This window comes from Callorhinus ursinus, unplaced genomic scaffold (assembly GCF_003265705.2).
Source record: "Callorhinus ursinus isolate GAN/ISIS: 27379988/994484 unplaced genomic scaffold, GSC_fseal_2.0 scaffold10, whole genome shotgun sequence".
NCBI classification, from domain to species: Eukaryota; Metazoa; Chordata; class Mammalia; order Carnivora; family Otariidae; genus Callorhinus; species Callorhinus ursinus.
The window spans coordinates 84,616,347-84,760,186 of NW_027397072.1; the positions used below are offsets into that span (position 1 = coordinate 84,616,347).

Here is a 143,840-nt window from a genome sequence, read left to right on the forward strand (position 1 = left end):
GGAATATGTGGAAGAAAGACCCACCTAATCAGATCCTAAGGCAAAAAATAATGTGCTCTAGAAGTCTGGTCACAGGAGAGCTCACTTAGGAAGTGCCTGGGAATCAGGAAAGGTTTGCTCATATTCATTCACCACATGCTATTGGTCTTATACAGTGTGCCAGGCACTGTGCTGGGTACCGAGAACTCAAAGACAAAACCCATTTCAAAGAGCTCATGAAGGGGTGACCTATGGGATGAGTAGCCGAAGTTGGCGAATGCATCTTTATTATGATATGATTGTAAAAGGAATAAGAAATGACAATAAAAATATAACCATTATTATTGTGGTACCAAAAGTAGTTATTTGAAACTCAAAGCAGAACTGTGGTTCTAAACACCTAAAAACACAGGTCAAAATGTGAAGTACTCTTTAAACTGTTATATTCACTTTGAAGCTCCTTAATTTTATTTATGCTCAAATATATTTTTGACAACTAATGCTAAAATATTTGTAACATAAGTATCTTGAATATTATACTACCAACAAGAAGAATCAACACCCAAAGTTTTCAGTACATATTTTGTTCATGACTCATTCATTCAATGTTTATTGAGTACCTACTAACCATCGTGTGTGCTACTGACCAGGTGAGAGATTCCAAGGAAATGTATGGACCCTTTCCTACAGGAACTCCTAAACCAGTGAGGTGATGATGCCAGGCATGGTAGTGTTTGTTGGTGTCCCTCAGTTTGTTTTTGTCAACTATAGGCACCAAATAAAAATGTTAAAGAATGAGACCTCATGATCTTCGAGTAAAGGGAAAATTCTTATAATACTGAACATAAAAACTGCTGGTTACAATAGAATACTCACAGGTAACAGGGTAGCAGGAATGAACTTCAGTATACAAACTCAAATGTGTAACAAATAGAATTTTTTTTCTGTAACTGAGTTTTATTTCTTTTTCAAGCCCCCACTCAGCTGCAGTGACAATGATCTTATCAACGGAGGCCTGCTCTCTTTCCCTGGGCTGTGTTAATCAGGTTGGGGAATTTCTAAAATACCAAGATAGGAAGCAGGAGATGTCAGGTCCTAGCAACACTGGTCCCCACAGGGATTCTGAGATGTTCTTTGTCCACTCTAGTGTTTGGTTTTCAGTCTCATTGTTTCAGTGCTGACAGGCCTGGTCCTTCCAATCCAGGCGATTGCCTAGCTTGAGGGTCGCGGAATGTCTGTGGCTTCCTTGCCCTGTGATGTGGCAGAAATCTCTGTGAGGTGGCCCTTCTCCCCAAACATATTTGAAACATTACCTCACAACTTGTTAGAAATGCAAATTCTCCACCACCCCAACTTCCTACATCAGAACTCTGATTAAAGCACAGTCACCTGACCACAAATTCTCTGAGGCTCCACTCTCCCAGGCTCTGCCCAGGATGGGGTGGGACAGGCTTTACCAAATAGTCTCTTTCCTTTGGGGAGTGTTAGAATCTCATTCTACTTCCTCCTCTCTGAATCTTGATGTTTTTCCCTGCCCGAGGGGACACTCCCTCTGGAGATTTTTGGTTCAGAGGCAACTGGAATTATCTTAATGGATTCAGTTTTAAACCGGAGTAGTACTTCTGGGAAATTAAGAAAAACAGAAGAAAAAGAACAGTTCTTACCTGCCACAAAACATTTTTGCTGATAAAAAGCTTAAGGCTTTAGGTTAAGTGATTAGTCTAGAAAACCACAGGGTAAAAGAGCCCAGCAAGGATGTATAATCATATTTTCAGACTCTTAAACTCAATTTTTCCCCACCTACACCACCATCCTACCACTTGCTTCCTTTGATGACAGTCAATAGGCTACAACAAATCTCCAGATAGTGGCAACAGAGGAGGCACTTTACATACTCTAGCTCCAACCTCACAACATTGTGGGGTGGCCTTACAATGTCCATTTCACAGGTGAGGACACTGCAGTGGGGAGACATGAAATATTTGTCCTAGTCAGTGCTGGAGCCAAGGTCAGAATCCAAGTCCGGGCCACTCCAAAGCCTGCCCTTTCTCCAGTTTTCTAAACTGCCTCATAATTATGGTTGAATACTTTCTATATAATCTTGTACTCCTTTGATAATTCTTCACAGATGTTAGCATAGCAATTTTTTTTCTGATAAGATTGAGGCTGAGAGACTTAAGTAACTCATCCATGGTCTCCTTTTGCAGCAGAAAAAAATTTGAACTTAGCTCTAGTTTTCAAGCCCAGACTCCTTCCGAAACAACTGCTTTTGCCAATTAAACAACGTGCCTTCTGGAGAAGGAAATGAGGATAATACCAGTCACACTAATTTCACTATTGTCATGAAAAGGTAATCAGATTTTGGATATAAAATACCATGATCCTAATACCATGAAGTTAATGCACTTAACTCCAAATTAGAACATCCAAATATCTGCCTCAGCTCAGGTCTAAAACTGTTCTATTTTGGGCAAGTCATTTAAATGTCTTTCAGGTCAGCTTCCTCAACACTAAAATGAAAGAACTGGACTAACTGAAGTTTCTGCCCAGTTCTGAAATTCAATTTCTAGATAAAGTATCATATACATAAATGGTTAAGAAAAATTGCAAAACACCTCTCAGCTTTAACTTATCTTTTTGATTTAGCATCTCACTTATTTCCCAATGCTTCTTCAAGGTTTCTTTTAGCATCCTCAGAGTTGTTCACATGTTTTACTGCAATAATTTCCAGTAAGATGATACATCATACAGTTTGCAAACAGTAAGCACTTAGAACATGACGGAAGTTTTAAATGTGAATATTTTGGGATGTATATCTCTTCCACAAAAGATGAAAGAATAGTAGAAGACATTTCTTGGTGAATTACCAGGGATTAGATCATCATTGAAACCTACAAGAATTTGTTTAAAACTGTTACTTCACAGTAGTTACAAGTGCAGAGAAAACGCACTTGAGTGCCAGTCTTTTACTTCCTCATTCTCTGATCTTCAGCAAATTATCTTATGCCTCAGTTTCCTCACCTGGAAAATAAGCATTCTCGTAACATATATCTCAGAGTGCTGTTCTGAGAAGCAAGATTATCCATATTAAATCCAGTACGTGGCACATCGTTAATGTCTAACAAATGTCTGGCTGTTTCACTGGCGGTTTTACTATTTTCATACGTGAGCAGGTTAAGTCGGAGTATTATTTCAGGGAATACTTGAGCGCCTACTATGTGTGAGGCCATGGGGTTACAAGGATTTAAAGTCTCAGGCCTAAGATCTTCATCGTCTTGAAGGAGGATTAGAAGACAAAGAAGCAGGTTGAAAAAAGACCAAAACCGTTTCAGACGCTATCAGTGCCATTTATAGGGTAAAGGACATCTGGCTGCCCCGCCTCTTTCCCGCGAGACTGCCCTAGAAATCCCTTTGGCCTCTGCCACTAGACGTCACAGGAAGCGCGACCAATCGTGGCCCGCTTTGGGAACTTCGTTTTTCCTGTCTTTTCTTGCAAGACGTCAAATGCCAATCGTTTTCTCTGCAGACGTCCCTTCCACTTCTTTAGGCCACGGGAGTCTTCCCTCAGCAAGATCTATTCCAGCATCCCGGCAAGCCACCAGAGGCGGAAGGGGACGCGCGGCGCAACAGGAGTGACGACACACTTAAGGCTCCGCCCGCACGTCACTTCCGGGACGCTTCCTTCGTGGAGCCTTGTGGGTAGCCGGCCGGGGTCTCCTGGCGACGACGATGGCGGGGGATGTGGGCGGTCGCAGCTGCACGGATTCGGAGCTGCTGCTGCACCCGGAGCTGCTGTCCCAGGAGTTCCTTCTCCTCACCTTGGAGCAGGTCGGGCGCGCCCGGGCGGGTGGGCCTTTTTGGGAAAGGGCTTCGGACTTGAGTTGGCCCCGAGTAATCCTTAGTGGCGAGCGGACACACCCGCCGCCGTCGCCCCTACCGCCCGGTTTGTGTCACTCTCCACTCCACACGGACCGACTAGGTCTCCCCACGCCCCTATTCGGGAAAGAGACGTCCTTAGGATATCAGGAATTCCTGGGAATCAGGACTTACCCTCTTGGGTCTTTGATGGCTCCTACAGAGGAGTTCTAGGCGACCCCCGGGGCCTATATGTGAGCAAGGGCCGGGGGAAAAATCGTAGTAGAAATGAAGGGTAGTAATCAGGGACTGTCAGGGCTGGAAAGCATCGGAGAAATCGCCCTTTGTTTATATTCTCACCTCATTTAAAGATGAAACTGCGTCTCAGAGAAGTAAAGTGACTTATTTAAGGTGACACCATATCGCTAAATGGTGCAGGCAGGAGGAGAATTCCGGACTCCCGGCTCTCGATGCAGCATTTCCTCTTTTCGAGCTAATGTGGCCTCAGATAACCAACAAAAAATAAGACAAAAGAAGGATGAAACTGGTTTAAAGTGGTAGAGAATTACTGAAAGTTTCCTTGTGATTTTATTTTTTTAATTTTTATTTATTTATTTATTTATTTATTTATTTATTTATTTATTTATTTTTAAAATTTATTTGACAGAGAGAGAGATAGCGAGAGCAGGAACACAAGCAGGGGGAGTGGGAGAGGGAGAAGCAGGCTTCCCGCCGAGCAGGGATCCCGATGTGGGGCTCGATTCCAGGACCCTGGGACCATGACCCCAGCCGAAGGCAGCCGCTTAACGACTGAGCCACCCAGGCGCTCCTCCTTGTGATTTTAAATAGCATGTTTTGTTGCTTTCCTTGTGTTTAGCCCTCAGTACTCTTTCTCTAATTTCCCTAAGCCCTACTAAGTAGAATTTGTTGAGGTCTGTTACCTTTCACCTGCGGTTCTCAAACTTTTTAGGTATGTCAGAATCACCCCCAGGGCTTGTTAAAACACAGATTACTGGGTTCCATCCCCAGAGTGTCGGATTCAGTAGGTCCAGGGTGTGGCCTGAAAATTGGCGTTTTCAGCGTTCTTGCTGCTAGCCCAGGGACCATAGCTTGAGAACCACCACCCTGGAGCAGTGCTTCCCAAACTAAGGTGCCTGTGAATTCTCTGGGAGTGTTATCCAGGGTTCTCTCCAGGGTTTTTCCATATCTCTGAGTGAATAGAGGGTGAAAACTGATAACAAATGGTGGTCAAGTATAAGAGAGAGAAGTAATATTTGTACTTTTAAATTTTGAAGAAGAAAGTAATCGGGATAAGTTTATCAGAGGACGTAGATGGGCTTGATTTGCTAGTTAAACTCAACACAAATGTTTCCAAGCCTTTCTGAATTGCAGATGAAGAGTCCATGATCTTATTTCCATCCTCATTTTCCTTCCTAAATCCAAACTCTTTATCCATAACTACTTCTTTTCCTTATGCCACGTGTTTTCCATTATGTTGAAAGCAAATTGGAAAGTGAGGGAGAATGAGGTAATTTAGACAGGGATGGTTGGACAGTGACTGGAAGCTACTTGAAAGGACTGGTGAAAACATGAGGGGCAGGTTGTAATGATGCACTGTTATCAGTACGGTCATAAGTAAGGGGACTGCAGTGTCCATCTGTAGGGCCATTTGAAATCTTGGTAGTTGACTTCAATTTCAGAAGCATTATTAGGGAGACATGGGAAACAATATATAGGGTGAGACCTCCAGCCCACTACTTTGATCATGATAGTCACACTCTGGGTAACTTTTTGACAGCATGTAGTAATTGTTATCGTTGTTGGCTTTTTTTTTTGTCTGGTTTCCCCAGGCAGTCTCCCATTTTCAGTTTACTTCATGGATTAAGATGATGCTACTGGAAATGGTCTCCATGCCTGATCACTGGCTGACCAGTTGTGGACTACAGTCCTTGTCACGCTGAGAACATATGACATTGTCTTTTAAGATGAGGCTGAACCTAATATTTGCAGAGGTTAACCTCTGTGATACTACTTCTTGCTGGACTATGTAGGACTGCAGTGTACTTGAAGTCCCTATAAGTCCCTATACAACTTAAATAACAAACTCAGATTTAAATAACATATTCTATAATTATGGCAAATACATAATAATTGTATAATAGAATTATAAATGTAAATTATGAGTTATATTAAGTTTTAAATATTATAAATTATAAGTAAATAAGTTATTTAATTTAATTTAATTTAATTATTAAATTGTATAGTGGCAAATAAATTATAAAATATATAATTATTAAACTTTATAATTATAAAATTTGTTACTTAAGCAGGAATGTTCTACCCTGTTAGGTAGGTAGTAATTATGAAGTTTGTTATTTTGAAATTACTTTTGTTTCCTTTTCCACAGAAGAACATAGCTGTTGAAAGTGACATAAGAATAAACAAAGACAATCTCACTGATCTTTATGTTCAGCACGCAATACCGTTGCCTCAAAGAGATTTGCCAAAGAATAGGTGGGGGAAAATGATGGAAAAGAAAAGAGAGCAACATGAGATGAAAAATGAGACTAAAAGGTAATTTTTAGCAGTTCTGGTTTTTATCTTATATGACTTAACAATTTTGCTTTTCTTTTTTTTTTCTCCAGGTAAACTTAGGTAAGAAAAATTCATTTACTCAGTAACTATTTATTGAGCACCAGGCACTGTGCTTATAGCATGAATAAAACTGACAGAATTCCCTGCTCATATTCTAATTGGGAGAAACATAATTTAAAAAAATGGGTAAAATATATGGTATGTTACATAGTGATAAACATAAATGCTAAGGAGAAAAGTAAAACAGGGATACAGATTGCCATTTTAGGTAAAGTGGTCAGGAACAACCTCACTGAGAAATGACAGTTCAGTAGAGAAACCTGTAGATGGTGGAAAGCAAGCTAGCATTCCAGACAGGATACAAGAGCCTGGGTCAGAAGTGTGCCCATCATAAACTAAGAACAACAAGAGGCCATCAAGGCCAAAGTGGAGAGAATCAAGGGGAAAGTAGAGAAAAGAGGTTTACTGGAGGTGAGTAGGGGAGATTGTTGGTTGGATCGCGTAAAGCTTTGTTAGTCATTGTGAGAACTTCGGCTTTGCTCTGAGATAAGAGGCCATTGGAAGATTTTGAGCAGAGTGATGACATCATCTGATGTGCATTTTAACAGCATCACTCTGGCTGCTGTACTGAGAAGTGATTTAAGGTGGGGTGAGGGGAACAGGGAAATCATTCAGGAGGCTGTACTGTGATCCAGGTGATAGATGGTGGGGACTTCGACCGAAGTAGTGAACTTGGTAAGAAGTGGTTGGAGTCTGGATGTATTTTGGAGGTAGAACCAAAAAGATTTGCTGAATTGTGAGAAAAAAGTGGAGTCAAGACTTAAAGGTCTTTGAATAATAAAGAAATGAAGTAACTGTCATATGGCTTCAGGGACACTAAGATTTTTAAATTTCAGAAAATTTTTCATAAAACCACAAGCAAATGAATTTCCTTTTTAAAAGGAGGTTATGTTTCTTTAACAGTGATAAATGGTTTAATGAGGACAAAGTGTCCTAAGATCCCTGGGTGGGGTAGTTACTGCTTTTCCTGTGTATTTTATCACAAGTGGGTGCTATTGATTAATTACTGAATTTATTTTTAGAGCCTTCTGTTTGTAAGGTACTGTCATTGGCAGCGCACCAGTGATTGTGGGAGAAGGTGGAATGAGGGCTGAGGGTGAGGGAGAATGCTGGCTCTGAGTTGATGAGGGGTGTTAATCTCTAGTTACAAAGAAGAACCCATTATTGATAGAGTATTCCCCAGGTATGAAAACAGTTGAAGAATATAACATGTATGCTCATAGGTGTTTGGAAAAGAAAGTGTCTTTTGATCAGGAACACATTCAGTTCAGATTGGGCATCATTTTAGCTTGATGGTTATATATTGGTACAGGCTACATTTAGTGTTAGCTTTTGTAAATCTATGGATTATGCCAAATACATCTTCATTTTACTTTTGTTGATTCATTTTTTTTTTTTAAGATTTATTTATTTTAGAGAGAGAGCGTGGGGGGGGTGGCGGGGCAGAGGGAGAGAGAGAATCCTGAAGCAGACCCTGAGCTGAACACGGAGCCCAGAGCCCGATGGGCTCCATTCCAGGACCCTGAGATCATGACCTGAGCTGGAACCAAGAATTGGCCACTTAACCGGCTTTGCCACCCAGGCACCTCTTTCTTTTGTTGATTCTTAATAAAGTATTTTCTTCTTGATCTGCACATTCAGGCACATTGTCCTAAGCAAAGCTTCAAATCTGTTACTTCATATGACAGTCCCTTTAAGCTCCTCAGTATCCTTTTGGAAAGGATTTGTGACACTTTTTTTTAAGATTTTACATATTTATTTGACAGAGAGCACAAGCAGGGGAGTGGCAGGGGGTGGGAGAAGCAGACTCCCCGCTGAACAGGGAGCCCAACATGGGGCTCGGATTTGTGACTTTTTGAAAAAAATGACAAATTTGACTCTTGACTCAAAACATTAAAGCTGGAAGGATCTAAGACATCGTCAGGTATTGTTGAATTAGAGAAGTGTTGTGATGTGCCCCAGGTCACATAGAGCTAGGCCCAGATCAACAGTGCAGTGCTTCTCAAACTTCAGTGTGCCTCTGGGATCTTAGGTTGAACTCTTACAAGCTGATGAGCCCTGCTCTCTCTGATGAGCCCTCTGTTTCCCTTCCATAGCGGCAGTGTGTATATAGGAAACCGATTTTATATCTTCTACCAGATGATGTTCAGTGGTGACCTAAGAATTGGTGAGTTTGGCCAGTCACCCAGGATCTGGTTAAAATGCAGATTCTGAATCAATACAGGTTGAAGCCCCAGATTCTGCATTTCTTATCAGGCTCCCAAGGTGATGATTATGCTGCTGGTCCCTTGACCACACTTTGAGTAGCAAGGCTGAAGTGTTCTTCCTAATAACTGACTGCTCAAGTTCTTGTTACATGTTTAATTAAAAGGTTTTTTTTCCCCCCCATAAATCTGTTGTTTCACTTGAGGTATAATGAATAGTGGACAAGTGAATGCTTTTATTATTTATCTTTCTGATTCAGAGTGGAAATTAGGTTTTCAGAAGCTAAAATGAAGACTTGCGAAATTTTAAAATTAACATTACACAAATGTTATAGGTAGAATTTAGAGAGTGCCTTGGCTTTAGAGACCATTGATAAATAGAATAGAATGTTCTCATTGTAGACTATGACTGTGGTAGTCTTGCTATAGCTTTATAGTTCATTATCCTTTTTAAATAATAACTGATACACATAGTCAAGATAACCCTATCAATTAGATGGGGTGGTTTTTAAAACTTAAAATTTTTTTTAGTTACTAGGAAATCTTATTTTAAGTTCTAGGGTTAATTAGTTGATGTTTTAAAAATAATCTATCTTGTGTGTATGTTAAAGCTAACCTAAGTTTCTTGTCAATAAGTATCTTATACTTAGAAGCATTAGAAAATTATCATTTCATTTAGGGTGAACATAGAATATTTCATTCCCAGTAGTCCTACTTAAAATAGATCAGTCTTACCAATAAATGTTTTCTGGTCATTGTTTTAGCTTTGAGTTCCTGCAGACAGTTTGCCATTTTTTGCAGATGGTATTTTTCAAGAATGCATCTCTTTGATTTCAGGACTAGCACTGTAGATGGGTTAAGAAAAAGACCCCTCATTGTGTTTGATGGAAGTTCAACAAGTACAAGCATCAAAGTGAGAAAGACAGAGAATGGAGATAATGACCGACTCAGGCCTCCCCCTCAGGCAAGCTTTACCAGTAATGCCTTTCGAAAATTGTCAAATTCCTCTTCAAGTGTTTCACCCCTAATTTTGTCTTCCAATTTGCCTATGAACAATAAAATGGAACACAATAATAATGACACTAAACAGAACCATGACTTAACGCATAGGAAAAGTCCTTTGGGTCCTGTGAAGTCCCCACCTTTGTCCCCTGTTGGAGCTACTCCCGTGAAGTTAAAGCGAGCGGCCCCTAAAGAAGAAGCTGAGGCTGTGGTAAGTGCGGGGCGGCTTCCGTGCTAGGAAGAGAGCGGCACGGAGGAGTCTCTGAGCGGGTAGCGGAGCCGGGGTGGGCGAGCTGGGACACAGGCAGGTCTTGAGCTCGTAAATGGTCTCTTTCGTGTCCTTTCTCCTGTTGACTTTGGCAATTATAAAATCCATGATGATAAGTTAACGTTTTTTCAAGTCCACTCAAGTTATTTCTGCTTAAAATGTCTTAGGCACTTTTCCTAGACTTTCTCATTTCGATCCTTTAACCATTTTTGGAACTAAAAGAGAAAAATAATTCTTGTTAGTAACGCTCAGAATGTTAAGCGATTTGTTGAGTCATATATTTATTAAGTAGCATTTGAGAGCTTGACCTTCAGTCTGTCTGTTTTACATTTACCTTAAAACCACACTAGAGTGTTCAGGATTTATCATGGACCTCCCCTTCCCCTCATGTTTACCTGTCCTTGGAGGGATAGGGGAAATTTGGGAGATGTACTGTGTTAGACTGTATTATAGTTAAGCATTTGGATGCTTGGATTTCATATACTGGCAAATTTGGTACAGATAGGCAATAAATTTAGAGTTTATTTAGAGTTTAATTTATGAGATGGTATATATATGTATATGTATATATATACATGTGTGTTTATACATACATGTGTATATATGTATTATATGTATATACATACACATAAACCTACTTGATTCTTCCCTATGCTCCTCAGAAAATGATTTTTACTTTTAAACATCCAGCGGTTTTATAGGTTTTATTCCTTGTCTTAGTCTGTTTAGGCTGCTATAACAAAAATAATACTGACTAGATGACCTGCATAACAGACATACATTTCACACAGTTCTGGAGGCTGGGAAGTCCAGAATCAAGGTGCTGGCATGTTCAGTGTCTGGTGAGGGTCCACTTTCTGGTTCATACTTGGCTGCTTCCCAGTGTGTTCTCACGTGGTAGAAGGGGCAAGAAAACTCTCTGAGGTCTCTTTTCTGAGGACCCATTCATGAGAGCACTTCCCTTGTGATTTAAGCACCTCCCGAAGACCCTACCCCCAATACCGTCATGTTGGGGATTAGGTTTCAACATACAAATTTTGAGGGGACACACGCATTCAGTCTATAGTATTTCTATGGTATACTTTGACATTATTATCCTCTTAGAATTGTGTGTCAAAGGGATCAAAACTCAGAGTAGTTCAGACATTCTAAAATAGTAGAAAGAGGACTACTGTAAATCTGGCCAGTGCTTAGTTCTTCCATTAGTTCATCTTTTCAGCTACCCTGTGACATGGCACAGTACTTTTTCTTATTTCACAGATGAGGAAATAGAAGCTCAGAGTTTAAATAAACTTGTCCAGGGTTTCAGAGTTAGTAAGTGGCCAGGCTGCAGTTTGAATACGGACCCATTTGACCTCAGTGCATGAACTTCTAATGACACCAAGCTGCCTCTCTACTTACTTCAGTCACTTTTGTGGGAAGGAGGAGGAGGGTGTCGGTGGGGAAGGGAAAAAAAAGGAAGAATAACCTAGACCTCAAATATTAAAATAAGAGCCTCGAGGATCTTTTTTTCGGTCTCTTTAAACACATCTTTCTACTCAGAAACATTTTACTCTTTCAGAGGTGTGATTTTACTGTTTTCTTACTAGTAGTAAGATCTTGGATTGTGAGGTTGTGGAAGGCGATGGGGTAGGCAGGGAAGAAGCAGGTCTGGAGTCCTCAGTCGTTTTCAGTTCTGAATGCACTTTAGGATTACCTGGGGGAGCTTCCAGGCAGAAGGCAGAGCCTCAACCCCCTCAAACCCAGACAGAAGTCAGAGCCTCAACCCCGCCACCTTGTGTGGATTCTCACTTAATTGGTTCTGGGATAAGGCTCAGGTCTGGGCATGTTTATAAGTGCTGTGGGTGATTCTAATATGCAAACATTTGAGAACCACAGTTGGAAAAAATGGGTAGCGGGGGAGACTTGCTTTTTCACTTAATCTCCTAAAATCTCCCACCAGATGGCAGCAGTGATCTACCATTCGTTTATTAGTAGTAAACTTTGGTGGTTTAAACTGCTCATTTCAAGCTATCCTCTGACATTTCTGCAAGTATAAACTGGTCTCTGTTCATGTCTTTTCAGAATAACCTGAAGCCCCCAGAAGCAAAGAGGAAGATACAACATGTTACATGGCCCTGAAGGAAAGTTTCCAAAAATGTAAATATAACTGTAACTGTAGTTTTTCAAGCAAGTTCACATATATTGACAGTATTTACAGAGATCCTGATTATTGTGGAATTTTCTTAAGAGGTTTAAAATTAGGTTTAAAAAAATAGTCTTTCCTTTCCCCTTCCTCCCTTCCTCTTTTTTTTTTTTTTTTAATTTTTGCCTTTTGTGCCCTTTTTAGGAAAGGATTTCTTTTTAAACAGATGACTTAGTATAAGTCATTTATATTGATCCTAGTCAATCATTAGCTGCAAGTCTGATATAAAGCATCTGATGAATTTTAGGAATTATTTTCATTACTCTGTTTCAGTGTTTGGGGAAATTTGAGATTTTGTTTAAACTCAAAATATTTTAGAAGTTCACAATTTTTATTTCTTTTCCCTAGCAAAAGAATTTAACAGTTTATCCCAATATTTTAGTAAATACTGCCAAACTCCTCAAGGTTCACCAAGAAAAGCATATTTGTAGTGCTGCCAATAAACTGTTCAGAATATACAGATGAAATTGCTGTTCTTTAAGTGCTTACATTGCTTATTCCCATAAAAATCAAAAGGGAAATCAGTGCTTGCTGTTGCTCCTTCCCTTGAAGTCATAGGAGAATTGGTCTATTAGGAATTGACTGGTCAGTCTCACAGCTGGTCCACCCTTTAAGATGTCCTTGTCATGCAGCAGTCCTCACTACTCTTTTCATGAGCAGTCTGTGATCCCACTCTGGGAGCTCAGGTGTCACTCCTTCCTAGGAGCTTCATCCTTTCAAAAAGAAACCAACTTTAAAATCTTGAGGTGAGGTAGTCATGTCTGAGGTGGTACCTGATGGCAGAAGGTTTAGAGAACAGGAGGAGGGGGATGGAATTCCAGCACTTCAGAGAGTCCAGGAGGGATAGCGGTGGGGAGAGAGGAAGCTTAGCATGATCTGGAGTAGGCAGAAGAGACGATGGCCGAAGCCAGCAGTCACTGCAGAATGACCGCGTAGGAGACGAATACCAGCCAGACGGGGCTCCCTGCTGGGGTAACAGGCAGCTTCCCACAGGGCTGCCACACACACATTACCCACTGCGGTCTTGGGTTAAAGCAGTGATATCATCCCAGTCGTGTGATGGAAGTCAGTGGGAACATAGGATATACCTTATAGCCACACGTCCTCCTGTCCACTTTTTTGCCTTGTATTTCTAAGTGCAAAGGATACTTTATACTTTTTTCCTTATATGACTGATCTTCAAATTGGGGTTCGCCTTTTCATTAACTTTTTACAGCAGTCTCATGATTCTTTTGATTTGTTAAAACAAGTATTTTAGTTCAGCTATTAAATAGCCTTACAAAAAATTCATTCAGCCTGTCAGGTAAGTACTGTACTAAAACTTGAACCCTACAGTTTTTACCCATTCTGCCTTTATCCAGACTATAAATCTGTACAGATAAGACAAAATTGATACATACTCTGTGTTGCATAAATTACTCATGTTCTGCCAGATGAGTGAATATGTAGTTATCTGCAGTGCTGATATGTGTGATATTACTGAAGGACAACTGTAACCCTCTACAGAACTGTATATTAAGGAAGATTTTAAAAGTACAGATTTTAGGGTAGGATGACAAATTATATTTGATAATTCGGTTGTCCCTTCTGCTTTCATCTGCATTTCTCTCTTAGTTAAGAGAGAGTTAGCCATTTGACAGTTTCACGTCAGTGGAAACTTATTTTTAGTTACTCAATAAAATTAATTTTTAATTTGTATATTTAACTTACAGAGTAGGTTGGTAATAACAGCTGAACTGTGTAACATTGTTGCTTCAAATTGAAGTTTATATTATGAACATTCAGAATCAATGCTAATAGAGCAGCATATTCTTGAGCTATTTTGCGTTTGAAATGTGGAGAAGTGCTAAACCACGTACTGTGTAGTACGTAATACCGACATCTTAGAGCGCTGTGCCTTCTCCAGGTGTATAGATAGAGCTTGTCTTGAAATGTCTTCCTCCACTTGATGAAGCCTCCCGAATGATGGGACTCTGAAGCAGAAGTGTCGGGAATCTTAGGTTTTGAAGGGTTGCTGTGGTGTGCTTTGAAGTTTAGAAGGACTCGATTTGAATGGCAAACAGCTTTGGAATACCCTCAACTCACTAGCATGGGTTAATGTTGTTGCTACTGATTTCATATTCCAACAGAGCCACCTTTTTTTATTATCTCGGTAGGCAACTGAATGGTCAAGTCAGTGAGTGAGTGGCTTCTGAGGTGTAGTTACAGGCACTTTACTACTTCCTGCCATTGGCAGGTGGTCTTGTTCTTTTCTTTCCCTTCTTCTTCGTCCCCCGTTTTCTTTTTTCTTACTCCCTTCTCCCATATTTTGACTTTCTTTGCTTCTATTCTCCATCCTCCTTTCTGCAGACACTAAGCATCAGGCTTAGGTTTGTACATCCTAATGCTTGGCCCTATGCATTCATTGAGGAGTGAAGACAGGATGACCCCGGGTCCTCTTACATTTGAGGGATCATAGACTGCTGTGTGAATTCTGGAAATCTCAAGCCCCTGCAGCACCAGGGGCCCTAAATTGCTTCCCAGTGGCTGTAAAGGCAGTACAGTTTACCAAAATAGCTTTATTAATCTCGACAGCTACCAGGCACTTTGGAAAGTTGGTTCAACTACTACTATGGGGCCATAATATTTTTGCTAGTATTAAAATTCTTCAGAATTGTAATTATTATTTGAAATAATATTTTGGTTGACTTAAGTTTTGAGCGAGGATTCTAAAACTGGTCTGGAGACTCACTCAATAGCAATGACCTTTTTAAAAACTTACATTAAGTAAAACTGCCAGTAGATTAAATCATATGTATCTAAGAGCTTCCTCTATTTACTACTGTGCCACTTCAGTAATTTTTAGAGGCTACAAAATGGTCAAAATGTTTTTAAGTGTGCTCTTTTATTAAATGCTTGTGCAGGTTTTGTAATTCAGTACAGAAAGTTTAACCTTGTAATGTACATTTTTGTATGTAAAAGATCTTTTAAGTAGCCTTAGCCTTATTTAAATAAACTGAATAAAATTATTGAGTAGATCTGTCATTCATAAAAAAATAAAATGGAAAAACATTCTGTAACGACTTGATCTCTTTTTATTTGAGCAGACTATATGGTGGAAAAGTGTTATGCTTTATAGTACAACCTTCTGTACCAGGATTGATTGGGATCAGGCATGATGCCAGTCGTCTGGCCACGTCTCAGGGCCCCCACTGTGAGGCGGTGATGGGCTAGAGTGGCCCAGGGTTTGGATAGCTTGAGGCCACAGGGACTGCCACACTGACTGCCACAATGCTTTGATGGGTGGAAACAAGTCCCTCGAACCTTATCCCGAGTGAGTTCTCTTACACACTGGAGCAAACCAGAGGTTCAGTTGAAGGATTATTTATTTGTGTCTGGGGTGGTCTTTAAAAAGTATACTTCTAAACTGGTATGTTAATGTTGGAGACTGAAGCCCTAAATTTACTGACTTGGAAACATTGCAGCTTACTTTCTACCTTGAATTTAAAAAAATAGGTCATTTTTTTTCTGTCTGGACAAAAATTATTTTCATTGTTTAGTAAAGCACTTTTTACTTGAAGTGCTTTGCTCTTCCAGTTTTTGTTAAACCTAGTTGTCTATCCTATTGTGGCAGGAAAAATAAAGATGTGAGTTAATTACGTTCCTGCTCAGTGAAATAATGGATAATTGTAATGACAGAAAAACCAAGAAATGAAATAGAGATAGGGAAGGGAGGGTGAAGAGCTACTTTAAATGTAGTGGTTAGGATAGGCCTCTTTGAAGAGGTTATTTTTAAGGGGAGACAGTTTTGGAAAGCTATGAGGAAAAGCATCGTATATATGGTAGATTTTAAACGTTTACATAATTTGTTGCTCCTTCCATCAGATATGGAGTCTGTTTCCCACTGCTTGAATATGGACTGGCCTTGTAATTTGCTTTCATCAAATAAATGCTTCTTTCACTCTGGAACCCTTCCTGCAGCCACCTGAAAAAGCCTGCTAGAAAAACATCAGCAAACAGCACTAACCACCAGATGTGACTTAGTCCCCCATCCCCACGCTAGCTGCCAGCTGACCACAGCTCCATGAGTGTCCCAGGTGAGGCCAGACCAAATATCTGACTCAGAACATCCTGAGTGAACAGAATAGGGGTTGTATTAAGCCACACTAAGTATTGGGGATGGTTTGCTACCCTACCCAGCATTAGATAACAGATACCAGACAAGAACAGAGTGAAAGCCCTAAGGCTTAATAGGATTTGAGAACAGAAAGAGCGTGTGGCTCCACAGTCAGTGAAAAGAGCCGGGAGAATATATAAAATGAAGCCAAAGCAGGGAGGCAGGAGCCAGATTATTTAGGATCTTACCTAGGCCATGGTAAGGACTTTTGATTTGATCCTACAAGCAGTTGGAAGCTGTTAACTATGTTCAGACTTAACCAAGCATTTAGTTTAACCATAGGACAGAAGTAAGACTAGCTAAGTAAGTATATGATAGCCCTGAACTTTTTTCTCTAGTAAAATTATCCAAGTTTTTTCGTTTTCTTTTTCAGTTTATTTGAACTAAAATATTTATATTTCTTCGACAAATGTTAGGAGACTAAAACACCAATTATGCCAAAAGATATTTTTCATAACTATAGAAACACTACATCTAGCTAAGCTTTTTGTTAAATCTGTCCTGCTATGTAATTTTCTAAAATAAGCTTTAAAAAAATAAACCTTTTTATTTTAGGGAAGTTTGAGATTTGTAGAAAAATCACCAAGATAGTACAGAGAGTTCCCATATACCACACACCGAGTTTCCCCTGTTACTGATATACATTAGTATGGCACGTTCAATGGAAGTGAATCAATACTGGTACATTACTGTTAGCCAAAGTCTGTAACTTTACTTGTATTTCCTTAGTTTTTACCTAATGTTGTTTTTCCATCCCAGGATCCCATCCAGGACACCACCTTATATTTAGTCATAACTCCTTAGACTCCTCTTGGCTGTGATGGTTTCCCAGACTCTCCTTGAATTTTTGATGACCTAGATCTCAACTGACAGAGCAAGGAAATATATATGTGTGTATACTAACCCTATATATACACGTCTGTAAATATTTCTATATATAACTATCTACAGTAAGCTAAACGTGAGTTCATATTGGTGTCTCCAAGTCAAATCCATTACCATGTGGATCATTCTAGACTTCCCTTTCTTGTCTGTAACTTCCCACCCCAACAATCCACCATCCACTTACTTCTGATGAGATATGTATGGAATGTCCCTCAGTTTGAATTTGTCTTAATGTTTTTTTCATGATTAGACCGGGGTTATGGAATTTGGAGGGAACATCGCAGAGGTAAAATGCGACTTTCATCCCATATTAAGGGTACATACCATCAACGTGACTTACTGCTTACAACGTACAAGGGGTCACTTGGCTGAGGTACTGTGTCAGTCAGGTTCATATAGAGCTACTCTTTTTCCTCCTCTTTCCACTGTATTCTTTGGAAGGAAGACTTGAGTAGGGAATTACGCTCCACCTTATGGGCCAAGTATCTACATAAATTACTTGTAATTCTGTGCAGATTTATCTATTTTCCTTTATTTAATTAATAAGTTATGTCAATGTGGACTTAGAATCTTATTCTTTGGGTTATAATCTGATGCCTTTTTCTCAAATTGTTCCAGCTTTGGCCGTTGGAAACTCAAGTTGGCTCCTGTGTCCCTTTGACTTACCTCATCATTGTGGTTTCTTTGGAGCACTTCCCTACTTTCTAGCACTTCCAGATGCTCCAGGTTCATCTTATATATTTCCTGCTCCAGTCCTAAACCCAGCCACTTCTCCACAAAGCCTTGGTTCCTTTTATTGAAGAATGGTATTAGAAAGCAAGATCTGGAAGCTAGGAGTGGGGGTGYCRTTGCTTCTAGATCTCAACTGACAGAGCAAGGAAATATATATGTGTGTATACTAACCCTATATATACACGTCTGTAAATATTTCTATACATAACTATCTACAGTAAGCTAAACGTGAGTTCATATTGGTGTCTCCAAGTCAAATCCATTACCATGTGGATCATTCTAGACTTCCCTTTCTTGTCTGTAACTTCCCACCCCAACAATCCACCATCCACTTACTTCATTGTTCAGTTCCAGTACACAAGTACAGCAACTTTAGAACTGTTAACCTGGACCCATGTACCAAAAACTTTATCAACTGGAGCACAGTGCTTATGTATGATTCCTTTTGCCTTTATTTTTACACATTCCTCTCACTTCTAGTGTCATTTAAGTCATATGGCTTAAAAAATATGTTTGCAGTTTTACCATTTTAATGAAAAAGAGAATGTCATGATAGCTTTTCTCTATTAATCACAAACAAAATAAACTCCCTGGAAAAACATCTTTCATTCAATAGGTGTTTATAGTATTTTCACATTCTTAATAAGGAATTGGAATAAGACATGGTCCCTGCTCTCAAGGGGCTTTATCCTTTTATTAATCTCAATTGTTTGAGTTTAAATATTCAAATAATTTGAGAAGGAATCTGAAGAACGTTGAATAATTTAAGTCAACAGTATCTATGTACTAATTTACTTGTTATGTTTTTAATTCCTTGAAACCTGAGGAAGCCAGCCCAAAACAGAATGGATTTTTCTTTTAGAAGATCTCCTCAGAACCTGGGGGATTTTTTTAAAAGATTAATTTACATGACCTCTGTTTATTTGAAACAGATAAAAATATAGGACAGTGTTGGATTGGGTAGTTGAAGGCCCCACATGTGCAGGTGTGGCCGTGCATGGGCGGGGACGGGGTGGGGAGGGGCGAGGCCTGAGCAGGAGCCTCTCCTGTTCTCTGACCTCCCTGCTACCTCTCTGATGGGGAGGAGAAAAAGGGCAGAAGCAAGAGAGGCTCAGGTTTTGTGTGTGGTTTTTTGATAGCTGACCTATATTCGTTTCAGGTGTACAACATAGTGATAGACAATTATGTATATTATAAAACACTCACAATAAGTATAGTCCCCATACAAAGTCATTACGTATTATTGACCGTATTCCCTGTGCCGTAATTGTATCCCCATGACTGACTAACTTCGTAAGTTTGTACCTCTTAGTCCCCTTCACCTATTTTCCCCATCTACCCACTGGCAACTGCCCATTGGGATCTATGAGTCCGTGGCTGGTTTTTGTTGCTGTTTGGCCGTTGGTTTTGGTCCTGGGAGATTTTTTTTATTCGTAGGCTTCTAATTGTGTCACTGCTAATAGGTGTCTGGGGATGAAGTTACACTGCTCTTATTTTGTAACAGGGTTTTATTTGTTACTCCGTTTCTTTGCCAGTCTTAAAAAGGTCAGTTTCTTAGTTTATGTACATTTCGGCATATGCATTCCTGGACATTTCCTCAGTATTTCAGAAAAACTCCTCTCTCTATTCAGAGATGGCATTTCCCCCATAATCTTCTCTACATGTAAGAAAATAATCTGTGTTTTATTTTAGATATAATACCTGTCCTGAAATTTATCAAGTAAGTCACATTATGGATTTTTCTAATTCTTCTCCAGTGGAGGTTATTCAGACTGTAGATACAATCTAATCCAACATTCTGATTTTACAAAAGAGGAAGCTGAGGCCTAGAGGAAGAGTGACTTCTCTAAAGGCGTGCAGTTTGTTGGTGGCAGATCAGCGACTAAAACCTAGATCTGCTCTTCTATAGGAAACCAGAGACAGGTCCCTTTCTAGAAGCCACGCCCTACCCTGCCCAGGGAATCAGGTGCACAATGGTCCCAGCTTTTAGAAAAGCAGTTATTCAGAAGGGCAGTCAACGTGGCTGCTGGAGAGAAGAGATATACTACAAAAATGTATAACAGCTGGTTTTTTACTGCCATCAGAAAATTCTCAGAATGGGCGGTGAGCTAGGAGTCAAGAGACCCGGGTTCTAGCCTGTAGGCCTCTGCGTAGTCTTGAGTAAGTTGATTCTTTCTGCACTCCCGTTTCCTCTTGTCAGCGTATGAGAGGGGCCCTTGGGTCTGAAATGGGCATCACTAAGAATGATTGAAAATTGATTTTATATTTTATGTATTTTAAGTTCCCAAAGGAATATGATGAACTGAGACACAAGTTAATTTCACTTCTATTCTGCTTTAGTACAGCTAATTTTTAAAAAAATCTTCTCAAAGGGAATTAGGACTGGGGCCCCTGGGTGGCTCAGTTGTTAAGCGTCTGCCTTCGGCTAGGTCATGGTCCAGAGTCCTGGAATCGAGCCCCGCATCGGGCTCCCTGCTCAGCAGGAAGCCTGCTTCTCCCTCTCCTTCTGCCCCTCCCCCTGCTTGTGTTCCCTCTCTCACTGCCCCTCTCTCTCTCTCTCTGTCAAATAAATAAATAAAAATCTTTAAAAAAAAAAAGGAATTAGGACTTATTTTTTGGCTGATTTATGACGTGAGGACGGCAATCTGCTGACAGATTGGGTTGTGTCCATTTGTGGCCAGTCATCATTGATGTGTTCTAAATATACTCTAGCTTCACCTGTGTTGATGACATCGCTTTCTCTGCTCCTAAGTCTCTAGGGCTCTGCTTTACCAACAGCGCTGAGGTCTTTTGCAGACACTTCTTTGAAGTTTTACCAGAGATAAAGCTGACACTAAGGACAGTATTGAGACCGTAGTCATTGGCCTAGTTCCGGGGCTCCTGGTATCAGAGCAGGTACATTTACTGAGCTGTTTGCTATGTTCCAGGTCCATGCAAGGTGATGTGAGTGAGAGCTTCCCGGGTGTCATCTGAAACCTTACCCCTTAGGAGGGCTGGGGCAGACTGAAAAGAGAAAGGCAGGCCCCTCGAGGTGGGTAGGTGGCAGTTTTAGTAAGCAGAGGGAGCTTACACACGAGGCTTATCTTGGGTGGCCCCAAGACGATTGGATCCCTGTACCCGCCCTCCAAATCTTAAAAGTTCATAAAGTGGCCTTAACTGGGTTCATTCACGTATACTGTGCAGGTGTTCTCAACACCACATCACTGTCTCAAGGCTGTGTCCTTGGAGCAGCCTCCACGAGCAGGAAGGCAAGCTACATTCCCACGTGCCGTGGACAGGGGAGGGGCTGAGAAGCCACCGAGCACCTGGGTCCAACTCGTGTCAATTGGCAGTCACTTCTTTCTGACTTTCCCCAACAGGTGACTGCCTCATAAGGAAAACTTTTTGCTTTGGATTACTTCAGTGACTGGATTTTTATGGTTTGGGCCAAAGGCAGACTAGTTAATTAAGTTTTACAGTATGCAATATGTAAATTTTGTAATACAATAAAGTAATACAATATGAAATATTACTGTGAAGTTTAAGTATATAATTCTAATAAAGATATAATTTGTTCTACAAGGTGGTTATGCATTTTTAAATCAAAGTTCCAAGGTATTAAAATTGGAGGTAAAATCAACATAAGTCTAGATTTTGTAGACTATGTGACAAAAGAGAGGAATTAACAATGTTTATAGTTAGGTTTTTTTTTATACTAAACAGTAGAGAAAAAAGCTGGCTCTGCCTTTTTAAAATGTAAGGAACAATTCTGCTGGAAAAACCACATGCTGTATAAATGAATAGGCATGGCTGTGTTCCATTAAAACATTGTTTAAGAAAACAGGCAGTGGGCAGAATTTAGCCATGGACCATAGTTCGCCAATCATAATACAGAACATTTCCAGCATTCCAGAGGCTTCTCTCACGTCCCTTCCCAGTCAGAGGTTACCACTATTCTGACTTCTGTCTCTATAGTTTGGTTTTACCTGCTGACACCTGTATTATGCACCTCTACGAACATTTTATTTCATGATTTAATATCAAGTCTTGCTTAATAAAAAGGATTATAGAGCCAGTCAGAAATACCTGCAGTGTCATGATTCCCAACTGATAGAGAGCTGAGTAGTGTGGGGCTGGGGACAGACCCAGATTTTGTGTGTGGTTGGACTCAAACTTCAAACTCTCTCCTCCAAGTCTGTCCAGGTTCTTGGATGTGTTTTTTTTTTTTTCTAAGATTTTATTTATTTATTCGAGAGTGCAAGTGGGCACGAGCGGGGGCTGGGCAAAGGGAGAGGGAAAAGCGGGTTCCGTTGAGCGGGCCTCAATCCCAGGATCCTGGGATCATGACCCGAGCTGAAGGCAGTTACTTAACCGACTTGAGCCACCCAAGTGCCCCTTGGATGTGTTTTTAGATTAAAAATTTTCATCAAATTTGGGGAAGTTTTCAGCCATTCTTAAAGTATTTTTTCTGTCCCTTTTCTCTCTCCTTCTGATGCTCCTATTCATTATACATATGTTGGTTCACTTAAGGCTATCTCATATTGCTCTGAAGTTAATTTTTCTTCATTTTTCCCGTTTTTCAAATTTCATAATCTCTGTTGGTCTATATTCAAGTTCACGGATTTTTTTTTTTTTTCTTCTCTCAACTCAAATGTATGATCCCCTCCAGTGAATTTTCCATTTTGGTGATTATACTTTTCAATTCCAGAATTTCCATTTGATATTTTTATAGCACTTAACTCTTTATTGGTGTTCTCTGTTTGGTGAACATTGCTATCATACATGTTTAATTCTTTGAACATGTTTATATGTTTGGCCATTGTTTGGTTAGAGGGTCTGCTTAAGCACTTTGAGCTAATGAGACTTCTGCTCTTTGCTGATGATCTGTGTGTGGCGTAGAGAATGCTTTCAAATCCACTCCATGTCCCACTCTCTTTGCTCCTGAGTGGGTGTGACCCAGTCCATGCCCACAGTCTCCTGGACCCCCAGTGATAAATGGGATCCCAGGACGGCTCTTCCTAGCTGTCTCTTTCCCTGGCTCTCTGTTAAACTTCTGGCTGGTCTGCCATTTTTGCCTTTTGCTGCCCGTATCACATAGCTAGCAGCCCCCTTTCAACTGCTTGCCACCAAAATCTCCCATTGTTTTTGATAATCTCCCTAGGCACAGATTCCTCCATTCTTGGTACCAAATAGTCCCTTCCTGCAGAGCTGCTGAGCTACTAGTTCACGGAGCTGCCACTCCCACCCACACCTTGGGTCTGGACAGCGTCCTGCTTCTCCTGGAGCAACACTCCTCCGCGAGTAAGTGCTCGATAGGGAAGGCTGGTATTCTTCTTAGCAGAATGTGCCAACATCATCCTAATAAATGTCTTCACACAGTCCTATTCGTAGGAGCATGGTAGCCTCTGGTCTTCTCAGATTGCCCCTTTTAATGTGGAACCTCCACCCTACGGGTAGGCTGCAACAGGAGTGATCAGAGCCCCAGGATTTTCAGTCATGCCTGGGGCACAGCCCTGGACCCTAGTAGGAGCCCTTACCTTCTTAGAGTAGAGCTTCTGTCACGTGAAACTGGGGGTGGGCGTGGGGGTGGGGTGGATCAGCCCATGGCTCAAGTGCCATAGACTCTCACTCTTCTTCTTAACATGTAGATTTCCCTGAATGTTTCTCCATTTGCCACACACCTTTAGGGTAATTTTCTAAGATTGGAAGGTATTTATTTGGTATGTGTACACACGCACACACACAGTTTTCCCAGTTAAATGGTTGTCACACTGGGAAGACAGTCACTGAGCTCTGCACACCACCATCCTGACGTCCCCCCCCCCCCTTTGTCCTTTGAGCCTTGGCTGGGCTGCCTGGGGTCTAGCCTCTGCATGTGTGGTTCACTTGTCAGCCAGAGATGGATAGGGTTTTCATACAAAGAACTTGGGGTTCTTTTCCCATACCATTTTCCCTCTTAACTTTCCAGATGTTGTTTGTCCCAAGCTCTGGCCTCTGGTTCTTCAAGCCAGTTAAGACTGCACGTTTTCTAACACTTTTAGCTCCCCTTTTGGGGCCTGGCCTTGGGTAAAAGCCATAAAAATGGGAAACCTACCCATTGCCATTTCCTTCTTCAAGTGTCCACTCCCCTCCCAACTATTCCTGCCTTGGATCATGCCCCAGTGTTTTCAAAAGTCTTAAAAATATTTTGTCCAGAAGATTACTAGAGTCCAATAGGAGCTACTTACTAGAAGTGGAACTCCCCCCTTCCATTAATTTAAGGTCAGGTGCCTCCGGTGTATCTGTGGTTCTAATAAGGAACAGGTAAAGTGTTCCACAATGACATTTCCAAAGCTTTTACCTTTTTGTTTTGAATTTTGTTATTTTCACTTTAAAAAGCACACCTGCAAGAATGCTTTCACTAAAACATGACGTAGAAGGCAAGACAACTACTGAGCCACGGAGTTCTCTGAAGGCCTGTCTCAGACATCGTCAGACAATTCTCACGTGGTCCAGCACTCAGATGAGGAAACTGACTTCACACATGCTCAGCATGGCTGGGACTTGATTTCCACCAGATTTTTCTGTTGCACGGCCTATTGTTTTATGGTACTGCACTGTCTTAGAAAACTAAGGACACAAGTCACTACTGTTAGCATTCTTAAAAGGGAAATATGCAATGCCCTAGCTCATAAATTGGCTCAGTGCTTTCCAATTGTATAGCGTGCTTTCACGGATGGTTTTACAACTGCCAAACCAGGAGCTCAGATCTTTATAGCTGGGAGTCTCTCGCTCTCTCTCCTCTCCTTTCAGAAACATTGAAGGCTTCCAAAGCATGCCCTAAATTGCTAGGGTATTGGGAATACACATATGAGCAAGAGGTCATCTCTGGGCTCGAGGTGCTTGTGTCCTTTTGTGATCCTTCACATTATGGACGAGAAAGCAGGTCAGGGTAGGTTAGGGACCCGTGGCAATGGGAAAGCACCGAGCTCTGCTAAGAAAAGCGACCCCCAAACTGTTTTCACTGTCATTAGTTCATATTCTGCTGCTCATATTCTAGAGTTTCTGTTACTGCATCCAATGCAGAGCATTAAATTCTGAAAGAGTGTTTGGGAGAGAGGAACACAGAGAAGGGAGCCAGGAAGAGGTGGTGGTGCTGACTGAAGGCTTTCTTTGAAATGAAAGGTGTGATGGATCTCCGTGAATGCTGCCCCAGCCCGTCTGAACTTGCACTTCATACAGTGATCAGTGGAACATAAAGTGCTTTATACCGCCATGCTCAGAATCGTGATGTTTAATCATTATTTCACACGCTGTGTGTGGCCAAGGATTTTGTTCTGGATAACTTTATTGTAAGCTATATGATCTTGCTCTAGATCTTACATGACAGGAAGCTACACAGTTGTAAATGCCCACTCTTCATTATCTCATGTAGTTTGGAAAACTCAAGTTCGTGACATGTTAATTGCACTTAAAAATTAAATACGCAGTGAAAGAAAGATACATGTATAAAGATGTCATTCAAAAGGACTTTTACACTTGGATTTGCCTTGCTCGATTACAAAAATTCAAGACCATCTTCCCCCCGAGGGTTTACAGAAGGGTTTCCTCCTTCCCTGGGACTGAGCTAGTACAAAGGATTAAAGGGTTTAAACAAACGTGACTATCACTGAGAAGCACAAGAGGAAAGTCTCAAGGTGGCGGGTGGAGACCAGACACAGTACTGCCTGGTGGAGAGTGAGTGTGTCTAAATCCGTGCGCGTCACAAGCAGCTGTGTGGGCTTCAGATGTCTTTCCCGCAGTCAGGGCACAGGATGTCATCTCTTTCTGTGAGGAAGCCTCGCCCCACCAGCGAGAGGGAGCACTTCTTACAGTTAAAACAGTCGTTATGCCACTGCCGTTCCTCAAAGGAGATGTACTTCGTGCCACCAAGTCCTGTTAACAGAGAAGAAAGAACACCGGGGTGGAGAGAGAAAGGGAACATTGCTGGTAGAACGCCCCCAGGACCAATGAAGGAATTCTGCTTTGAGCCATTTCAAAGCTGGATTGTGTAGTCTGGAGAGTGTGAGTTTCTAATGGCTGGGTGCTGGCGATCCACCTGTAAATCAGACACCCTGCACACCCCTGAGGAGCTCGTAAGGGTCAGCAGGAACAGCCATACAAACTAGCTCCGAAACGACATGATCAGTGCTCTAATTATGGAGGGGTGATGGTGTCTGTTTGTTCCACGAGAATGAAACTCCAGGAGATATGGAGCTGACTTCTCATTCCTGCACTGGCTGCCTCATGTCTGCTGCTCAAGTGTTTTGTGATTTAATCAATGAGGTGCTGAAGGGAGGCAAGAGGAAAGTACTAATTTGCTCTGGAATGGCCAGGAAAGGCCTCACAAAAGAAATGGCCCGTGGATGTGGGGGGTGGACATTCTTGCAGAGCGAATATCATGAGATAAGGTATAGAAGCATGGACTTAGGTGTGAGAGGGGGAAGGTGGGCTGCTAAGGTGGGTGGGAGCGCATGGTGGTGTGTGGGAGCGCATGATGGTGTGTGGGCAGTAGAGAAGACCATCTCAGATTTTAAACAAGAAAAGTAGTAACTCAGTTTGGTGCTTGACTCTTGCCTGATGACTAATTCTCATCAAATGTTTAAGGTACACTGGCCTTCTATAACAATATGGTTGCTTGGTCCTGCCACTGAGCCACCAGAAATCAATTGGAATACACAGGGTTATTCAGAGTTGTGATCGATTCTGGTGAAATCTGGATCAATGAATTCCAGTTACAAAGAGTTCTTTCCAGAAATAATGGTTCAATCTACCACAGTAAAAAGAAAGCAACCATACTGACCGCTCCATTTATAACGGCCTGAAGTCTCAGGCTAGCCTGATTAGTCTGTAACACACCAAATAGCTAGATCCTTCTGTAACAGAATTGCCTAGGCTGACGTGGGGCCTTAATTCTTTCACCTGGGGGAGACCTGCAAGCTAGTCCCCCTCAGCTAGTTAGAGACTGGAGCAGTGCAAGTTCAGTGCTCCTTCCAGTGCCACCTTAGCCCTGCGGCAGGTGGGGTATGCACTGGCAGAGCTTTTCGGCTCTCTTTTCCTGAATATCCCACAGCTGTAAAAGCAGAGCTACACCGAATGTCCAACGCCACTAGAACACTGTCTTTTACGAATCCGGGGACTCCTAAGGGCTGTGATCACATAGCTCCTGCGCTGGCCGTGAGGCAGCACCAAGCCAATGATTTAAGCCCCTGGGTCTCAAACTTTCCTGCAGACTTGAATCACCTGGGAAGCTTTTCAAGCTTCATCAGTCACCCAGGTCGTAGCCCCTACCAATTAAATCATGACCCAGGCAGCAGTAATTCTTTAAGCTTCCCAGGTGTTTTGAATATGTAGCCAAGTTTGAAAACCAGAGATTTAGGCAACACTTGATTTAGGGGCAGGGACTGCAAAAAGGTAGTTGTTTTTCTTCTCAGCACTGAGAAAACTGAAAAGCCGAGAAGCGGCTGGGATGCCCCAGCATTTTTGCCATTCCATGTTTCTCCTTTCTCTCACCTTTGATAAGTGCTGCTACATTGGAGACCTGGGGCCAGGAGGAGCACTGGCTAGGGGAGGATGAAGGATGTTAGTGGGAGGTGCTGTGTCGGGTGCCGTCCCAGGGGACCGCCTCCTTTTAGAAACTCCACTGTTTCCTTGAAATGCCAACCAACGGGGCAAGTCACAGAAATGAGAGCCAAAAACAACCCAAGGAGGACAAATCCTCCTAAAGGTGAGAGGCATACACAGTCAACTATTGTTATTTGAGGTTTATAGCCAACAGCCCCAGAACTCCAACCTGAACAGAGCTCATCTAACAGGTGCATTTACTCCGTGAGACACCTCACAGCCTGCCTCTGCTTAGGAACACAGACAGCATGTCCGCACCGCCCCTTGGGAGCCACTTTCAGCAGCAAAACTCCCAACAAAAAGCACAAAAATGCAAACAACATGGCACTAAACAGACCACGAAGAGGACCCTTGGTTATAAGATGAGAACTGAAATGAGGAGGCAGAGGGTTCCCCTGCCTCACCTCTGCTGGGAGCATACACATCAGACAACTCAAATGTTGCGCCAATCTGTGAGTGTCTAGGAATGACCATGAAAGCAACTCGAGTGTTGATTTTGGAGTTACAAATAAATGTTAGTGAGTGGGCAGATTTGCAGATCTGGACTCTGAGTACGGAGGACTGACTGTATTTATGTGTGAATTTTGCATCACAGCACACAGAATGCTGGGAAGTAGAACTTCAGATTCATTTACAAAAATCATTTAAATTTTGCTAAAGAGAAAGTGCTAAGTAAGGATCTATTAAAAATCCAATCTAAAGTCACAATCTCATGTAATTGTTTGGGGATTTGGCTACAAGTACATTTTAGCTGCAATTTCAAAATTCAAAGTTCCAGAACATTAGTCTCTGTGTTTCAGAGAAGTAACTCTCCTCTTTTGGAGGAAAGTGTCCACTGTTTTCCTCATGTTGTGTTCTTTTCTTTAGTGCTACCATGGGAATAACAACACATTTCTGATACTTTACATTTAAAAGTGCTTTTATCTAGATTATATTGCTTTATAAAGTTTAACATTATAAACATTTACTTCCATAGACGTTACCGTGAAAACAGCATTCAAGATTGATATGTTAGGGGAGAAGACTGCATTTGTTCCCTCTGAATGATTCCAATCTGGTATATAAATGGCTGGAATCGGGTTAACAGAAAAATTTAAATGCTGTGGTGCTTTTCTTTATATTTTAATTTCATATGGAATTATGAGCTCTGGATTACACATGAAGGGTGATTTTGGTGACCTGGGGCTTCCTACATCGGGCGAGTTGGCTGAGGTAGGTGCACCCAGTTCTAGACCCGAGGAAAAAGCAAGTCAGGGCCAAGCACACAGAGGTTGTAGAATGCGTGTGCGCTTAACACTGCAGTGCTACACGGGGATGCCATTTGGCCTGGCTGCCGTGCTTCTATTACACGTGTCCGCCATCTGCCATTGACAGGGATCAGTCACCTGAATGTGGCAGAGCTGGGAATCCCACGTCCCGCTACTTTGCCTGTGTCCTTATGGAACTCTCTTTTCCCTCCGGCCCAGTCACGGATTTGTGTGATGCATGGTGCACGTTTACAGGCCTGGAGTCTGACCAGCCATCTATCTTCCACACTCAGTTTCTTGGCATGTCTAATAGTTTCGTGCAATGCCAGTCTGCAGCCAACCAGACTTTGGGCTCTCGCTCTGCCTGCACCTTTGCGGGATAAGAAAGAACCACCTAGAATGTTGCCCTCTGCCCTTGTGTCGCTATGGCCTTGTGGTCGGCAAGTCCCTCTAAGATGCTAGGGAGCACCTTTATTCTTTTTTTTTAAAGATTTATTCATTTTGAGAGAGAGGGACTCTCAAGCTGGCTCCACACTGAGGGTGGCGCCCCACACGGGGCTGGATCTCACAACCATGAGATCCCCAAACCAAAGAGCCAAAAGCAAGAGCCAGGAACCGTGGGCACGCTCACCGCTGATGGGGTTGGTGCAGCCAGCACACTTCTTGGCATACAGGTCGCAGAAGCAGCTCAGGCAGTAGGCAAACTCCTCCCGGGACGTGAAGCGCTGGCCCGACAGCGGCTTCTTGCAGGCAGTGCACACGAAGCACTCCCGGTGCCACGGCTGCTCGCGATACGTGACGCCCCCGGTGGTGATGGGCTGCAGGAGGCAAGGGGGCCGTGGTCAGCGTCCCAAGGTGCGGCGGGCTCTGCATGGCGCGAGAACCCCCACCCCCCAGCACCCGCCGCTGTGTGTTGGAAAAGGCTCGGAGAAAGGGCCTGGGCGCCTCTGGTCCTCACAGAAGGCACCGTGCCGAGCCACCAGCGGCACGGCTTTGCAGGGCGCGGGTCGGCGTCTGCGCGCACTTCTTCCCATAAACACAGCCAGGTACGGTCAGTGGGTTTTCTCTTAGGATTTCCTGACTCACGTTTTCTTTGCTCTAGCTTACTTTATTGTAAGAAGCCAGCACAGGATACAGAGAACCTACCACGTACGTGCGCATCGATTATTTATGCCATCAGCGAGGCTTCTGCTCCACAGGAGGCTCTTAGTAGGTACGTTTTTGGGGAGTCAAAAGTTCCACGTGGATTTTCAACTGCACAGGGGGGTTAGTACCCTCTAGCCCCCGTGTTTTTCAAGGGTCAACTGTATAAATGCCCTTACATAATATAGACCTTATTTCCATTTTACAGGTGAGTAAACTGAGACCCAGAGAAATGAAGGGACTCGCCTAAGAATTCATAGCTAAAAACAAAGCAGGTGCCGGGGTTCAGGACTCTTTCTATTGTATATTCTTTTCACTAAACCGTAAAGCATTAATGATCATCCTATAAATTTCCGCCTTGGAACAGAATGTATGCGACATATATTTGGTCGCAAGGTATCTGTGTGGATACAGAAGGAGTGTGTAGTAAGAGGTTTGCTCTGCCTGGCATACACGCCTTGTCCTCCCTGCGTCTGGATTCCATGTCCCCCATCCTCACCCCCATCACCCGGCTAGCTCAGACCTGCTCCTGTGTGGTACTTTCTCAGAGCATCCCTCCCTAAACGCCAGCCTGGCTCCCACTCCTCAGATTAGTTCAGATCATCCCCATATACACTCCGCTAAGGCTCTGTTCTCAAAAACACACTTGTCGATAAGCACTTGAATGTTGCCATTGGAGTGCATTTCCCCCCAGACCCTAGTAGCCCCGAGGGCCTCCTTCACTGAGGGGTGGGGGGTGGGGAATGGATGTTTCTGGCATGGATGCTTTTATGTGTCCGATGAACACACACAAGGGCTTCCCAGAGGATGCACTACCTTCACCCGCAAGCAAACAGAGTGGCGATAAGGTAGGGAGGAACATAGTGGAAGAAAAGCAAATGACGTGTACTTTTCTTGGATCTTGATGAGAAGGAGCAAACCAAACAGAGAGGGAGTGAGCAGAGAAGAGGCTTCCTGATACGAACGCAGGAATGAGCAGTTCATCCAAGGAGGCAGGGATACACAGTAGATAAACAGTATAATCTTACAAGCAGGAATGGGGAGAAGTGGAATTTAAATCCTAGTTAGTACTACTCTGCCTTCTGAAGAGATGCCGGCAGGATGGGCACTGGAGGCCCCGCTGGCCCCCACAGACCCAACAGCAGAGTCCCTAATAGGGCCCGAGCCAAATGGTGCACAATCACTCTACAACAGGCTCCTTTTCCCTCTTTAACCCAACGGCCGAGATAGGACGGCACCGGACCCAGTGGGCAAGTGCAAAACTAGCGACCTGGGCCCTGTCCACGGGGCACAACTTGCCTTCGCTTCTCACTGCCCCCCCCACCCCATCAGGTTTCCTGTTCACTGATGGAGGGCAGTGTAACAGGACCGCTTTGAGGTATAAGTTTTCCTCCTCTTTAACATTACGTCATAAACAGGAGCAAATATTTGGCCATGTTCTAGAAGGAGGGAGGGACACAGGATTTTATGTCCGGTCACAGGGGCGCTCGTGTTGTGGGAGGAAGGCCTGGAGCAGGGGTCCGTCCCGTGGATAAATGCGCACGTGCACGTGAAAATTTGGGGGTGGAGGGCCAGCCCAGCAGACTCCTGTGCCCTTTAGGTACGGCAGGTGCCGTCCCTTGGGGGAAGGAGGGCTGGAGCCAAGGGCTGTGGAGGCAAATGGGCTGGAACAGACAAAGTCCACGGGAGGATGAGAGCTACCTTTTGACACTGAACACACTGCAGGGCGTACTGTTTCTCATAGCAGGGCACGCAGAAGTTCTGGCTGTCTTTCGGGATGAAGCTCCTGGTGCCGATGGGCTGCCGGCAGCGGCGGCAGACGAAGCAGGTCTCATGCCAGCTACTGTCCTGGTACTCCATCTTGCGGGTACCTGTCATGAGAGTAAAGAAGCAGCAAAGGGCAGAGCCGGTGACAAGACTGGCCCGGAGGCCCCGCAGTCCGCATCGAGAACCTAGCCCCCGCTAGTTTTGTCACTACAGCAAGTCACGTTAGCCCTCAAAGGCTCGCCTCGGAACGGGCCCGTGTTGGAGAGAGCAGCAGGGACTCTGTCTTTTTGGGTTCGCGGCTGCACACCCAGCTCCCAGGACAGTCTCTGTGCGTGCTCAGTATATATTTGTCCGTAGGGTGGTTATGAACATGAAGTGGAAAAAGTATTTGTCTCTGTCTCTCAGTACTGCAAAACAGAAAGAGAATTCTGGCAGAGCTCAGACCAGTCCTGACGGAGTGGGAGTTCCAGAGCACCAATGGCCTGTTAACGAACACCCTTCTGTTTGGCAACGGGATAGAATTCGGTGGGGCGTACATGAACCTAGAGCCTCAAGCCTGAATCTGAGAGGAGCCTCCACAGCCCTCACTTTATGTGACCCGCCGTGGAAACCAAGCTGTGATGTGTCTTAGGCCTATCATTAAAAATGGTATCTGAGTGCTGTCATTAAAAGCTACAAGTAGGGGTGCCTGCGTGGCTCAGACGGTTAAGTGTCTGCCTTCAGCTCAGGTCCTGATCCCAGGGTCCTCGGGTCGAGCCCCGGGTCGGGCTCCCTGCTCAGCAGACAGTCTGCTTCTCCCTCTCCCTCTGCCCCTCTCCCCCTCTCCCCTGCTCGTGCTCTCTCTCTCTCAAATAAATAAATAAAATCTTAAAAAAAAAAAAATAAAAGCCACATGTTCCTCAAGTAGATCAAGAAGTCCTAGAGAGCGGAAATGCTGTCTGGTTTGCCCCCTACCCCCCACCACCAGGCTGGAGTCACAGTACTCAGTATTTGTTGATGTTTTCCCATACTGTTCCAAGAGAATAAAAGTATGTGTATTTACAGAAAGAGATGGTTCAAGACAGATGGATATGCAAGCCCCCTTTGCATGCAGCCCAAGGTAAGTTTGGGGCAGGGGGGAAGGAGGGTAAGGAGTGAATAAAAGGAAAGTGCTCCCAATACTTGAGCTAGCTCTGGGCCGGGCACACCGCCTGCGACCTGCTTGCGGTCTGCACTACCCCGAGTTACAATCGGGGTTTTCCTGGAGCATAGCCACCCCTGTTCCCTCACTTCAAATGCCTACGGTTGCTTTCACACTACGATGGCAGAAATGAGTCGTTGAGACAGAAACCGTGACCTTTGAGGCCCCAAATATTTGTCTGGTTCTTTCTGGAAGCATGTTAGCCAACTGTGGGCTCACTGAAAGTCTGGGGCTGAGGCCTGAAGGACGCAGCGGTGAGATGTCCCAGCGGGATGAGGGCAGGGGGTTAGGCGGTGAGCTGGGGCGGCGGCTTTGAACCAGGGTGGCGGCTGACAGCCAAACACAGGCGTCTAGGAACTCGCCTTTAGCTTAAGTCCAAAAAGATCATAGGGTCAACGTGACAGGCTAAGAGCTGCATTTTGGCTGCTTGCAAGGTTGACAAAGAAATGTCCACCTCTCGAGAAATTAGGGTATGTGCAGAGAATCGTTGCAAGATTATTTTATTCACTGTCACTTTAGGGTCACTTTTGAAGCTTCCTGTGTTTCCAAGCCAGGACATTTGGGCACCACCTCCCATAGAGTATGTACAATACTCAGGGTGTGCATAGGTGCTGGAAGCTGGGGAGGTGATGTGGGGGGGCATTCATGGTGGGGCACATAACGATCTTCAAAGCTGTGGAGTCCAGTCGTGGGGTGATGAACCCCGATACAAGGAGAATTACACTGAGCAACGGAATTTCAGGTAAAAATAGTGGAAGAATTGTGATCTAAATCTGGAATGATTTTCTTTGTCTCCAGGGGTTTATCTTCCCACATGTATTTTTGCCACTTGCTCTTTTAATCTCTGACCTTCCCCTGATGAAGCAGCTCAAAAACCAAAGGATCTTGTCAATGAACAGGGGGCAGCTGTGTGCTCACTAGAGACGGCAAGCAAGACCGCGTGAGTGCATTCCCGGCGTGGTGGGGAATACGGTCTTCTACCAACACCAATCTCAGACAATTGTCTCCTCTCTAGTCGGGAACCCGGCGGCGGGCACTTGCAGCCCAGAGGGGTGGTGGGCGCACATTCTGGGAGGCACCGCACATCTGGGAGGCACGGCTCCCAGCAGCCTCCAGGGCCCGCAGAGTTTAATCCTACAACACTACCAGCAGGTGGCAGCAGAGCGCGCAGCTTCCCCCGCGGCTGGGCATACAGGGTCCTGACCAGGGGTGTCTTTTTCTGATTCAAACAAGTGAGGAAGCAGCAACAGTGGTGAAGGGTTAGTTCCCATGAGCCTGCTCAGAGGAAGTAGTGCACCTGCAAGAAGCCTCTGCGAACAGAGGCTCAGCGTGTGGTAGCTGAGAAGCCGGGAGCCCTAGCCCTGTGGCTTGTGGAGGGCTCTGGTTTCCTGACTACTTCCGGGGACTTTTGTCAGGTTTGGGACCAGTGGGCGAGTTTGTCAGTTGGCACAAGCCTCCTGTTTTGTATACCTAAGTTCACTGCCACAGCCAAGCTGATGACCCGCACCCCCATTCGTCCATTCATCGTGATTTCGTGGTAGCACTTCTGTGTGTATGTGTGTGTGTGTGTGTGTGTGTGTGTGTGTGTGTGGCAGTTTTAAGTTATTAGTTTTTAAAATCAGTATTTTTTTTAAATAGAGAATCTTTTTTTCTTTAAAGAGTTTATTTATTTATTAGAGAGAGAGAATGAGAGAGAGCACGAGAGGGAAGAGGGTCAGAGGGAGAAGCAGACTCCCTGCTGAGCAGGGAGCCCGATGTGGGACTCGATCCCGGGACTTCAGGATCATGACCTGAGCCGAAGGCAGTCGCTTAACCAACTGAGCCACCCAGGCGCCCCTAAAATCAGTACTTTTTAATGGAAACAACTTGACCAAAAATCTGTCACAGAATTTCGAGACCCATTAAAACAAAAGTTTAATGAGGAAAAAAAAAATCAGACCAAAGAAAGGCAGTACTAGGATTCAGCACTTTTTCTTTTCTTTCCCATCCCTTCCTCCCCCATCCCCCCCCCGCCCCTCCTCTCTCTCTCTCTCTCTCTCTCTCTCTCAATCTGTCTCACCGGGCTTCTTCTAGACACTCTGCCTTGGGCACGGAGCGCATGTCCTCTGCCAGAAGTGCCCTTTTGGGACTTCTGCATCGGGTGAAACCCAGCTCATCCCTCAAGCCTGCTCAAACGGGACCTCCCCGGGGTCCCTTCCCGACGCTGCTGCCCTGGGCCCGCGCCTCCATCATGGCGGGGATGAGCCAGGCTTCCCTAGTGAGGGCTCGGTGAGGGGCGGTGGCCGGTGACAAGTCAGAGCCAGAAAACAGGAAGGCTGAAACCCCAACCTATCAGTTTCTAGGTTTTCCCTGAGAACTGCTGGTTCAGGGAAGGAGCGCCACAGTGAGGGGGAAGCCTGGACAGACACTACGGTGAAAAAATGACATTTGCAGGGCTGCTTTTGAATTTAAAGTGACTCAGACTGGCAGGGGTGGGGGCGGGGTGGCCAAGGCTCCCCCAGCTCCAAGTGGCTACGCTCACACGGCTACTGCGCAGCGAAGAGGGAGCCCCCCCCCGCCGCCAGCCTGCTGGCCCCGCGTCCAATGCACTTGGACTACACCAAGCTGTTGAAATGGACATGATGCCGACGCTGCTGTTTGGTCCTCCTTCTAGGGAGGCTATAGCACCGCATTCCGTGAAGGTTTGTCTTGTGTGGCCTGTTACCCCACCTTCTGAATTAACCACCATCCATACCCGCCAGCTCCTGGTCCACCTTCTCTCACCTAGTTGAGAAGGCAGATCGAAGCTCTGAGACCAGAGCACTGGACAAGGTCCTAATCCTGGCCAGGCCACTGACTGTAGCCAGGGGCCCGCCACCGAAACTTCTGGTCTCTTCGCTGCTGAGACAAGACAGGTGAACTTCAAGGTCATTTAAGCGTAAAACTGTCAGTGCTCTCAGAATTTCGTGGTGTGTGATTTGGCTGCTTCTCATTACAAGTGCCTGAGCTGGGCGGGGGCCGGGGGGGCGCTCTTCAGCACCCACACGGTGCACTATCCGAACAGTACACTCCCGCAGCTGTCTGAAGGGCCCGCGGCCAGGCCCGCAGGTGCAGATGCCAGGTATATGCGTGACCTCCCACTGCACCCCAGAGCTCTAGCGTGGCGGGAGCCTGTTCCCACCTGGTCCTCCAGGTCTGCTGAGGAGGGCAGGGGGATGCAGACGGGCCGGCAGGAGTTCCTTGCAAAAGGCCAGAGCACTGCTGAGGGGGAGCAAACGAGCAAACAAGCAAAACCAAACAAAAGGCAGTGAGCAAGAAGAAAGTGGGCCCCAAGAGCCCGCTGTAGGGGAGCAGGGGTCTCTGGCAGCCTGGGACCCAGGGAAGTGTGGAAGGGGATGGAGAGAGTTGGCTATGAGGCAGAACAGAAACTCCCTTGGGCTCTTGTCATGAAAACCCAGTAAAGATTTAATTTGCTTTTAATTAATTTCGTGGTTCTCACTGTGTCGGGACTACTCTGTCTCCGTGGGTGACTCCCTGTGGCACAGGACCAGGGGTCAAGCCTGGCTTTCCGTGGGCTTTGGTTTTAATTTCACGGCCCCCGCGCTGGGCCCTTGTCCCCCATCTGCAATGCTGACGCAACTCTGTAAGAGGCCTTGGTCTGCGGGTTTTGTTCCTTGTTACAGCGCGGAGTCAGCTATCTTCAAGATGTATTAAGCAGCGAAATGTAGCAGCAGTAAGAAGTCACCTTACCGAAGGCCTTATTATGCCCTTGCCTTTTTAAAAGGTATTCTTTCTTATCCAATATCGCTCCCTAAAATAACACTTCCCACATGTCAGTCTCTCGCTCAAAAACTTCAGTATCTCTTCACTGCCAAAAACAAAGCAAACCAAAAATAAAAGGAAAACTCCGGGCTACGGCAAGCAGTCTTCCACTAAAGGGTCTGGCTCTAAATGACCATGGGACCCCTAATTCCCGTCACACTTAAGCATGAACCCAGCTACTGTGTGAAATACCGTGACCCAGCCGGCTACGGGGGTTTTTAAAAATTGACATTCGATCTGTTGATGCAAGCAGCTCAAAACCCTCAACCCCAGTTCATCTGACACATCTTATCACAGCATTCAGGAATATGGTGAATTTTTAAACATCACTTTTAAGGGAGCTTTGTGTTTACTTCTATTTATTAAGGTTCAGTCCTCAACTCATTTTTTCCCTGATTTAATTTTTTTAAAGGTTTATTTATTTCAGAGAGAGAGCACACATGTGTGCACAGGAAGGGGCAGAGGGAGAGAGAAAGAGAAACTCCAGCAGATTTCTCGTTGAGTTTGGAGCCTGGCACAGGGCTCAACCCCACGACCCCGAGACCATAACCTGAGCCCAAACCAAGAATCAGACGCTAAACCAACTGCACCACCCAGGTGCCCTTGATTTTATTTTTTTAGAGAGAGAGTGTGCACGTGCACGCGTGGGGGAGGGGCGGAAGGTGAGGGAGACAGAGAATCTCAAGCAGGCTCCATGCCCAGTGTGGAGCCCCACATGGGGCTCGATCTCACCACCCTGAGATCATGACCTGAGCCCAAATCCAGAGTCAGATGCTCAACCGACTGAGCCACTCAGGCTCCCCCAGACCTCAACTCCTTTAAAACTATACTTAAACGCTTAACATACTTCATATCCCTTTTAAAAACCTCAACCAATAAACCAAACTTCAAGTCCTTAAGTGATTGTTGAAACGAATTAAGCTTGTGAATATGACGAAACGTAAGATACCCTGAACATCACAACAGGTGATAAATTAAGGAAATTCCCATTTGAAATCACAAGCCTCAATCACGTGCACTTTAATTTACTCTTTACACCACTTTTTTTAAACCTTCATACCTACTTCGTCAGATTGAACACATTATTACTGTGCATTAGATTTCTTCCTATGTCTGCCCTTAATTCTAAACCTCCCTGGGATGAAGGATGCTTCCACGCTGCATCCTCAGCGGCTGTCTTGAAGGTGGGCACCCTCCTGGGCGACGGGTGCATCGGCCAGCTGGGTCGGAGCTTCTCGGCAGCTGGAAGGCCGGGCCTGACTGGCGCCCCTCCTGCCACCCTGAGCCTGATTCGGGAGAAGCTCTGCCAACGCCTGCCGACGGGGGGCCTCGGGGCCGCTTCTCTCCAAACCCTCCATTTACTCACAGCAGGCTGGGTCCCAGCCACGTGACTGGATTCCAGGGGACTGGCAGCTGCTTCATGCGAGGCTGCCTTCTGTGAGGGCCACCCCCCCTCCCCGGGCAGACGTGCACGGCACAGAGTTCTCCCCTGCGTTCCTAGGACTCTCTGGTAGGGACGCCAACTTTAAGACGTCCCACGTGGCCCAGAGACTAAAAAATTACCTACAACTCAGACTGAACCAGGAGTCCGTATTTTCATTTGCTGACTCCGGCAAATCTACCCTCTGGTACGATTTACTGGCCACGCAGACAACAGGGACCACGGGTCGTCCGTGGCCTGTGAGCCAGGTGCAGCCGAAATGCGTACCTTTCACTGGCCCACGGTCCAAATCTCAGGCTCTTCTCCTGGTGATTACTCTCCTTGCCCTCATTTCTGGATGTGCCTAGCAAGACTTTTCTGAATGCCGTATTTAAAAATTCTATATACTTTTGTTCACTCAGTGTTTTAAAAATAAGAGCTTCCTCTCTCCCACAAAACAGAACCAACTTTGCCCAAGAAACAAGGGACACCATCCCATCCTCCCCCATACCAGCAAGTCACCTTATTACTCGTCTTAACACTTGACCCAGCTGTGATCAAGTCTGGGTCTGCTGAGAATGAACGTCTGTCTAGGACACGGAGTCCAGGAGGACAAGGGACGGGGTGTGCCTCTCCCCTCACGACTCCTTAACCCCCCGGTTCCCAGCCCAGCGCCAGCCGCGCAGCGGGCACAATGCCCATTTGCTGAAATAGCCCATCGAGCACGGATTCAGCAAGTGGAAGGGAAGAAAAGCGCAAGCGTGCTCTGCGGCGCCGCGGGGGGAAGGGCGCGTCCTGACCTGGCATGATGGTCTTCTTGCATTCCTGGCACTTGGACGAGTACTCGTGGGAGTAGCAGCCTGTGCACAGCAGCTGGTCCTCCTTGGCAGCGAAGGGCTTGTCCACCAGCGAGCTCTTGCACCGTGAGCAGTGGAAACAGGCCTCATGCCAGTGTCGGTCCTTGTAGGACAAGTCCTGCAGACCCAGAGCATGCGTCACAGTGAGTGGGTCGGGGCGGGGGCCGCAGCTGCTGTGCCTGACCCACAGCCCAGGGGAGTCCTACACATCCCAGGGCAAACAGGGAGCAGAGTGGGGCCGGGGCCTGTGGGCGTGCCTGGACCGTGACCTTGCTGGTGAAATGAGGAGGGCTGGGCTGCTATCCTCTGGCTGCATTTTGGAGCGACCATTTAGATGGGAGTGGGGTGGGGTGGGGTGTGTGTGTGTGTGTCTGTGTGTGAGAAAGAGATGTTTTCCGAAAACACATGGGTTTCCCTTAGGTGTGACCTGTAAGGAAGAGGAACACAGAACATGCAATTCATTAATGCTTCTCATTGGCAACAGGTGAGAGAGAAACAGAGCACAGGGCTCAGAGCACAGGGCATTTCAGAGAGGACAGGGACAGGGCTCTGGTTTCAGCTGGAGGGAAGGGGTCAGGAGAGACTTCTGGTGTGGACAGTCCCTGGACAGCAGGGAGGTGGGCAGAGGGGCCGGAGAGGGACTTTTCAGGCAGAGACAGAGCATGAGCACAGCAGAGGTGTGAGAGAGAGGGGTCCCTGGCAGAGGTGTGGTCAGGCAGGAGGGACAGCCCAGGGCCCGGCGGGGGAATCCAAGTCCAGGCTGGGGCGGGAGGGAGGAGGTTAAGATGATCCTGAAGGCAGCAGAGAGGGCATGAACTATTGAAATGGGAGGGGAGAAAAAACACCCGTGCCTGACCGGTTATTTTGACAAATGAAACAAAGTAGAAACCGCTATAATTTGAGTTAGCGACTATATAGACAAACTCATCATAAACTGTGAAGCCTGTGGTTTTCAGGAAGAAATCATTATTTTTCTCTTTCTGGGATACCAATCATGATATTCATTGCCAGGTTGTGAGTTCGGGCACCGCGCAGCCCTGCAAGGTAAGTATTATTACGGAAGCTCAGTAACGTGCCCACAGTCACACGCGGGCACGCACATAGCTGAGCCAAGCAAGGTTCAAGCTCATGTCCCCTCTGATTCAGAAGCTATTTGCAGTGAGCTATTCCAGGTAAACTCCTGGTCGAGCCTGCCTTACTCTTTGCTTTCAAAAACTGTACCCTTGATGAGATCTGTACATATCCACTGAAAACATTCAGAAATAATGCCACATTTTGTACGTAAATGAATGCAGCTCAGCACTTTGTTGAGACTGAATAAAGTCAAACAAGCCATTAAAGCCCTGTCAGATAAGAAGGGGAGTCAGCCTCATTTAAGAGTTGGGAGTTTTTGACCATGATCAGTGTGATAATGGAATCAGAATAAATGCATTTAACATTTTTTTTGTTATGGAAAACAGTATTGGCAGTTCCTCAAAAACTTAAAAATCGGATTACCATAGGATCCAGCAATTCCACATCTGGATATATGCAAAAAGAATCGAAGGCAGGAATTTGTATACCTGTATCCATAGCAGCATTATCCACCAGCACCAAAAAAAGTGGAAGCAACCCAAGTGTCCATCAACGGATGCACGGATAAGAAAAATGTGGTATGGGGCGCCTGGGTGGCTCAGGCACTAAGCGTCTGCCTTTGGCTCAGGTCATGATCCCAGGGTCCTGGAATCGAGTCCCTCATCAGAGTCCCTGCTCAGCAGGAAGCCTGTTTCTCCCTCTCCCACTCTCCCTGCTTGTGTTCCCTCTCTCGCTGTGTCTCTCTGTCAAATAAATAAATAAAACCTTAAAAAAAAAAAAAAGAAAAATCTGGTATGTACACACAAGGGAATATTATGCAGCCTCAAAAAGGAAAGGAAATTCTGACACGTGCTACAACGTGCAGGAGCCCTGAGGACATTACGCTCAGTGAAATAAGCCAGATGCAAAAGGACAAATACTGTATGAGTTCACTTGGACGAGGGTACCTAGTGGTCCAAAGCAGAGACAGGAAGTAGAGTGGTGGGAGCCAGAGGCTGGGGGAGGGGGATGGGGAATTAGTATTTCCTGGGGACAGAGTCTCAAATTTTGCAAGATGAAGAGTCCGGGAGGTTGGCCGCACAACAATGTGAATGCATGTGGCGCTACTGACCTGCACTCTTCGAAAGGGCGAAGATGGTATATTTCAGCTTATGTGTATTTCAGTGCAACTAAAAAACTAGGTTTTGACTATTACACAGCAGGCAGAAAAGCCTTTGCAGATGTTAGGTGGGTGCCCTCTGTGCAGACCAGACGCCTCGGCAGGACTGCCCCTGTGGAAAAGCTGCAAGCATTTTCCATGCTCCATGACTCGCCCAAAGCCTGGCTGAGAAGAGAAGCCCAGGGAGGGCTTGAGGACCGAGGGGAGGCAGTCCCAGGCCTCGCACTGCATGTGGGCTCTGCCCAGGACATCGGCATCGACAGAAGGGCTACACAGCGTGTTAGTGAGACAAGAAGGAAAGGAAATACGGGTTCAAGGAAACTTGACTTCCCGGGCTGATCTTCAAAAAACTGAGGGAGAAACCTCTACGGGTGACATCATGACAGCAAAGCCAAGACGTCACCATGGTCTCCACCCCGCTTCGCGAGGCCCCAGATGGGAGGAAGGAATGGCGGAGTGGTCGGCGTGCATGGACAGCCGCAGAAAACTCGTTTCAATGTTCTCATGGGTCGGAAGCACCACAGACACCCATTCTTCCTCCAGTGAACCTGAGTGCACGGCAGCTACAGGTGAAGCTGGTGTGCTGGCAGTCATGGCACCAGAATGTGCTCCTCCCTGCTCGGGGTACCAGCCACGTGGCTTCACTAGACCTCAGGCATCAACGTGAGCCCTCCGGACCTTCCAAAGCCCAGGGCCCAGCCCGTCACACCTCTGCGCCCCAGCCCACGTCGGGCCTGGCCCTGGAAGGCCCTGCCCCGGCTCTCCGACTGGCAGAACCCTGCTCAGCTGTAAGGCCCAGCCTGCATGCCACCTGCTCTGAGAGCTGCCCCGGCTGGGGGGGGGGCGGTCATTGCCCGCCCCCAGTGAGCCCACCGCGGCCACGCGCCTGTGTCAACAGCTTTCTCAAAATCCTGCATGGAAAGCCTTACCTAACTCATTCCGCTATCAGGTTTCCCTGTAATTCTTTCTTGGGCTCCCAGCTTGTGCTCTCTTTGGAAGTCGGAGTTAAGCTAATAAATTCATGTCCCAGCTTCCTCTTGGACTCACTTCTTAAGAAAGCCCACAATAGAGAGGAAGTGAGAAAAGACTTTATGGCAAGAGGACGGTAACTAAACCCTGCCAGTTCGGCTTTCTGAGGGCACGCCGAGGCTTCTGGCCAAGATGACATTCTCCTCTGAGTCTCGGCGTGGGGCAGGATTTTAGGGACAGGAGTCCCCGGAGCTGAGAGGTGGGCTGGCAACTACCCACCCAAAGGCCCCGAGGCTATTACAGCAGACCACACCTGCGTGCCTGGCCCCGAGCTTCACGTCACACTGAATCCTTCTCCCAAAGTCTTGGTACCTGGAGGCCCTTCTCCTTTCTTGCGTGCACAGCTCCAGAGAGATGGTTAGTTTTCGTTCTTAGGACCAACTAGTGCATCTGGCTTAATTCTGTTATGTATCGAGTACACCGCGCGGTCCCCAAAGGCCACAGTTTCAATGCTGGAGGTACAAGTTTAAGAAGTATAGACTCACTGACATTGAAGAACCTCAAAATGTCCTTGAAACATCGTGGTTTTAAAGTCCTCTAGAGGGAGTGAAGGAGAAGGAAAGAGAAAGAGAGAGAGAAAGAAAGGATAGCTCTTTTACACATCCCAGAAAACATACCAAGGCTAATTTTGTGCTCATGGAAATGTCATAAATTGCAGTAAAATGTTGATAAACAATGTAAGATTAGGCCCGAACACTTCCTTTCAGATCTCATTATTTTTCCACTTCAGAAACATTCCTAATATGGGAAAACCTCGTTGCCTGGCTCCGAACTTGCCCTCACTGAGACTCCAGCTGAGCCAGGGGGACAAGCAGGTGGCTGGCGGGACCCTCGAGCCCTCAGCTAGCTGAAGATGGCCCCAGGGCGGGGGCGGGCAGCAGGGCTGCTCAGACTGAGGCTGGTGCTGGGGCCACCCCTCCTGGGCTGGGGGAAGTTCAGATGTGAATTTCCCAAACCCACCCCTCCTCAAATCCCCGCGATTTCACTTGATAAATAGATTCTCAGAGCCCTTCACGCTCTGCACTTTGAACAGATATCCGATGCTTTGAGACTGCCAGGGTATCATGTTTTCAACCTCATGTTCCTTCAAATACTTAAGAACAAAGGTCCCGAAGAACGGATGGTGGCAGAAAAGACACCGCTCGCCCTGTGGCGCCCCGTCTCAGGTGTCCCAAACGTGGTAACTCACCTTAATTCCCTCGACAGTCGCGAGGCAGGCCACCCCCGTTCCAGACGTGGAAACAGAGACTTATAGGCGACATAAATGTCTCCACGCCTCAGCTGACAGAAGGTGGACCCAGGCATGTGTGGCTCGAGGCCCACCCTGGCAGGGGGAGGTGTCGCTGCTGAGTGTGGCGTGCCCCCCTTTTTTTTCTCAGGGCCTGAGAAGTCCTTCCTGCGTGACCCACTTGGTGGGCCTCGTTCCCAGCTCTGAGGATCCTGCTGCCTTCATTTCCCTCTAGAAACAGATTTTTCTCTTACGGGAGGATGTGCACATAAATAGACATATTTTCAGTGCTCATTACAAACACTGCAGACAAATTACTTGGAAACTCTAAAAAGATGCTTCACTCACTAAGCACTTAAAAATCACCTCCACAAATAAAAAAGTGCGGGGTGTGGGAGTTGGACTGTGAGGACGGGTCTGGAACGTGTCTGGAATAGTAGCCTTTCCCACAACGGCCCAGAGGCGGGGCGGGGGAGGCCCGAGTCCTGCCCGAGGGCAGGACCCACAGGTGTTTCCAATCGGGCCTCATGCCTCCTAAACCGGCCATCGGCCGTGGTCAGGAGACTTCGAGAAGTATAGCAGAGACAGCTAGATTTCACGTGTTGGGGTAAGAGCCTCTGCCTCCCCTTTCAGTCCCCTGGCTGTCTTCAGTCCAAGGACCCCAGAGATTTTCTGATCCTTGAGAACTTTACAGACGTTCGCTGAGAAACTTACAGTTTGGTGGGTGGGCTTGTGCCAAACTGATTATCATTTCGATGTTTCCCACTTAATTACTCAGAAGCTGGAAAGTATGTCCTAGAAACACACTGAGCTAGCGATATTTCCCACTTAATTACTCAGAAGCTGGAAAGTATGTTCTAGAAACACACTGAGCTAGCCATGCAGCCCAGAGTTTGTTCAAGTCCCTGATTTGTGAAGTGCACAGTAGTAGCAGCTGTCTTGAGTTAGGGGCCCCACCTACATTTTCCTTAGTTTCTTGATTTTTTTGAAGCCCAGAACATAAGTAGAGCCATCCAAAAATATCTGTCATCGGGCCAAAAATTTTCTTTGCTAGTATCCACAGACGTCCAAGAAAAATTTCAGGAACAGGGTAATGTGAGAGGAGCATGAAAGTTTATTTGCATTACCTGTTCTCACCTATTCCACTGGTCCTAAAATGAATGATTTCTCCCCTTTGAGAGCACAACATCTCCCCAGAGTAACTAAACAGAAATAGCAAATACAACTAAGTGCATAGAAACGTTTTCAAACCTATGTGAGCTAACTACCGAAACAGGTCCTGAAGTCCCAACTATATCACATAAAAGTCAATACCCGCAAAATGAGCCTGATTCCCACTGGCGTGCCAAGATTTTAAGTCTATACACACTCATGTGTCCTTCAGAGGAGAAGCTGCGTGGGGCTCCTGGTGCCTCTATTTTAAGCCCAGGGAAGGGCCACCAGATCTGCCAGCTCAAGTGGTTCTATCGAGTGCCCTACCTGCCAGGACTTTGGGCTTTACTTCCTGAAATAACAGGAATGTTTTTCCTATCATTGCTTCCTCCCCAAAGTCAATGACATAATGACTTCTGACGGTCAAGCAAACCATTCCAAATATACAAGAGCCCCAAAGAGCCAAGGCGAACTTCAAGGAAGCATCCCTTTTCCTTCCACAATGCAGAAAGCCACATGGCATAACTCCACGTATAGTAACACGTGAATCGGGGTTGAAAAGTTCAACATGATTAATGCCTAGCTTTGTAGCAGTCTTGTTGATTTTGGCCCCGTTTGGGGGATTCTTGTTTATCTGCTCATCAAGTGTGTGCCGAAGGGTAACTAGTTTTAAGGGTCTTTGCACTAAATCGTATTGGAGAAATGAGAAGGGACTGCTCTTTTGTTTTTACTTTAGCCACCGGTCAAGGATGACTAGCCCCAAATATCCAAAACGTGTCCTCTAAACCAGGGTTATTCTTTGTCCAAATAATATCTGAGCTTTTCACCTACTTAAGCCCATTCCAGGTTAAATTTTTAAAAGAGATCACTTTTTTCCCCTCTGTCTCTTGGTTCTTCTTCAAACCAGACATTTTTATTGATGTTCCCATAATGCAAACTGACCTAGAGGGAGGGCGAAGCTCCCAGGGGGTGTGTGGAGGGAACGTGTTGCAGAAAGAATAGGGAAGTAGTCAAATGGAGTTTATGAGACCACCGGCTGCTATTCGGAATGCTGAGGCTTGGGATCCACCTGCGGTAACAACTTCATCACGTTGGCACCTGTTTTATCTGCATTTCATAAAGGGGAAGATGCGCACAGAGGGGTCAAGTAATCAGCGCAAGCTTACACAGCTAGTGAGACACAGAGCCAGGACTAGAACCGGGCAGTTTGGGGTCAGAGCATTTATGCCTGGCCTCAGAAATAAAGGAACAGGGACCAAGAGCCTTCTAAGAACCCACGAGGGACAGTGAGACCTACATCAGACAGCGCTAGAGACCGGACAGTATCTCGCTTTTTAGACAAGCCAGATCAGCCACTTTTTGCTCAGGGCAGCCCCACCTCCGCACATTCTGAAGTTTACGTAGGACTGCAGCTGCTCGGGTTCTTTTAGGCAGGGCTCTCTGATTCCGTGGCCAAAAGTTATGTGGCTGTGGCCTGGTTTTAAGTGGCCCAGGCTGCCGAGCCTTTGTCTCTGCTTGGGGCCAAGGCTGCCCTCCACACAGGATGGAAGTTATGACCCAACTGTCACCAAATACCCAGCAGCAGAAACTGATGGTGCGGCCCTCCACTTCCGGCCCTTCCTGGGAATGACGTGACAGAGGAAAGAAAATGTCACACCCGCGTGCTGGCTGGGTCACAACTGCCCGATGCAGGCACGGCCTGACCCGGTCGGGCAGCAGCTACGTACAGATGTTCATGACCACGAAGAGAGCAGCAAAGCTCCCCGCAGAGTGCACGGGAAGAGAACGGCAAAGGGATACCAAGATGCCCCGAATCGCCTTGAAGTCCATTCAGCTGGGGATTCCTTTGGAGCTCCCCAAGGGACCCCAGTGTGTACCAATTCTGTGGCTCCGAGGAGGGCAGCCCCTTAAAGTCTTATCAAGTGTGTCTTAGCAACTGGTTAGCAGGTGAAGATATCAGAGATCTTAGCAACATGGGCGCACCTCCAGGTGGACTTCCGGGTGGTCCACGTTGGACTAAGATGTGCTGAGAAGCGCAGGCCAGGGTCCTCAGCACTCAACCCCGGCCAGTCAGCACGAATGGCCCGCAGCCTCCTCTGAATCTGTTGTTGCCATCCACAGAGGGAAAGCTGGTCCCTTAGGCATGAGCCTTTCCCCTTGAAAAAGAAACGCTACCAATCCTGATCTTCTCCCACTGAGAAGAGAGCCCCTAATGCTCCAATGAAGTTAGCGCTTTACCTGCCCATTTATCGGGGAATCTGTTCCGGGTCACTCATGTGCACATTCACTCACCCATTATTGACTCAGGGGCACCTGCTGCTCCTGAGTCAGCACGGGGCAAACATGAGTGAGACGGCGTCGCCCTCTAGAAAGCCACAGTACTGGGAGGCGGCGGGCGGGGGTGGGGTGGGGGTGGTGTTCGATCAGGACACCAATAGCCACAACCTAAGCAGTGTGCTCAGGACACAGCGTGAATGTCCTGGAAATGCACTCTCCAAGTGCTACGGAATTGGGAGTGGAAGGAGGAGGCTCCGAAAAACTTCTTGGCCGGAGGGGAGAAGCCCATCAGAGGGGGCTCAAGAGATGGAATTAAATAGGCACTAAGGGTCAGAGCTTCGGCACAAACCACACAAAAATCCGTGGTTTCTGGGGAGCACTGAGGGATCCCGGAGTAGCGGGCGCTACCTGGGGGAGGCCCAGGGGTACCTTGCAGTCACAGCCGATGGGCTTCCCACACTCCTCGCAAGTGTTGGCAAAGAGGGCCTCAAAGCATGCCACGCAGTAGGGGCTCTCCTCTCTCAGGATATACTTCTTGCCGAAGAGAGATTCTTCGCAATGGTGGCAGTCAAAGCGCTCAGTCATCGTGACGCCCGGCTCTTCAACAGCCTGTCAACAAGAAGAGAAAGAGCAGGTTCCTGTGAGCACACTTGCGATGTCGTCCTGCTGTCTGTTGTCACCTTTAGCCAAGGGATGGGATCCCTTCTGGGTGAAGAACTGAAACCTCCCCCTTTTTAAGATTATTTATTTATTTATTTGAGAGAGAGAGAGAGAGAGAGAGAGCAGAGTGAGCGAGAACATGAGCTGGGGGGAGAGGCAGAGAGAGAGAGAGGGAGAGAAGCAGACACCCTGCGGAGCAGGGAGCCCGATGCGGGACTCGATCCCAGGACCCTGGGATCATGACCTGAGCGGAAGGCAGACGCTTAACCGACTGGGCCACCCAGGTGCCCCTGAAACTCACCCTTTTAACAGTTGTGATTTTCAGCAATACTTACAAAAAAAAAAAAAAAAAGCCTGGGGGCAGTTTTGTTGTTTGAATGCATTTCACTTCCTTCAAAGTCCCTACTGTTGACCCTGTCACAGAAAGGTATGTGGGCTCTGGATCCAGGGTGAGCCAGCATTAGAGCTCTCATCCTGGCAGGGCTGTGTGTCCGCTTCAAACGTGATGCTGCCTTACATCTTCCCTTTCTCGCTGCCCCCAAAATAGACAGGCTGGGATAGAAACAATATGTTCATTTCTATAAAAAGATTTTCCACGATTTTCCCTTTATGATGCATAAATTTGAAGAGTAAGAAACCACAGTGTCCAGAAGGAGGGGGTGTCGGAGTTGGTAAACCTGAGAGGCCAAAAGAACATTCCCCTTGACCTTGATGTGACATTGGGAAGCACAATCTGCCCTTGCACTAGAAAAACTGCCCTATGTCCCTGGGGAATTATCCTTCTGCTGCGCAGGTATCCAGATAACAGGATAAAGGGAAAGCCTGGCTCCCAAAAACAGATCATCACGCAGTGGGAAAGGCAGTGACCATGGTCAATGGCTCTCCAGGCAGCCCCTCAAGCCTTTCAGAGAGGAACAGGAATGCATCTCCGTGCCAGTCACCCTGCACTTTTTCCAGGGTGCGCATAGAGTGTGCAGGGGTGGGGTGGGGGATGAGGAGGGGGTGGAGGGAGGTGGGTTCTCAGCCTCAAGTGCTGTCCCCATACAAACTTGCTGAAACGAACGAGGTCATGGGCGTACTTGGTGTGCAGATGTGCCCCCGGGGTGTTAAAAACACGGACTCAGTCTTCTTCAGGAATATGTTCTCAAGTGGCAATATTTAATTTGCTAAAAGTAAAAAGTTTTACAAATTGTTCACTAGGGAGACTGACTATGTAACTCTGAGCCATGTTTTGCGAACTCTAATTACACTTGGTTCGATGTTCAGTGCTTTCAAACCAGGTAAGAGTGAAATTCCAGGATAGCCTGTGGTGTAAATAAAATATTGCTGCCTGGTTTATGGTAACAGCAAATTTGATAGTGTTTATTAATTTTGTGCTCTTGTGTATACAAGGTCCTGAAAACGGTAAGCAAAGAAAGAAATATCCTTCAAGCCTCTGTACTTGGTGATTTCTGTGTTTATAGAACAATTTTTTCCAAGAGTATTAAACATGCAGCTGGACCCATGTGGCAGGATCTAGCCTTCTAAATTGCTCTTCCTGGAGTTAAAGAAAACATTGTCTGGACAATTCTTGTGATAACATTACAAGATGAGGCTCTTGTGCATTTGAATTATTCTTCTGAAACCCAATGTATAAATATCCTTTGTACTCAGGCCACCTCGGGTTGAGGCAGTTACGTTGGCAGAAGATTCAGTGTTTTCCTGCAATTCCTTAGTTACTGGTCCTTGAAAGTGGCAATTGTTTATGTCATCACAATTGAGAACTCTCTTTCCAACATATACATTTTCCAATAAAGGCTGCCATTTACCTGTGGGGAACTGGACACTGATTGCCTGTTCTTCTCACAAAAATAAAAGAATAATGATTTGAGAATTTGAAATATGAACAACAAAAGGAGACAGAGCTATCAAGTAGAATTTTAAAAGCTGGAAACAATTCCTGAGATTATCTACAACTACCTCGTTTTATGGATGGAGAAACCAGGGCCCAAGAATATTAGTGAAAAAAGAAGATCCACTTGAGCGTTCCCCAGAAAAGCCATCTTTTTTGCAATCTAAGTCAAAAAGTGGTTCCGTGGGGGCTCAAAGTACAGATCCTGCTAGGGGCGGGATGCAGACTATACCAGTCATCTCTTCAGAGATCATTTCTATGTTCTTGAGCCAGTGAAACGGGTGAACTTTTTTCATCAACGTAATGATCACGATGTTGCTCGTGTACCTGGCAGATATGTTTTCAACTCCCTAGTTCCACGGGACTGGGACAGAAATAATCTAACGGAGTAAACTCTGAGAAGAAGGAAGCCCCTGCATCTAGTCAAAGTACGACGGAGGCTCTCTGGGGACAAATGTCGTCAGCCCTGATGCCTCCTCCCTGCAGGACTAGCGCAGCGGCGGCCACCTGCCCAGAGGGACTGAAGGAGAGATTCTCCTGTCGGTGGAGTTCTCTCCCATCTGGTTCCTTATCTTCTCTAAGAAGTCACTTCAATTCTAAGGGTTAGGAGAGCACTTCTGTCAAACCAATGTGTTAAGGTGTAAAATGAGCACCCATCACCGAGGAGGAACACGGCCGAATAACACTTGATCTGAGAAGGTCCTCTTCAGGATTCCCAGAGAATTACATGAAGCACAGACCCTGAAAGTCAAAAGAAGTAGACCAAAAGCTAAAATAAAAAACGAAGGGCTTCCCTTCTATCACAAAGTATTTAACACCAAGTCTCTCTTAAGTAGATGCTACCAAATAGAATATTCTTTTTTAAAAAGTGTGTATTTAAACTTATATTATCAATCTTAAGCTTCTTTTTAATGGGAAAAACATATCTATCGTCCTACATTAAAAGGTCCCCATGAATTTGCATTTTTTAATCCTATAGAACACCTGATTATTTATTCATTCCAGAAGCATCAGTTGAGCTGGAACTGTGTGTCAGATGGTATGCAAAATGCTAGAGATACAAAGATGAACACAATACAGGCCCTCCCTGAAGGAACTTGTAGTCTAGGAGGAAAACCGATAGCCAGTTGACCCTTGAAAATCCAACACCTGAGCCATCAAAAATCCACATACAACTTTTGGCTCCCCCAAAACCTAACTACGAATAGCCTACCGTTGGCCGGAAGTCTTGCCAATACAAATAGTCGATGAACACATACTTGTATATTATATGTATTATACACTGTATTCTTACAATAAAGTAAGCTAGAGAAAAGAAAACGCCATTTAGAAAATCACAAGGAAAAGAAAATACATTTACTGTAGTGTACTATGTTTACTGGGGAAAAAAAAAATCTGTGTGTAAGTGGACCCGCGTGGTTCAAACCCCTGTTGCTCAAGGGTCAATGGTGTATCAAACAGATTATAAAGCTCCACACTCAGGGCACTGACAGAGAGACACAGAGGGTCCCATGGGAAGGCAGGGCAGGCTCCCCAGAGATGTCTCCCTGCACTGAACAAGGATAAGCCAGGTGATCCTGCGGGCCGACGGGCAGATGGCAGAGGCGTGATGAGGAGCAGAGGCCGATCAGCACAGGAAGCTGAGAAGGTAGTCAAAGAAAGGAGGGCCTGCACTCTTGCCCGTGAACTTGGCTCTGCCCTGTAGACAACGGGTATCATCATGAGGCCCAGCTGAGAGTTTACTGGGTGAAGTCCCAATTTTGCCACGTGGGGGTGAGAAGGACAAAACTCAAGGGCAGTGACTCTTTAAACGTGTTTCCAGGGTGTCGGGGTCTACTTCTGAGTCATTTCTTTAAATAAAAATAGGACATCTTGGATCTGTAAGGATTCTCATTCAACCTGCTCGAGTACTATCGCCTCCCCTGTCTGAAGCTCCGCATCCTCCTGACAGGTTAGCCCAGGGTCCCGTCCATCATGTGGGACCCAGAAGTGCTCCGAGCAGTGAGCTGCGGCATGCAAGGAGGCACCTGAGCACGAGGCGTGGCTGCTGACTTGCTATTTCCTTGAACTCCATTTGGAGTTGTCCAAATGACTGTGTTCTGGAGTTCTCCTCCCTGAACTCCCTGCCCAGGGCTAACTCAGGCTCTGATGTCATTCCCCCTTGGGCTCTGAGCAAGTAGGATATTTGACAAAGCTGGCTAGTAGGGGGCAGGGGTGGCTCCAGGCTCCGATAACTGCTCTGGGTGAGGTGAGCCCCGGGGCACCGAGGGCTGGGTTGCAGGCGGGGAGGCACCAGACTCTTTCTCAGGGTTGGGGTCTCCCGAGGGCCCGGCTTTGGGGCAGGTAGAGAAAGAAAGGTTCCTGGGGCCCTGGAGCAGTGATGCCCAGGCTCACCTACCGACAACATTATTATTTTACGTCCCCAGGCTTATAAATGAGGGTTAGTTTTATCTGTAGATTTAAAAACCGTGAAACAAAGTTCAAGCAGGGGGGGAGGGGGTGGGGAAGAGTCAGAGCTGGGCACACCTAAGAGAAACACAGAGAATGGGAAGGGGAAGGAGAGAGTAAGGAGAAGTAGAGAGATGGAAAGAGGCAGGAGAAAGAAAGGAGGGTAAAGAAGGTAGAAAGACACAAGAATGCTAGGAGCCAGAAGCTCATGCACTTTCTTTTCTTTCCTTTTTTTAACCAGAGAGATGTCTTGGGTATACAGGGAGGAGGCTGGCCAGCCCATGAGTGCAAGGTACCTGGCCTGTCCTTCCCAGAGGGAGGCCTGGTGGGCCCCAGGGGCTTGCCTAAAAAGGCCTGAGTTGCAAAAGAGGTCTCCCTTAAGCATTGTTTTCAAAGCTCCATTCAGATACTGACTTTGATCTGACCCCAGAGATGCCATTTTCCTCCACCTCCTCCTCAAGACCCAAGTATTTCTCTGTATCAGCTCTGCTTTACAACCGTTTCTAATGTAGTCAGTTCTTAAAAAGAAATCTGCAAATATTCCCAAATCCTTCCCACAACACGAGCAACAGCGTCAGTAAGTCAGTCTCTGCTGAAACCACATCCACCTTTAAATGACCCCGGTGGGAAATTCCATTGCTTATCAACAGTCAGGACTTTTTGGAGAGAATTCAGAAAATCAGCCCGCTGCATGTGGGCTCTTTTCAAAAAGAATGTATTTAAAAATGCAATGTTTTCATGCCACCATGCGACACCGTGACCACCTGTGTCCCCCTCTGAGCCATAAGCGCCGTGAAGGTAGGGATATTGCTGGGGTCTTGCCATCAGGTGATAAACACAGGGTCAGCCGCTTGATAAATACTGTTGGAATGAATGGACAAATGGATGGGGAGTACAAACATGTGGGCAAAAATCAAGAATGAAAATGAGGAATGTTTTATGTGAACCATCCCCTTTGCATACCAAACCTGAAATGTAATGTGGTTTGGCATCCAACGCTCTTAAAATTTCTAATGTAACAGACCCCGAGCTTCATTCCTTCTCCTGTGTCTCTGGCCTCTTTCCCCCTTCCAGATAAACTGCTGCTTCCACAGCGGGTAGACTCTTTCTTATTGTGTTTGGAGTCTACACCCCTGTGAACACACAGCTGCACCTCCAGGAGAGGCCTGGTCAGGTCAAGGAGCAAAAACCAGCCAGATGCTTCCACGCATCTCTGCGAAGAATGTGCTAGATCCCCTGACAGGCTCCAGATATCAAGGAAAGGCCCTGGATGTTCTGCAGGGACACAGCTTGCCTATAAATCCAACATCCTCTGTCCAAGGGCTTGGGCTCTCACCCCTGCAACTGTAGCCAGAGAGTAGCACACACACTTTGCTTTCCTGTGCATAGACGTATGGACGCACAAACAGGGTTCACCTCTAACACTCTATTAGTCTAGCTAAACGGTTTCTTTTAAATAAAAATTCCGGTGAACAAAAGAGAGGTGCAAGTTCAAGGAGTTTGCTATTTTAAAGAATATAGGTATGTATTTAGAATCAACTTGAAATTGATTTTATTTTATTTATTTATTTGAGAGAGAGCATGAGAGAGAGCATGAGTGGGGGAAGAAGCAGACGGAGAGGGAGAGGCAGACTCCCCACTGAGTAAGGAGCCCAACATGGGGCTCGGGACTCAATGATCCCAGGACCCTGAGATCATGACCTGAGCCTAAGGCAGACGCTTAACTGACTGAGCCACCTAGGCGCCGTGAAATTGATTTTTAGATGCTTGGTAAAATGTAAGATTGACTAGGCCTACTACTACGTGATAAACGTCTGGATTAATTTAATGAGGCTTTTCAGCGTATATGGGCAGGGGTCAGGGATGTTTTATAATTTGGTATAGAAACAGGTAACTTCCAAAAACTTAAAAAAAAAATCTTGATTTGTCTCTGATGGTTTTATGAAACATTCTGTGTTGAGGGGCGCCTGGGTGGCTCGGTCAGTTGGGCGGCCTGCACTTGATTTCAGCTAAGGTCATGATCTCCAGGTCCTGGGATGGAGTCCCAGCGTCGTCGGGCTCTGTGCTCAGTGGGGAGTCTGCTCAGGGGTTCTCTCTCTCCCTCTCCTTCTTTCCCCCACCCCCTTGGGCTCCCCCCTTTCTAAAATAAATAAATAAATCTTTGAAAAAAAGGGAACATTTTGTATGAGAGACAATGCGTGACTAAGGTAAACCACTATCTTCCAGATTATCTTTGGAATACTGAATAATGAAAAGAAATGGGAAAATAATAAATGCAAAGTTTCTGACCTTAAGTCCATGAATACAAGAATGATGATACTGGTTTGATGTCCTATAGCTTTTAAAACCAGTCAATAAGAATGTATTGAGTAACCACTATTCTCCACGTACTGTTTTAGATAGTGGGCGGCTGGACAAAAACATAGAATCTCTAAAAGAGTTCCAGAATAGTTCTAGCCCCAAAGAATTTAAATCACCTTTAAGATACCATCTTGTCATTTAATCTCAAAACATGTCAGTTCAGTCAACAAAAGACAAGCATAATTATGCCAGCTAGAATGGCAGGCTGACTCAGGCTCATAAATCACCCCAGTGAGGGGGCTTTGGGGGAGCCCCCCCCCATAGCTCTACCACCACCTTCCTGGGAACATGTGAACACATTATTTATGCTTTGTTTCCACAGGAACAAAATGAAATCTGCTCACTCTCTCTCATCAGTCTCCCCCAGTCTCCAAAAGGCAGCTCATTATTTACTTTCTGTCTGCCTGGCCTTCCATCTGCTACGAGCCCCAACCGGCCTCTTCCTATGGCGACGCCCAGTGTGTCCATGACGGGCTGGCTTCTTCCTTCTACCTGTCCTGTTCCTTCATGGTGCTGCTTTAGCACACTGCTTCGGGATCCTGTCAGGACAGGCTTGCACATCTCCGGCTTCCTTCTTCATTGGCTCGCTAATTCTCATTGGTTCCAAAAGTTGTATCATCAAACACGGACAGATCCATTTTCTTTTTGACTGTAAACCTAAATATCTCCAGACTTCAAGGATGCCCTGGGATATTCATTTTCTTTACCCACAAAAACAGGGCAGCTTCTTCTCTTACCGGCCCAGACATCACCTGCCTCACTTAGTACCACGAGCCTAAAGATCCTTAAGCCGCAGACTGACTCAGGGCAGGAAACGCACGGATTACGAAGGCCAAGGACGAGTGTGATGACACATGATGTCCAAGTGAGAATCACTCACAACAACTGAACTAATGGTTGAGGCCCCAGATGCTGCCCCAGGCCTCTCATTAGATCTCCAGGAGGGGGGCCGTATTTTACAGCAAGAGGAAAGGCAACACCACCAGTGGCCAAGTAGTCATGGAGTCTTTAAAAAGCAAGACAGATTGCTGGTGGGAGAATTTTTTTTTTTTAAGATTTTATTTGAGAGATGGGCGCCTGGGTGGCTCAGTTGGTTAAGCAACTGCCTTCAGCTCAGGTCATGATCCTGGAGTCCCGGGATCGAGTCCCGCATCGGGCTCCCTGCTCAGCAGGGCGTCTGCTTCTCCCTCGGACCCTCCCCCCTCTCATGCCCTCTCTCTCTGTCTCATTCTCTCTCTCAAATAAATAAATAAAATCTTTAAAAAAAAAGATTTTATTTGAGAGAGAGAGAAAGAGTGAGAGCGAGCAGGGGGAGGGGCAGAGGAGGAGAATCTCAAGCAGACTCCGTGCTGAGTGCAGAGCCTGACACGGGGCTCGAATTCACGACCCTGAGATCATGACCTGAAATGAAACCAAGAGTCAGATGCTTAACTGACTGAGCCACCCAGGTGCCCTGCTGGCAGGAGAATTTTTAAGCAAAGTTACTAGAGAACTGTATTAGGTTCTCCAGAGAAACAGAACCAATAGGATATATACATAGGTATACATACACACACACACACACACACACACACACACACACAAAGAGATTTGTTACAAGGCATTGGTTCACACTATTATGGAAGCTAATAAGTCCCAAGATCTGCAGAAGGCCTGAGAACCAGAAGAGCCAGTGGGGTAAGTTACAGTTCAAAAGCCAGCAGTCCCAAGACCCAAGAAGAGCCGAGTTTCAGTTTGAGCCCAAAGGCTGGAAAGGACCAATGTCCCAGCTCTGCAGCTAGGCAGGTGGAGTGCACTCTTAACTTAGTTTTCTCTTCAGTCTGAGTCTGAAGGCTGTAAAAGACTGATATCCCAGGCAAGAGGAATTCCCACTTGCTCAGCCTTTATGGTCACGTCTTCAACAGATTGGATGAGGCTCACCCATATTCAGAAGGGCAATCAGTCTACAGATTCAAATGTTAGTCTCATCCAGAAACACCCTCACAGATACACCCAGAAGTAATGTCTGAACAATTGTCTAGACATCCTGAGGCCCAGTCAAGTTGACATAAAATTAACCATCATAGGGGCCAAGGTCGAAATCCACAATTCAAGACAACAGAGGTACCTGGTGACTCACCCCAAAGTCACAATGCCTGCTTGGTCTCCTGGAAGACTAGGCTCTTGGTCACTAGAGAAGAGCCTGGTCATTTTGCCCAAGGTAGCCATGTTCAGGAAGTGGCTTCTCAGTATAATTCCACATGATAAATGGGCTTTGTTGGAATTCTCATAATAAAACTACACAGGAAGTATCCAATATTTCTTTTTGTTCACTCAAGCTCAAGGAACTTTGTATCTCATGGCATCTGAGGCAGAGAGAAGCTTACCCACTCCAGCCACCTTGTTGACAAATGAAGCCACTCTAGCCCCAGAGGCTGGGTAATGCATCCTCAGATGCAGAACAGGGATAGAACCCAGGCCTCCTAGGGCGCCTGGATGGCTCAGACAGTTAAGCATCTGACTGTTGGTTTCGGCTCAGGTCATGATCTCATGGGTCATGAGAGCAGCCCAATGTTGGGCTCCTCACTCAGCAGCGAGTCTGCTTAAGATTCTCTCCCTTTCCTTCTGCCCCTCCCTCCCCTCGTTCTCTCTCTCTCTCAAATAAAAAAATAAATAAATAAATCTTAAAAAAAAAAAAAAGAACCCAGACCTTCTGATGTCCAGCCTAATTATTTTTCAGTATCCTATAGGGCTTTGTTTGTCTGCAACTCAGACTTTTTTTCAGTACTGGAGGTGGTTTAACAAGCAATTGTGAGTCAAAATACGCAGCAGAAGGCCTCCTTGAAATATTCAGGTATGTCCCCAGTACTTGGTGCCAGAGCTGCAAGAAGTATATTGGCCTTGTGTTTCGAACACAGGTCTCCTGATTATAAGCCCCACCTGTGATTTATTACCTCCCAAAATAAGTGCAAGGGAGTGCACACCATAAGTGCACATCATGGAAGGCAGCTGTATACATTTCATTTAAACTGGGTTAGACTATTTCCAATGGAAACCCAAACTGGGATCTGAAAAGAGGCATGATTGATTCTTAATTTAAATAGGAAACCACACTGAACACTTTCTTCCCAAAATTTTCAGGTATGCTAAAATATCACCCTGGGACACCACTTAAGAATCAGAATTTTTCTCATTTAAAATAAGCCCACATTTTTTAACCTGATGGTTCAGTATTTTAAGTTCTACCCGAGTCAATGCCTGAGGCCACATCGGGAGCTCCACACCTTTGGACCGCAGGGAAATGCGTGGGTCACCCCCACAGGCGGATGGCAACCGTGGGGCTTGCCAACGGGACAACTCGCTCACACTCCCGAGTTCTGGCCCCCTGGCAGGGCAGGGGCTGTCACCTCTCCGCGCTCGGACCTGCGGCCAGCCTTTGCCCAGGGCTCTCCCGTGGGTGTCAGTCACCCTGCTCCCACCCTGCGGCCAGGACTGGCCACTGGCCACTCCTGGCCAGGACTCGGACTTCGGTCTTCCCTCCGGACACGGGGCGGTGGGTCCCTCCTGCCTACAGCGCCCCCCCCCCCCGCCCCGGCTCTCCCCAACACAGTTCAGCTCCCCTTCCCCCGGGGTCTCCCCTAAGGCTCGGCTCCCTTCTCTCCGAGTGTCCCCAAGGCTCAGCTCCCCTCTCTTGGGCTCCCCCAAGGCTCGCTCCCCTCTCCCAGGTGTCCTCACAGTTCTGCTCCCTTCTACCCTGCCTTTCTCCGGGTCTCCCCTGCGACTCCGTTCTCCTCCCCCCAGGTGTCCCCACGGTTCTGCTCCCCTCTGCCCGGGTCTCCCCCAAGGCTCGGGTCCCCTCTCCTTGATGTCCCCACAGTTCTGCTCCCCTTGCCCGGCTTTTCTCAGGGTCTCCCGCGCGGCTCCGCTCCCCTCTCCCTGGGTAACCCACGGATCTGCTCCCCTCTCCCAGGTGTCCTCACGTTCTGCTCCCCTCTGCTCAGGGTCACCCCGCAGCTACGCTCCCCTCTCCCCGGATCTCTCCAGGGCTCAGCTTCCCTCTCCCCGGTCTCCCCCAGCACCTCGGCTCCTCGGTCTCCGGGTCGCCTCCAAGGCCTGGCTCCCCCTCTCAGGCGTCCGCACGGTTCTGCTCCCCTCCGCCCGGGGTCGGCTCGGTCCCCCTTTCCCGGGGTCTCCCCCGCATCTCCGCTCGCCTCTCCCGGGTCTCCCCCACGTCTCGGCTCCAGTCTCCCCGGCTCTCCCGCGGCTAGGCCCCTAGTCCCCAAGGCGTCGGCTTCCCGCGGGAGGCGCGGGGGGAGGGCACTCACCGCGCGGCGCGGGCGGGCTCTGGGGACCAGGCAGGCGTCCCGGGGCGGTGGCGGCGGCGGCGGCGGCGGCGGCGCGGGGCTGCGGCGGGGCGGCCGGCCGGGTGGAGCGCCGCGGCTCCCGCCCGAGAGAACCCCCGCGTGTCATCTGACCATATAAGGAGACGCACGCCTCTGAGACGCCGGCGGCGCGGGCTCGGCGCGCGGGCAGCGGCGTGGGGGCGCGGGGGGGTGGGCGCCCGTCGGCCTCCCGGTGGCCGGGGGCGCAAGCGGACCCCAACCCTTTGTGTGCTTTGGGCTCCGATCCCCCTGGGTCTCTAACGCGCGGGGGTTACCGGAGCTCCGTGCCTGGCGTGGGCTCATAGGCCCGAGTTGAGGGCAAGGGCCGTGCGCGGGTCGCTGCGGCCACCACCCAGGGTCTCTCCACGCCGGGGCGGAGTGGCAGGGGTCTCCCTATGCCCGCACTCTCCGCCCGGGTCCGGGGAACGCTACGCCAGCCGAAGCCGGAGAACGGGTCGGGGTGGGCTGGGGTGCGGACCCGGGACCACTGATCCGGTCTTGCAGCGTCAGGAGGCCAGGGCCTGGGATGTATGTGCACCGTGGGCTTTTTCGCCTTACCCCGCAGACCCCTCTCTGTCCCGAAATGAGCCGAGCAGATGGCCAGAGCGAATGAATAATGCCAGGTTCTTTGTTCCGCTAGACTGGGGCCAGGGGGCTGTTCAGACGTTCTGTTGTTCCCTCGGGGCGAGCAAACAAAGGTGAGCTGCAGAGAGTGCCTCCCACACTGAAAGCCTGGCCCCTGGGCCTGAAGCCCACACTTAGTAGGGACAGATGGCACCCCTCAACCCGCAGGAAAGCGGGCATCAGGATAGAAATGTTTGCTCTCGAGTGGGTGGCAGCCTCCCCTGACGACTGCCGGGAAGATGAGCGGAGGAGAGGACGGCAGAGGGAGAGCGGGAGTGCCGTGGGAGGGCATGTTATAATTAACAATCAGTGGGCCTCAGAGAAAGAAGAGCTATTTGATTCTTTTCTCTTGGTTGACGCTCAATGTCTGGGGGTATTTGAGACTCTCTGTGGGTCTCCATCATGGAATCACAGAACTTGCGAGTCCTGTTAGCTACACTCATTGAGCTCTAGCTCTCCATGTTCTATCGTTTGAGTCTCACCCCTTGAAGATAAGGATTAATACCCGAGTTTTAAGGTGAGGAAACTTCAGCTCAGATTTGCTCAAGGCCTCCTGAGAATAATTATGCCGGTTGGGATTTGACCTGGTTGGGATTCGACCTGGAGTCTGTCAGATGGCAAAGCCATGCGAGTAGAGTGCAGGGCAGGAAATGCCCCTCACTCCATCGCCCTCCAGAGCGCTGAGAGTGGCCACAGCAGTGAGCCCAGTCAGAACGGGATGTGGGGAACCCAGCCTTCCTTCCCCCATTCCTCCCTGAACCTGACAGGTTCTCACCAAGGACAGAAGTGTGGGCCCCAGACCTGCACTCCCAATGATAGTCAAAGCAGGCCAGTATCTTGAGCAAAGTGTGCATAGACAAGCCTTTTCCCTCTGACAGTTATCTAGCTTTGTTGTCTGTATAGTTGCAAGTTACAGAATGATCTTCCAGAGACAGAGAGAGAGGGAGAGCTGGGGGTGAGGGGGGAACCAGAAGACTTAACTAGCTGCAACGAATAGGGTGGACTTGAATAGATTCTGAAACAAAGAACACACCATTTCAGAAATAAATTTTCATGAGATGGTTTGGGGAAGTGTGACACTAACAAGATAGTGGATGACATTGATAAGTTATTATGAATTTATTTTAGGTGTGATGATGAAATGGCACACACACACACACATTCTTAAAGCCCTTAGCTTTCAGAAATAATGCCAAAATATTTACCAATGAGATAACATTATGTCTGAAATCGTTGCAAAATAATTTGAGGTGGGGGGATTGAATAGGGCCTATATATATATATATATATATATATATATATATATATATATGAAATAATATCAACCATGGATTATTGGCAACTGGAAGCTGTGTGACGGGTGTGTAGGGGTTCATTATATTAGTCTCTTTCCTTTTGTAATGCTTGAAAAACTCTGTAATGGAACATTTTTTAAATTACAAATGCACATACCATTTGACTTTGACCCAGCGCTTCCCCTTACAGGAAATTATCTTACAGATAGACTTGCTCATGTGTAAATTGATAAACATACAAGAGTAGTCCTTGTGGAATTCTTCCTAATAGCAAAATATTGGACATGTTATATGTTCATCAACAGGGGACTAGTTAAATATTATATGGTACATTTTAGAGTTATTTCTATACTCAACTGTTAAAAAGAAGAAGGTAACCATATTTATTGATTTGGCATGATCTCCAAGTTATGTCCATGGAAAGAAAAGTAGATAGTAACCAAATATTTGTGTTAAGAAAGGAAGGGAGGGAGACAATGTATACATATCCTAGTGGTTGTCTCTGGGGAGATCTGGGGAGCTGGGGGCCAGGAGTGGGAGATGAAGTTATACTCTATACCCTTTTGTTTCTTTTAAATTTTGAGCTATATAAATATATTATTCATTCAAAAAATAAAAATATTTTAAAAATTAAAGCAACACATGCTCCTTTAAGACAAATAGGAAACAAAGTTTGTTAAACTGAATTTATAGAACATCAAGGAAGTTTGCTAGAAATAGAGGCAGAAGGAATACAATTCTGAGCTGAATGGTATGTACTTTTGGGAACAATTTGAATCAAAGGACAAACTATTTTATTTTATTTGTTTTTTATTTTTTTAAAGGATTTTATTTATTCATTTGAGACACAGAGATACAGAGAGAGAGAAGAGAAAGCATGAGCAGGGAGAGAGGCAGAGGGAGAGGGAGAAGCAGGCTCCCCGCTGAGCCAGGAGCCCGATGTGGGGCTCGATCCCAGGACCCTGGGATCATGACCTGAGCCAAGGCAGCCGCTTATCCATCTGAGCCACCCAGGTGTCTCAAGGACAAACTCTTTTAAAATTAAAATTTGTGCTGCCTGGGTGGCTCAGTCGGTTAAGCGTTTGCCTTTGGCTCAGGTGATGTACCAGGGTCCTGGGATGGAGCCCATGTGGGCTCCTCGCTTACTGGGGAGTCAGCTGGAGGATTCTTCCTTTCCATCTCCCTCTGCCCCTCCCCCTGCTCATGCTCTCTCTTTTGGTCTCAAATAAATAAATATAATCTTTAGAAAAATAAATTTTTAGGAGCATCTGGGTGGCTCAGTTGGCTGAGCGTCAGACTCTTGATTTCAGCTCAGGTCCTGATCTCTGGGTGGTGGGATCAAGCCCCACTACCGGTTCCTGCTCAGCCAGAAGTCTGCTTGTCCGCCTCCCTCTGCTCCTCTCCCTGTGTGCTCGTGCATGCGTTCTCTGTATCTCAAATAAATAAATACACACATAAAATCTTTAAAATAAAATAAAATACATTTTTATAAGATAGTCTGGTAAAATGTATTTTGAAGAGTTCTATCTTTTATACCATTGTATTCGCAGGGCCTAACTATAGCACATGGCACATAGTATGTACTTGATAAAAACAGATACTGAATGAATGGTGGATCACAGACTTGTTTAATATGTGGCAAATCTTTCATTTTGTAGTTGATTATTTTATAGTATAGCAGATAAATATTATAGAAAATAGAATGCTATGACAATATAACTTGATCTCTGGAATCAGGTCTGGATTTGAATCCTTTTTCCACCTGGGACTTACTGAGGTGGCCTCGGGCAACCACAAAATCTCCCTAACCCTCAAACTATTCATATGTAAAATGGGTGAATAACATATACTTTGCAAAATTCTTGGGAAGATCCTTTGAGATGGCTCATGTAAATCACTCAACAGTATTAATGAAGTCCTTGGCACATAGTAGGCCCTCAGTAAACATGAGCTTTTATTCCATGGGTATTTTGTTTGACAATAAAGGGGAGATGAATTCAGAATAAGAGGGAAATGTGAAGGTGGTAAAAAGGTACAATTTTCCAGTTATAAAATAAGTAAATCCTGGGGAGGTCATGCACAGCATGGTGCCTATAGCTAATAATACTGTATTGTATATTTGAAAGTTGCTAAGAGAGTAGATCGTAAAAGCTCTCATTGCAGGAAAAAAATGTAACTGTGATAGACATTAACTAGACTTATTGTGGTGATCATTTAGCAATATCTACGATTATCGAATCATCATGGTGTGCACCTGAAACTAACGTAATATTATATGTTCATTATATCTCAATAAAAAAAGGAAGGAAACGGACTTAATTCTCATCAGAAGGAAGGATTAAAGTTGAGATTGTATTCTAAAGATAGAAGATTGTCTTTTTGACAGAAAAATTATCTGCTTTGGGTAAAAGGTTAATTCGTAAAAGAAAAAAAGTTAAGAAATTCTATTTCCTGGGAAAGGCATAGAGGCAACTCTTATAGGTGATTCAAGTAATTCAAGCTTCTCTTGTTAATTTCAATTCTGTAATTCCCCCACCAGCCAGCATCACCCTGACTTCTTCCTCTCTCATGGGGGGCGGTTTCAGGGATGGGGTAGCCAAGAAGCAAGAAAAGAAAGGGAAAGCTGTATGGCATAGGTCGTGGTTCTCAAAATGTGGTCCTGGACCAGCCGCATCAGGATCACCCAGAAACTGATTAGAAGTAAAACATTCCCCGTGTTTTAACAAGCCCTGCAGGTAATTCTGATGACTAATTGTGCCTTGAGGTAAAATACTCCCTAGGGATTCCAACTCTGGACTCAGTAATTTACCAGAAACCCAGACCTTAGTTCTGGGGGTGGGGGTGGGGCGTGGAAACAGATACGCTAAATACAGACTGGGATCTGGAACTCTAAAATCCAATTACAAGTATTACTTACTCTGCCGGTTACTTCACGGGAGGGAAGCACAGGTAGAAATGAACTCTAAAATCCAATCACAAGTATTACTCTGTCCGGTACTTCATGGGAGGGAAACACAAAGTACAAAACTTACAAGGCAAATCCTTGCAGCCTGTGTGTCAGTGGTACCAAAGCTGAAACCTAATTCTCTCCTCCCAGAGGCCCAGAGAGGAAGACACAGCTTCTAGAAGTGTGGTCAGACCTGGGGGGGAGGAGGGGGAGAAGGTGGGAGAGGGGGCGGTCAGGCCGGGGTCTCCTCCTGACCTTGGCCACCTGGCAGGTACTAGGAGACCTCATCAGCACCGGGGAGAAAGGGAACCCATGAAAACAGGGGCGGAAGTTCAGATGTCCCTATGTCCCCTACCCTAACTGACCATTTTGATGAGGATTTTTACAGCACTCCTCCCATTTCAGAAGCAGAACTTCTCACGGGCAGCTCTGCCCACTCAAACCCGGAGCAGGAAGCTGTTGGAGGATTTGCCCTTGATTCAGAGGTAATCATTCTTAATTGCCTCAGATGGTTGGAGGGTGAGTGTCTAAGATCATAAAAGCTGGCAGTAAGCCCTGAGTTCTTGCTCTGTTCCTGGGAAGGGAGCAGGGTGGGGGGCAGGTCTGTGCACGCCTCCCCATGACACAGCACCACCCCAGTATGCTGGCTCAGACATCTGGGCTCACTTTTTCTAAAAGCACGATTTGCCTGGATGGAGAGAGAACATTTCTATCAAAGATGACCGTGCAGACAGGGCGCTCACCTCCTGTGCCCCTGAGCTTGGTGCCGGTGTCCCCTGGAGCAAACCGAAGGAACTTGGTCTGGTTACAGCTTTGTTCTTGTAGGTGCCCAAACGTTGCCCCTGTGCCTGTTCAGACTTTCAGGAAAAGCCCAGCCCTTTGGGAGATGCGCACTCTTTGCCTCCCCACCCCCTTTTGCTCTGGTTAGGGGAGAAAAGCTTGGCTCTTTCTTAAGACGCAGAGTTTCCATAGCCCATTTCTTTGTTCTCTCTTTTTTACAAACTGATTTAATGGATGCAAATAGTCACCACGTTCAAAACCTCAAAACACGCCTGACATGGAGCCAAATCCACAAACAACTCCGTGATTTTCTGAGTTTGTCATCATTGGTTAAAGCTGATTTGGAGCGTCTCATACAAGTTTCCATTGTGGCTTTGATAAGTCATTTAAGAAGGGTTCTATCTGGCAGCCTCACGGCCAATAAAATGAAACCATTCACACTGCGGTTCATTTCTGTGAGGCTCGGAGGCCATTTGTGGATCAGGAACTGTTGCTGGACTATTTCGGATGAAAACAATTTCTCAAGTGGGCCCTGGAAACGTTTGCTTCTTCTTTGAGACCTTTTTGTCTCTGATTTCAGCCCTTTTCTGCAATAACCCGGTCACTTCTCTGTTTGCCAACAGTTTTACTCTGTTTTCCCTCTGTCTGCTTTTCCAAAACCCATTGAAAGAAGTGTAAACGCCCGAGGTCTGCGCAAACCTAGCAAAATCCTATTTTGAATGAACCATGTTTGCTTCCCTAAAATCACTGAAGTGCTTTTCCAGGTGGCCTCTGCCAGTTCTTCCTGGAGTCCCTGAAATGGGAGCATCTCATGCCCACTTGGTTCTCAGAATGTGGATTTTGAACCACACTGAAGTCACAAGTGTTCTTTGTGAATTGACTTTATGAGTCAGCACCGTAACTTTAAAATCCCCAGTGCGCCCTCCCTGCCACTCAAGTCCTCTCTGTACTATTTCCACTTGGATCAGGGTCCTTAAGAGGAAATCTAGCTAGGAAGAGCCTGGGCTGCCAGGAGGGGAGGGGAGCACCAAGCTCCAGCCCAGGCACCCCTGCGGAGCTGTGGGCATGCACCACCCAAGTGTACGTCCTCTTTACTTAACCTCTGAAACAAAGAATGGCCTCTCTTCGCACCTTAAAGGGTTATTTGAAATTATTTAGTCCTTCATCAAGTTATTTTTATGGTTAATCAATCCCTGAAAATTTTCCAAAACGTCTCACACCATAGAAACGATCGTGCAGCGTGGTAGGTGAGGTGCATGTGACAAAGAGCTGTACCTTCTATTGCTTTATGTTCTGCTAAGAACACAAGTGGAGGGCTGTCTTCTACCTGTTTCAGAAGGTGCTTTAACATGGGGCCTGAGAGTCACGACAGAGCTTCTGGGACAAGCAGGCTTTGCTGGACAGCATTGCAATGGTCCTTGATGGCTGGGAGACCAGAAAAAGATTTTCTAAAATGTCTGACCTTCGCAGGATGCTGGCAGTACTATTTGCCCCCCAAAGAATCTTTTCAAATTCTGGGCCATCCTAACCGCACACATATTTTTGGAAACTTCTGCGCAGTTAGAGATGCTGAGGAATGACTCTGTAACTGTTCCAGATTAGTCATTGCCTCCTGCAGGGATGGAGGGGCTCCAGGGGCAAATCATTGTCAGATACCCAAATTGTTCATTAGCTGTCCTTAAACTCGGTAAATGCTTCTTCCTTTCCCTGCCTTCCTGCCTCTCCCTCCCTCCCGTTCCCTCTCTTTCTTTTTCCCTCCTGTCCCCCCCCCCCCCCCCCCCCCCCGGCTCTTTCTCTGCTTTCAGTTCAACAGTCTGAAATTACACTTTCCTCTCGCCAACGGCCTTCCACAACCTGGCTCCCTGACCTTGTTACCATTTTAGGGACCCAGTTCTGTCTCCCACCCTGTCTGTGTGGCATGCCTATTTCCCTATATCGTCACCGGTCCCTTGAGTTTCCAGGTCAGGCTGAGAGCAAAGGATGGAAATACTTGGAGGTTTTCTGTTTTGAAGAGTATGTTTGGAAAGTCATTAAGTCAGGAGAACAGGGGCTTACCATGTAAGTCAGGAGGTCCTTGAGACCCCTTCCCACCCGGTCTCTTGGCTCCTGCATGCTCCACCTCTGCCCCTGAGCCAAGAGAGTTTTCCACACTCTGTTCGGCACCCTGAACTCCTTCTCCCCTGCGAAGGCTACCTCGAGTACTCATCCCTTGTTTTTGACCATTCCATACTGTCTCATCTTTCCCTTGTTTATAACAACAAACAAAAGAGTGGGAGCCCCTTCTGGGCAGGGTTGGACACATTCATTTCTGTATTCTCTGCATCTTGGTCAGTAGTCTGAATTCAATTCGGGTATCCTGAAAATGCCTAAACCAAGATAGGGCTGCCATACAAGGGCTCATATGGGCCTACTTGAACCAAACAAATCGACCCTATTGCTCATTTGGGCGTTTCCATTATCTGGGCTTTGCATGGAGATCTGACTTGCAAGCACTTGCACTAAAGCTCAGTGGAGAGGCACCTGGGTGGCTCAGTTTGTTTAGCATCTGCCTTCAGGTCAGGTCATGATCCCAGGGTCCTGGGATCAAGCCCCACATTGGGCTCCCTGCTCAGCGGGAAGCCTGCTTCTCCCTCTGCCTGCTGCTCCCCCTGCTTGTGCTCTCTCTCTCTCTCTCTCTGACAAATAAGTAAAATCATAAAAGAAAAGAAAAGAAAAGTGGAGGGCCTGTCCTCTCTGGCAGGGAGCCAGGAGCTGCTCTTCCTGCATTAGCTGGAGTCCCCCCAGGAGTACCTTCCATAGGTACTGTGAGCAGCTGAAATCAGGCGGCAGGGGCCAACCCATGGACCTTCACACTTCTGCCCCTGAGTGTCTAGCTCTTCCTGAGGATGGGACTGCCCCAGATGGGCCCCTGCCCCACCCCTGCCTGGGCCCTAGGTACAGAAGGCAGCTCCCTGAGGGAAGACCTGGAAGTGGTCATGCCAACGAAAGCCACAGCCTCCATTTTTAGCAACCAAATATAATGAATTCATGTCTTAAAATTATGGCTGGGGCATGCCTGAATCGCTATTAAATACTTTAAGACAGTCTGTCTGTCCAAACGGGAGCATACGAAACAAAAATTCTGTCTCCCAGGGAAATTCGTAAAGGTCTGTCCTCTGCAGCTGCATGAGTATGTCTGGTGGGCCATTTGTCAAAGCAGGTCTAATTGCAGGAGCCTCTTTAGTGATAACAGCTCTGCTGTAGCCTCTGAGAGGGGCATCCTGACCCCCAAAGCGGGCATTAGATCAGTAGGCTGCAGAGATGAGCCCACGTAGGAGCACACAGTTCATCCCTTTCGAACCATACTGTTTTATGGTGGAGTCACTCAGAAAGAAAAACTGGTGTATTTCCCTCATTCACTGATATAGTTAATGGATAATCCTTCCCAAAGGTAGACCAGATTCCTAAGCTTGTACTTGCCTTCACTCTGGCCATCCACACTCCCAGAGACGACTATGCAGCTTTCCAAGTCATGCGGTCCTAATTTTGACTTGCACATCACCAGGCAGTAAGAGGGGACACCCCCCGGCCGAGATGGGGACCAGCACCCTGGTCTTGCAGAATCGTGCTTTCACTTGGGAGAAGTACCCTTTCCTGTGGCCAGGTGGGCTTGCCATGAGGACTCCTTTACTTTAGATGGGTCTTTCTTGCTCCCTTGCAAGGTGCATGCACAAGCAGAGGGAGGACAGAGTCCTTGTTTGAGCAGAACTAATCGGGCTGATAGTCAACGAATGTAAACTTGACATCCCAGATTCTGGAATGCAGAGTTCAGAGGAGCTATCGTTCATTATCACTGTTACAACAAATGTTTCCTTTTCTTTCTGTCTTTTGTCTTTGATTGCTGATATGGTGGCATTTTTTGTGTAGGAAAGTGAGGTGGGTGTGGATTTAGACACAGTCTTTGGAAGACTCATTTCTTCTTTCTGTCTCAGACTCTAGGAGGAGACGCTGTTTTAGGGGGCTCTGCACCCCGCATGGTACTGGGGCAGAGCAGTGGACTGGAGCAGGGGAGGCCAGGAGAGCCTGCGGTAGCCCCCCACAGTGCGGGGTGCCTCCCTCTGGGCCAAGGAGGCAGAGAGGGGGCTGTGGCTCAAAGGAGGAAAACGTCTCTGCAACGAAGCTTTGGGACAGAGAGAAGGGGCTGCAGAGGCCTGCTGGGAAGAACAGTCCCAGGGAGAAGGAAAGGACACTGTGTGTAAGAAAACAGAGAAGTGAGGGAGTGAAGAAGAAAGACATGGTAAAAGTAGGCTTCCTTCCACCTGGGAAATAGGCAAGGCACCAGCACTTAGCTGGTTAATTCATGTGGACAGCTAAGGCTCAGGCTACTATTCCCTGGAAGTCAGGAATGGTTTCAGAGGAAGACGCTGAAGTTACTCCCAAACCCTCCATGACCCAGCTGCACACTCAGCTTCGGCCATTCCGAGGGAGGCCACGCATGACATTACAAGCCCAGCGAGGGAGCAAAGCAGGGGAGGGCCGAGGGCAGCTTCTTAGGTCAGCCCCTGAGGTAATGGTAAATTGCACATTTCGTACAAGAGTTGTTCAAGTCACTGTGTGTAGGACTAGCAAAAGTTACCATTTGGTCTGCTACTCTAGAGAGTCCTATTTATGAGGCTCAGTAGATAATGTGATGTTATGGTTTAAATGCCCATCAAGGCTCTTGGTCCCAGGAAGAGGAGGCAGAGGGGGTGATAAGCAGAGTCACCCAGGAGCTGCCTCTGGTCCATCGTGGACTCCGCTGGTGTCCCGGAGCTGCCTGGGGAGGCCGACTGGAATAGCACGTGGCTCACTCTTCCGTGGGAGCAGGTAACCAAGCTAGAGCTCGGCAGGAGCCTTCCCTGGTGTCCCTGCCAGAAGAACAAGCCGACTCCTGCCTCATTTCTACCACAAGGCCTTGGGGCCAAGTTAACCAGAATGAAGGGACATTCCAGAGGATGAGGAATGCCAGGATCCCTGGCCTGGTTACCAGGCTGGGGTGGGGATCCCGGAATGACCACGTGTCCCCCCGGCGGGTCTGGAAGCCACATGTGTGATTCGGGGGGGAGGCAGAACCCAGAGATGAATGCTCACACCAGGGTCAGGACACAGGAAAGTGGGAGGGCGGCATCAGAGTTTTGTCTCCCAAACAGAAACAGCTTGCCAGCTGGAAGGAGACCTGAGAAGTTTTAAACCCAGGCAGCTCCTCCGCCTTCTAGAAGCCCGGCCTGTCTGCCTCCTTCTACGGCCCTGACAATAACGGGCATGTGCCCAGACGAGGGAAATAACCCCAACTGGACCTGGGGCCACAAAGCCAAAGTGAGCGTGTCTGGTAGGGCTAGTCCTTCCATAGACAGTGCTCTGAAGGCTGGTAAGCTACCTGCCAGACAATTTCTGATGGCGATGCCTTTTGAAGTCTATTCTAACTGCACATCTCTGGGAAACGTGTCACCTATTATGACACTGCTAGCTGATGTTGGTGTCTAAACCCAACGCGTTGGATTGTCTTACTCAGACCAGAAGGATTTCTTGGCACAGGCAAGCAGAGGGAGGTTTATGGTATGCGCGTCTCCTTGTATCGGCTTGTGCTTCTGTGATGCTGGCAACCAGAAGGGTCCCCACAGGACGAGGGAAATGCCGAAGCACGCAGGAGAGGAGCAGGGAAGTGAGTCATTCAATGGACTCGAAACCCACCATGCTACACAGCCGAACACAGGAGGCAGCCGTCACAGCTTTGAGCGTTTGAAAAATTTACACAGTAGAAGCATGCCTCGTTCTTTTGGGAAGTGGCACGCTGCACATTAAGTCAACCTCAGGTAAGATGTCTCGGGACCATGCAAAGAAGACTGTTATTCTCAGGTTTCCAAATTCCATTTCATCATTTGCAACATGTCTGCCATTTTGGCCCCGAACCTGTGTCTTGATGATGAAATCCTCATGAAATTGAAGGCGGGCCAGGGGGCAGTAGTGTGAACGTCCATGGAAGAATTACAAATGGACCCCCGTGAGCAGAGGTGTGCATATTGCCATCATCACTTTAGATGTTCAGACTCATTCATTCTCATTTCACTCACTACCACTGATCCTAAAATTAAAGCAGACTGCCACCCTCTGTGTCCTAAACTCTAGACAAGATTAAAGGCCATCAGCATAATTTCCTAATATTGTCTTTGAGTTAAAGTCTTAAGACATAACTTTAAAAAATAAAAACATATTATAACTTTAGAAAGAGTATTATCAAACACCGATGCTGTCCCACTTAGAGCAACTTTTAAAGAAAACAAAGTGTAACGTGCAACATTTTTTTTCTCAGTTCTTTTCAAGCACATCTTAATAGCCCCTGTCTCTCCCTCCTGGTTTTAGTTAGAATCCTTCTTCCCAGCTCACCCAGAATCCTAATCTTTGAAATGGAGAATTTGTGAATGATCCTGGAACGTGGGACTCTTCTGACGTCGAAAGCTCATGATGTCCTCCTCAGAGAAATCAGGTGGAGGGGGTTGGGCACAAGGAAACTCCTGGGCAGGAAATTATTATTTGCTGGGTGATTCACCCTCACGCTGACAGCATGAATCAAGCTCAGCACCTCCTTTCCAAAGCTTAAAGTCCAGTGTGACCGGAAGGGAGGAAGGCAGCTTGGTCAAGATGAGAGTCCAGTAAGATCTGGTCTGAGTGAAGACATGGAAACTGTATTCCAATTCTGGGTATTGAAACCTGCATCACGAAGGAATGTTTGCTCACGCGTGTTCACAGCAGCCTGGCTCACAACAGTCAAAATGTAGAAGCTGCCACGTGTCCACCAATGAATGAAAGGATAAAGAAAATCTGGTGTATGCACACAATGGGCTGTTACTCAGCCTTAAAAAGAAAGGACGGCACATCCAAAACATGGATGAACTTTGAAGACATTAAAGACATGAAATTAGCCAGATAAATATTGAATAATTTCACTTACATGAGGTTCTTAGGGTCACTGAATCCACAGAGAGAGAGAAAAAAAAAAAAAAGAATGGTTGTTGCCAGGGCTGGGAGCAGATGGAAAAGGGAATGGGGGAGTTATTGTTCAATGGGTACAGAGTTTCAGTTTTACAAGACGAAAATGTTCTGGAGATCTCTTGCACAACAATGTGAATACACTTAACCATGGAGAGACTTCTGTGCTATGCTGAGGAACTTTATCCTTTAGGCCAGCACTTCCCCCCAAGGTCTGCTGACAGAGGTGTGTTAAGAGGTACCTCTCAGAAGACACACACAAACAAGCACTCAAGTTAAGGTCAGATAAGGCTAGTAATTCCCTGGCCGAATAAGTGAATGGGTTTCTTTACTGCAGGACTTTTCAGAGGCTTTAATGAGCTGGTGTGCAGTGTGAATCTTCAGGAGACCATGCTGTATTTTAACACAGATGCCCTCCCCCTATCTGATTCTGATACCCTATTAGGATGGTGAAGAAAGCCAGTTTCCACAGAGTGCTGCTAAGAGGTTGGAAGTCACTGAAAGGGTTTAAGTGGGAGATTGACCTGGCCAAATCTTTGATTTTGGTAGATAAATTTGGCTGAAGTATAGAAATCTACCACATGCTCATTTAAGAGGTGTAAGGAGATGGTGTCAGTGTTCTGCCTAGACCCCGTTGGGTCCCTTTGGATCCCTTTTACTGTTTCTGTGTGGACGGCCCTTGGGCTACTGGGGCTCCTTTACTCCTTCTCCCAGTGTGTCCTTGGCAATGACTGACTGATGTGGGAATGTTGAGAGCCCAGCTCCCTTCCTCAAGTTGGATCAAACCCAAGGCAGAGTCTTCGTTCAAGTGCACCTCTGTGGGATCAGGCTGAGGCTGGCACTTGGCCTGAAACCATGTCCTTTATACCTTCTTCCTCTTCCCTGTCCCATTTTCCCACTTCCTTCCAGACTCTCCTCCTGGGAAACCCAACCTAGGACTATGGGCTGCTGTGTTGGTCCTGTTAAAAGAGGGCAGGGTGGTAGTAGTAGGAATGGGGAGGTAGTGTCAGTTGCAAGAATATGTTAAAGATGTCAAATCAGTAGGAATTGTTATAGATGATTAGATACAGAGGACAAGCCTAAGATAATTTCAGCCTTCCGACTTAGGTAACTGTAAGCTACCACCATCTTCAGGAAAATAGAAAAAGTGCAATTTGATGAATTCCATTTTGACCTACTAAAACTGAGGCACTTTGGGGACAGCCATACAAAGAGCTTTTTAAAACTTGTATGGACACGAGATTCAAGGAAGAAGGTAAGAACTGGAGATATGGACATGGGAACCACAAGCTAAAGGTCATTTAAAACAAACAACAAACAAGCAAAGTAGAATGAGTAAGTCACCCAAGGAGGCTTGTGGTTTGTGGGGAGTGGGTTAAAAGTCAAGTTCCCACAGCCTCTCAGGTTTAAGGGGCAGGCAGAGGAGGAGGTGCGTAAAGACTGAGAAAGGCTTTCTGGGAGGTGGGCGGGAGATGCGGGGTGAGGGTGGGTATGCTGAGCACTGAAGTATTTCTAGGAGGAATGCCAGTAGTGTTGAATAAGCTAGGGACTGCTGGGGGTCCACTGGACGAAGTGATATGGAGGCTGTTGGTGACTTTGGTGATCCATTTCCACGGAGCGACAGGAAAGCCAAACTTTAGTAGGTTGAGTCCATGGCCTTTGAGGATGTGGCAATGTCAGTGTTAAGAAGTCTGATGGGACTGGGGCGCCTGGGTGGCTCAGTCGTTAAGCGTCTGCCTTCGGCTCAGGTCATGATCCCAGGGTCCTGGGATCGAGTCCCGCATCGGGCTCCCTGCTCCGCGGGAAGCCTGCTTCTCCCTCTCCCACTCCCCCTGCTTGTGTTTCTGCTCTCGCTATGTCTCTCTCTGTCAAATAAATAAATAAAATCTTTAAAAAAAAAAAAAAGAAGTCTGATGGGACTAAAGGACACAACATAGGTGGGTTTCACAGGAGAGGAAACTGAGGCCCAGAGGCTAACTAATGTGCCCAAAGTCGGAGGCCATGGTGTGCCCGGCCCGTTCAGATGAGGAGCACGTTTGACTGCGGTCCTGCCTCTCCTCTGGCTTCCGTCCCGCTGGCTCCTGAGCAAGTCATTTGGCTGTTACCAGTTTCTGAACACTCACTGCCTCTCCTTCGAGTCTCTCCTTTTCAACTAGCACAAGAAATAAACTCTCAAAAGCGAAAAGAAAGGCAAAACCTCTCCATTGTCCCCTTTCTCGCCAGGCTCCCCCTCTTGCTTCATCCTTTGACAAAAATGGGCGGAAAGTTTCCAAGATCGAGAAGCATAAAATCTGACTTTTTTTGCCTTGTCAGAAGAAGGAAACTTTCCACTTTTTCTAAAAAATTTCCACTTGCTTTTTAAAGAAAAGAAGAACACCATGTCTCCTTGGAGATACTCTAACAGTTAGCAACTAAGCTAAATGGAGCTGACCATAGCTTCTCAAGGGCTCAGTAGCCTACGGCTTATAATTTTCTGTGATCCAGCTGTAGTTTAAGGGATGTCATATCACATACCTTGTACCTGAAGCCTGTACTGGCGTGTATTTATTGAACATAAAGCCAAATGCACAAGGATTTTTAAATTCTATTTATTTAAACTAGAAAAACCCCCAAAGCAATTCACCTATTTCTTACTCCCTACCTCTGACAACCGCCAGTCTGTTATCTGTATCTATAAGCTTAGTAAATATATATATATTTAGATATATATACAAATATATAAGTAATATAACATATAAAAATATAAATATACATAACAATAAATATATATATTCAGATTCCACATATAAGAGAGATCATATGGTATTTGTCCTTCTCTGTCTGACTTACTTCACTTAGTATAATGCCCTGAAGATCCAGCCATGTTGTTGCAAATGGCAAGGTTTCCTTCTTTTCTATGGCTGAATAATATTCTATTGTGTATATAGACCATAGTTTTTTATCCATTCATCCATCAATGGACCCTTAGGTTGTTTCCATATCTTGGCTATTGTAAATAATCCTGCAATAAGCACAGGTGTGCATCTATCTTTTTGAATTTGTATTTTTGTTTGCTTCAGATAAATACCCAGAAGTAGAATTACTGGATCTTAGGGTAGCTCTATTTTTAATTTTTTGAGGAACCTCCATACTGTTTTCCAGAGTGGCCGCACCAGTCTGCATTCCCCCTAACAGTGTGCAAGCGTTCCTTTTTCTCCACATCCTCGCCAACACTTATTTCTTATCTTTTTGATAATAGCCATTCTCACAGGTATGAGGTGATATCTCACTGTGAGTTTGATTTGCATTTCCCTGATGATAATTGATGTAGAGCCTCTTCTCATGTATAAAGACTCAATTTTGACCCCAGGTGGGAGAGAACACTTCGCAAGTCTGCGACGCTGTCCTGTGAGTACAATACATGCTCTCTAAACCAGTTTTCAGTATGTGCTGCTTCCTCGCCATTGGCCAAAGTACATAGATTTCTGGGTGAGAATAAGGGTGGCACACCTCATGATTAGACCTAATGTCTGAAGGGTGGCCGAATAAAATCACTCAAAAATGCCACTTCTGGCATAAGGATTATTTTAAGCCAACGGCACTTTAAAAAACAGCAGGTGAAGAAGAATGCTGGGATCGGTTTCCTTCCTGAAAGCAGGAGATGCGCTCCCGTGTGAACGATGTTCTCCCTATGCCAGGAGGAAAAAAACATTCTCATCACCAGACGGGGAGTCCAGGCCCAGAGAAATCTATTCAAGGAGACCGTGTTAAAATACCTCTTATCTCCCTTTAAGCTCCCCGTATATTTTGTTACTTTTCCACAGTTACCTCTCTTTGTTCAGCCTGGTACAGAGACACAGACCCAGCACCCCTTGGAGGCTTCATTTTTCTATGGAGGCTCCCACGGATGTGTAAGAATCTGGGTGTTTTGCTCCTATTAATGTCTTATGTCAATTGAATTCTCAGGCGCAGCTGGAGACCCTACAAAGGTAGAGGTTAGTTTGGTCTCCCCTACAGGATCGGCCACCTCCAATCCTGCTAAGGCACAGGAGATCCCCCACCACTGCTTTTGTGCCCAATATACATGTCCACACAGCAAACAAGTGTGAAGAAAATAGTTTGGACTTTGCAAAACCTTTGAAAGGGACGCAGGGAGGCAGAACCACCCATCGAGAATCACTGAATCAAGCCACTATATGTTGGGCACTTATGTTTTGTCAAAGAGGTGGGGGTGGGATAATTTTAATCATGTAGAGCTTGTGTTGCACATTGGTTCTCATTTTTGACTCTGCGCGTGGCTGTGGAAGGCTGCTCAAGGCTCGTCATGGAGATGGTGTCAAGCTGAACCAGCCGACCTTCCCGAATCCCTGGCCTCCTAGTGTGGAAGGTAAGCTAGCCAGGCAGGTGAGCACCTGTGCGAGCTGCCTGGACCATAGGGATACATTCCCTGAACAGAAGCCACTTAATTTCTTCCGACGGAAAATAAGCCATAGAGACCCATGGGTTAAACACCACCAACAAGAACCAAGAGAGCGGGGCGCCTGGGTGGCGCAGTCGTTAAGCGTCTGCCTTCGGCTCAGGTCATGATCCCAGGGTCCTGGGATCGAGCCCCGCGTCAGGCTCCCTGCTCAGCGGGAAGCCTGCTTCTCCCTCTCCCACTCCCCCTGCTCGTGTTCCTTCTCTCGCTATGTCTCTCTCTGTCAAATAAATAAAATCTTTAAAAAAAAAAAAAAAAAAGAACCAAGAGAGTAAGACGATCTGATGATCAGGTAGGTCAGAGCTGCAGGTATCAACAGAATTGGGTCCATAAAACCAGATCCCGTTATCTATTCATTTTAGTTAGGAGGACGCAGGGAGCACGTTGCAGGTGTGCACTTGGCCGTGTTTATGGCTTTCACTGTGGATGAGGTTTGTGTCGATGTACAGAGTTCTGTGTCTCCTTTAAGGACACCTCTCTCTATAAGTGTATTTATACGAGGAGCACCTTGCTGTACATGTCTCTGGGTATTTTGTCCTTGAGTTGAATGCATGTCTATAAAGTAGGTTGTTTTGTACTTGACACGCAGACCTGCAGAAGGACACGTAGTCCAACCTTCCTGGATGCACGTGGTCCCCAGGGGAGAGAATCCAGTGGAGGGTGTCGGGGGTGCACTGGCTTGGGTTCCCGGAGGAGCATGCCTTACCTTCTGAGAGAGATGCCCCCTGAATTCCCTTTGCTAAGACTGTAGGAACAAATTGTCACATGTCACAGACTGGGGCGGGCTGGGGGGGCTTAAACAATGGAAACTTAGTGGCTCACTGTTCTAGAGACTGGAAGCCCGGGATCGAGGTGCTGGCAAGGTGGGGTCCTTCTGAGAGCTCCAAAGGAGAATCCGTCCCTTGTCTCTCCTCTGACTTCTGGTGTTTTGCCGGCAGTCTTTGGTGTTCTGTGATTTGTAGACACGTTGCCTTAATTTCTCTCTTCGTGCTCATATGGCATTCTGTGTGTATGTGTTTGTGTGTCTAAACATGACTTTTTTTTTTTTTTATAAGGACACCAGTCCTATTGGATTAGGGTCCACCCCTAATTTATCTAACCACATCTACAACAAATGTACTTCCAAACAAGGTCACATTCTAAGGTACAGGGGTTGGAACTTTGACATATGAATTCTGGAGGGACACAATTCAACTGACAACACCTTTGCTAATAATAGAAGCAAACAGCTCATAACGAATAGTAACATGTGGAAGAATCAGAGGGACATGGGCAGAAAGAGGGTTGGCTGAAGAGGAGCTAGAGGGGCAAGTTTTGGGAGAAAAAGGGAAGGGACGTTTCTCCCAGAGCTGTGGAGCCATCCCGCTGCAGGGGCTCCATCTGTACCCAAGAATAGGGCCCTTGGGGTGGTGCAGAGCCAGTGGTGGCCCAGTGGCCTGGTGGCTCTGTGTTATATGTAGGTCAGACTCATGGGAGAGTTGTTGATTCTGGTTACAATAATCCATGTGGCTGGGCTCCGTTGATCAGCAAGGCCCTCAAGTGAGAATCATGTAGTCCCTGTCCCAGAGTTACTAGCTTGTTACCAGCCTGGAACAATGGCCAGCTTCGCATGGAATGCCTATAGGACAGAGTCCTCATAAATGTGACTTGGCGCTAGTGATCTGGGGCTTTATGGTGTTCTGCTCTCCTTGAGGTTACAGGCGAGGGCTTGAGGAAGAGGAGGCCAGCATGCCTGGTCATTGGATGTGGGGTGCTGGGTGAGAATAGTCACAGTCACTTCACAGAAAGTCAATACTTCTGAGCAGCAGGACAAATGTCTCCACGCCTCATTATGTGGATATGGTACTGTTAAATCAAGGCATATCTACTGTGTGGAAGGCACAGCTCTGTGCTGGCCTCATAAATCACAGTCCCTGCCACCAGGGACTCAAACGTGCTAGGATCTAATTCTCCAGATCTGTTTCTTTGATTTAATGGAAAATACATTTCTATTTCCTCACCACACTATTTTTAAATTTGGACCAGAGTTAGGTACTCAATCTTCTTGTTCCCATCGGCTTTCTGCTTCTCCTGGAGTCCTATCATTGAGTGAGGGTCAGCCAGAGGACCTGCCCCAGCACGGACCAACAGTGCTGTTCTTCCCAGCACACGAGCAGGCCCCGCAGCCCTATGCCGGCCCGGCAGTGAGCTGGGCCTGTGAAGAGGATCAAGAAGGAGGGGCGATAGCAAGAAATGGCTGTTTTGGCTTAAAGTCGTGTTGGTGTGCTCATGTGTGACTTGTTTGTTTTTTTACTTTGGGTTTTTTAGACACCCATGTCACTGGTGAGAATAACAAAGAGTCCTCTGAACTTTAACTAATTCCTGGCTTCCCCAAGTTGGTAGCCAGAGGGGGGTGGAGATGAATGTTATATATGGCCATGTAGTCGGGGATTGCTGGGGCCCAGTGTAGATGGAGAGTTGGTGCTTCTCAGATAAGAGAAAGCTACTGAGAAAGTAAAATTGTTAATGGGAACAATGGGTCACATACAAGGACAAGCATGATTTTGTTTTGTTTTGTTTTGTTTTTTGATTTGTAGTTTCCTCATGGCTTGATTTACTTTTTTTTATTACAGGATTGTAACTCTAGATTAGACATGAATCTACGAACTGAACCACAAGCCACTGAAAAACATCAGGACTAGTAAAATAAGTTTTTCTGCCAATTTTTTTTTTTTTTGTCCTGACAGATGTGACTTATCTTTGACAACCTAATGGCCCAGATGAAAGAAATCTCAATGAAATGAAATACGGACTGCAGTGTGATATTTCCACCAAATTATATCTTTAGGTTGGTGTTTGTGTCCTCTTGGCCTGATTGGCTGATTGATAGGTTGAGAAAACAATTGTCTAGATCAGTTGTCAGGGCCAAGATACCAAAACAATTGCAAAAGGACCCTTTTTCATTCTGATTTTTCTCACTCAATAAATGCCATGCTTCCCAGACAACTAGGAAACAAGATTAAAGGTTTCAGTCAAGAGTGTCAGGGCACTGATCTTTTTGTCTCTTTCTTGCCTTTTCCTGTAGCTTGGATGACATGGGAAACCACGGAGTCCCCCCTGTAGGCTGACACAAGTTGGGGACAAGGTGAAGTTTTGGCTCTGGGTGTCGGGTGACCCCAGGACCTCCCTTCCCCTTCTCTCTCTGATCTCTGCCCACAGAGGAAGGATGATTCTTCTGTATTTTACCACAGCATGGAGGTAGCCGGTGGTACCCAGAGGTGGAGAAGGGCCAACGGAGCAACATGGCTCCAGCAAAGACGGGGGGCGGCTTTTGAATGACAGAAATAGCCTAACTTTCAGTTATTTAGAAGCCACCTGAAGATTTCCAAAGCAATTTTCATAACTTCTAACAGTAGCCTTTTTCCAGTATAATTATCTGCATGTTAGAGGAGAAGAGATTGCAGCACAAAGAAAGGAAGTCCTTGCCGTAGACCTCAGACAAATCCACCCCGTTTCTGTAGCAGGAAGACTGGTTATCTGATGTCCTGTTCATCTATACCCACCCGCCTTGGAAGTATAATGGCCACACCATTTATCCTTGGGGCTGCCTTTTCATCGCAGACACAAGGCGCTCTGGGCTCTTGGAAACGGACCTTCTCCACTCCCCGAAGGAAGAGGGAACAGAAAACATTTCCAGCTTTCTGAAAGGCAACGTGTTTTCTGCTTGGTCTCTTACCATCCTCCCCAGCCCCGCCCAAAAAAGTCAGTGTTCATTTTGATGTATAAAAGCAACTGCATCTAAGTTACCTTAACCAAGAGGCAGAGCCCCATAATTCAAGTCAATAGTAACTGAAAACAGAATGAAAAACACATGGTAAAGAATGGAAACAGCATGTCTATTAAAATACCTTTGCAATTTGCTTTATCTCTCCTTCCAGACATCCTGCCTAGAGTGGTTTCCTTCTGCTCTGCACCAACATCCCCCCTTCCCCCTTTCCTTAGGCAGCAGTCACGAAAAGCAGCCTTTGATGTGGGGCTAACCGCTTAAACAACCCCCAGCCCTTCTGCCAAATTACAGGACTAGCTGGAAGCCCAGTGTCTGCTGCAGAGCCCCGGAACCAAGGCAGAAGGGGCCGCCAGGTCCTCGGGCTGTGCTTTGTCTTACATAGGCGGTGGCAGAGAAGTGAGGTGGATTAGACCACACTACGTGAACCATCTACACTTCCTCACTTAGACCCAGATAGGACTGGGGTGGCAGATGCTGCAGGAGAGGGCGTGGAGTTCTTGATAATTAGCCAAGTTGTTTTGTTAGCTTCTCAGAGATTTCTACTCACATGTCCCTTTCAATCTTTGGTGAAGGCACAGGCTTCTGTTTTCATTTTTCCCTTCCTTCCTTCCTTCCTTCCTTCCTTCCTTCCTTCCTTCCTTCCTTCCTTCCTTCCTTCCTTCCTTCCTTTTGGGCAGGGGCAGAGGGAGAGGGAGAGGGAGAGAGAATCTTAAGCAAGCTCCACGCTCAGCATGGAGCCCAATGCGGGGCTCAATCTCATGACCCTGAGATCATGACCCGAGCTGAAATCAAGAATAAGATGCTTAACCTACTGAGCCACCCAGGTGCCCCTCGTTTTTCTTTTTTTTTTTCCACAAAGACGCACATGTGTACAACTGATCTAGTAGGTAACCGTTTCATTGGTTCTAGCCTAAAGGATCAAGTAGCCATCTGCAGAGAGAGAAAGACATCTGAGGGGCTGGTAGGAGGAAGTGAGGTGCCCTAGGCACTGTGAGGGTTTAGAAGAAAGGAAATCTGCAAATATGGTTTACAACAGTGAATCTCTAACACTTTGTTAGCCACCCACACTAGGAAGTGCATTTTTAAGTCCTAACCACATCCCATAGCCCCACACGTAGCGTTGACAAAATATGCCACGAAATAATTCTTATCCTTATGATGTAAGGTGATTCTTTTTCTTTTTTTTAAATCTAGTCAATGTTATGTTATTGTTAGGAATATGTAGGTCTCAATCCATTACATAGGTCTCATGGCTCACTATAATTATGAAACGGACCCTCATTTGAACAACTTGCATTTAGAGCAGACTCAGGCAAGGGGGAATTTCTTGTGAACTCATGGTTCCCATATGAACTTGGGGAGTGACAACAGAGAAGACAGGCACCCATTTTAGGAAAACGTCGCAAAGGGAAATCAGGCTACGAGGTGGGGACTGCAGCTCTCAGATATTAATCATCTCTTGGAGAAAGAAACACATGTGAATTTAACTCAGTGGCCAGTGTGGAGGCATCACATCGTAGTGATGTAAGCATCACATCCTTATAAGGAATCCTACTTCGAGGTTTCTTATCTTCCTGGCAAAAGGAATAAGAATGTCTGAGTTTTCAGGAAGCTTATCCGCATTGAATAATCCCTCTACATTGTTGTGTTTCCAGAAAAGGCAGCTCCCCCAGGGACCTTGGTGCACGTGACTGAAGCTTGGGGCTCAGAGGTTATATCTGTTTGTTATACCCGTTGACCTGGTATATTAGCAAAAACACTCTCTTTCCCCTTCAGAGTGCCGCAGTTTGGACCACAAATTCTATGGTCACCTAAGATGGCTAATTAAGGAAAGTACATCTATAGCACACAATCTGTATTATTATTATTATTATTATTATTATTATTGCTTGGTCACAAAAACAGAGCCCACATGTTTATTTACCTCTAATTTCTTTAGAGGTGTATACTTTAAGGTAGGTGTCAGAATAATGCAAATGGGTACCTCCTTCTAAAATTCAAGGTCATGGTGGTCATGACCTGTCATGCAGAAGTGTGCTTGTGGCCTTGTCCTCAGTCCTGCTCACCTGGAGGCACTGAGCCCTTTCTACCATGGCAGCTCATGAGCTGGCCTCAAGTGGAAAGAAGGAATGTGTGTATATTTAAGGATAGCCCTGTGCCCCTTGAGGTGAGGTCTGGACAGAGTTCAACTGCCACAGATTTGGGAGTCTTGCTGAACTGTGGATCCCTCATCGTCCCCAAACTGCCATCTGTTCCCAACTTCTGGTCTCCTCCCGCAATGCCACTTCTTCTGTACCCATGTAAGGCTTCTGCCTTGTGTCCTTGCCGCCCAGGTGGAGTAGGGCTCTGTCCCGAACTGTTTCATTTGCTGGGCCGTGGAACTGCCTTCCAGCTCCTTCCAGACCCTGAGAGGTTGAAACCATCAGAGGCCGCCAGCCCTACTCGGGGGCCTGCCCATCATTCCCTCGTGGGGCTGACACATGGTCTCACTGGCCCCGTCCCTTTGCCTCCTGGTGTTCTGCTGCTTGTTGACATTTCCACAGTCCTTGTTGCTAAGACCCGGGCCACCTCCCTCCCTGTCCCAGGTCATCTGTGTCACTGGGCTGTGTGTGCCTCACTGGAGCACCCTGAGCTAGGAACCCCAGGCTGGCCCAGCACTTGGGGGGCATCAATAGGCTCTTCCTCACCTGCCCTCCTACCGTGGGGCATCCTGGCTCCAGGACCACCCTGGACTGCCTGGGCCTTCACCCCCATGGGAGGTGCAGCCTGTCTCCAAACAAGGCTTTCATTTCCACTTTGCAACCTACTTTTATCAAATGTCTGTGGTTTCTTGAAAGTCAATAATATGCTTGAGGACGAGGTGAGACTGATTTTTTTTTTTAAAGATTTTATTTATTTATTTGACAGAGAGAGACAGAGCGAGAGCAGGAACACAAGCAGGGGGAGTGGGAGAGGGAGAAGCAGGCTTCCCGCTGAGCAGGGAGCCCGATGCGGGGCTCGATCCCAGGACCCTGGGATCATGACCTGAGCTGAAGGCAGACGCTTAACGACTGGGCCACCCAGGCGCCCCGAGACTGATTATTTTTAAGAGAAAGTGACTTTTAGAGTGAGCTGTGAATCTTTGGCATCCTATATCACCGGGGAGCAGGGCAGAAGGGGGTGAACCTTTCTGTTTCATGTCCTATCCCAAACCCGAATCTGGGCCCAAAGCTTCCCATTTTCCCTTCATTACAGCAAGGGACAAAGATCTGCTAAATACCAGAGGCCTTGCTGGGTACTACAGAAGTGTAGTGGTCAAAAAATCAGCTGGGATTCACCTCCCAGGTCTGCCTCTTCATAACCAGTAGGTGGAATAATGGCTTCCTGAAGCTCTTCACATCCTGACGTCCAGAATTTATGAAGGGATTTTGCAGATGTGATTAAGTTAAGGGTTTTGAGATGGGGAGATTATCCCGGCTTATCCAAGCGGGCCCAGTGCAATCATAAGGGTCCTTATAAGGAAGCAGGAGAGTCAGAATCAAAGAGAGATTGAAGATGTTACATTGTTGGCTTTGAAGGTGGAGTAAAGGGCCATGAGCCGATGAATACAGGCAGCCTCCAGAGGCTGGAAGAGTCAAAGGAAAAGATTCCTCCCCTCGGGCCTCCAGAAGGAGCAGAGCCCTGCAGAAACCCCGATTTTAGCCCCGTGAGACCCACATCAGACTTCTGACCTCCAGCACCGTGAGATCCTAAATTTGCGTTGCTTTCAGACAATACACTTAAGGTAATTTGTTACAGCAGCGAGAAGAAACTCATACATCAACTCATCTCCTCAGCTAAGGCACTTTTCTGGATTTCAATTTGTTTTCTCATTTGTAAACTGGGATAATAATACTGCCCATACCACGTGGTTGTTGCAAAGACAGGACAACGTGAAGCGAGTCAAACGCACAGTGGGCTCTCTGGCACATGGTGTGTGCTCAATTAATGATTGCTGTTACTATTATTATTGCCTTGTTCAGTCCTCACAAGTACTTTAAGAAGTTAGTGCTATTAGCCCCATTTAACAGATGGGGTTCTGGGAAGTTGCAATCTTGCCTGAGCTCCTTATAAGGGGCAGGGCTAAAAGCCAAGCAAAGGCAGCCTGACTCCCCAGAACCTGCTGTCCTCCCTTAACAAACTGCAGATGTACCGGGAGTTTTCGCAAGGACATTTAAGCTGTGGACCGGAGAACTAGACTTAGACCCTAACATGAACACTTTGTGATGGCTGATGGCATGAATTACAGTGGAAGAGTTTCTAAGAGGGGCGCCTGGGTGGCTCAGTCGTTACGCGTCTGCCTTCGGCTTAGATCATGATCTCAGGGTCCAGGGATCGAGCCCCACATCAGGCTCCCTGCTCTGTAGGAAGCCTGTTTCTTCCTCTCCCACTCTCCCTTGCTTGTGTTCCCTCTCTCACTGTGTCTCTCTCTGTCAAATAAATAAAATCTTAAAAAAAAAAAAAAAAGAGTTTCTAAGAATTCAAATGAAATACATCAAATTGGGTTATGGAGCCTCCAGCCTTCAACACATGCTTACATAGCACCTACTATACACCACCTATTGTTGCAGATGCTGGGGATACATCAGTGAACGAAACAGAGAACCTCTGCTTTCATTGGAGCTCGCATGTTATTAGGGGAGAGACAGACACCAATATACATGGCACTTTGTGGGTGTGTATATGTGTGAGATGATTAAGTACTTTGAAAAGAAAGTAAATCAGGGGCACCTGGGTGGCTCAGTTGGTTAAGCATCTGACTTTGGCTCAGGTCATGATCTCAGGGTCCTGGGATTGAGGCCTGCAAGGAGCCCCGCATGGAGCCCCACATTGAGCCCTGGGTCAGGCTCTTCACTCAGCAGGGAGTCTGCTTCTCCCTCTCCCTTTGTCCCTCCCTCACTCCTTCTTTCTCTCAAATAAATAAATAAAATCTTTTTAGAAAAAGAAAAAAAGTAAATCCGGGTAAGGAATAAGTCAGGGCAATGAGCTAGAGAGTGTAATTTTAGATGGGATGTTCGAGGGTGGTGCTAGAATTGGTGGGAAGGAGGTGTGTGATTTTCTTGGAGGATAGCCTGATCAATTGGTGGCACCAGCCGTGCAAAGGCCCTGGGGTGGGTCAGCTGCTTTGCACAGTTGGGGAAAGGAGGTGAGAAAGGGAGGAGATGAGGTCAGATTTCAGGGCCTGGATCTTGTCAGGCTCCGCAGGTTACGTAGCAATAGGATTTTATTGTGATTTGGGAAGCCATTGGAGGGTTCTGAGAGGGCAAGAGACACGGTCTAATTTAAGTTACAAAATGATAGATTTGTGGTTCAAGTGAGCTCATATTGGCCTCTGGAGCTGTGTTAGCTGCTCCTGCCAGAGGCTGGCAGAGGTTTGCCGACACTTCCCAGGGAACAGTGGAAGTGCCCTGTAAGAAAGTAGAAACAGCCCTGGGGCGGGGCGCCAGGATCCTGCCGGAGCTAATTCACAGCCAGACTGGAGGATTCACTACCGTGGCTTCTTAATAATAGTGTCTGAAGGGTTTATCGATACTTCTATCCAAATTTGATTCTTTAGCTGATGTTGAACATGCGACTGTGAATTTCCAAACCTTCTGAGTTACTGAGAATTCTGTTTTATTGAGAAGATCCTCAGTCGGACCTCTTTGCTGCCCTCAGAGTTTGTCCATCTGAGAGTATTCTAGACATGGCATTGTGGTTGTGAATACTTCTCCCCTCACTTGGATGATTGCCCATGCTGGCTAATTTGAGTGACAACACATTTGCTGTGTGTAAGGCACCGTGCTAGCTTTCAGGGGTCTGACCAAGAAGATTAACACCTTTCTCGGGCACCTGGGTGGCTCAGTTGGTTAAGCGACTGCCTTCGGCTCAGGTCATGATCCTGGAGTCCCGGGATCGAGTCCCGCATCGGGCTCTCTGCTGGGCGGGGAGTCTGCATCTCCCTCTGACCCTCTTCCCTCTTGTGCTCTCTCTCTCTTATTCTCTCCCTCTCTCAACTAAGTAAATAAAATCTTTAAAAAAGAAGAAGAAGAAGATTAACACCTTTCCCATGCTCTTGAGAAGGTGCTGGGAGTAAAGGAAGAATTTTAAAAAGAAAAATAAAGGGTAAGTGGAAAGCTCTCACTCATTTTTTAAAAAAGATTTTATTGATTTATCTTTGTGAGAGAGAACACGGAAGCATGAGTGGGGTAGGGAAGGGAGGGGGCAGAAGAAGAAACAGACTCTCCGCCGAGCAGGGAGCCTGATGTAGGGACTCGATCCCAGGACTCCGGGCTCATGACCTGAGCTGAAAGCAGATGCTTAACTGACTGAACCACCCGGGAAACACTTCCCTCACTCATTTTTAAGGTGAGTTTCTTTCTCCATAGTGGAGATTTTCCCAGCAATCTCTGGTCGGATTCCTGTCAATCCTGGGGCCGTACTGCCTGGGTTCCAATCCCAGCATCCCCACCTACTGGTTCTGAGCACTTCATTTCTCCGCGTCAGGCTGTCCTCACCTGTAAGCCAGAAAACTGGAAGCACTCCTCACAGAGTGGTTCTGCAGATCACACGAGCGTGTGCACAAGCGTGTACTCCTCACAACAACCCAGCACACGGCAAGCACTCAAAGGTCAGCTACCAGTAACTCTCTAGCCCAGAGCTTCATTCTGTTTTAAGTTTGGAATTGAAATTAGTCCCAATTCAGATTCTTGGCAGAGAAGTTTGTTTTTCTTTTTTTTACTTTGGGGAGCCAGTACACCTCTTCATTATTTTTTCTTCAAGATTTTATTTATTTATTTGACAGAGAGAGAGAGAGGAGAGAGAGAGAGAGCACAAGCAGGGGGAGCGGCAGGCAGAGGGAGAGGGAGAAGCAGGCTCCCCACTGAGCAGGGAGTCCGATGCGGGGCTCGATCCCAGGACCTTGAGATCAGGACCGGAGCTGAAGGCAGACATTCAACCAAATGAGCCACCCAGGCGCCGCAGGACACCTCTTCGTTTCCTCTTACAAAACGTGGGTTTATAGAAATGTTCAAAGACAACAAAGAGCAGAATTGTCCCTAAATCATTACTGCTACCCCTCCCTGCCCAACACACACTCGTTGAGCTCATCTTGTTCCCGTAGGACACCCCCTTCAGCCTGCGGGCGAATCCCATTTAGTCCCATCTCCATATTGTTCACATTCTTCCCCACCTGTTTCTGCTTTCATAATTCCTTACTTCCTTTCGGCTCCATACCTTTGTTGGTATAATCTTTACCCATATATGTCTTTCCTATAGGAATATCTCCCACCATTCCTACACGGAGCATGCCTGCCATTCAAACACTGTTCATTGCCTGTGGCCTGAAGATTGCTCTTTTGTTATTCTAATGCCAACCAGAGGGTCCTTGAAGCCAGACTCCCTTCAACTTGGTTGCATCTTCTGCAGTGGATAACACTGTTCTAAGCCAGTTTCCTTATCTGAAAATAGGAATAATTATAAGAATAATAATGACTGTAGGGTGGCTGGGAATGTTAAATGAGTTAATACTAGTTCCCAGAGAGAGTGTTCATTCAATAAATTGTAGCTATTGTTTTTTGAAAGGCTGACCCTTCTGGTTGGTTTTTTACAGTTTTTATACTCGTCGGCAATAACTAAAGTGCTTTATTTTTGCCTGGAATTTTGCAATTTAAAAAAACTTCCATGATTAGTCTCTCGGTACGAATTTAGCAAGCTATTTAAAATGTAGAGAAAATACAAGGGATATAAATCAGAGAGAAATAGAATAAACATCACGGATTTTTCTTTTTCGTGTTCATGCTAAACCATGGACTGACATTTTGAAATTAGTCTAGATTTATCGGACAAAACTGAGCCCAGGCAGAAAGTACTCTGTTGCCTTTTGCTTAACATTAAAATAGTCAGTTCCTCCTGCCTCTTCAGATTCCTCTATATATTTCATGCTCATTAGATGGGTCCCGGGCAGGGAAAGAAGGCTCACTTCCTAAAAACCGAAAAGAAATTCTTGCACTTTCCCCTTAAAATCTAATTATACATGCCTTCTTAGTAAAACACATGGACTATATTTTATGAGTGGTTGGCTTGGTATGGTTTCACTTCAATGTAACTTTTCAGTATTACTTTTTAACTGTAAGAAAAGTCTTCTGTTAAAAGGAATTTTTATTCCTCTTCTATCTAAAATTTATCCTTTAAATTCAACAAAGCCCCAAATTATAAAAGTGTACTCAAGGTTAAAATTAATTTTTAAAGCACACTTAAGATAATTAATGATATTTATGAAATACATCTTGTCAAATATCAAATTGATTGCTCAGAACTTATGTTAGTTCCTTTCTATTTTTCAACCTTATTTGGGTACATTGGAGACTAAATGATAAAAGGGTGATGAATCAGTGATAATGAAAAAAATCAGTAAAATAAGTTTTTAGGGGTCATGTAGATCAAGGCATGAGATGATTGTGCATTTTTACTATTCAGTAGGTTGCATTAATAGTGTAGAAGTTAGCAGATTGTACTTTAAAACTAGTTATATTCTGATAAAAATTGCTTATCTGAAGCGCAATTTATGTTTTTTTAACTTCCCATTAGTATTATTCCCAACTATTATGGGTATTTTAATATTCTGGCTAAATGAAAGAAGTCGCAGTGTCATACAAGGATGACTAATTTTCAAAGAATTAAAGTTTGAATACATGGTAAAAGGACATTGATCATAAGTTGAACAAAAAGTAGATTACCAAATAACCTGATTATATACATATTTTTTTCTTTCTTAATTGTAATTTATAGTTCGCCCATGTAATTTTCTGTTTTCGGATGCATCTTAAAATACATCCATCTGGACAACATAGCGAGAATGTTTTTTCCTCTCTTGTAAAGCTAGTATTAAATTAATGGTTGGTCTTAAAATCAAGGACCTCTTAGGATCAAGAAATAGTTAAGATAAACAATAGATGTAGTAAGACTACACATAATTTTTCATCTTCTCTCTGCTGGTCTGTATTTTCTATGGTGAACTTGTATTTGTACAGTAAGAGAAAACAAAAGAAAATATAAACATTATGAATAAATTTCACCTCTTTTTGCGTGGTGTTAAAAACAAGAGAACAGGCCCCAAATGGAGTCACTTATACTAAACTCCATGTCACCAAACAGACTTAACTTAATTACAGTTTTGGCCTCTTCCAGAAATGGAATTTTAAACCAGTCAACCAGGAATCACCTGATCAGCGTTAGTTAGGTCATCTGCCTGATAGACCCCTGCCATTCTCTAAAGTGACCTTACAGTAAGGAGCCCACTTGTTTGTCTGGTGTAACTTTCTTGTTCCTGCTCCCTTCTGTCTATAAAAGTCTTCCATTTTGTACAGCGCCTCAGGGCTCCTTTCTGTCTGCAGGATGGGATGCTGTCCCATTCATGAATCATTGAATAAAACCAGTAAGATCTTTCCAGTTTACTCAGTTGAATTTTGTTTTTTTGACGGTGGGGAGAGGATGATTTAAACTCAGTTTTTTGGCCACCTATTTTAAATATGAAATATTTTAGACACCAGTAGACAGTGTGTAGGTCCCTGTGTTAAGAGCTCTCAGATTACAGAGAGAAGTATGACGTGGCCTAGCCTCAGGGATCTGGAACCAATGGAGAACTCTGGAAGCACTAAATGGGATGATGAATTCTAATATATGCAAAACGTGTTCAAAGACAGGCGAGATTGAGTGAGCAGTCAGGGACTGCTTCGGGGAGACTATGCAACACTTCATGGAGGCTATACATTGAAATATTTTCTTAGTATTAGAAAAGGCCTCCAAAATGTCATCATATGAGTTGAGTAGTTGGCTACTTCGTTAAAAACAAAAACTCTCGTAAGATTGGATGGATCTCAAAATGAAATAGATTTGATTACAGTACATCCAGTTATAAACCTAGCAATAAAACAAAATTCAAACAACATTCCTCAAGAAACAAATAAAACAAGAACAAACCTATCTAGAGCAAGTACGTGATAAAATAACATCAGCTGATAACACAGGTGTTAATACTATCTTTTGACCTCAGAATTATTTAAAAAAAACCTGATCCGATAATATATATGTTTTTTATTAGATTGGACCTATAAGGTGCCTTGCATAGAGTAGAACTAGAGGATATTTATATGCATGACATTTATTATCATAATATGTCATCCTATCGGTATTAACATTATTATGCAATTGGCCCCAGCATTACTCAGTACTGTGCATTTGCTCATATCCTGCTCTAGAAATTAGTAAAATATTAATGCATTTCCTTTAAGCACACAACAGCTATCTGTCGTTTTGAACCATCAGCCGTAACAAGTCATCTTGTATAAACATACTTTTCCAGCATAATCAGACTCGTCAGTAATTTGCCTCCTCACCCCCAGGCCATCCGGAAATTTTGTCAGGCAGCAAAAGCTCCCGAACACTGTGGTTCCCCCCCTTCCAATGTTTATTTTATAATTTTTTTTCTTTTTCTTTTTCCTCTTAAAAAAAAAAAAAAGCTTTCTGGTGTTCAAAACTCAGTGTAATTCCTGATTCCCACTCAGGTGAGCAAAGGGTTCTCTCCATGTTCTTTATATTCCCGGAGGCACCTGCTGTAGATTTGGAGAGGGGGGGTTCTTTTCTTTCCCCGCAGCGCAGCCACGGGGGCGGGAGCCCCCTGCCAGGGCTGCCTGGGTCTGCGCTTGGGGTCTGCGGGTCCACAGTGCCAGAGAGCTCCCTCCCAGGGCACGAAGGCTGCACCTCTGGCAGCGAAGCCTGTGCGGACACAGGGAAGGGAGGGTGGCCTGGGAGAGGAGGAAGCTTACCTGTTCTGTCCTTCTCTCCTGCAGCCGGACCAAAAGGGACAGCGGCAGCGCAGGGCCAAGCTCTCTGGGCTGGCCCCAACTGCGTATGCAGCTGCTGGCCGGCTGCCGCCTCTTGTCAGCAGGGCTATAAATAAGGCACCGTCCAGAGTTCGGGAGATAAGAACCCAGCCCCTTGCTCCCGAGAGCCTTTTAAGGTATCCAAATTAAAGGAGCCTCGGCCCCCAGATGGGCAGGGGCTGCCAGCTCCCCATTTGGCCTGCCCTTTTCAAGGACATCCCAGGCCCTGCCCATACTCCAGCAATCCCAAAGAGCAGTGGAAGGAGAAAGCCGCAGTGCTGGGAAGGTATCTCACTTGATCAGACGAATGGCAGAGCCTCTGGGCGGGCTGCCCGTGGCTTCCTCAGATTAGGGGGCTGGCATTGAGGCACAGAAGGGGGAGGAGACTCCCCCCCCAACCCCCAGCCACACCACAGTGTCTGTGTGACCTGGTGTGGATTTTCAGCGCTGCCTCTTGGAAGGAGCACATCAACCCTCTACCCTGGCTTTGGGGTATTTGTTTGGGTGGAAAAGATTCCAGGGAAGATTCTAAGGGATCGGCTTCATGCTGGGCATCGGGGAAGCTGGGAGTGGAGTGCACTTAGAGAAGCTCTCTCTCCCCATCCTCCCCACTCACACATGACTTGGGGGATTCTTGGACTACAAATCACAGAACTCTTATGGAGCTTTTTAAAACCATATGTTAGAAGAGGAGAGAGAAGACTATTTTGGGGGGCAACCATACCTGATTTGCCCCTAAATTTCTTATTTCTGGAAGGCATTGCATCTGTGGCTGGGGGTGGGGGAAGGCCAAGCAGGGTCAGCTGCTTGGCAACTGCTATCTGTGTTACCAAAAATCGTTCCATGTCTGGGAATTTATCCTGAGAAAGAATCGGGGATGTGGGCAGAGATACAGCTCCAGGGACATCTCCTGCAGCTCTTTCAATAATTAGGGAAAGTTGAAAACAACCAAAATGACTAACAACAGAGACTGGTAAAATGAAGAAGAGTATTGCCATAAAGGACACACTGCAATCTTTGGAAATGCCATAGGATATTTAATAACAGAGACCATGTTATGGCATATTGGTAGTAAAAAGGCAGGTCAACTTTAAGGGAAACCTGACGTACGCACAGTTCCCTCACACATACATTCTGAAAGGATAAGGGTTCAATGTGGAAAAGTCCTTCTGCCTGGATGATAGGATTATGGCTGATGTTATTTTCTTCTTTGGCTTATATGTCATCTCTAAATTGTTTGCAATGATCTTGCATTGTTTTTATAACAAGAACATTAATTTCATTTAAAACCCAATTTCTGAAAATCAGAAGAGAACTTTCTGTGTTTCTGCATTAATGAACCCAAATTTATTTTAGGATTATAGAGTTCCTTGGGGTCTCCCCAGGCTTTGGAAAGACCCATGTTGGGGTCAGCAGCTATTTTTTCTCATGCCAATATCAACAGTATGATGTAGAATGCTGAGTCCCTGAGTACCCCATCAAGGCAAAGGTAAGTCAAGAAGAGAGGGAAAAAAAAAAAAAAGAAAGAAAAAAAGAAAAAAAAAAGGCACAAAGAGAAAGAGGAGTCTGTAAATAAGAAAGTTTAAGTAATACAAGTGACAGAAAATACCCATTCACCCAGATCACCTTTATCTGACCTAACATGTCCCAGTTTATGGTCTGGCCAGGACGTAACAAAGGCTTTATATTTAAAGAATATGTATGTATTTAAAGAATATGTATGTCCTGAAGATGCCTTGCTTTTTTATTATATTTGACTTAAAGAATGGCCTCTAACCCTGAGCGTGCAATAGGGGAGCACATACCACTGACACGTGTAATTGGAAGAGGGGTTCCCCTCCTACTGGACTCCAAGGGTTAGAGGTAGAGAAGGACCCTAATGGTCTAATGACTACCATTCTGCATGTAAACACTAGAGGGGAGTCCCCTCTATGACTAGGACCGGTTTGATAGCTTTTGTGTTGAATTGTTGTTCCAGGATAAGGCTCTATATCAGATACCACCCAAGGACAGAGCTTGGCGTCAGAGGCTGAGCAACCCTCTGGACTGTTCTTTGGAACTTGGGGGGCCAGAGCTTTTCCTGGATGGTCCCCCTAAAGCTCCGTCTGTGTTAGCTCTAACCACCTTCCTCGGATTTCAGCTGGCTTACTCACAGGCCTGAGCCCTGCAGACATCTGGTGAGAAGGGTGACTCTGACCTCAGGTCAGCCCCTGTGTGGGGGTGTAGAGTCTCCCTACACAAGGGAAGAGGTCAGTGCAGGGGAGGCTTGAAGGGGCTCCTCTTGGACAAATCCAGGCCTGAGGCAAGGCACTGAGGCCCTCATAACTGGCGGCCTATCAAGGCTGGTGTATGGGCCCATCCACCTGTGGGGTTCTTCCTTGACCTCCAGGAAGAGTTGTTGGAAGCATCCCAGTGTGACATTCTCCCTCCTCCATGTTGACTCACCCCCACCCCTTCAGAGGGTCCTACTGCATGCACACAGTCTTGGGGTGGGGTGGGACGTGACACACCATGCCTGCTGAGAGTCAACCCCGGAGCAGACATGTGTAGGTGGGAACAGCATCTGCCTTTGGGGGCTGTGGCCCAGGATCTGGGCTGTGGTCAGGACTAGGTGTGACTGGGAGAATTGTTGTGGATGTGGCACTTTCTTCTCTTCTTGGTCCTGTTGCCCAAAACTCAGAGACCCAAACCAAAGGACATACGGGTCTGGAACAAACATTTTGATTCAATTCAGCAGATAGGCCTTGAGTCGACCCCTCAGGAATCAGAAACTGGTAGGCACAGGATAGCAAGAAGACGGAGACCCCCAGATGGCCTGAGCATCCCAGGAGCTTCTCCCTGGCCCCCAGCCTGGTTGGGGGCCTCCACCAGTGCCAGCATCTCAGTTCCCCGGCCCATGCTCACAGGGTTTTTGCCCCTGGGGTCATGAGATCTCTTTCATCCATCAGTACTATTCATTTTCTCTCTCTCTCTCTCTCTCTCTCTTTTTAAATAAATATTCACTGAGGTTCTTCCATGTTCCAAGCCCCATGGCTAGATCCTAGAGCCTCGGCTCTGAACAAAATAAAAGAGCCTCACCTTGAGGAGCTTACAGTCTATCATATGTAGTATTCACACATCGTGTGAGCCTAAACCCCTCACCTTGAATCTGGAGCATCTTTCCCTCCTGGTCACTGTCGATGCCGTTTCTTGTTGCTGCCAACAGTCATCATCACCAATGCTCCTTGCTTCACATTGGACAGGCTTGATCTTTCTGTGAAGCTGGTTCTGTTACTATTGGAACCTACCTGAGCTGAGTTTTGTAAGTGGGATGGGGTCCCTCTCCCCACCACCTGAGCTCAGCGCCAGGCCCTGGCACCACGGAGCTTGGAGCAGGAAGTATGTGCCTCTCATTTGTCCCCAGGGCCAGTGAGGCCCACCTAGCCTGATTGCGGCTCGGACTGCCTTTTCCTCCTCACCCTCCCTGGGGTGGGAAGGCATGGGGAGGTTATGCACCTGCCCCTAGCTGGAGGGAGCTAGTAGTCTCTTTCACCCCACACAGATTTTTCCCTTGTTGGATTAGTCGATTCTGTGACAGAGGAAGATGAGCTAATCAGGCAGCCAGAGAAGAATGAGCAGATCAGGAGAGAAAGCTCTTATCAGAGGAGGAAGCAGATCAGGAGAGGTAGAAGTCTGGAAAGAACCGTTTCAGGAAAAAGGGCATAGAGCAGCATTAACTCTTGCAGGCCGGGAAGAGCAAGGGGGAAAGAGCCCTGTTTTTCTATACTGAGAAGTCCTCAGATGTGGACCCAGTGTGTGTCACGGGTGCAAGGGAGAGTGATTTATGAAATGTGTTGCCTCCAAAGTGTTTATCTACAGAAGCTAGGCTGACGAGCCTGATACCTGCTGCCATGTCCTTGTTTTCAAATGAATACCTTTCGTGATCTAACTACTTCATTTGCTATCACTGAAATCTCTACATAAACATTCTGTCTGCACTTCCCAGAATCGTAAACAGGCGAGAAAGGCTGCAGAAACATCCCATAGTATAAATACGTCTGTGAACAGCTCTGGAAAGTTTCAACCTGAAAAATAGCATCACCATTTGTTGGTGTGATAGAGTCCAGGCCTCTCTTCATTTTGAACTTGGCTTATGCTGAACGAGTCTGGGTGTTGAAATAAACCCAGTTACCCAGTCAGGAAGCCAACTCAGTAATGACTGGGGTCTTAGGGTCCTGTTGACTAGCACAGGTGCAAGAAGAAAGGACGTGGGGGCTGAGAACCAGCCTAAGCTCTTCTCAGCTAAGATCCCCTGGATCCAGCCCATCGCTCTGCTTCAAGACACGTAACAAAAATACACACAGAATGCTGCACAACAATATGCCAGCAGGTTGGCATTGCCCCCAAAATTTAGATGCTGTGTGCTTTCTTTCTCTCCCTCAAGTTCCTATCACATCTGCTCTTGGAATCTTTACCCCATGGTTCACATTGTTGATAGCAGCTGGGTAATTCTTTGCCTAAAGTTACTTGTGCTCCAGCAGGGATCCACATTTTCAATCAAAGGGATGAAACTTTAACTGGTGACATGTTGAGCCCTCATTAGAAGCTGAAGGAGAATTGGGGGACCTTCCTAGCCCCCGTATCATACATGAAGCCACACCCAGGAGTACTCCATCTGTTACTGTAGATAATGGGCTGTCATCTGGTCAGCAAGCCTATAATTCTAAAACCATTTACAAGTACCATGTGGTGGAACCGTTGGAAACACCTCACCCTCCCTGTCCCCCCAAGAGGTGACGCTAGGACTCCTGGAATAGAAGGGCAGAGGAACGTCTTCTGTTTGGCACCCCTGACCCTCTGCTCTGTGCCCAGGTGACTGATGTGAACAAGTATCAAAGGGCTTCTTTGTTCTCTGGCTTCTGCTTGGGTTTAGCTGATAGAAGGAACCAGCAAGAGATCCGAAGACAGGACAGTGAGGTCAGGTCCTTGGTGCTTGGATCTTCCCTGCGGGGATGCTGCGGGTTAGTTGTCTCCTTCTGGGGAAGGCCATAGCACCCGTTGGGGTGCCTTTCTGGGCTCTGGTAGCAGTTTCTTCTCCTTGACCTAAGGATAAAGGGCATCATGACTTCCCACAGTTGCCAGCTCCAGGGTTCTGCACCGTCCCTCAGTGGTTTCCCTAAATGCTGCCCATACCTTTGTAAATAGTTCCTTTGTTAAAACTCTCCTCCAATTACCTTTGTTGGGTGTGGCATCTCTTTCTGCCTGGGTCCCCAACTGGTGCAGAGGGGAAAGATCAAAATCTTCGGAAGCCGTTAGAGCCGGAGAATTGGTCCCATGTCCCACCCCTAGCCCTCACCCCACAGAGCTGTGAATGAAAATGGGGGGATGGGTTCTCTGAGGCGGGGGGAAGACAGTGCTGCTGCTGCCGATGTGGCCAAGGGATTGCCCTGGATGATGGAGTTGTCTGGTGCTCCCTGTGCGGGCCACATAAGCCTCCAGATTCTGGTGTCACGAAGGACAGGGGACAACCCAGTAATGCCAAGGAAGGAATGTCCTACCATGCTGGTGATAGTGGGTACCCCGCATCCTAATGAAGTTGTTTTTAAGGAAGATCAAGCAATATTTCCTGTAACCTGCATTTCTAGACTGCGATGCACATGTTTTAATCACCACATACCTGCCATTTATTGAGGTCTTATGACATGTGAGACACTGTCTAAGGGGGGGGGCAGGAAGCTGGCATTGTGGTAAAGACTGGGCAGGCAACATGTGGCCTTGAAACTCACATCTCCCAATTGCAAATGCCATGTTGTCTGTCCCCTTCTCTCGGTGGACATGTGGAACACATATAACAATTGTTACGGTAAGCTAATCTTTGGGAAGCATGGGGTTAATGTTCAATGTCAGTATTCCACAGTTATTCTACTCTGTTTGTTTATTCTTCTTCCTACAGAGGGGGCTGTGGGGACCTTGAAGCTGCAGGAGTCTGAGAGTAGGAAGGCAGATCCAGCTTGAACCCAAAGACAGGGGTTTCCAAGAGCAGGAGGCTGGCCAGTCGACAGGTACTACCCAGGCTGCCGGGACTGTTCTATTTTCTTTAGTGCCAGTTGCTTTCCTCCTGCAGTCCTTTAGGACTGACATCCTAAAGCCTGACTCGTGGGCAGAAAAGGCAGACGGGAGAGACAGCGGACTTTCAGCCAACCTGCCCCTCAGCAGATAGATGCTTTCTTTCCCACAGCTGAGGTAGCCGACCCTTCAGTGCTGCTCACTCATAAAGTGGAAACTAAACAGCACAAAGGAAGTGAGGAAAAGAATCATTTGTCTCCTGTTTCCTCACTCCTTTCCCAGATGACTAATGTGCTATTAGTGTTATTAATGTGGTGTCTCCTGTCAACCTAAGTGTGTCCAGCTCTCCCGGTTTAGATCCACCGAAGTGGGCCTGCCTTCCTTAGGATCCAGGGAGGTGTCACCTTATTTCAAAAGGCCAAACTGTCCAACCAATTGTAAAGCAAGATTGTTTTATGAGTTGTTCAAAGCATGATGAACTTCCTGACTTATATTGGACTTCCAAAGGTTATTTTGAAATGCCCCAAATGCCTGGGTTTATGGTTACAAGTTCTGGGGGAAAACTGCAAGGTAAATATGTATTTTCTAGTCTTAATTTTTTTAATGTAGTAAAATATACATAATATGAAATTTACTATTTTAAGTGGTAAGTCTCACCTTGTTGTGCAACCCTCACCACCGGTTGCCTCTGGAACTTTTGGCCTTTCCAAATTGGAACTCTGTGCCTGCTGAACAGTGACCCCTTCCCGCTCCATCCCATATCCCCTCCCCCCCACCACCACCTCCAGCCCTCGAAGCCACTGTTCTTTCTGTCCCTGAGTTAGAAGACACTCGGGGCCTCATGCAAACAGAATCCGACAGGATTTGCCCTCTTGTCACTGTCTGGAGGGAACAAACGAATTTTTTCCTTTATATGCTCACAACACTTCACTTTTGACACCAAATGTGTGGGGTTTCTCCACACCATCCGGTCCTCCAACACTCTGTGACACCCACTGAGTGTCCCACAATCCAATTCAATTCTGACACCGTCCACCTAGAGTTTATGTGAGATCCCCCAGGTTAAGGGCTCAGAGCCACCAGACTGTCCTTACTTCAGATGCCAGTCACAGGGCTAGGCTCCCTACTGACATTTGACCAGCAGGCTATAAATCAGAGGTTCCTATGCCCCTCTCCTTGGGTTCTGCAATTTGCTAGAATAGCTCACAGAACTCAAGGAAACACTTTATGTTTACCCCTTTCTTATAAAGGATTCAACTCCGGAACAGCCAGTTGGGAGAGATGCAAGGTGTGTGGGAAGGGGTACAGATCTTTATGCCCTCCCTTTCCAGGGGCACCACCCTCCCAGAACCTCCATGTGTGCATCAATTGAGAAGATGTCTGAACCCCATCCTTTTGGGATTTTTCTGGAGGCTTTGTTATGTAGGCACAATTGATTAAATCATGGCCGTAGGGAATTAAGTCAAGGTCCAACCCCCTTCTCTCATCCTCAGAGGTTGGGGTGTGGGGCTAAAAGTTCTAACCTTCTTATCACCTGGTGGCTTCCCCTGGCAACCAGCTCCCCTCTCCCCCTCAATCCTTAGGGGCTTTCCAAAAGTCACCTCATTAACTTGAACTTACATGTGGTTGAAAGGGGTTGGTTATGAATAACAAAAGATGCTCCAAAGGAGCTAATTTCAGGAACTGAGGACAAAAACTAAATACTGTAACAAAAGATGCTCCTTTTGCTTGTATCACTTTTGCTCGTATCACAAGGGTTTTAGGGAACAAAGAGCTGGGAACAAACACACCAGCTTATTTCACGTAGCATAATGTCCTCAAGGTTCATCTGTGTTGTAGATGTCAGAATTTTTCTGCCTTTTAAGGCTGAATAATATTCCATTGTATGGATATAGCACTTTTTGTAGATCCGCTCATTGGTGGATGGAGACTTGGGTGGCATGAGGTAAATATTTGCTTTCTTCGTTAAGTCATCTCATGCTCTTTATATTTATTTATTTGTTTTAGAGGGGTGGCAGGGGGAGACAGAATTTCAAGCAGACTTCCTGCTGAGCGTGGAGCCCGACATGGAGCTCCATCTTATGACCCTGAGATCATGACCTGTGCAGAAACCAAGATTCGGGTGCTTAACTGACCAAGCCACCCAGGCACCCCGATCTCATACTCTTTAGAATAAACATGCATGAATATAATTTAAGAATCAGAAGAGTCCCACCCTTGTGGCTCAGTTAAGACAAATGTCAGAAGAGTAGAAGTTCCACGAATATTTCCCTACCTTAAACACTCCAATACCAGGTAGGGAGCAGAAACCAGTTTGTTTAAAGATACACTGTGAGGGTCATTATCTCTAAGACCTTGCCTATGTAAACACTCTGGAAGGGGCGGTGAGACTGTCATTTTTTCAATCCAACAGACATGGAATGCTCTCTGGTCCCCTGCCAGGCCCAGTGGCAGAACCGGGGAGGAGCCCTGGCCCCACGCTCAGGGAGCTTGCCATGGCCTCAGCGCCCACAGCATGCTGTCCACACTGGTCCAGGCCAAGAGGGGGGGCTGACCTCATTTATCTTTTTTTGTTTAGATGAGCTCCTCGTCCTCCAAGAGCAGGAGAACGATGCTTCAAGAAGGCCATTTCCCTACTTAGCCCTAATCAGGGACTAGTATGTTGTAGGTGGAATTAGCTAAATGTACCCCAAATTAGGGAGGAACGGGGAGGTGGGACCATGTATCTGGAAGGAGCAAGAGTATGTTTAGTTGAAAAAAGCTGCTCAGGTAGTTCTCAGGAATTTTTGCTTCCATATCCAACTTCTCCATCGGAGAACTATTCTCAAAGGCATTTAAAACATCCTCACTTAAGAAAAAACTAGAGAGCAGAATCCCTTGTGTTCCTTTATCTTGAAATGCTGTAGGTACATTATTGAAGTCTTACTCTATCCAACAGTAATGTACTTTGAGAGTTTTGTTCCTTCGGTCATTTGTGCATTTGTGCATTCAACAAATCCGTTCAGATTGCTTCGTAAGTGCAAGGTGCTCCGTCGTTACACACGACCCTCGGTATTCATTTCACACAGTGGCTTCTCCTTAGCATATAAAACCTCTGTTTTTGCCATATTAAGGAGAAATTTCCAGATGAAATCCATGTTTAGTGATTCATTCCTGACCCCTCTAATTGACTTTGAATCACCTTGTGTTCTCTCTATTCACTCTGTCGCTTTGGTGGAGTATTAAAAGTTGGGTCCAGTCCCGTTTGGAAACTATTATTTCACGTAGCTGAAACCGTTAACAAAGAAACAAACAGCTTTCAACTAGCAGCTTTCAAATCCCAGGAGGGCTAACCTTTCAGACTGCCGTCCGTCCGGGACATCAGCTTGTGCTCAGCACATGTGTGCCGCTCAAGACATGTGGACCCAAGTGAGAAAGAAGTCTTGGAAGCACAGCTCAACAGCTGTTGCTGTGATAACTGATGTTTATTTTCTGTGACCATGTCGGAGTCACTCTTGGCACCTGTGACCCCAGGCCCTGGCACCGGCCTGGCCAAGTGCTGATGGCGGGCTTCTAGAACTATGGTGAGAGGAATAGGTTTATTTTGATCTGCTTAGCACTATGAAGAGAATTTGCGGACGGGAGTGGAGACTGGTTCAAGAGGCAAGGCAGAGAATGAGTGGTGAGTTACCAAGTAAAACACACGGTCTCTGAATTTGGAAGCTGGACGTCCAACTCATTGTCAGGTGCTGAAACTCATCCAGGGGACTCTGTTCATACTATTGAGGTAAGGGAACACACGAAAAATTGAAACTGTAAAAGAAAACATTGGGTGGCAGAAAATACCACATTCGGAGGTTGAAAGGTAAACACAAACTGAAGGAAATATTCACAATCGCTATGATGAAGTATTAATATCCTGAAAATAGATGATGTATAGATTCATATGATAAAGGGTAAACAATCCAATAGGAGAGTGGGTCAACTTTGTAAAGCTGGTAAGGGACCACGCAACAACAAAGGAAGAGCCCATGGCATTATTAAAATGTGCACGACCTCACTCATCATAAAAGAAATGCAAATAAAACTAAAACTGATTATGTCATGTTTTTCTACTAGATTGGGAAAAATCAAAAGTTGTCATTAGTTAGGGCACCTGGCTGGCTCAGTCGGTGGAGCATGTGACTCTTGATCTCAGGGTTGTGAGTTTGAGCATTCATTCATGCCATCACCAATGTCGATGGCATGAATGAATGAAATGGCAAGACCTGTGCATAGTGGGTGGGAGTATAAATCAGTTCAGAGTTCTGGAAAGCAGTTCAACAATGTTAACATTTAACACAAGCCTGCCATTTGATGCAGGTACTCTTTTTCTAGAGCTCTGTTCTAAGGAGATGCCTGATAATTCTGAAAAGGTTTAGATGCAAGGATTTTCATCATAGACTTACCCACAGTAGGAAAAAATGGGAACAACCTAAAGGCTCATCTAGAGTTTTATTTAAATGAATTACTATACATTAACAACAATGTAACAACTTGAACACAATTCAGTTCTTAAGATGAAATAGAGCTATATATACTAAGTAAAATATCTGCAACATATATGAAGTTAAAAAAGCAGATTCTCAAATAGCATGAAAATCAGGATTCTGCTGACGTAAGAGAGTGTCTTCTCTGCTGTGTGTTTACACGTGCTCACTGGAGACAGCTGTCCAGAGATGCCCAGTAGAATGTGAACATTTGTAGAGGATGGAAAATTGGGTAATTTTTATTTCGTGCTTTATACTTTTCTGGATTTTTTTTATAATGGGCACATATAATTTTTGATCAGAAAAAAGGAAAATTATTTTAACAAAATAATAAATCCTCATAGACATTCAATGGCTGGATTGGAATATAACCTCTACTTCCTGGATTCTCTGTCCAGTCTTTTCCCCACATTCTTGCGTTGCTGCTTTACCTTCCATCAACAACCTAAAGCCTTAGGTTCTGCCTCTGAGTGGTTAGTATGGTGGGAGGTAAGGGATGCTACACCAGAAACTTCTGGGGCTCCCATGCTGAAAAATACAATGGTTGCTGGGGTCCCCCTCCATCAGTTTGTGGAAAATTTCCCCATCTTCTGAACACCACCATATCAACAATGACAACAATGGCAAAAGTGTCTGCCATCCAAGTGGACACATCATTCCCAGCTCAACATTCTGCTTTCACAGAAGTACCAAGCTAATAATTGGAGGGTGCAGCCATCTTCCTTGACATCAGCCAAAAAACAATTTAAATCATATTACCCAGCATCTAGTTTTCCCTTAATGATCCATGTTCAGGCTTCCAGACGCCCACATTTAAAAAACTGAATCTTTTTTTTTTTTTAACAATTTTATTTATTTATTTGACAGAGAGAGACACAACGAGAGAGGGAACACAAGTAGAGGGAGTGGGAGAGGGAGAAGCAGGCTTCCTGCTGAGCAAGGAGCCGGATGCGGGGCTCAATCCCAGCACCCTGGAATCATGACCCGAGCCGAAGGCAGATGCCCAACGACTGAGCCACCCAGGGGCCCCAAAACTGAATCTTTTTTAAAAAATTACTTTTATCTCTCTTGATGAAAATTCACAATTGTTGTATTCTGCTTCATGTGGCAACCTCATGATTGAGTAGCCTGATTCCAGTTCCACTCAGTCTTTTTTGAATTGTAGTAACCAGGATTCCCAAAGACGGAATTCACCAGGATTTGTGTGGGAACAATGTTCAAAGATTTGCAGCACTAATGGTAATGGCTGCCCAACCAAGATAGAAGTGTGTGTCCGGAGGCTCTTGTTGCGTTACTGCTGGGTGCAGCTGACTGGATGATGTGGCAGTCAGGAGATTCTTGGGGAGCACCTAAGCATCTGAAGGCAGCAGGGGGACATGTGGGGAGCTAGCAAAGTTGCTGTCACCAATGGTTAAGGAATTTCAGTACTTTATTTTTTAAAAGATTTTATTTATTTACCAGAGAGAGAGAGAGAGAGCACAAGCAGGGGGAGTGGGAAAGGGAGAAGCAGGCTTCCCCTTCAGCAAGGATCCGATGAGGGACTCGGTCCCGGAAACCCGGGATCATGACCTGAGCCGAAGGCAGACCCTTAACCCACTGAGCCACCCAGGTGTCCCAAGGAATTTCAATATTTTAAAAACCAGATGGTACGTCTTGATTTTGCGTTTGGATGCTGTTTTCTGTCTTATTGTCATAACTGTACAGTCACCAGGCTTACATTTCAAAAATGAAAACTGAGGTTTTTTTAAAAATTTGTTTATTTATTTGAGAGAGAGAGAGAGAGAGAGGGTCAGAGGGATAAGGAGAGAGAGAATCCCAAGCAGAATCTGCACTGAGGGTGGAGCCAGATGCGGGGCTCGGTCTCATGATCCTGAGCTCAGGATTTGAACTAAAACCAGCTGCGCCACCCACACGTCCTGAAAACTGTGTTTTTAGTTCAGATTTCTCACTGAGTACTCAGGGGAGAATCTAGTCAAGTAGAACCAGTATTTGGGTCATTTCAGAGAGTGTGAGTCAAATGGGTCTCAGTAACTTGGATCATTAATTGCAAACTTGAAACCGCTTCCTTTAATTGTAGTCACTAATCTTTAACACTTCAATATATTTGCTTCAAGTTCTAATACACCAAAACCTATAAGCTGATCACATTAGGCTGGGACTGAAAGAAGTCAGGCAGTGGGTAGGCAAGTGTTTTAAAGACAATTGAATCTATGATCCATAACCCTGACACATCATCTGATCTTCAACAAGCCCAAAGATCATGGATTGAACAAAAGAAGCTTCTATTAAGAAATATCTATCTTGGGGGCACTTGGGTGGCTCAGTCTTTAAGCGTCTGCATTCAGCTCGAGTCATGGTCCCGGAGTCCTGGGATCGAGCCCCAAGTCAAGCCCCAGGTCAGGCTCCCTGTTTGGTGGGGGGGCTGCTTCGCCCTCTCCCTCTCCTTCTGCTCCTCCCCCTGCTTGTGTTCTCTCTCTTTGTCAAGTAAATAAATAAAATCTTAAAAAAAAAAAGGAATGTCTATCTTGATTTGTTCAGCCTATTATTCCATGTCAGTTTCCTGTTTTGCTCATTTCTTTTTAAAATTGTGAATCTTTGCTTCATCCCCACCCCCAGCTTTATTGAGATATAATTGACATATATACATTGTACAAGTTTAAAATATACAATGTGATGATTTGATACTCTGCAAAATGATGACCACAGTAAGATCAATTACCCATCCATCACCTCATATAGTTGCCTTTTTTGTGTGTGGTAAGAATGCTTATGATCCATTCTAATAGCAATTTTCAAATATAAAATATAGTGTTATAAACTTTAGTTGCCATGTTGGACATTAGATCCCCAGAACTTATTCACTTTATAACTGGAAGTTTGCACCCTTTGACCAGCATCTCCCCACTGCCCCCACCCCCAGCCCCTGGCAACCATCAATTAATCTACTTTCTTTTTCTATGAGTTTAGCTTTTTTAGATTCCACATATAAGTGAGATCATGCAGTATTTGTCTTTCTCCATCTGACATTTCATTTAGCATAATGCCTTCAAGGGTCATTTGTGTTGACTTTCTTTATCCATTCATTCATTGATGGACACTTAGGTTGTTTCCATGTGTTGGCTGTTATGAATCATGCTGCAATGAACGTGGGGGTGCAGATATTAATTTGAGATAATGATTTAATTTCCTCAAAGCCATTATAAGTTAATTTTTGTAAGTGGTATAAGATAGGGGTTCACTTTTACTCTTCTGCATGCGAATATCCAGTTTTCCCAGCACCATTTATTGAAGAGACTGCCCTTTCCCCCATTGAGTGTTCTTGGCTCCCTTGTCAAATATTAGCTGACTGTATATACATGGGTCTATGTCTGGGCTCTCATTGGTCTATGACTCTATGACTCTGTTTTTATGCCAGTACCATACTGTTTTGATTACTTTCACTTTGTAATATGATTTAAAACCAGGAAGTGTGAGGCCTCTAGCTTTTTTCTCATGATTTCTTTGGTTATTTGGGAGTGTTGTGTGATTTCATACTAATTTTTCAATTGTTTTTTTCTACTTCTGTGAAAAATGCCATATTTTGATAGGGATTGCATTGAATTTATAGATAGCTTTGGGTAGTATGGACATTTTAACAACACCAATTCTTTCCATCCATGACCACAGGATACCTTTCCATTTATTTCTGTCTTCAATTTCTTTCATCAATGTCATGAAGTTTTCTGTATATAGATCTTTCATTTCCTTGTTTGAAATTACTCTGGACTATTTTATTGTTTTTGATGTTATTGTAAATGGGATTGTTTTATTTCTTTCTCAGAGAGTTTGTGTATGGAAACTCAACATAGTTTGGGAAGTCCTAGCCAGACCAATTAGGCAAGAAAAATAATAGGCATCCAAATTGGAGAGGAAGAAATAAAATTGTCTCTGTTTGCAGATGCCACAATCTAGAGAAAGTCCTAAAGACTCCATCAAAAATCTGTTAGAACTAGTAAAGAAATTCAGTCAAGCTGCAGGATACAAAATCAACATACAAAAATGAGTTGCATTTCTTCACTTCATTTTTATTCTCCTATCTTCAGACAACTATCCTAAGGGCCATTCACCCTCTTCCTATATTTCCATTCTTGCCATTTCCAACGAGGGTGTATATCTTCAGGGCGGCATCATGGGCAAGACACACGGGAGGTGGGGAGTTGCCAAGCACTAGGGAAATGCTCTCAGGACTTTTAGGAAACAAATGCTAATAATGAAGCATTAGTGTGAATGATTTTCCTTGGAACCCGTGAACAAATACCACTCCTCTCCAGCATTTGCCTCTCCCTTCCTTTTTGATAACTGCTTCAGAGGACAAAGATCCAAAGATCCGGCTGTTAGCCATACAAGAAAGGGGAGATAAGAGGACAAGAATTAGATTCTTGGAGGATTGGAGAACAAAATCCTCCCTGGGATTACAAAATTCAAACTACCTGGGGGTAGCCCTGGGCCCCAGGTCACACAGTGACATTCCTCTTTCTTAAGGTTGGAATAATTGTGCTAAAATTTTGAAGTCAGCTTTTGGCCCTTTCGTGGGATGGAATGAAAGGCATGTTGGGTTCATGGACACATAGGAATGGATAGAAAATGTTTTATGTGCTGTATGTGTATGTGTGTACCTTTGTGTGTGTGTGCGTGCATGTGTGCATGTGTGTGTGTGTGTGTGTGTGTACGCATGTCTAAGCACACACATCTCCAGAGTACAAAGGAATGCTCAGGAATTAGTGCGAACCTTTTCCTAAGTGTGTTGTTGGCACACATAAAAAGGGAGCATTTTGACCAGAATCACTTTCCACGAACCTGCCAGCCAAGGGATTCGGCCAGGAAATCATAGACTTGCTGGAGGAGCCTCAGAATCTTCCAGCTGGGCTGAATTGAGGACCTGTATCTTGTCCTAGCTCAGAGATGAGCTGTGGAGGAAGGAGCTAGCCAGTCAGCTGGATTGTTAAAGCAGGGCAAAGATTAGATTCAAGCCTTGGAGTACGTGGTAACAACCACATCCACTTGATTAGATGCACAAAGATTTCCGATTAAATCACCGTATTTAAGGGAGCAAAGGGTCATTAGGAGACAGGCTTGATGGAATGCTGCAGGGTTTGACTTAAGGTTGTGTATTTGATGATCCATCTGCCTTTTCTTGGTCATGCTTTTTATAGTCTCCAGAGACACCATGAAAGGTGAAAAGAGGGGTGATGGTTTTTGACAAAGATCTGTATATCTATGCAGGAAAATTGTTAATTTGAATTTTTAGGTACATAGGTGTTGAGTAATAGTAACATGTTAACAGAATTGTGGAGTTGTTCTGCAAGGAGAGTATTGAGCCTCCCAGCATGCAAAATCTAAGGGAGTGGTCCCCATCAAGCAATATATATTATGTATAATATATTGATTATTTAATATATTTATGTATATAGAGATGATTATAATGTGCATAATTATGTATACAATTATTTATATGCTATGAATGTGTACATATTATGTATACATAGGATATAATTATGTATGTATGCATAATAACCTAGATAAATATAAACTTGTTTGGGAGTTTCACGTATATACACTTTGAACCAGAGCGATCAGAGCACATTTTATCAAACTCAGAAACCTCTTTAATCATGTTGCATGCTGGCATGAAACCACACTTGAACTTTGGAATGATAAAATTTGTTTACCCTTAGTAAGATACGATTTCCCGTTTGGGGGCCCAAGAGGAAGAAAAACTTTTAAAAGAGGCTTACTAAAATCTCTGAAAGTGTTCTTGGACATTAAAAACACACACACACACACACACACACACACAGTTGGCTGTATTAAGTGCAAATGTAGTAGAAACACAGAGGTTATAGTTCACCTAAAGTATACATGAATTAGAAAGTCCAGGAAGGGAAAGATTTGGTTTTGCTGAATGAAAATAGTTGAAAAATAATTGGTGACATTTGACAAAATCCAGATGTTACCGTATTTGTCAACTTCCCCTTGAACCGAACCTCTTACCTACGTAGAACCAGAGGCCCTAACCTCTAACTCACTTTATGGTGCTGGATCAGTGTAATTTATGAAAACATGGAAGGTTTTAAGGCACCACAAATTCACCAGTGAAACTCTCCAGACACACAGGACGTGACCTCGGCATTGACCGACTCTTTGACATTTCGTTGGTATTGCAGTGAAGGCATTTTAACAGAGCACAGAGAACGGACACTTTACCCAGGTGGTGAGGGGTAGGTGGTGAGGAGAGGTTAGCAGTCATTTTTGGCTAGACCCCCACCACCAGGAGGGGAACTGTGGGCTTAAGGTCTAAGGAGGGGAGGAGAGGAGAGGTGCAGAGGGGGGAGCACAAAGAAAGGATGTGGGGGAGGAAGTGGGAGAGAACAGAGGGAGGGAGCTGAGGGAGTAAGAAAAAGAAATGAAAGGTGCCCAGCCAGGAGGAAATGGGACCAAAGCCATCGCTTCCTGATTTACAAGGTAGCCACAAAATGAAATGCATCAAGAAAATTCTATTAAATTCCCCAACCATTAACTTGGCAAGAAGATGAGGCTGCTTCTCAAAGGGAAAGTCAAAAGATAAAGGAGATAGTGAACCTTTCTAACTAAGGGTTTGGTAAAGAACTAACCCAAGAGGTTCCCCTTTCTCCACACACCCTTGTTTTCTCACATATGGGTTTTATACTGTGTCCAAAAAAAAGGCAGGAATTTAACAAGGGATAGCTATCTATTTGAACACACATACTCTTTTTTTTTTTTAAAGATTTTTTATTTATTCATTTGAGAGAGAGAAAGAGAGCAAGCAAGAGCATGAGCAGGGGGAAGGGGCAGAGGGAGAAGCAGATTCCCCGCCGAGCTGGGAGCCCGGTGCGGGACTCGGTCCCAGGACACTGGGATCATGACCTGAGCCAAAGGCAGACGCTTAACCGACTGAGCCACCCAGGCGCCCCATGACACACATACTCTTAAAATGCACAATATTTTACCCTGTGTTTTCACCATCATCTAGTTTTGTCATAAAAAATCATGAGGAAAGAGGCATCCCAAATTACTATTCTATTTTGGGCAGGAATCAGGGAGACTTTGAGCAAGGAGTCAACCTTTGTCTTCTGTTGTGAAGAAATTCATTGGTTTTAAAACCCTTAAGGTTGGCAGGATGTAGAGGAAGGAGATCAGATAAAAGCCAAATGGCAAGATGAAAACACCTTATTTCTGTCTTTCAAAAACCAGTCTCTGAGGAAAGGGTCCAGCAGCCAGCTGTCAGCGAGTTTGAGCAGTGTGGCTAAGGGTCACTTCTCTGTGCTCTACAAGCCAGGATAGAAAAGCCAGCTAATCTGTAGGAAAGTGAGGCTTTACCTGTTAGGTATCAAACCACACACCTTACCATGATAAGCTGGGTGTTCAGTTCAGTTTTTTTGTTTTTTTATTTTTCATTTCATTGTGGTAAGAATGCGTAACGTGAAACCTACCCTCTTAAGAAATTTTTAAGTGTACAATGCAGTTTTGTTGCCTATAGGTACAATGTTGTACAGAAGATTTTAGAGCTTATTCATTTTGCTTGACCGAAATTTTATGCCTGCTGGTAAGTAACCCTTCCTCCTGGCCCCTGACAACCACCATTCCACTCACTGGTTCTATGAAGTTGACTATTTAACTACCTCATATAAGCAGAAGCATGCAGTATTCGTGTTTCTGTGACTGGCTTTTTTCACTTAGCATAGAATCCTCAAGGTTCATCTATATTGTCACATATGGCAGGATTCTCTTCTTTGTTAAGGCTGAATAATATTACACTGTATGTATGTTGCCCAATTTCTTTATCCATCCATCTGTTGATGAACATTTAGGTTGCTTCCACACGTTGGCTATTGTAAATAGTATTGCAGTGGATAGAAGAGTGCTGATATTTCTTCAAGATCCTGATTTCAATTCTTTTGAATAAATACTGAGAAGTGGAATGCTGAATCATATAGTAGTTTTATTTTCTTTTTTAAAAGATTTTATTTATTTATTTGACAGAGAGACACAGCGAGAGAGGGAACACAAGCAGGGGGAATGGGAGAGGGAGAAGCAGGCTTCCTGCGGAGCAGGGAGCTCAATGCGGGGCTCGATCCCAGGACCCTGGGATCATGACCTGAGCCGAAGGCAGGTGCTTAATGACTGAGTCACCCAGGCGCCCCTGGTAGTTCTATTTTTGTTTGAGGATCCTCCATGTTGTTTTCCTTGGTAGCTGTATCTACCAACAATGTACAAGGATTCCAATTTCTTCACTTCTCTCTCTCTTCGTCTCTCTTTTTAAAATGATAGCCATCCTGACAGATGTGGGGTGATATCTCACTGTGGTTTTGATTTGTGTTTCCTTCATGATTACTGATAATGTTTTTTCATATACATATTGGCTATTTGTATACTTCTTTGGAAAATATATCTATTCAAGTCTGTGGCCTTTTTTTTTTTTTTTTTTAGAGAGAGACAGAGAGTGTGTGAGAGTGGGGAGGAAGGGCAGAGAGAGAGAGGGAGAGAGAGAATCTTAAGCAGGCTGTGCACTCAGCACAAAGCCTGACACAGAGCTCGATCTCACGACCCTGAGATCGTGACATGCGGCAAAACCAAGAGTTGGATGCCTAACAGACTGAGCCACCCGGGGGCCCCTCTATAGCCTCTTTTTTAAAATTGGGTTATTTTGTTTGTTTACTATCGAATTGCAGGAGTTCTTTTATATTTTGGAAATTTATCCCTTATCAGGTATGTGGTGTTAAAAAGAAAACCACAGGCCCCAAATGGTGTCACTTAGTTAAGGTTCCGTTGCAGGAAACCAAGACTTACTACCTAACAAAACCACAGTTTCAACCTCCTCTCCTACCCACCCCCACTCCCCCACCCCCAGCCAGGAACATCATAATCTCTAACCAGCCAAACTGGAATTTCCTGGTCAACACTAGAAGGCAATTCCCCAAGAGACCCCTTCCATTCTCCTTAGGAAGGCAACCTTGTCTGAAACAATGCATTCCTTGCTAACAAATTCCTTTTCTCTGACTTCTCTTTTCCTTTAAAAACCTTCCATTGTGTACAGCTCCTGGAGCTCCTCTCTACTTTCTAGATGGGATGCTGCCTGATTCATGAATCTTAATAAAACTGGTAAGATCTTCAAATTTACTTGGTCAAATTTTGTCTTTCTAATCAATGATTTGTAAATATTTCCTCCCATTCCATAGGTTGCCTTTTCATTTTGTTGATGGTTTCCTTCCCTGTGCTGAAGACTTTTAGTTTGATATAGCTCCAAGGAGCTTTTTCTTTATGTTTTCTTCTAAGAGTTTCACAATTTAAAATCTTGCTTTTAAGTCTTCAGCCATCATGAGTTCATTTTTTGTGAATGGTTTAAGACAGGGGTCCAATTTCCTTCTGCATGTGAAGATCCAGTTTTCACAACATCATTCATTGAGGAAACAACCTTTCCCCATTGAGTGCTCTTGGCTCCCTTGTCAAGTATTAGTCGACCATATATGCATGGGTTTATTTCTGGGCTCTAAGTTATGCTCCACTGATCTATGTGTCTGTTTTTATGTCAGTGCCACACTGTTTTGATTACTTTAGCTGTGTAATATAGTTTGAAATCAGGAATTGTGATACCACTGGCTTTGTTTTCTTTCCCCAGGTTGATTTGGCCATTCATCATCTTTTGTAGTTCCATACAAATTTTTGAATTTTTTTTTCTATTTAAAAAATGCTGTTGTGATTTCAATAGGGGTTGCATTAAATCTGTAGATTGCTTTGAATTGTGCAGACATTTTAATAATATTCAGTCTTCCAATCCTTGAAAATGTGATGTCTTTCCATTTATTTGTGTCTTGCTTAATTTCTTTCATCAGTGTTTTGTAGGTTTTGATATACAAGTCTTTTATTTTCTCAGTTAAGTTTATTCCTAGGTATTTTATTCTTTTTTTTGTGCTATTTAAAATGGAATTGTTTTCCTAATTTCCTTTTCAGATAGTTCATTGTTAGTATGCAGATCTTTCTTGATTTACAGTTATGTCCCAATAAGCCAAAATGTAGTCAAGTCATAAGTCAAAATGCATTTCATACACCTAAACTATTGAACATCATAGCTTAACCTAGTCTACCTTAAACATGCTCAGAACACTTCCATTAGCCTACATTGGGCAAAATCATATCATACAAAGTCTATTTTATAATAAAGTGTTGAATATCTCATGTAATTTATTTAATACTGTACTGGAAGTGAAAAAGAGAATGGTTGCCTGAATATGGAATGGTTGTAAGTGTATTGATCATCTACCCTTGTGGTGGTGTGGCCAACTGGGAGCTGCGGCCGGCTGCTGCCCCCCAGCATCATGAGAGAGGATCATACCATATATGAGTAACTCGGCAAAAGATCAAAATTCAAAATTCAAAGTACAGTTTTACTGAATGCATATCACTTTCACATCATCATAAAGTTGAATTTCATAAATTGAAGCACTGTAAGTTGGGGACCATCTGTATAGCAAAACAACTGATTTTTGTATGTTTATTTTGTACCCTGCAACTTTACTGAATTCTTTTTTATTACTTCTAACAGTTTTTTTAGAATGGAGTTTTTAGGGTTTTCTATATATAAAATCATGTTGTCTGCAAACAGGGACAATTTTAATTCTTTTTTTCTGATTTGAATGCCTTTTGATTCTTTTTCTTGTCTAGTTGCTCTGGCTAGGACTTCCAGTACTGTGTCAAATAGACATGGTGAGAGTGGGTATCCTTGCCTTATTCCTGATTTTAGAGGACAAGCTTTCAGTTTTTCACTAATATAAGTGATGTTAGTAAACTTTTTCTATATGTTCATTTTGTTGAGATAATTCCCTTCTATTTCTAGTTTGTTGAGAGTTTTATCATAAAAATGTACTGAATTTTATCAAGTGGCTTTTTTGCATGTATTAAAATAATCATGTGTTTTTTATCCTTTTTCTCTTAATGTGGTGTATCACATTAATTGATTTTCATATATTGAACCATTCTTACATGCCAGGGATAAATCTTACTTTGTTGTGGTGTATGATCCTTTTAATGTGTTCTTGAATTAGATTTGCTAGTATTTTGTTGAGGGTTTTTGCATCTGTATTCATCAGAGATATTGGCCTGTAGTTTTCTTGTGGCATCTTTGTCTCTCGCTTTGCTATCTGGGTAATGCTGGCCTCATAAAATGAGTTTGGAAATGTTTCCTTCTCTTCAATTTTTTGGAAGAGTTTGTGAAGGATTGGTGATAAAGAGGATCATAAAAGAACACTATGAACAATTATATGCCAACAAATTGCAACGCTAGAAGAAATGGATAAATTCCTAGAAACACACAACCTGACAAGACTGAATCATAAAGAAGTACAGAATCAGAGCAGACCTGTAACTAGTGTGGGGATCGATGGCTGAATTAAATCAGTTATTGGTTGGATCAATAGTCAAAAGCTTCTCAACCGAGAAAAGCCCAGGACCAGATGCCTTCACTGGTGAATTCTATCAATTAGTTCTTTATTCTGGAACTTTCAATCCTCCAGCTGTGGTAGCACATTGTAGATAAGTAGGTGAGGTTTCAAGATAGGTCATTTTTCCTGCTTTAATCTTTTGTTTTGTCATATCTAGGCATAAACAAAAAGAGGAATTTTAATCTTGAGTGTCATCAACTCCATGTTCTCTATGTGAATAATAATTTTTCCTCTTTTCTTTGTCAGTGGGCTCTGGAAGGATTGTGGATTGCAAACTCCTTTGGCCTAAGGAATTGTGCTCAACTCTCTATAACTAATGTGCAGATCAGAAAAGAATGTGTGCATTGGATGATCATGTCCCTGAGAAAGTCAAGCAAACAGAGAAAAACAAATTAGGAATGTCTGCAGCTTTCCGGTTATCATCTTCGCTCGTTTGGAAAGCAGTGTATTTATGGAAAGTAAGCTTTTCTGAGTAAGCTGTTTTCTGTAACATTCCAGACACAAAAAACTCAAGGTCTGTTTTGCTCAAACTGAAAAGAAAAATGTAGGAGGGAGGGGAGAAGGAGAAAAAGTAGAGCAAACAATTGAGCAAAATGTTGATGGATGTAACCTGATTTGGTGGAGCTAGTATTCTGCCCAAGGTTTTGTCTGGAAACCTTGACTAGCACTGCTGGAGCCGATGCTTCCTGTCCTGGCATGATTCTCCAGTGACTTCATGATCTGAATTGATCAGACGGGCCTTGGATTCTCCTCCAGCTAGAGAGCTGAGTCCTGCTGCACGTGGTTTCTATGGTTCTATCTGTCCAGCTCAGGGACTTGCCGCTGTCACGGAGGGCCTCAAGCAGTCTACTTTGCATTTTCATGCATCTGCCTGGCTGCTTGAGGCATATGAGTTTGCAATCCCTGGATGCTCTCTTAAAGACTGTAAACTCAGTAATGAGTTTGGTCTGAGAAGCTTCCAAAGGGACACAAAAGAACAGGGACAGAAAGTTAGCTGCCTCCAGTACATCCCAGAGCGACCTTGGCAGTCAGGGTTTCTAGCTGGCAGGCTTTCTTGCACAAACAGTTTTCATTTTGTCCAGGTGGTCAAACCATGCATGTCCACCCACCAGTGACTCCTAGCCTACTCCACCCTCACAGCACGAGAACTTATAGGGTCCTCTGGAGACTCCTTGGTCAAAAGAGTCTTGAACTAGAGCTTTTCTTGTGAACTAGAACCAACACCTCCTGTCCCACCTGTCACAGCAACACATACACTCTGAATATCAATCTACACACATTGATTTCCCTCCTAGCAGTCATGGAGACCTTCCATGACACCCATCCTTCTAGTCAGGGGTGGTTTCAGACTCTTACAGAGATCCAAAGGCTACCGTGGGGACCGTATTGTCTAGGAATTTGGTAGAAAAGGAGTTTATGGGAAAGTAGTCATTCAGAGGTTTGACTTGTTTCTGTCACCAGGGCATGGCCTTCAAGCATGAGCTGGCTCTGCAGATTGAGAGGGGGTATAGAGCGATTTCTCACCACTGCCTGGGTATTGGCGGGTATCCCTGCCTTGGCTCTGTTACTCCCATCCAAGAACTATAGAGGACAAACTGATGGTCACCAGAGAGGGGGGGGGGGGGGTGGGTGTAAGAGGGGATGGGGATTAAGAAGGCACTTGTCATAATGAGCACTGAGTAATATATAGAATTGTTGAATCACTATATTGTACACCTGAAACTAATATGACACTGTATGTGAACTATATTGGAAATAAAATAAAAAATCTAATTTAAAACTCTCATATACTGAAAATTTATCTCCCTGAGAAAAATTCTGGCACCAGCTCTTAAGATAAAAATCTCTTTCTGCTTCTGAAAATGATATTTTTCTGATTTTACTTTCAGAAATTAAAAATGCCAATGTTCTTCCCATCCACAATTAGCCATTATTAGCAGTGTGTTTTATAGCTTTCAAATATTTTTTGTAACATGTTATAATTAGATATATGAAGTATACTGGCACCATACTATATAGTACAGTTGATTGCTGAGCGACACAGGACTTTGGGGGTGCTGACACCCCCATGCAGTAAAAAATCCACATATAAATTTTGACTCCTAGGGGCACCTGGGTGGCTCAGTCGGTTGAGCATCTGCCTTGCACTCAGGTCATGATCCCGGGGTCCTGGGATCAAGCCCTGTTGCGCTCCCTGCTCAGGGGGAGTCAGCTTCTCCCTCTGCTGCTCCCCCTGCATATGCTCTCTCTTTCTCTCTCTGTCAAACAAATAAATAAATAAAATCTTTTAAAAAAATAACTTTTGACTCCTAAAACTTACCTACTAACAGCCTACTGCTGACCAGAGGCCTTACTGATAACACGGTCAATTTACACATATTTTGTATATGTATTGTACATTGTATTCTTACAATAAAGTAGGCTAGAGAAAAGAAAAATTTTAAAGAAAATTGTAAGGAAGAGAAAATACATTTACAGTACTGTACTGTATTTATCAGAAAAAAATCTGTCTATACCTGGAGCTTTCACTGTTCAAATCAACACTTGTGCAGTATTGTTCAAAGGCAACTGTATTCTGTTTTAGATACTGTCCTTTCCACTTAACATTTGGTGAACACTTTCTTCTTAGAAAACAAGACTTTAGTTATGAAAGCAATAAGGGCAAATCATTTAAAAAATCCCATAAAATAGAACGCTAGTAAAGAAAAAGTCAAGGTATCTTGCTTTGGCTTGAATCCCCACTATACACACAGTAGCCCGCCCCAGGGAGAGACGTGTTTGTTTACCTGTTTGTTGCTCTTCTGAAACAATGAGAAAACACATGTTTATTCTTCTGTTTGGTGATTTATCAGATTTAGCCTGTATCTGTTCACTCTCCATAGTGTGGGCGAGGAATCTGGCTCTCTGTTTCCCCCATCTTTCCCGCCCTTCTCCATTTAAAAAAGACTTAATTTTATTTTTATTTTATTATTTTTTTAAAGATTTTATTTATTTATTTGACACAGAGAGAGAGCGAGCACAAGCAGGCAGAGCAGAAGGAGGAGGGAGAGGGAGAAGCAGGCTCCCAATGCGGGGCTTGATCCCAGGACCCTGGGATCGTGACCTGAGCCGAAGGCAGCCACTTAACCGACTGAGCCACCCAGGCGCCCCCCAAAATACTTATTTTTAAGTAAGTATCCATTCTACTTTTATAATTTCAGCAATGTACCTAAGCTTCAAGTTTTTATTCCATTGCATTTCCTCATTTCCTCCTGGTTTCCATGAGGTAAGTGGAGGAAAATAAAAACCACACGCCACCTTCCACCTCTGCCTGCCCTTCACTGCTCGAATTTCAGTGATTCCATTACTCCATTTTGGGGGTTCATAACATTGACATTCTCTTTTTCAACGCTATTGAATTGGTACACTTGGGTTTGGCCTGTAGGTTGAGAGAAAATACTGAACACCCCGCAGTTTTATAATACTCTGTAGATGAAAAATTATTTGTCAAAAGAATAGAGTAGGAAGGCTTAACACGTGTGAGAAGAAAATGGTCAACCTATCTGGCTACAGCTGTGCCTCTTGAAGGAGAAAGATTGAAGATTTCTGGTCTGAAGGCCTGGTTCCCAAACTCTGGATGACATGCCCAGGTGTGGTGAAGCAGCCTCACAGGACCCGTGGGCTCTTCCACTTTCTCCTGGGGAGGACTGTAGGCTTCACATCTGGCCTAAGCCATGCAGACAGCTAGCTCAAGGACATTGGTAGTTTTAGTGCCAGATGGAATTCTGTTCTTAGTGAAAGTTACTGTAATAAAATAAAATTAAAAGAAAGGAAGCAAATGATGGTGTATTAGTTTGCAAAGGCTACTGTAATACAATACCAGAGTCTGGGTGGCTTAACCAGCAGAAATCTACCTTCTCACTTTTCTGGAAGCTGAAAATCTGAGATCCAGAGGTCAGCAAGATTGACTTCTCCCAAAGCCTCTCTCTTTGGCTTGCAGATGACTGTCGAAGGGGATCAGGATATGTCACCCCCAGATATGCCACTTTGGACATGGACTATTTTAAGCTGAAGGCCCTTGAAAGTGAGCAGATGCAGGAAGAGTTGTCTGCCCTCCTTTATTCCCCAAAAGCAGGGCATGCATTTCCCTTTGTGAAAGTGTCCCCCACAGTGCCCACTAGGAGGGAAGGGCACTCTTAACGCCAGAGATGGGGAGTCACACCAACATGAGTTTTCATAAACAGATCTTGTTAACATAACCCCTATCTTCCATTAGCTCTCCTATATATTTCTTAGTCACTTCCCTGCGATTTATCACTCCTTGAAGCTAAAATACCCCTTCCTTTGCTAAGATGGTATATAACCTCCAAGTCTAATGACTTTTTTGAGTTTTATTTCTTTTCTACAAACTTTTCTCTGAATGTAAATATTAATAAAAATTGTGTAGCTTTTTTCTTGTTAATATCTGTCCTTTGCTCATTTAATTTGCAGGTCCTAGTCACTCAACCAAAAAGAGTAGAGGAAAGGTTTTTCTTCTCTGACACTATATTCTTTCTGTCCTTCCATGACCTTTTCTCTGTGTACACACATCCCTGGTGTGTTTTCTTGTTATCATAAGGACACCAGTCCTAGTGAATTGGGACCTTACTCATATGACCTCATTTAGTTTTACCTCTTTAAAGGTCCTGCCTCCAAATATAGATATAGTGGGGGGTAGGGTTTTAACGTATGAATTTTGGGGACACGGTGCATAACAGATGGTGTCCAATTTGATTCTGATTGAAAAGTTGTTCAGTGCCCGACAGACATACATCTAAATAATAAGAAATTGTGTTTATTAAAGAATGAAATAAAAAATTACTTTTTCTTTCAATATATAGGTATTATTTTGTTCAAATGGCTGCTGTGTTGTTAGGGCATGAACACTTATGAAGTTTTTTAACCAAACTACTTAAGAAACAGACTGTTGGGTATTTCTTTGGCCTGAGCCACCATGAAGTGGTTTCCGGGACTCTGAAGGTGCTGTGAATGGAAATATTTGGGTGCAGTCTCACAGGCGATCTCTTCTTGCTTGTGTGGATGGTATAATGTAAGGGTTGTCCTGGCACCAAGACTCGGGTCCCCACCTTTGCTTTAGTGAACTTCCTCCTTCGTGCCCTAGGGCCTTCACTTCACACAGACAGACTGCCAAACATGAGTCACCATCTCAGAAGAGCAGGCCTGATGGAAGCCTAGGTCAAAGAAAGACAGTTCTTAATTTTCAGTTAAAAAATGAAAACCAAACCAAACCAAACCAAAATGCTCTCCATCCAGGTTTGAGAAAGGAAAATCTGTGCCCAGTGCAATCAGGCAGAACTAGGCTGTCCCCTATCCACACAGCCCTCTCTATTCCCCGGGTCTAGAAGAAGTGAAGGAAGGACCAGAGAGGAGAGGGACAAGGAAGTTAGACGCTGGTGCGGAGTCCTTGCTAAGCACCCGCGGGGGACAGCCTGCCAGTAGGTCTGTGGGTCTGTGGTCAGGGGGCCCTTGCACTCAGTCCTGAGAGATATCCCAGGAGTTCAGACAAGACCCCAGAGACCCTTTGTGTAGAGCCCATTAGGACTGGATGAGAGCAGATGTGAGAGGGATCAGGCTGGGCATGGGAGTTCTAACCTAGAGTATTTCAAGCTAAAATGACTGAAGAAGAGACCTGAACTTACCTGGACATGACCCCCTACATCTTCTCCGTTAGGTGGAAGGGGAGCTCAAGGTCAAAATTTAAAATCATATCTAAGAAAATAAAGGAAGATACATATTTACATGTTTGTGTTTACAGATTGAAAATGTCATTCCACTGTTGGTTCCACCAATTTAGGAACATTGTTTTTCTAGGAAAGACTTGGACTAAAACTCTCTGGGCTCCAACAGCTGAATCTCTAGTAGCTGTTTTGGGTACTCAGACAATCTAAATTTCAAGGGAGATGTAAACTTATTCAATAGTGTCCCCCCCCCCCCAATTCATGTCTAGCAGAATATAACCTTGTTTGGAAACATGTAATTAGTTAAGGATTCTGAGATCCTGGATTTAGGGTCAGCTCCAAATCCAATGACTGGTATTTTTATAAGAGGAAGGAGAGACACAGAAGGACCCATAGGAGAAGACAGTGGAGACAAAGATTGGACTTGTGCTTTCCTAAGCCAAGGATGGCCAGGAGCCAGCAGACGCTGGAAGAGCCAAGGTAAGATTCTTCCCTAGAGCCTTGGAAGGAAGTTGATGGCATCTTGATGTTGGACAGATTTCAAAAACCTGTGAGAATATTCTTCTGTCCTTTTAAGCAAGTTTATTGTTATTTGCTACAGCAGCCTTGGGAAATGAATGAACTCATTAGGTGCTCACTCGTATGTACACCTGTGCTCTGTGGGGGCACTGTAGGACTGATGACCCATTTACTCATTCTTTTTTCAGTGAAACTTTCTTGAGTGCCAGGCACTCGTCTGAATGCTCAGGAGAGAGAAAAAAATGGCCCAGATCAGTCCCCGTCTCCAGGACTTCGAAGCTTAGTTGAGAGACCAAACCCCAAGAAAACAAATCATAGAACTGAAAGAGTGGTGTGTATGTTGATGGAGTGACGGAGTGAAGAGGGAAAGCAAGAAAGCATGGTACCCATAAAGCCAAGCAAAAGAGGCATTTCCAGTGGAGGGATGGATCGGGGTGTGTAGTGCTACAGAGACGAAGACAAAAGGCAAGGCATGGAATATAGCAAAGTGGAGGGCATCGTGACCTTGACGAAGGGGTCCCGGCAGAAATGTGTTGATGACAGTCTAGTCAAACTCGCAAGTGAGGAAGTGAAGAAATGGGCAGAGTCAACCCTCTCAAGGAGTTCTACTATCAAGGGGAGTAGAAAAATAGAGAAGGGAGACTTTTTTGATGAGTTTATTTATTTTTATATTTAAACCCACAATAGAGTGAGCATGCTGTTGGGAAGAACCAGTAGAAAGGAAAGACAGGATGATTCCAGAGATGCAGAGAATGCAAGGTGAAGTCCTGGGGTAGGACAGAGGGGCTGGGGCTTGGCACACCACACGAGGGGCTGGCTAGGAATAGAGCAGGGTGTCTCTCTAGCAACCAGGGTCAAGAGGCAGGTGATGGGAAGATGTGGTATCTCCCTTCTCAATGGCTTCTGTTTTCTCATTGAAATAAGAACCAGGGCAATCAGCTGAGGACACGGAGGAGAAGGGGAGCTGGAGAACAAAGAGAGGAGGCATCTCACTCCTGCCCCACCGAGCTGGTGAGCTCTGTCAGACCCCCGAGGTGCAATGTGGAACACCGCAGGAAGACAGAGAAATGCCAGATGATAGAAAGGTGGGCCAGTTACCCCATCCATTCCATAGAACTTCCATCAGAGTCTGTCATTCTTCTGTTTAAAACCCTCAGAAAAGGGTGCCTGCGGCTCAGTTGGTTGGGCTCCTGACTCTTGGTTTCGGCTTAGGTCATGATCTCAGGGTCCTGAGACTGATTTCCCGCATCAGGCTCTGTGCTCCACGGGGAGTCTGCTTGAGATTCTCAGTCTCCCTCTGCCTCTGTCCCTGCCGTTCATGTTCTCTCTCTCTTAAATAAATAAAAATAAATAAAAATAAATAAAATCTTTTAAAAAATCCTCAAATGGCTCTTGGTTGCTTCCACAGACGGGTCTGGGTTCCTTGGTTTGGGCTAGATGCCCTCCAGCCATGGTTCATCAGTTTCCCTGCTTCTGTTTAAGCAGGTTGTCCTCTTGGCAAAGACTTAGAAGCAATTTATGTTTGCTGGAGGGAGAGAGGAAAAGAACCAGAATCAAAATAGAACAGTTAGCACAAATTTTTGTGCGAGTGACCAGCGCTCCTGGCGAGCGGACTGTCCCACCACTGCTCATGTTGCCAAGCAGGCGACTGTAGCAGAAGGAAGAGGCTTTCAGAAACCTCTGGCCATCGACCTCAGGCCTGCAACCCCCTCCCTGGTCAGAAGTGTGCCCACACTATCTAGATGCAGTACGTAGGACGACTCTGCCAAGACCTCGCTCGGGGCGGGGGGTGGGGCGGAGGGCAGCAGGGCAGGCATCCTCTCCTCCCTTCCGATTCTTCCTTGTGGACACACGGGCCCCATGTTGCCAGCTCTTCTCAGGTGTCGAGAGAATCCGGACATCTAGGGCGTTATGTCAAAACTCATTTCTAAATAGAGGCCTACATTTTTCAAAAATGTTCTGCCAGCAGAAGCAAAGCCATCCGCAGGCTGGGTTTGGGCTGCGAGCCACAGGTTTACTGCCTCTGGATAGGAGCTGCTGCTGTCCCCCCTTTAGGCCTGGAATGTTCTCCTCTTCATGCCTTGAAGACACTCTAATACCCCATGACTGGGGGCGGGGGAAGGCCGGGTCAGTGGCCCAGCTCTGCAGGAAGAGGACCTGGGTGCCAATACCAGTTGGGCTTGTTATGAGCAACTAACCCACCCTTACAGATTCCTCACGTAGACGGGGGTGAACAGAGCAGCCAGTTTTTTTGTTTTGTTTTGTTTTGTTTTAAGATTTTATTTATTTATTTGACAGAGAGAGAGAGAGAGCACACAAGCAGGGGGAGGGGCAGAGGGAGAAGCAGACTCCCCGCTGAGTGGAATGCCTGATGCGGGACTTGATCCCAGGACCCTGGGACCATGACCTGGGCGGAAGGCAGCCGTCCAACCTACTGAGCCACCTAGGAGCCCCGAGCAGCCACTTTATAACCAGCTGAGAGGTGCTCATCTGAATGCAGCGTTAGCAGGACTGGCGGGGGTCATGCTGGGCAGCAGTGAGGGGGGTTGGCACCACCCCTCAGGTGCCAACCTTGCCCTTGAGTGAGCTGTGGGGGCGTACCTCCTTCAGCCCGTGCCCTGGGCTCCTAGCTGGCCTCCCAGGACCCTGGCGGGGGTGAGCACAGTGACGGCACCTGCAAGTGCTCAGCTAACAGTCTTTATACTCAACACCATTGTCACTTGCCTTCCAGGACTGGGATGGCAGATCATCTGCAGAGGCGGGGCTGGCCCATCTGCTGGTAGACATGACCCCTTGCTCCCTCCTTTGGACCCATTCTGAACACCGGACATAACTTTCCGTGGCCTCTCTGATGTGGTGTAGCATGTCTTCGTTTATATAGTGGTGAAGACTCTAGGCCAACCAGACCCCAAGCACCGGAATGCTGGGCCCGAGGCTTATTTGATGGTCAATCACTAAGACTCGCCCAAGTGGCCATATGGCGTTGGCTGAAGGATTTCATGTGACCCCCGGAGCATGTCTATGATGTGCTTTCTGAACTCCACACAGGACCTAGTATTAAGTGTCCCCTTGCTGGCCCTCTGTCATATGGCAGGCAAGTTCTCTTGCCTCGGATCAAACTTGAAAACTTCCCCAATTGAACTCCCACCTCCTGACCCCCTGACATTTTTACAATTCTTTTGGGAGTAGATGGATTCCAGATAACCCAATGTCAGACAACACTCGGTAGGAAAAAATTTTTGTGCTAACTGTTCTATTTTGATTCTGGTTCTTTTCCTCTCTCCCCCCAGCAAACATAAATTGTTTCTAAATCTTTGCCAAGAGGACAACCTGCTTAAACAGAAGCAGGGAGACTGATGAGCCGTGGCTGGAGGGGGAGTCTGTGAGATCATCCCAAAGATGCCCTACACCTTGGGTTTTGGGGGTGCCCACAGCCGCTGGTAATCGTGTGCAGAAATTGGTCCTGTCCCAGCAGCCTGGCTTTAAGAGTGACAGTGAAGGTCAAGCACAGCGGTGACTAGAAAGGTAGTGCTTGGTCTCCCAGGTCAGTGACCCACTCACCCGTTGCTCTGTGGTGGGTCCACATCTGCTTATTTGTCCTGTGGGGCAGTGGGGACGCGGGCCTTCCAGTGTCACCTCTCCTGCTGTGTGTCAGAGAACCACTGAAGACAGAGATTCTAGGATTCTTGGTAGGACACACATTTTAATCCGCGTGCGAGAATAATGTGGCCACAATCCATGAACGAGCGGCAAATGCTTGTTTGCTTTGTGTACTTTTAAGATGTATTTAAAACCCGTGTCTTTCTCTACTTCGGAGGGTGTGGGCAGCAAGCTTAAGAAGCCAGATTCACGTTTTTCAAAATTGCACGTAGTCTCGTGGTGGTTAATTACAACAGCAAAAAATGGGAGAGAGCTTAAATTGGACATTTAGTGATATCCAATAATAGGAAATGTCTAAGTAAATTACGATACACGCTTAAGATAGGAGCCATGTGGCCAGGAACACAAGAATATGCTTGCCAGTTACATTAAGTGGAAAAAGCTGGAGATGAAAATGGACACAGAGCACAATCCCATGGTTGTTGTATAAAAACACTTGCACATGTGCGCAGAAAAGCGACTGAAAAGATTTGCAGGAAGCTCTTAAAAATGTCATCCTTGGATGATAAGGTTGCAGGTAATTTAATTTGTATCTTAATATTTTTTTCTGGTTTCCTTTCTTTAACAATGAGTATTTCTTATTTATATAATAAAAACTTATTTTAGAGACTGCGTACGCATAATCATTGTATACACTTTCATGGAAGCCAACAGGAATAATTAAAGGATTTCAGAAACATCTCATCATTTGTTCTTTACTGGATGTGAAGATGGGCCCATTTATATACGGAATTCTATTTCATAATAAATACTACTTGAGGCAAGTTCTTAATCTGAATACATGCACCATGTTCATGCAATGAAGAAGGTGTAGAAGCTTCCTGTGCTGAATCTTTTCCCTTTCTCCCTCCAGATCCCCGCCTCCCCTGGTCCCCGGCCGGTTCTTTATCCAGGAGGCCAGCCTTTGTGGACTGACTCAATGGGCTCCATAAACCTGGCTGCCAGTTGGGTTTGGCCAATGGGAAACCCTGGCAGGACAACAGAGAGAGTGAAATTGTGGTGTTTATTTCCCTCTCCCTGCCAGGTTGCTGTTGTTCATTCTGTATTTCTTTATGGAAAACCGCAGCTCCTGCCAGGTGGCTTTCTTTGCCACTAGCAGCTCTCTCTCTGGGTGCTGGCGGCCATTTCTTCCCTCCCCCCCCCGGCCAAATCCTGGGGGGATCAGCGCTTTCCCTTGTTGCTGGCCCTGAGGAACTTCACTGTCCCTTCGGGACATCCTTCTAAAAAGAGTCCCTTTGTTAAACTCACTGCAAATTACCCTCCTTCAGAGTGCTGTCTTCTTCCTGCCTGCCCCCTGCCTGGCTCAGTTCCTCGTGTGCCCAGTCCCCCGTCTTCTCTGGAGTCTGGATCAGGCCCATCAGTGTACATGCTCTGCACAGGGGGAAGGCAACCCCACCGAATGTAAAACTCGATGCTACACAAGGACACATACCTCATAGGAGGCTGGGCATAAGAAGAAAGTAAGTCACCTTTTTGGGTACAAATTTTTATTCAACCCGAATTCGTGGACATATAGAGCAAGCGAACCACAAGGAACAGAAGGAACGAGATCACAGTTCTTGAGCATCATTTCTTTGGCAACAAAGTAACCACTGGACTAGGTTCCCTTCCATGGTTATGCCCCAAGAGTGGCCCAATGTCAAGCCAAGAAATAATTGTTCTCAGGCGCCCCTGTCCTCACTTCCTGATCGGGGATCTTCACCCTAAAGAGGACCCTACTTGTCCTGATGTCAAAGTTGCTCTGCCATGTCTGGATGAGGCCTGTAGGCACGAGGCCAGGAAAGAACAGGCTTGGCAGACCAGTGGGACTTACCCGCCCTCTCAGAGGCTCCCCCCAAAAAGGTGCAGCTCCAAGTTCTCTCTGAATGCTGATGTAATTCATCACAACACACATTTAAATAGATGTCTTCTTTCTTTCTTTGGTCTGTAGAGTCCAGGATCACCTGTCTCCCAGGCATGTACCTCTCAGCACCTCCCAGGGTGCTGGGTGACCAACAGGTACCCCGTAAACGCCAGCTGCCTGGCTGACAGGGGGTTCGCCCGTGGCCCATGGCAGCTGAAAGAACACCTGGACCTAATAACCAGCACGCACCTTACTGCACATCAGTTGCTGTGTACTGTGTGTTACCTGCCTTATCTCATTCCATCCCGACCAAGAGCTCGTGAGGTAGGCAGTCCCTGTTTTATCGATCAAGAAACTTGGCCTTGGAGAAGTCCAGGAACTTGTTAATAGTCCCACAATCATACATGGCAGAGACTGAAACCCAGTTTCTTAATGTTTCTGCCATCTGCCCTTTCTCTTGGGTGCCTGTCCCCAGGCCCCAGTATGAATGGTGGCCATTTCAGTGAACCGTTCCATTCCCTGGGATGCTTTAACAGGCCACTTTAGTGCAATCAAGAGAATCTGAGTTCACAAATGTCTACACTGGCGAGGGGAATAACAGCTTTTGTTCAACATTCTTGTCCATGTAGGCCGCCTTCCTTGCCCCCAATGACCTTGCCCTGTTCCACGCTCAGTGCAGCCTGTGTGAAACCAGATGGCCCATTAACTCTTCTCAAGGGGCCCTGCCTGAACTCGTCCCAGACTGCAACCGGCCCTCTGCTTTACTTCCCATTAGAAGCGCCTTTGAACTCCCAGTTTTAGAACCTAGCAAAAAGGAGATGATTCTAAAATTCTGTTCACTGTGCATTTTGGCCAAGCAGCCCGAGGACATTTCCGTTGTTCAGAAGCAACCCATACTCTGTGCCTTTCTATCGTCCAGTATTCACATTTGGATCAATAAAATGAGATGAAAATAGCTCTTAGGGCTTGTGAGTAAAATTTGGAGCACAAAATCACATAAAATATTTGGTCACCAAACACTTTTTTTCTGAAGCCCTAGCATGGAAACTCTGACTTCAAGTTCATTGAAGTGGTCCAAGATTTTAACTTTTATGAAAAGAGCATGCTGAAATTGAATCATGGTCAATGTTCTCTGTCACTGCAGGGTGTGAACATAGAAATCCTGACATGGGGCGGGGTGTTAAAGAACCACCAAGCTACACATACATACAATGCCCTTGACGATTTCTGGCTGGTTAAAATTAGTTATGTCCGGGCAACTGGGTGGCTCAGTTGGTTAAGCGTCTGCCTTCGGCTCAGGTCATAATCCCAGGGTCCTGGGATTGAGTCCCACGTTGGGCTTCTTGCTCAGTGGGGAGCCTGCTTCTCCCTCTCCCTCTGCCCATCCCCCTTCTTGTGCTCTCTCTCTGTCATAAATAAATAAGATCTTTAAAATAAAATAAGTTATGTCTGAGTATCAGACAGAGTCTGAGGAAAAGGACTTTAAGTGATGGGGTTTAGTTTCAAAACATACCTTTCCTAAGGACTTGGCAGTTCCCATCCTCGCCTTCATCAATCACATTCTTCATGCTCCGAAAACATGGAAATGCGTGCAAAACGTTCATTAGTTTCTCCCAGAACAGGAAGGAATTCTTTGAGATGGAAAGTAAACAGAGCTATCAAGAATATTGACCTAGATTCACTTCTCTATTTTTAAGTAACTGAAAGAAAAATATATATTGCCCTTTTTACTTTGCTTGCTTGATGTGAAGAGCACTCAGAGGAACACACACTTCCCACCAGATCCATCTGTGGTACTAGCTCTCGTCCATGACAGCCACAGAAACATCTGTGTCCCATCTGAACTGAGAGTGTCATTCATCAGACAACCACCTCAGTTGGCTTCCAACTTGTGCCTTTTCCAAATTATGGTAAAATATACATAACATGAAACTTACCTCTCCAAGTGTACAGTTAGTGGCATTAAGTATCATGCAACCTTCTCCAGAACTTGTTCATCTTACAAAACTGGAAGTCTGTACCCTTTAAACAACAACTCCCCACTTCTCTCCCCTCAACCCCGGCATCCCCCATTCTACCTTCTGTCATTATGAACTTGACAACTTTAGGTACCTCATACAAGAGGAATCATATCAAATGTTTGTCCTTTTCTGACAGGCTTAGTCGTCAAGCATAACGTCTTCAAAGTTCATACATGCTGCAGCTTGCATAAAAACATGCTTTTTAAGACTGAATAATTTTCCATTGAAAGGATAGACCATTTTGTTGGTCCATTCATCTGCAGATGGAGATTTGTGTTGCTTCCATCTTTGGCTATCGTGAATAATGCTGCTATGGACATGGGTATACACATATCTGTTTGAATTCCTGCTTTTGATTCTTTGAAGCATATATCTAAAGCAGAATTACTGGCTTATATGGTAATTCTATGTTTAACTTTTTGAGGACGCACCATATTGTTTTCCATGGAGGCTGTGCCATTTTACACTCACAGCAGCAATACACAAGGGTTCCAGTTACTCCCCACTTTTGTCTTTTAAAAGAAGCACAACTCAGGATGTGCTTTAAATGAGGCGGCCATTTTACTTGGGTTTTGAGGTTCAGTGACTTGAACCTTAGGAACATGTTTTATAAACAAGAAAAATGGAAACAAAACTTACATGATAGATGAAAATAAAATGAAGAGATAAAAACAACTAGGAAAAGAAAATTAAAAAAAAATGGACACAGTGGTAGCTTAGCTAGTGATTTACACGCCTGGAGAAACTTCACAGTAACCCCAACACCAAGCACATTTTGGTGGACTCTGGATTATCAGTTTCCACTGCCCAAGATCGAGTGGGTGCCCTCCCTCAGGAGTGGCTTTGGAGATAAAACCCTCTCCCTTTCCTGTTCAGGGCACACCTCCAGAGAGGATCATTAATAACACTGCACCCAGAATGCCAGATCAAGGGGAAACTAGTCCTTTGCTATACTGTGAGGAATTGCAGGACACACACACATGAAAGGGCAGGGCATTTATAGGACTGTGCATACTTGTACTCTGTCTACCTCTTGTTCCTCCCAACGTCCTAAGAACAAAGGGCGTTAACCCCTGGTGAGAGCTCTCTGTCATATCCCCGGCACTGTCACTGTGGGAGGTGAAGCTCTGAGAGGTAACGTAGCCCAGGAGGTGACCCAGACAACACAATGGAGCTGAGTTTTGTTCTGCTGGCTTGGCCTTGAGTGATGATGAAGTTGGAGGGGTCCCATGCCCATCTTGGGAACCAAGCCACCTCCTGCACTACCTGAGACCTGGAAGGTTCATGCTCCAGTTTGCCTCTGAACTTCTGCATTTGTCCCACTAAACTCACGTGACTGTATCTGGAACACTGCATATGATGACACTGGGGTTTAAAGAATCTGCACTGTTCGTTTATGTCAAATTGGTCTACAGAGCCGGCTCTTTCTGCATCAAATCCACACTTATCTTGTTGCCATTAATTAGGTTTTAAAATTGTTTAAATTAAGCCTTTTAACTTTTAGCTTCCTGAGATAATGGAACATGCCTTCTTTTTAACACACACACACCATGCTTAGAAGAGGTGATTTATTATGGAAAGGCTAGTTTTAAGTCCTGAGTAGTCTCTGGGGCCCCACTCCCCAAAGCCACATTTTCTTCCTGCCTATACTTTATGGGTACAGGTCTGTCATTTCCTCTTAAGTCTAGATCAGCAAAGCCCAGAAACTCGATCAGGCAAAAATGCATCATATTTGGTATGTAATATAATCATACAGCTATCTTCTGATCTCCAGATACTGAGATTTGAATGAATGAATTTTTCATCAACCTGTGAGTCTATATATGGATATAGAATTACAGTAACCATGACATAGCAAAACTTACCCTGAAGTTTGTCTCTAATGGATCACTAGATCTAAATCGGTTGTGCGAATTAGAATAAATCAGTAGGCTTGGGCCATGAAATAGATCCATTGATTTGTATTTTGTTTGCTAGGGCGGCCATAGCAAGGTAGCACAGACTGGGTGGCTTGTTAACAACAGAAACTTATTTCTCCCAGTTGTGGAGGCTGGAAGTCAGAGGTCAGGGTGCTGGCGTGGTTATGCACTGGTGATAGCCATCTTTCAGGTGAAGAGAGCTAACTTCCCCTTGTGTCTTCACATGGCAGAAAGAGCCGAGAGCAGAAGCCTGATCTCTTAGGACTCTTATAAGGGCACTAATCCCATTCATGATGGCTTCACCCTGATGACCCCATCTATTCCTACTTACTTCCCAAAGGGCCCATCCCCTAACACCATTTCACTGGAGGGTGGGTTTCAACATATGAATTCTGGGGAGACACATTCAGTCCATAACACCTATTTTCTTTTTACACAGATTCTAGTCGTATTGGATTATGGACCCACCTAATAGACCTCATTTAACCTTCATGACCTCTTTAAAGACCCGATCCACAAATACAATCATATTCTGGGGTACTGGGACTGAAGTCAGGAGTTCAACATATGAATCTGGAGTGGGGGGGGACAATTCAGACCATAACACAATTCAAATATAAATACAAGGATGTGGTTGGAGCTAGGGAGTCTTTTTTTTTTTTTAAGATTTTATTTATTTATTTGAGAGAGAGAGAATGAGAGATAGCACGAGAGGGAAGAGGGTCAGAGGGAGAAGCAGACTCCCTGCTGAGCAGGGAGCCCACTGTGGGACTCGATCTTGGGACTCCAGGATCATGACCTGAGCCGAAGGCAGTCGCCTAACCAACTGAGCCACCCAGGCGCCCATGGAGCTAGGGAGTCTTATGGTAAGCGAAATAAGTCAGCCAGAGAGAGACAAATACCGTATGATTTCACTCATATGTGGAATTTAAGAAACAAAATAAACGAACATATGGGAAGGAAAAAAAAAAAAAGAGAGGGAAACAAACCATAAGAGACTCTTAATGATAGAGAACAAACTGAGGGTTGCCGGAGGGAGGTAGGCACAGGATGGGCTAGATGGGTGATGGGCATTAAGGAGGACACTTGTTGTGTTGAGCACTGGGTGTTGTATGTAAGTGATGAATCACTGAATTCCACTCCAGAAACCAATACTACACTGTATGTGAACTAACTAGAACTTAAATGAAAATTTGAAAAAAAAATTAGATGCAAGGAAACTTTAACAACAGTGTTAACAATCAAAGGATGCTGGACCTCCATGATGTCCGACTCCAGCAGACACCAAGAGTAGAAGGAGCCAGTGGGAAGTGTGTCATGGTGACGTGTGTCACTTAGGTGTCAGACAGACCTGGGTGCAAGGTCCGGCTCCACTCTTGCTAGCCACAGGCAGATGGATAGCCTGCCAAAGAGAAACACATGAGAAGCTGTTTTTACATCTATTAAATGGAGACAAGAATAGTATTTCCCTCACAGAGTCATTATGAGGGTTGAAACAGTGAGTCTCAATAGAGCCGAGATGCCCTTCAACAGACGAATGGATAAAGAAGATGCGGTCCATATATACAATGGAATATTACTCAGCCATCAGAAAGGGTGAATACCCAACTTTTGCATCAACATAGATGGGACTGGAGGAGATTATGCTAAGTGAAATAAGTCAAGCAGAAAAAGTCAATTGTCATATGGTTTCACTTATTTGTGGAACATAAGGAATATCATGGAGGACATTAGGAGAAGGAAAGGAAAAATTAAGGGGAGAGAAATCGGAGGGGGAGACGAACGATGAGAGAGTATGGACTCCAAAAAACTAACTGAAGGTTCTAGAGGGGAGGGGGGATGGGTTAGCCCGGTGATGGGTATTAAGGAGGGCACGTACTGCAATGAGCACTGGATGTTATACGCGAACAATGAATCATGGAACACTACATCAAAAACGAATGATGTACTGTATGGTGATTAACATAACATAAAAAAAAAAAAGAAACAATGAGTCTCGGTCACCATTTCTCCAACTTTAACTTGTATATGAATCACCTGGGGATCTTGTGCGAAAGCAGGTTCTGACTCACTAGGTGAAACCTGAGATTGTGCTTGTCTGGCCAGCTTCCTGGTGACGCTGGTGAAGCTGACCTGGGGCCTTCCCTTGGAGAAGTGTGGGTCTAAGACCCTTCCCCCAGCACCGGGTTGGTAGTGGGCACACGATCAATGACAGCTACTATATTTACTGCTGTGATGTCTGTGCTTAGTCCCTGTAAAAGCTCACCCTCAGATTCCCTTGGCGGTATCGACAGCTCATTTGTCTCTGATTGGGCTGCTCCTTACTGGGGATTGCTGGGCAAGGCCCAGGCAAGTCCCATCTTCTAGCCCCAGACGTTTTCTTAGTGAATTAGAGAATAAATCCTTTGGGCTCTGGATATCTGATGACGTGAGTCATGAGGCAGGAGTTTGGGTCCCAGAGGCTGGTACTTAAAGTTTTGTTAATTTTTTCCAGTGAAGATTGACAAGGACCAGCTACTGAGTCGTGTCCGTTCGCTTTGGAGTCAGCATGTGCTTCAAGGGCAAAGTGGCACAGAGCATCAGGCTCACCATCTGGCTTCCCTCCCCTTCACCCGCAGCCCCTGAATTTTGCTGTTTCAAGTCCTCACTCTCGGCAGTTCTCTAATGACACCAGATACATTTTCCTATATTTTTTCCAGCCTTTTTTTTTTATCAGAAGTAGTGTGGGCCTGGATCATCCTGGTTCGCCATTGCGGGAGAATGTACCGTTACCCACTAAAGGTACAGATATTAGTAATTCTTGGGATGCAAACTGTGGCTATGCAATTTTTGAGGATTTCCTTAAATACAATAATTGTCCATTTAAAAACATCAGGAAGGGAAGATCCCATCTTTCCTCTCTTTGTGAATATGCAGCTGAAGTGTCTCAGAAGGAGACAAACAATATTACCGATGACAAATATCTATTTAAATTGAAGTGTTAGGGAGGTTTGGGGTGGGGGAGGGCATATCACCACTTCTAGCCATAATAGAGGGGCTAGTATGGACTAACCCTCTTGTTGAAAAAATAAAAGCTGGAAAAAATATATAAACTGTTTGAAGGCATTGGAATGCAATCAGTGCAGGCAGGACTAGATGTGGGGCAGTCCCTGAGAGAAGGGAGCACATCAGGGTGAGTTCCACAGTTGTCCTGCTCCTTCCTGATAGCAGCTGCTAGCTCTCTGCGTGGGTGGACAGGGTTACAGCATTCAGTGAGTGTCCCACTGGGTTGAGGAGACAGAGGCTGGAGTTCAGGGCTACAAAAGTGGATGCTTAAGAGGCAAGATTGCATAAAGAAAGGACCTGTAGAGAAAGGAACCGAAAATTCTACACACGTTTTTCCCTGGAAACATTTGCCCTCTCTTAAGGCGAGCATGCACCAGGCAAACCTGAAACCAACCGAAAGTTGCAGCTTGGAATGTAGAGAGATGACTAGGGATTTCAGCAGCCCCACGGCGCCGGGGAGAGAGAGACTGGAGTTTAAGACCCATGAAAGAAGAGAGGCATTGGTCAATAATACAGAATATTGATTGAGCTCCTAGAAAAGCCTAGTCTTAGGAATAAAGGCTATGTCACAGAAGAAAGGGCAAAGCTTAAACAGACCAAGCCTGACAGCATAAAATCAGCCCACGACAGGATCATGGTGATCAGTGCGCATGCTCTCTGTCTGCCAGATGGAACATCAATACAACTTGCAGGAAAACAACATCTTCCAGAGTCTTTCATAGGCCATGTCCAGAACTTGAAATAAACCACAAGCCACACTAAAATTAGGATCAAATGACTGAAAACCAAGAAAAAAGTATCAAAATAAAAAGTCTCACGAGTTACTTAGATATTAAGTTATCAGACAGAGATTTTTTTAAATTTTTTATTGTTATGTTAATCACCATACATTACATCATCAGTTTCTGATGTAGTGTTCCATGATTCATTGTTTGTGCATAACACCCAGTGCTCCACACAGAACATGCCCTCTTTAATACCCATCACCAGGCTAACCCATCCCCCCACCCCTTCCCCTCTAGAACCCTCAGTTTGTTTTTCAGAGTCTGTCGTCTCTCATGGTTCGATCAGATAGAGATTTTAATATAACTATGATTGTCATCCTCAAGGAAACTGTGGAAAGACAGAAAATTTTACGTGTGTGTGTGTGTGTGTGTGTGTGTGTGTGCATACCATCTCCATATATCTCAAATGATTATTCTAAAACTGAAAAAAGTACTCTAGGTAAAATTAATAGTTAAATGAATGGTTTTAATATAAGATTAGACTTAACAGAAGAAAGGATTGGTAAGCTAAAGAAAGGACAATACAAATATCCAGATTAAAGTACAGAATGGGAAAAAAGGATGGAAAATAATAAAAGGGGCACAAAAGATAGGACACATGATATAAAGGTTTAATGTATGGATTGGATTCCCCAGAGAAGAGGACAGAGAGAGAGAGTGGGACAGAAGCAATATTTTTGAAAGTACTTGTTTTTTAAAATATGGTTTACACAATAAAAGACATCAAACCATAGATTCAAAATGTTAGAGAATGTCAGCAGGTAAATGCAAAGATATCCATGCTGAGTCACATCACAGTGAAAGAATTGAAATTGAAAGATGAGAACATTTTAATAGCAAGCAGAATAAAAAGATGTATTGTGTTCAAAGCGGCAAGAGTAAGACTGATGACTGATCTTTTTAATAGCCAGAGGACAATGGTATGACATCTGTATGGTGTTGAAAGAAATATGCTTACAGGACACTTTGAGACACAGAGAAATTCTCATTAAAAAACTACTGAAAAGAACTACTCAAAAAGAAGGAAAATGATCTCAGATGGAAGTACAGATATGTAAAAACAAATGAACACCCCAAAGGGTAAATATGAAGGTAGATACAAATTAATAATGGATTATGGGGTTTAAAATATAGTTAACATAAATGATGGGGCACCTGGCTGGCTCAGTCGGTTGAGCGGCCGACTCTTGATTTCAGCTCATGATTTCAGGGTCATGGAATTGAGACCCTGAGGGGCTCTACACTTGGTAGAGAGTCTGCTTGAGGCTTCTCTCTCTCCTTCTCTCTCTGCCTCTCCCCCTGTTCATACTCTCTCTCTCTAAATTAAATAAATAAATAAATCTTTAAAAAATAAAATATAGTTAACATATATGAGAACAATAGCACCAAATTAAGAAAACAAAACAGAATAGGAGCAGTGTAAATGAAGTTAAACTATTTTAAGGTTTATGCACTGTTCAGGACGTGGCAAATGTACTAAATTAAGATAGATTACACTAATTCAAGGATGTATTTTTAATCTCATGGATTATCACTAAGATAATAATAAAAGAATGAATAAGTAATAGGCTGATAGATTAAAATAGAATAATAAAAATGCTTGATTAATAAGTAAAGCAATAAAGGAAAAATAGAGAGGGAACAAAGAAAAAATTTAAAACTAAATGTAACGTAATAAATTTAAAACTAAATATAACGTAATTTCATTAATTATCAATGGACTAATACTTAAATGAAAAAACACAGATAGCAGATTGGAATAAAAGCATTATTATATATTGATTATAGAAGACACATTAAAGTATAAAAACAGACAGAATGAAAGTAAGTGGCTATAACAGATACCAAGCAAGCACTAAAATTAAAGCTAGTAAACATACATTGCCAACAGATAAAGTAAAGTTTAAGAAAAAACTATATTATTAGAAATGAAGTTATTTCATAATGATAAAAAGATCAATAGGAAAATATAACAATCTTAAATTTCTATGGGCCAAATAATACCTTAAAAATATATAAAAAAAAGGTGACAGAATTGAAAGGAGAAATAGAGAAACACGTAATCGTAGCTGGAGATTTTAACACACATCTCTCATGGACTGTTAAAAGCAGACAAGAAATCAGTAAGGATGCAAAGGATTAACAATACAAAAAATGATTTCATCTATTTGGTATCTACATATAACAACACAAAGAAGATTGGACAGACTACATATTTTTTCATGGGTACAAGGAACATATACCAGCATAGACCATATTCTATGAGTCATCCAGTAAGCCTCCACAAATTTCAAAAGACTGAAATCATACACAATATGTTCTCTGACCACAGTGGAATTAAATTAGAAAAAGAAAAGTTAACTGGAAGATCTACACACATTTGGAGTTAGGAAACATGTTTCTAAATAACCCATGGGCACAATAAAATCTAGGAAATCTCAACTCAAAAGGAGCAAAATATTTGGAAAGAAAAGAACTAGGAAACAAATTAGAAACACTTTGAACTGACTCATAAGGAAAATACGACATATCAAAACCTATGAATTTCAGCTAAAGCAGTGTTTAGATGAAAATATGTAGCTACAACTGCATGTATTAGAAAGAACCAAGTCTGAAAATCAAGCATCTAACCCTTTCTCTCATGAAGCTTGGACATAAACATCAAACATAAATCCAAAATACCTGGGATTGAATGTGTATATATATATATATATATATATATTTAAAAAGCAAAAATGTCAAAAAATCAATGCTCTAGGGGAGCCTGGGTGGCTCAGTTGTTAAGCGTCTGCCTTTGGTTCAGGTCATGGTCCCAGAGTCCTGGGATGGAGCCCTGCATCAGGCCCCCTGCTCCACAGGAAGCCTGCTTCTCCCTCCCTCTCCCACTCCCCCTGCTTGTGTTCCCTCTCTCGCTGTGTCTCTCTCTGTCAAATAAATAAATAAAATCTTAAAAAAAAAAAATCAATGCTCTAATTGGAAGAAAATTATAAAGAGCATAAATCAATGAAATGTAAAACAAACATGAATAAAGAAAAGCAACAAGGCCAAGAGCTGATATATAGATATTTTTAAAATTATTTATTTATTTGAGAGAGAGTGAGCATGCACATGAGCTGGGGGGGAGGGGCAGGGGGGAGAGGGAGAAGAAGACCCTCCATTAAACAGGGAGCCTGGTGCTGGGGCTTATTGTGGGGGTTCCATCCCAGGACCCCAAGATCATGACCAGAGCCGAAGGCAGATGCTTAACTGACTGAGCCACCCAGGTGCCCCCCATGAGCTCATATCTTGAAAAGATTTCTAAAATTGATAAACCCATGACCAGATTGCTCTAGAAAAAATTAGGGCTTCTGCTTTCAGTGGGTCCTGCAAATTATGTAGCTGGTCCTGCTCTTGGGCATTTTCACCTTCAAATGGCTCAAAGATTAGGTCAGAGGTTTTCAACCTTGGCTGCACAGTAGAACAACCAGGGTGCCGGAGAGTCTGAGTTAACTGGGTGAGGGTGAAGCCTAAGCGCTGGGAGTGCCAACCTGGGAATGACCGACTAGTTGGATAGGTAGTGCCAAATCACTGGCTTGTAGAATATCTGGAGCACTTAGAGGATGGGGAGATCACTTTCAGCCGGGTGGTCTGAGGGCTTCCCTAGGAAAGGTGGAGCCCAATTGGAGTTCATGGGTAGGGATCAAATGTGCAGTCTAATAGCGTTACAGGAAAGGGCATCATGCGGCCTAAGAGCTGGTCCCTCTGGCCAGAAATGGTGCCCACAGCCTCCCAACTTCCTTATTCTCTCAACAGTCAGCGCCATCCCACCATTGCCTTCGTAATGAAGATATCGCGAGTATGAAGGATAGAATGAAGGGCTTAGCCACCAGCTGGTTTTGAGAAGAGAAGGGCAAAGGCTCTCAGGTCTTGGGTGCTGGCTGGTGGTTACTGTAGAGGAAGGAGCACTGGACAGAAGATGGAGTTTTTAGTTCTTATCTTGCCCCCAGCTACTCACATGGTGCCTGCTCCATTTGCTGGGGTCTGTGTTGCTCATTCAAAAATTGGATTGATTTGGTAACCTAAGTAATTTTCCATTCCCAAAAAAGCTATAATTGAATCATTTGTGCCTCATTTCTTGGATGTATATGTTGTCTCATAAAGTTATAGGTTGTGGATTATATTTTTAATTGAGGTATAATTGACATCCAACATTTTACTAGTTTCAGACGTGCAACATAATAATTCAATATTTGTGTCTATTGCAAATGATCACCACACTTTGTCCAGTTAACATCCATCACCACACACGCCTACAGAATTTTCTTTTTCTTGTAAAGAGAACTTTTAAGATCTACTCTTTTAGCAACTTTCAAATATGTGTTGCATCCTTATGACTTATTTATTTTATAACTGAAACGTATTTTATACCTTTTTATTTCCCTTCACCCATTTGACCCACCCCACCACCCCCCTGCCTCTGGCAATCACCATCTGTTTTCTGTCTCTATGCGCTTGGGTGGTTGTTGTTGAGGGTTTTTTTTGCTTGTTCTTAGATTTCATGTATAAGTGAGATCATATGGTATTTGCCTTTCTCTGGCTAACTTATTTCACTTAGTGTAGTGCCCTCAAAGTCCATCCATGTTGTTACAAATGGCAAGATTTCATTTCTTTTTTATGGTCGAATAATATTTCATTATATGTAAGTATATAAAGATACATAAATATATGTTATTATATGTAATATATGATTTGATAAAGAATATGTGGTATACCTAAATATTTAATATATATTACATATTATAATATATTATATATTATATACATATAATATGTAATAGAAAATAAATATATAATATGTAATAGAAAATAAATATATAATATATAAATAAATATATGTATATATTATAGCATATAATATATACATATAATATGTAATGTAATATATAATACAAAAAAACATCAGATATATTTATATATTAATATATAATATAGATTATATTATAACTATATTATAATATAAGTATACACACACACACACACACACCACATTTTCTTTATCCATTCATCTACTGATGGACACTTAGGTTATTTCCATATCTTGGCTATTGTATACAAAGCTTCAGTGAACATACTGGTTCATCTATGTTTTTGAGTGAATGTTTTCATTTCCTTCAGTATATACCCAGGAGTGGAATTGCTGGATCATAGGGTAGTTCTATTTTTAACTTTCTGAGGAACCTCCATACTGCTTTCCAGAGTGGCTGTACCAATTTACTCTCCCACCAACAGTGCCCAAGGGTTCTCCTTTCTCCACGTGCTGGCCAACGCTTACTTCTTGTCTTTTTGATAATGGCCATTCTAATAGGTGTGAGGTTTTGCTTTGCATTTCGCCGATGATGAGTGATGTTGAGCATTTTTTAAATGTACCTGTTGGCCATTTATATATGTTTTCTTTGGAAAAATATGCAGTTCTCATTTTTTAATTGGATTGTAGGTTTTTTACTCTTGAGTTGTATGAGTTCTTTATATATTTTAGATATTAATCCCTTATCAGATAGATGCTTTGCAAATATTTTCTCCCATTCTGTAGGTTGCATTTCAATTTCATTGAAGGTTTCCTTTGCTGTACAGAAGCTTTTCAGTTTGATGTAGTCCCATTTGTTAATTTTTGCTTTGGTTGCCTTTGCTTCTAGTGTCAGAATAAAAAACTCATCACCTAGACTGATGTCAAGGAGCTTACTACCTATATTATCTTCTAGTTGTGTGGTTCCAGGTCTTACATTCAGGTCTTTAATCCACTTGGAGTTAATTTTGTGTATGGTGTAGATAGTGGTCCAGTTTCATTCTTTTGTGTGTGGCTTTGCAGTTTTTCCAACACCATTTATTGAAGAGACTGTCTTTTTCCTGTTGTATATTCTTGCTTCCTTTGCTGTAAAGTAATTGACTACATATGAATGGGTTTGTTTCTGCGTTTTCTGTTTTGTTCCATGAATCTACACATCTGTTTTTATGCCGATACCATACTGCTTTGATGACTACAGCTTTGTAATACAGCTTGAAATCAGTGTGATGCTTCTAGTTTTGCTGTTCTTTCTCTGTAGATTATTTATATAGGTCAGACATTGTAAAGCAGAGGTCCGTGGACAGAATCCAGCCAGGGGATGTGTTTTTAGTCTCAATAATATTATTCTAAAAAATGTTTTGCCAATGTTATGAGATTTTACTTAAAATTGTAGATTCAGTGACTCTTGAAACAACAGGAGATCTGGCAACCGTGGACCTTCTTGGAACATTCCTGCGGCCACTGGTGCTGAGGAGGGCTGCTCTTTGGGCCAGATCGTGTGCTTGCCAGCTCACCTCGGTTCCCCACTACTCCCTATTATACCTGTTTAGCTTCACTGCTATACGCTACGGGTCAGACCTTGCCCTGGTACCTAAGTCTTACTGTGGGGCTGGGTATCCAGTGGGGTCCCTGTGAAGATTCCTTCAGTAGAGTATTCATTGCATTGCCTCTTGTTGCCTTAGAATTAAAATTTGGATAGTCTAAATGATTATTTGATGTTCTTCCATTCCCTTGTTTGTCTTGTCTAACTGGGACCTTCGAGCCCTTTTTTGCTCCCCAGCCTCAGAGAGGATGACCTCTCTTCAGACATCATTGGTTCCAAGAAAACAAATGAAGGCTTGGTAATTGGGTGTTGTGAAGGAATGTGTGTTCCTATCCATCTTCCCGGAATCCACCGCATTCCTCAGGCCCTCTGAGTCTTCTAAACACTCGGGCCAAATGATCCTGAAGCTATTTTTCTAACCACAGTTATCTAAATCCTGTTTACTTTCCCCTTTTCTTTCCAAGTATTCAGTTTGAGTCGCTTAGGTTTTGTGCAGGGCTGGAGAGCCTTTTAGGGTCAGGGACATTGTCCTTGAAGGCCATCCAGTGAGGGAAGATGCTAGTCAACTGCTTTGACATTCAGCACCTATGAGGCCACCTGCTAGGACCACCCTTCACTCATCCCGAGAATCTGCCTGGTGTAGCGTGTAGAGGCCTGGAGAGGGAAACCAGACTGTTCAGTCTCCTGACTGGTCACTCAGGGCAACCGGTCCCGTGGTTCTTCTCCAGTGTGGTCACAAATGCTTCCCTTAACCCTCAACGTCTACCGTGCATCAGACATCATCATTATTGGAGAGACCTTGCATGGGCAGAACACTCAAAAGTCAGCACCTGCCAGAAGGATAGTGAAATGGCACCCTTGTGCTTCATTTGTGCTTTGATAAGCAGTGTACCCTGTTTCCAAGTCTAAAGTGAGCCTGGCAAACTCAGTTTTGTGATTGGATGTGAGAAAGTATTAGTGGATAAGAGGAACATTTTGGCATGTATCCTATTCCAGAAAGAGAATCCAGTGTCCTCTTCATTATGCTGACCAAATCGCCTCCAAGCCCCGTGAATCTTCAGAACTCATCAGCCATCAGCTGAGCAGGGAGCCTGATGCGGGACTTGGTCCCAGGACCCTGGGATCATGACCTGAGCAGAAGGCAGACATTTAACGACTGAGCCACCCAGGCGCCCCAGCACCTTTATTTGTTCTTACAAATACAAAATCTTTGCCTCAAAAGGAGACCTACCACTTATTTTAAAAAGCTTAAAAGATAACAGGAAAATAAAAACCAAAGATACTTAAGCCATGTTGGGGAAGGAGTGGAGGGTATAAAATGTATTACAGGACACAATGAACCTTCTCCCTGGGGCCTCTTTCTAATGATTTTCTTGCTAGTTCCCCCTGAAGTCTACACACTTGTAGTGAGGCAGTATTTCTGCTTTTCCAGTTATGAAAGCTGTTGCAGACCCTCTTTTTGGTCAGTCATTTTGCAGAATTTGCATGATGTTGGTATCAGTCGCTGAAGTGAAGTCTCTTAAAATAGGCTTTTGGGACGCTGGGTGCCGATGCCCTCCAAGCTCAGTGACACAGGCAGCTAAGTGTTCATATAAAAATAGACAGGTGTGAGTGGTCTGCACTTGCCCCTGACGCATGCTCACCAACTCCTCTCAGCTGTCAGCACCTCTGTCTTCTGATTTCCCACCCACTCCCTATTATCCACCTCCCTCTTAACTCCACTTGTTCTCCCCCTCATGATAGAACCACTGAATGAGTCCTGGGCAAGGGACAATAAACATGGCCATCAAATTTCTGAGTGTCTAGCATTTGGGAGACTAAGGCACCTCACATTACATATTGACTCAGTAGAAAGTTGTTATCGGTATGTAGTTAGTCTCATCTACATGTAGAGTCAACCTCAAGATTAGGATAGTACAGTATAATTTAGAACAGTCTAGCAAATAGGTTGATTTTAAATCTGATTACATTCAGAGGCAGCTGGTTGTGGTTATTGGTATTGTTTTCCTGAGATTTTGATACCACTCTTACCCTTCTCACTTCTGAGCAGGTATAAAACACCCTCATCTGGCCAGCATCTGGTCTCACCAGGACCACCAGGACTTGCTGTGCAGACTGAGCACTGCTCAAGACCCAGAGGGCACCATTCCTCATGACTGTGAGGTTCATGGTGGTCCCTTGGGTTGTATAATGTGGCAATCCTCCCATCCATAATTTCCTTCATTTCTTTCCTCCAATTCTTTCTGTCCTTTAGATCTTGATATGGTGATTTGGTAGGTAGGAATGGCAAGGACTTCAAGATATGGGAAGTTTGAACCAGAAGGAACTTTCTCACACCTTCCTTCTGCCCTATTTCACATTGTGTTGGTCACACATGCCATTTCCCCACTTCCCTTTGATTGATCTATGAGGTAATTGATCTCCTTCTGGGACACTGGAAAACTCACTAAAGGCTATTGGCAAAAGTGTGTTCTCCCCTGCAGTCATACTGTCTTCCCACATCTGGTGCCCTGCTATCCAACTACCTGAGAAAGGTGAGAATATAGAAGCCATTAGCTATCATGAGAGAATCCTGAGTCTAACATCGACAAAGCTGGAACCCACATTAACTGAAAGTTCCTTAAGTTGGAAGAAATCTTAGCGGTTACCCAGGGAAGGACTCTAATACCTCTTGATTACTCTGGTGACTAAACACTCATCATCCCACCAGACTGTCCAGTCCATTGTTGGCTTTCTCTTACCATTTGATGTTCTTTGAGCCCAAATCTACGCACTCCGGGACTTCCAGGCATGGTGCTGGCCACTGCGGATGTGAAGGTGAGTAAACCATGTACGCTGCCTTGCAGGAGGTCACAGTCAATGATAATAATAAGGAGTGATGGAAATGACATAGACAGGCAGAGCACTGGAGGAGCACAGAGCAAAGTCCCTCACTTGGCTTCCAGTTCTGCAGGTGCCTGAACGGCGTTTTGCAATTCTTGTTTTCTGGAAACACTCGTCCCAAGTTATTCTCTGTTGATCTAACAGCTCAATAATTGTTTAATACAATGATTGCATCATACTATCTTCTTATCTCCAAGTTTAACATCCTCATTGCCTTCAACAATGACTTTTCTTATCCCAGGAGTTTTCCCATTTATGGTTCTTTGGAAATATTACACCCCAAACCAGCACAGGTTCCCATGTGATCCAATGGGCACCATTATTTCCCATGATCTTGATGTTCTAATAACGTAACCATCGAGTACATTCTTGTACTTTAGAGATCATTATCTGATGGTCAAAACCCAAACCCCTCCTGCCCAACACTGTTTTGGGGATGAACAGGGAACTCTGGGATGTTACTTATTTTTTACATGAGAGCAGTTTAGAATTAACTGATCAGCTCCTCTCTGCTTGGCACTTTCTGCTGCATTACATGGCCTTGTGTTGTCAGTATTTCCCAGGAAGGAATCTAAGTGCCTTCGGGCTTAGAACTTGGACCCCAATATTCTCATTACTGTGACTCTTTCATAGAGACCTTTGAATCTGAGCTGCAGATCTAATGTCTCCTTGTTATATATCACAGTATATATCACAGCCCCTGATTTAACTCAGTAACACTGTTGGAAAAGGAGTATGTTTGTCCTGATGCGACTTAAAAAATATATTTAAAGACCTTTTCCAGCTAAAGTTCGCATTCCTTATAATTTGCTAGTTATGTTCTTCATTTGTAAAATTAAGTTAACTTTTTCTTTTTCATAAGATAATATATGTCTTAGAAATTATATAATTTTACATGGCTTATAATAAAAAACACAATCCCATGCTTCACTTCCCAGAGACGAAAACTTCTAACTCTTTTACCTGGTTCTTCTGGTACTTAGGTTCATATTATCATATAACTTGTTTCAGTTTCCTTACATTTTTGATTTTTCAAATATTTCTTGATTTTTAAATTTTATTTAGTCTTGCTTACTATCTTGTTCCTCTGGGAGATAAGGTATCAATTAATTTAAACCTCACCACCTCCCCTGCACTCATCCCTTTATTTTGCCTTCCTATCCTTTTAATGTAGTTATATCAAAAAATTTTATTAAATACGGGTGCTTGGGTGGCTCAGTTGGTTAAGATCTGGCTCTTGGTTTCAGCTCAGGTCATGATCTCAGGGTTGTGAGATCGAGCCCCAGATCAGGCTCGGCGCTCAGCACAGAGTCTGCTTGTCCCTCTCCCCGCTGCTCCGCTCCTCTCCCTGCTCACACACTCGCTCTCTCTCTAAAATAAATAAATAAATAGATAAATAAATAAATAAATCTTAACATTTTTTTTGTTGTTGTTAAATAAATATACGGTGGCTATCATAACTCTAAAATTGAACCATTTGGGGGGTGTAGTTATATTTCCTTTGTTTTGCTTTTCATGGATTTAACAATCACCTCATTTTTTTTTTTTTACCATTTGTTTGTTTCCTGTTACCTATCATGAATTCATTCTTAAATACTTCACCAAAAATGTACATCCCCTTACAAAACCCTATCATGTCTTTTTTCCCTTTTACATCCATGCTGTAGCTCTCTGTCATTCCAGTCCAATCCGCACTGAGTATATTCTAGCTGCAGAAGGATTTCCCTTCACTTTCATCTTGAGAATTCCTTGTCCTCTCTCCTGGGTTGGATCTCCCGATCCCTGGTTCCCACATCCTCCTCTTTCTTGGCATATTTACCCATTTTGGTGGAACATGGTCTCACATTGCTTTTTGAGAAGGAGTGTATGGGCAGTCAAATCTTCGAGATCTTGAATGCCTGAGTGCTTTCTTCTACTAAAATGTACCACTGCCATTTGGCTAGGTATGGAATTCTAAGATGTTTTCTGTTGAGAAATACATTATTCTCATTTGCATCCCTGAAATGTTGCCTGGTTGACTTTGCTTTTTTTTTTCTTTCAGAAACTTTTAGGATTTTTCTTTGTCCCTAGGACTCTGAAAATTTTCACTGATGAGTGGTGTGAATCATTTGGGGTTCTTTTAGTCTTGAAATGTGTCTCCTTCAGTTCTGGGAAATTTTCCTGTGTTGTCTCTTTGATTTACACCTCCATTTTTTCCTTGCACTCTCTCTGGCACACCTATTATTTTGAAATGGATCCATTAATTTTCTTATTTTTTTCCTGTCTTTCCTCCTTTTCCCTTTTTATTCTGTGTGTTTTTTTTTAAGGAGATTTCTTAAATTTTTAACTTTCAATCCTTCTAACTGAATTTCATTTTTCCTATCATAAATTTATTTTGGGGGCGCCTGGGTGGCTCAGTCGTTAAGCATCTGCCTTCGGCTCAGGTCATGATCCTGGAGTCCCGGGATCGAGTCCCACCTCGGGCTCCCTGCTCAGCAGGGAGTCTGTTTCTCCCTCTGACCCTCTTCCCTCTCGTGCTCTCTGTCTCTCATTCTCTCTCTCTCTCAAATAAATAAATAAAATCTTTAAAAAAATAAATTTATTTTTTATAGTTCTGTTTTGGTCTTTGCCCTTTTTTATTGAAGTCTGTTCTTGTTTCATGAATATATCTTCCTTATGTTTTGACATATTAATTTTAGTTATTCT

At 44.9% G+C, this 143,840-nt stretch overlaps 2 protein-coding genes and 1 long non-coding RNA gene across 8 annotated transcripts; 2 read left to right on the forward strand and 1 right to left on the reverse strand.

The window, feature by feature from the left end:
- Window positions 1–3,511: 3,511 nt before the first annotated feature.
- Window positions 3,512–15,202, forward strand: CUNH2orf49 (chromosome unknown C2orf49 homolog). Of its 2 annotated transcripts, XM_025869082.2 has the most exons (5): window positions 3,514–3,807; window positions 6,242–6,408; window positions 9,531–9,657; window positions 9,784–9,906; window positions 12,028–15,202. In XM_025869082.2, exons 1-5 carry the CDS (start codon window positions 3,709–3,711, stop codon window positions 12,082–12,084), a joined length of 573 nt encoding a protein of 190 aa, XP_025724867.1. In that variant the 5' UTR covers window positions 3,514–3,708; the 3' UTR covers window positions 12,085–15,202. The 2 variants fall into 2 exon arrangements, with proteins under 2 accessions (XP_025724866.1, XP_025724867.1); XM_025869081.2 differs by having other exon boundaries at window positions 3,512–3,807; window positions 9,531–9,906.
- A 9,955-nt stretch (window positions 15,203–25,157) lies between these two features.
- Window positions 25,158–90,596, reverse strand: FHL2 (four and a half LIM domains 2). 5 transcript variants are annotated; one of them, XM_073897920.1, is made up of 7 exons: window positions 90,294–90,332; window positions 50,081–50,168; window positions 47,306–47,485; window positions 38,901–39,075; window positions 31,634–31,803; window positions 29,421–29,607; window positions 25,158–25,814 (listed from the first exon to the last, which is right to left on the reverse strand). In XM_073897920.1, exons 3-7 carry the CDS (start codon window positions 47,459–47,461, stop codon window positions 25,663–25,665), a joined length of 840 nt encoding a protein of 279 aa, XP_073754021.1. In that variant the 5' UTR covers window positions 47,462–47,485; window positions 50,081–50,168; window positions 90,294–90,332; the 3' UTR covers window positions 25,158–25,662. The 5 variants fall into 5 exon arrangements, with proteins under 5 accessions (XP_073754021.1, XP_025724871.1, XP_025724869.1 ...); XM_025869086.2 differs by lacking the exon at window positions 50,081–50,168 and having other exon boundaries at window positions 90,294–90,596; XM_025869084.2 differs by lacking the exons at window positions 50,081–50,168; window positions 90,294–90,332 and adding an exon at window positions 58,541–58,672.
- On the forward strand, window positions 38,983–40,773 carry LOC141373633 (uncharacterized). Its single transcript, XR_012379892.1, has 4 exons — window positions 38,983–39,100; window positions 39,378–39,441; window positions 39,969–40,001; window positions 40,418–40,773. It is a non-coding gene; the product is annotated as an uncharacterized lncRNA (long non-coding RNA).
- Window positions 90,597–143,840: the final 53,244 nt, after the last annotated feature.

Bases quoted from the DNA above. Each gene is read 5' to 3' on its own strand.
- FHL2 (XM_025869086.2), bottom strand. From the start codon at position 47,461: ATGACTGAGCGCTTTGACTGCCACCATTGCGAAGAATCTCTCTTCGGC. The intron at 39,076-47,305 runs GTACCCCTGGGC...CTGGGTCTGCAG, and splicing joins CCATCGGCTGTGACTGCAAG to GACTTGTCCTACAAGGACCG. The intron at 25,815-29,420 runs GTGAGCGTGCCC...CTCTGTTAACAG, and splicing joins CTGCACCAACCCCATCAGCG to GACTTGGTGGCACGAAGTAC.
- CUNH2orf49 (XM_025869081.2), top strand. From the start codon at position 3,709: ATGGCGGGGGATGTGGGCGGTCGCAGCTGCACGGATTCGGAGCTGCTG. The intron at 3,808-6,241 runs GTCGGGCGCGCC...CCTTTTCCACAG, and splicing joins TTCTCCTCACCTTGGAGCAG to AAGAACATAGCTGTTGAAAG. The intron at 9,907-12,027 runs GTAAGTGCGGGG...ATGTCTTTTCAG, and splicing joins AAGAAGAAGCTGAGGCTGTG to AATAACCTGAAGCCCCCAGA.